This window comes from Chanodichthys erythropterus, chromosome 18 (genome assembly GCF_024489055.1).
Source record: "Chanodichthys erythropterus isolate Z2021 chromosome 18, ASM2448905v1, whole genome shotgun sequence".
NCBI lineage: Eukaryota > Metazoa > Chordata > Actinopteri > Cypriniformes > Xenocyprididae > Chanodichthys > Chanodichthys erythropterus.
The window spans coordinates 11,148,678-11,292,856 of NC_090238.1; the positions used below are offsets into that span (position 1 = coordinate 11,148,678).

At 37.2% G+C, this 144,179-nt stretch overlaps 4 protein-coding genes across 7 annotated transcripts; 2 read left to right on the forward strand and 2 right to left on the reverse strand.

Moving 5' to 3' along the window:
- Window positions 1-15,919: 15,919 nt before the first annotated feature.
- cyp26c1 (cytochrome P450, family 26, subfamily C, polypeptide 1) lies at window positions 15,920-24,201 on the forward strand. Its single transcript, XM_067367490.1, has 7 exons — window positions 15,920-15,982; window positions 16,641-16,995; window positions 18,506-18,730; window positions 19,440-19,715; window positions 19,865-20,020; window positions 21,568-21,993; window positions 22,902-24,201. Exons 2-7 carry the CDS (start codon window positions 16,792-16,794, stop codon window positions 23,277-23,279), a joined length of 1,665 nt encoding a protein of 554 aa, XP_067223591.1. The 5' UTR covers window positions 15,920-15,982; window positions 16,641-16,791; the 3' UTR covers window positions 23,280-24,201.
- Window positions 24,202-41,177: 16,976 nt separating this feature from the next.
- slc22a15 (solute carrier family 22 member 15) lies at window positions 41,178-52,506 on the reverse strand. Of its 2 annotated transcripts, none has more exons than XM_067367616.1 (12): window positions 52,321-52,506; window positions 49,210-49,353; window positions 48,872-49,004; window positions 48,053-48,217; window positions 47,842-47,971; window positions 46,852-47,073; window positions 46,603-46,743; window positions 45,751-45,833; window positions 44,538-44,646; window positions 43,810-43,882; window positions 43,449-43,607; window positions 41,178-41,651 (listed from the first exon to the last, which is right to left on the reverse strand). In XM_067367616.1, the coding sequence occupies exons 1-12, from the start codon at window positions 52,402-52,404 to the stop codon at window positions 41,649-41,651; spliced, it is 1,446 nt and encodes a 481-aa protein (XP_067223717.1). In that variant the 5' UTR covers window positions 52,405-52,506; the 3' UTR covers window positions 41,178-41,648. The 2 variants fall into 2 exon arrangements, with proteins under 2 accessions (XP_067223717.1, XP_067223716.1); XM_067367615.1 differs by lacking the exon at window positions 41,178-41,651 and adding an exon at window positions 41,687-42,606.
- Window positions 52,507-53,520: 1,014 nt separating this feature from the next.
- On the reverse strand, window positions 53,521-63,221 carry kif11 (kinesin family member 11). 2 transcript variants are annotated; one of them, XM_067366740.1, is made up of 23 exons: window positions 63,092-63,221; window positions 62,737-62,863; window positions 62,015-62,147; window positions 61,822-61,919; window positions 61,539-61,617; window positions 61,021-61,206; window positions 60,797-60,921; window positions 60,601-60,691; window positions 60,244-60,486; window positions 60,066-60,161; window positions 59,865-59,953; window positions 59,142-59,229; window positions 58,816-59,004; window positions 58,504-58,711; window positions 58,220-58,392; window positions 57,786-57,911; window positions 57,537-57,695; window positions 57,180-57,319; window positions 56,827-57,106; window positions 54,862-55,084; window positions 54,586-54,752; window positions 54,379-54,489; window positions 53,521-54,060 (listed from the first exon to the last, which is right to left on the reverse strand). In XM_067366740.1, the coding sequence occupies exons 2-23, from the start codon at window positions 62,808-62,810 to the stop codon at window positions 53,950-53,952; spliced, it is 3,189 nt and encodes a 1,062-aa protein (XP_067222841.1). In that variant the 5' UTR covers window positions 62,811-62,863; window positions 63,092-63,221; the 3' UTR covers window positions 53,521-53,949. The 2 variants fall into 2 exon arrangements, 1 of the variants encoding a protein (XP_067222841.1); XR_010892494.1 differs by lacking the exon at window positions 53,521-54,060 and having other exon boundaries at window positions 54,848-55,084.
- A 1,471-nt stretch (window positions 63,222-64,692) lies between these two features.
- On the forward strand, window positions 64,693-102,419 carry dicer1 (dicer 1, ribonuclease type III). 2 transcript variants are annotated; one of them, XM_067366739.1, is made up of 29 exons: window positions 64,693-64,812; window positions 71,450-71,500; window positions 73,512-73,618; window positions 73,821-74,009; window positions 75,098-75,251; window positions 75,367-75,494; window positions 75,638-75,772; window positions 76,586-76,746; window positions 78,068-78,236; window positions 78,336-78,808; window positions 80,726-80,858; window positions 80,961-81,203; window positions 81,288-81,442; window positions 81,531-81,663; window positions 82,817-82,892; window positions 82,972-83,111; window positions 84,151-84,330; window positions 84,540-84,753; window positions 85,493-85,646; window positions 85,775-85,957; window positions 86,047-86,152; window positions 86,328-86,503; window positions 88,221-89,046; window positions 89,666-89,818; window positions 91,894-92,662; window positions 95,748-96,016; window positions 96,664-96,826; window positions 97,006-97,081; window positions 98,286-102,419. In XM_067366739.1, exons 4-29 carry the CDS (start codon window positions 73,896-73,898, stop codon window positions 98,449-98,451), a joined length of 5,649 nt encoding a protein of 1,882 aa, XP_067222840.1. In that variant the 5' UTR covers window positions 64,693-64,812; window positions 71,450-71,500; window positions 73,512-73,618; window positions 73,821-73,895; the 3' UTR covers window positions 98,452-102,419. The 2 variants fall into 2 exon arrangements, with proteins under 2 accessions (XP_067222840.1, XP_067222839.1); XM_067366738.1 differs by having other exon boundaries at window positions 73,515-73,618.
- The last annotated feature ends 41,760 nt before the right edge of the window (window positions 102,420-144,179 follow it).

The window sequence follows — 144,179 nt, forward strand, 5'->3', positions numbered from 1 at the left end:
CCTAGCAAACATAGTCGGTTATGTCTTAAGTGAACGTATATTAGTCGAGAAAGACAGCGCATGTGGAACAGTATATGTACTGGATCGTACATGTCTTAAAGGGAAAACAACTATTCCTGCTGCCTGTATTTAATGTTAAATCAAACAACAAACAACAAAGAAATCACTCCCTGCTCTTGACTGAATAGTTTTTGTAACTTCAATAATGATTAATCTTTATTTATTTTATACAGTAAAGATAATATGCAGTGATATTTTATATTTGATTACTATTTGAAAACCGAATACCTGAAAAACCTGAAAAGCATCCTGGATCTGTTTTTTCGCTCTTCTTTATTCTTTTTTATGTAGGCTATTAAGTATCGGATCGGGACTCGGTATCGGCAGATACTCAAAATCAAATGACTCGGACTCGGACTCGAGGGCAAAAAAACGTGATCGGGACATCCCTAACAATTTACAAATATCACTAAAAATATCATGTTATCATGAATCATGTCAGATATTATTGCTCCATCTGCCATTTTTCGCTGTTGTTCTTGCTTGCTTATCTAGTCTGATGATTCAGCTGTGCACAGATCCAGACGTTAATACTGCCTGCCTTTGTGTAATGCCTTGAACATGGGCTGGCATATGCAAATATTGTGGGCATACATATTAATGATCCTGACTGTTACGTAACAGTCGGTGTTATGTTGAGATTCGCCTGTTTTTCGGAGGTCTTTTAAACAAATGAGATTTACACAAGAAGGAGGAAGCAATGGAGTTTGAGATTCACTGTATGTCATTTCCATGTACTGAACACTTGTTATACAACTATGCCAAGGTAAATTCAATTTTTGATTCTAGGGCACCTTTAATTTAGTTAATTTATCTATACAGCAGCTCTGGAGAAAACAGCGATGTCATCGTCCAGTTCTCATTCAGTGGTGTCAATGCAGTCAGATCAGTAATATTGTTCAATATTAAGTGTCCCTGACTAAGCAAGCTAGAGGTGACAATGGTAATGAACCCAAACTCCATCAGGTGAAAGAATGGAGAAAAAAAAAACCTTGGGAGTCACTGTATGATTATGATTCAGGTGGCATCACAGGTCAGAAGTCAGATTGGAATCAGAACATTCAAAATATTTAATCCAGTTCCATCTGGTTGAAGATTGGATTCACCACACCGGTATGAAGATGGGTTTTGTTGAGGATCTGTGCCACTTGCTGTTGTATCGATGAGACCTTCACAGGGGATTGTCTAGTTGACAGAATTGCTGCTGACAATTCAAGGCTGCGATGTGGTCGTGTCTAGGCACAGGTCCTCCATCTGATCTGGTTATGGCCCAGATATGGCTAACTACGGTAACCTCGGGATAAACAGAGAAACTAATATTAGAGTAGATGCAATTCTTCTTATGATATAACAAGTATATCAGGTGTTATGGGAAGTGTTCCCGATTCCAGCTGACCTAGTTTATGACGTGTAACAATCATTTAACTGATATGAAATATAGAAGATTAGAATATGTTATGTGTATGCCAGGTTAAAGAGATGTGTTATTAGATTTAAACTGACAGTGTGTATATGCTTCCAGAACAATGCTAGGAAGACTGTTCCAGATTTTAGGGGTCAAACAGACAAATCTACTTCCTGCGGTTGATTTTTTTAGATATGTTTTTAAGATGGAAGAATGCAGTTTTACGGAGGCAAGAAATGTGGCTTTCAAATTAATTAAGTAGTAGGAAATTACTAGTCATCCCATTTTTTTTACATCAGCTATGCATCCCAATAATTTTGTGAATTGGTAAGTTTGGGGCACAAAGAAATATAGAGCTGAGTATCATTGTAACAGGAAAAACTAACTGCATGCTTCCTAATGATGTCTCCCAAAGGTTACCGTGTACAGGGTGAAAAGCAACAGTCCTAGTACTGAGCCTTGCGGTACTCCATATTGAACTTGTGATCGGTATGATATCTCTTCATTTACTGCTACAAACTGATAACGGTCAAATAAGTATGATTTGAACCATGCCAATGCAAAACCACTCTGAATGATTAGTTCATGAATTGAACTGATCTGGTTCTGGAGTTCTGATTCAATGAAACACTTCATATGGCTTTAGAAGACTGTTGTTTTTATTGTGCTTTTGAACCTTTTTGAAGTTTGAATGGTTTCATTTTAATTGGAAGGAAAAGATTGGAGAGACCAGTATATTATTCAAATTATATTATTAAAATGTTCCTCTTGTGTTCCACAAAGTAAATAAAGTCATACCGGTTTGGAACATCATGAAATAATAATAATAATAATAATCAGTAAATGATGACAGAATTTTAATTTTGGGGTGAACTAATCCTTTAAGCGAAAAGGTTGAAGAGAAGTGTAAGAGTGAGAGGAATGTGTTGAATAGATGCATGTGACCCCCTGCTGGGCATTTCTCTTTTAAATGTATTTCTTATAGTAATTGTTTTGTAGGTTTTTAAATAGCTTTTGAGCTTCTTTCTGAATAGAGTGACAAAGTCAGCAGGGTTTTTTGGGAGCCTGACCTGTCTGCAGCACTAAGGGTTTGGTAGCTAAGGAGAGAACCGGGAATCTCATGCATTGACAGACAGGGAGTGGAGTCTTCCTTTCAGAATAGCATTCACTCAGCACAGAGAAACTTAAGTCAGCCATTAGAATAGCTATGGCAGCTTTAGTCTAAACCAAAGCTGGCAGTTTACTTACATACATTCATGTTTGTAATATTATATTATATACACTTACATTCAAAAGTTTAGGGTCAGAAAGAGAACTATGTATATATATATATATATATATATATTAAAGAAACTAATACTTTTATTTTACATTACATTACATTGTTACAAAAATATATATCATTTAAATACATGCTGTTCTTTTGAATTTATCGAAGAAAATAAAAATATATCAGTTTCCACAAATGTGGAAACTTGTTTCTTGAGTATCAAATCAGCATATTAGAATGATTTCTGAAGGATCATGTGACTTCTGTGACATCAGAATGTAAAACATTGTTTGGTTCTAATTGGAATCAAAGTTGATCAGTCCATGAATCAGTGAAACTAAGTGACTCTCTTCCCTGTGTTCATTCTCTATCCCACAAATGTGAATATAATGGATCGGTCAAAGGATTTTATAGGGCATCCGAATGTGGCTGATGGATTAGCTCCATGTGGAATGGCCCTTCATCCTCAGAAACGGGATGCTGATCTACCTTCGATTGACTCTAATTCCATAGAAGCACATTCATTCAGTCTCTGTCTCTGTAACAGGGGGCCACATGTGTGTAATGTGAGTTTGAATGTGAAAGGACAGCAGATAAATCCAGTTAGCTGTGATTAGATTACACTAGGCTTGAATGAATGGGATCAGTTGGAGAGGTGACAGAGAAAAGGGGGGGGGGGGGGGGGGGGTAAAACCACACAGAACCCCTTTAACTCAATCCATTAGAGTACAACGACATATTCATTAAGTCAGGCCAGCCCAGGACTGTGGTTTAAAATGAGCTGCGGTCCTCCCTCCCACTGCTTTTCCCTTAAAAACTTCCTTCCTTTTCTCTTTCATATTGATGGTCATGGAGAGGGCTTAAAGGTGACTGAGGTGGGGGTTTCATGTGTTTGTACCTAGTTTCTTCCTGACTTTCACAAACTACTGAGTTTTCTCTCTCTTTAAAACAGCTTGAGTTTTTCCCATGAGTTAAAAAAACATACAATGATGAAACAAATGTTTGTGCACAGCCAATCTATAAACATCTCGACTAAACTTGTCTGTTGGTGATTCACAAGGGTAAATCTGTTGTATAGTCTGATGTCATGTTAAAAAGAACATCTCAGGTGTGTTCAATTCAGTAGAGACTTAAGATTTTCTATCAAAATACTAAAATAAATCCTGTATAATTGCTTCTGTTAAAGCTCAAAAGATCTTCAGGTATTTCCACACATGCAATTAATACAATTATCAGGTTGTAAGAGGCATTTATACTTCTTAACTTATTCTACAATTTTACTTAAGCTATGTCTTTCAAATAGGGTTAGACTGAATTGAGTTCTTTATTGCAGTCCAGCCCTGTCATTCACCACAGGAAACTCCTGTCAGTAGGGAGGCGGGATGTTGAGTGATTGGCGCTTTGGCCATCCAGACAACATCCTCTGGTCGGAGGAAGAACATTAAAATGTCTGGGTCAAAATAACCTGCCTCTCTACTGTCCTCTTTAACCTTTACCCACTTAATTTGAGGGAAAAACATAACTTTTTATGATTTTCTCTTGAAAAATTATCTCCAGACATACATAGTCAAGCCTTTTCTTTCTCTCAAATTGGGGGCTATATTAAAATGTTTTAGAAAAGTCAATATATATATATATATATATATATATATATACATTTGCAAGAAAAAGTATGTGAACACTTGCAGAATCTTTGAAAATGTGAAAAATCTTTAACAAAATAAGAGAGATCATACAAAATGCATGTTATTTTTTTATTTAATACTCCCCTGAGTAAGATATTTTACATTAAAGATGTTTACATATAATGCATAAGACAAAAAAATGGCTGAATTTATTAAAATGACCAAGTTCAAAAGTCTGTGAACCATTGGTTCTTAATACTGTGTGTGGTTACCTAACATGCATTTTGTATGATCTCTCTTATTTTGTTAAAATTTTTCACATTTTCAAAGATTCTGCAAGTGGTTCACATACTGTTTCTTGCAACTGTATATATATATATACATAGTCAAGAACTCATTTGACATTTCTGTGCTGTAAAGTTTATATGATTTCAGCTTTGTGCCAACATGTGCTGCATGTTTGGATTTAACCTTCAATAAATCTATCTGTACAAAGACAGACAGAAACAGAGAGAGAGCGAGAGAGAGAGAGAGAGGTGCATAGGTAAAGTAGGCTGGCGTGAAGGGGGGTTGGACAGACATCAAATTCACACCCGTCAGAAGCACATTCCAGACAGTGTGTGTCTGTGCAGAGGCTTGTGTGATATATTCTTGGGTACCTCCTACTGTAGCTAAGGTTGAACGTTCAGACAGCTGGAACATTAGACATTCCGACAATGTATTTCCTCTTATATATGATAAATGTATGTGTATGTGTGTTTCCCATTTTCAAGTCAAGCTATGATATGTGATCTGCTTAGCAGTATAAATCAAATCCTTTCTTTCTGACAGATACACGCATGCTAAAATAGTGGTGCTCAACTGGAGGGTCACAGGTCTGTTTTATATGCAGATAATAAAGTGCAACTAATTATATAATTGTGCATAATTATGCATAATTAAAGAAATTGCCGTATCTTTTGTTGCTGACATAAAAGTCTGTCCATCCAATTAAACTCTAACATATGTTATTCCTGCTAACATGGACAGGTTGTATCACATGCCTTCATCCTCAAAAACCACAAACGGAACACTGAATACAACCCTGCAAAACCAGGTGACATCCTCTTATCTAACACACACATGCACAACCTGAAACTGTTGTTGTTTATTCCGATTGCCTTTTTAACCCCTTAGGCCTGAAGACACAGTCAGAGCAGGTGAGTTGAGGGAGAGCAGATAGCTTTAATGGATTCAGGCTTTTTGACTGAAACACCTTTTGAAAGCATCCTTTAAAAAAAACATTTGAGATCCTTTTAAAGTCTTTGTCCTCTTCTTTCCTCTCCTCTATCCCTCTGTCTGTCTTTCCTTTTTGTACTGAGGTGCATTTGACCTCTTAATCACTGCCTGAGGTGAGCTCCACATGGCTAATGGATCTTTCCCTCTCGCTTACACACACACATATAGATGGTGGTGTCTAAGAGTGTAAACAGGGTGCCTCTTCAAATCGCCATTGTAGAGTGTGAGAAGAGAGGGAGATCCTATCCTGAATCACAGAGCCCATGTCATTATGACCTCGGCAAAAGAGACGTGTCTTCCTGATTTTAAAACCTCTATGAACTCCTTTAAAATGGATGCAGATATATTAAATATAGTGCTGTCAAGTCGATTAATCACGATTAATCGCATCCAAAGTTTTTTTTTAAATTTGTATACACACACACACTTTTATGTTAGATGTAATTAATCTTGATTAATCAATCTGACAGCACTATTATCAACCCTCTACAATGCGAGTAAATCAGATGCATATGCGACCAAATTTCACTAGAGGCGACTAATGTCTTTGTCTTTTAATGTCTAATGTCTTTCAATTACTAGTAAATTGTACAATTGCAGTCACCTATAATTACGTTAGAGGTAAAAAATAAGTTTAGCACAAATATAATTTCATTGCCTGCTTTACATACCGTCCACTTGGCTGAGAGCGCCCTCTGTCACATTCTTTCACACATGCACACTCAACGTGACAGAAAGAGAGCTCACATGTAGGGCTTGTTGACAGAACTGTCACTGTCCCGATCGAACCAGTCCTGCGTCGTCGTGAAAGTTTATCATTTGCACGTGTTTTAAGCCTTGCCAATTTAAACATTCAAGCGCAAGAAGACGCAAAAGGTAACTTGCTTGCACTGTGTGAGAAGTTTTGTAAAAGCCTAATTTAATTTAGCGAACATAAACAGAAGCTTAACCGAACGTGAATGACGCACGAGAACAAACCTCTTCTGGAATCTCAAATGTGTTTTTATATATAACACATTCTCGTGTGTTACGCAGCACATTTGAGCTTCCAGAAGAGGTTTGTTTTCGTGCGTCATTCACGTTCAGTTGAGCTTCTCTTTATGTTCACTGATCGAGGTTTATATGTGAGTAAAAGCCTAAAATAAATCTGTTACTCATAAAAATGGATCGAGTCTCTTCAGAAAATTTAGACTGAACCGCTCGGTTCCTACACTGTAAACTCAAATAAGTTGGCAAAACTCAAAAAAAATTAAGGCAATCAGTTGCCTCAAAATTTTAAGTAAGCAGAACTGGCAGATTTTTATTTTGTACCCATACATTTTAATTGCTCTTAACTTGAAATGTTTGAGTACACTAATTCAAACATTTAACTTAAAATTATCATGTAACCTCAATGTGAACATTAGTGTAAACATAGCTAGCTATAACAAGTTAATTCGGAAAAGGCTAACTTGCTAATTTGCTAACATGTTAACAATAGCACGGTATAGCACTTGCATTTAACTACTTGCTCTCGAACCAAGCTGCATGCACTGTAAAACCCAATAAGTTCAGAATACTCAAAACATTTGAGGAAACTTATTACTTCAAAACATTTAAGTAAACTAACTCATTTTTTTAAAGTTGGTAGAACTTAAAGGGTTAGTTCACCCACAAATGAAAATTCTGTCATTCATTACTTACCCTCATGTTGTTTCACCCCGTAAGACCTTCATTCATCTTCAGAACACAAATTAAGATATTTTAGTTGAAATCCGATGGCTCCGTGAGGCCTCCATAGGGAGCAATGTCACTTCCTCTGTCAAGATCCATAAAGGTACTAAAAACATATTTAAATCGGTTCATGAGTACAGTGGTTCAATATTAATATTATAAAGCGACGAGAATACTTTTGATGCGGCAAAAACACAAAATAACGACTTATTTAGTGATGGCCGATTTTAAAACAATGCTTCAGAAAGCATCGGAGCATTGTGAATCTGTGTGTCGAATCTGCAGTTCGGAGCGCCAAAGTCACGCATGACCCGCGATCCGATTCATGATTCGATACACTGATTCATTTATGCTCCGAATCTTCCTGAAGCAGTGTTTTGAAATTGGTCATCACTAAATAAGTCGTTATTTTGTTTTTTTGCCGCACCAAAAGTATTCTCATTGCTTTATAATATTAATATTGAGCCACTGTACTCACATGAACTGGTTTAAATATGTTTTTAGTACCTTTATGGATCTTGACAGAGGAAGTGACATTGCTCCCTATGGAGGCCTCACAGAGCCAATGGATTTCAACTAAAATATCTTAATTTGTGTTCTGAAGATGAATGAAGGTCTTACGGGTGTGAAACGACATGAGGGTAAGTAATGAATGACAGATTTTTCTTTTTTGGGTGAACTAACCCTTTAAAATTTTTGTGACAAGTGGGGCGGGGTTGAGAGCCATGGAAGCGGATCAAGGCCAGTGTGTTGCACAGGTGTCTCTCACTAACAATCCCGTCACCAGCATCCCTTGCCCAACTCATCATAATGTTAATTACATAAAGTTAATTTACATAAACATCACATTCAGATCTTGGTTAAATGTTACATAGCAAATAACACATGCTATTATAACTATCAGAGAGACTGTCATTACATACTTGCATATATGTAATCAAACAACATATGTGGTCTTAAATGTTTTGCAGCTCATCCTCAACCTAACCACAGGCTCTACTCTTCACCACAGTGGTAACCCTACAAAACTAACATCCCCTGAATCCCAACATAACACAACATTAAACATTAACTTATATCTCCATATGTTAATCTTGTGCAAAAACACACAAAATAACACTTAATTTCAACAGTTATTTATATGGTCTGACGCAAAGCATGCTGGGAATTAGAAATCTGCTGCAGCTCAACTCAATCATATTAAGTTCAGCTTACTAGAATGAAATTTTGAGTTCATGCAACTTTTTTCTATTAAGTACAATGAACTTTCATTATTATTTGAGTGAAACAAACTCATTTAATTTAATTAATTTCACTGTTCGGTTTTAAAAAACATTATATAATACTTAATTTTAGCATTTACTCTCCCTTTCGAGTGCCATGGGCAAAGCATTCTGGAAAATTTTGTCCTACCCAAAGCAATTAATTATTTTGAGTGTTAGGGTTTACAGTGTTTGGATTATAGTTTTCCGATCTCTATATGAACTTTTTGAAGCGTCAAAGATCATGTTGCAAAGGCAGTCTATGGAGGGACAGACATCTCTCAGAACTTCATTTGTGTTCCGCAGATGTACGAAGGTCTTACAGCTTTGGAATGACATGAGAGTGAGTAATTGATGACAGAATTTCATTTTTGGGTGAACTAACCCTTTTAAGTGATCCATAGCAGCATTCAAATATTTTTGGCCTGTAAAATTGACCTATATCCCAAGCAACCAATGTCCTACATAACTGAGCTAGTTATACTCTGGAACTTTGCTTTCTCTTGTTTACATAATAAATTAATGTACTCAAATCCATATTTCATCTTCATTTATTTGATTCATTTGGTAACGAGCCTAATAAGCAGAATTATGTACACTCAGCTGGTCATTATCATAAAAGGAACAATTTCAGAGTATACAAGACATGATCACCAAGTCTAGGTTTATTTTACTATTTTGAACTTTCAACTATTCAATATTCTAGAAAACAAGATGAATCGCGGTATTGTGTTTTTGCCATGTCACTATAGCGGTGAGAGGAAGTGTAGGCCTCAGGGGTCATCTTGTGAGGTCACGGGACAACACCCAGAACAGAACCTGATACCCGCTCAGCGTCACACCCCCTGACAGATAAGGAAGTCAGTCGGGTGGTCAGAAGTTGTTACACATCTAAAAACCTCCATTGTGGCCTCAGGGGCTCCGTGCATTTCCCTCATTTCACACTCGCACATGTACACATAAAGTGTGATATATAAAATCTGGGATTCAAAATCTAATTTAAACTAGAAAAATATAAAAGTTTTAGAATTAAGAAACATTTAAAACATGATAACATTAAATAAATATATTTCAGATTCTGCACGGTTTCTTTCAGATGAAAATGATCATCAAGTTTTACACAAACTTATGAGTTAAAGGGATAGTTCAACCAAAAATTAAAATTCTGTCATCATTTACTCACCCTCAAGTTGTTCCGAACCTGTATGAATTTCTTTATTCTGCTGAACACAAAAGAAGACACTTTGAAGAATATAGGTTACCAAACATTAGATGGACCACATTGACTTCCATAGTATGGGGGAAAAAATACTTTGGAAGTCAATGGGGCCCGACAACTGTTTGGTTACTGACATTCTTCAAAATATCTTCAGCAAAAGAAAGAAATTGATACAGTTTTGGAACAACTTAATTTTTGCGTGAACTTTCCCTTTAATGTAGCTTGAGTGCTGCTGTCATTAAAGCAAAAGAGAGACGAACCAAATACTAAAAACTAACCTAATAATAATAATACAAAGACATTTGGAAATTCATGCTAATTTCTCAGTTCAGCTTTCACTTAAATTATGATGATTATTGATGTTGAATTACTGCTATTAAATTGATTATATAATTTATAATTAAAAAAAAACAGAAAATAAAATTATAGCAATACACTTTTTTTAGACCTTTGAACCCCACAATATATCTAACCAAGTCCTCTTGTTATACCTCCTCTCTCTCTCACACACACACACACAGTGATGACAGACAGTGTCTGAGAGGAGGGAAAACCCCTTAAGAATCAAAGCAGGACATTCAGGAGACGAGTATGCATCTGTGTGTGTGAGAGACACAAGGGTGGTTAGGGAATACCTTGATGAAATAGGTCTTTTCCACCTCTCTTTATTTTTTTTTTCAGTTCTCTTTATCTTTCATTATTAGTCCTTTTTATAGTCCTTATAATTATCTCACTGCATTTCTCTTCAGTTATCATACTCCTTTATTAGTGTCTGATGGATCCTGTGTGCACTGAGGGGTGTCTTTGTGTCCAACAGGAAGGGTTTTTTGTACCGTTGACAGATGAGGCTGTACCTCTGATCATCGGCCGAGACACTTTCTCTCCCCCTGACCCTTCCACTGAGTCCAGAAGCTGCGGCCTGGAGCTGATGATTGAGGAGCATTAGAGAGCGAGGGATAAGGTGACCACTTAAAACGCAGTTTTGTGTCTCTGTGTTGGTGAGAATTTGTGTGTGCGCTTCTAGATTCCACAGAAACACTATATGGTTTTCCCCTAAGATTCCACATCAATGGAGTAGTACGTTTGAACAGTTTAGCTTGAACTCTATATGTGCTTTGTGTGTGTGTTTCTGACCTCGCTTTACTTTTGGGATCTGAAAAATATCCCAAGAAACTAGCAAAACTGAGGGATGTCCTCCAAAGAGAAAATGGTAGGCATTAATTAAGTCTGTATTCAAAAAGGATTTAAAGATTTAAAATGGTAATGAGATGGATGTAGTGAAAGATCTTTTCTTAAAGTAAAGCAGATTACTGAAAATGAAAAAAAAAGGTAACACTACTTTAGTGTCATTGTTACATGTAGTTACTGTAGTAATAACTATAAATTATGCATAATTACATGCAATTAACCCTAAACCAAACCCTCATCCTTACCCTAACCCTACATGTAGTTAATAACTATTACTCAGTTCTTAAATGTATAATTACATTTAAAACGAATACCTTAAAATAAATTCTAACCAAAAAAATATATGGCAGGGACTTGGTTGTCATTGGTTGTTGTTTGGACGGAGGCAGATCTGAATGTGTGCTTGCTGTCAATGGTAAAAAAGAATGGGTTTTTATCGTACTAAGTGATTGAAGAAGTCCGTCGGTTCACTAGAAGATCGAGATGACGTTTAGATTAAGAATTACAAGGTCATATGCATGGATGAATCATTCACAATAAGATCTACATTGCATTTAAATGGTTAGTTCACCCTAAGATAAAAATCATCCTCATGTTGCTCTCTAAACACATAAGAATTTCATTCATCTGCGGAACACAAATAAAGGTCTTTTTGAATAAATCTGAGAGTTTTTTTGTCCCTTAATAGACAGCTACATAACTACGACTCATAAATAGATTGTAAAATGAATCCATATGAATTTAGTGGTTTAGTCCAAATTTTCTAAAGAGACTCGATCTCTTTATATGATGAACAGATTGAATTTAGGCTTTTATTCACATATAAACATTCATCAACTCATACATCAGTTGTGGTGAACAGAAGTTCAGGAAAGTTTGCCTGATGTGCGAGAACCAATGGTTTATTCTCATGTGTTACGCAGCACGTTTGAGCTTCCGCTGGAGGTTTGTTCTCATGTGTCAAGCAGTTTCAGTTGAGCATGTTTATGTTTGCTGATCAATGTTTATATGTGAATAAAAGTCTAAATTAAATCTGTTCAACATATAAAGTGATCATTTGGAATAAACTGCTTAATTCATATGGATTAGTTTTACGATCTCTTTATGAACTTTTTGAAGCATCAAAGTGGTAGTTATGTAGCTGTCAATGGAGAGTACAGAAAGCTCTCTGATTTAATCAAAAAGATCTTCATTTGTGTTCTGAAGATGAGCGAAAGTCTTACTTGTGAAGGTGAGTAAATTACAGAATTTTCATTTTTGGGTGAACTAACCCTATAAATACATGGGGTGAATTTTCATTCATGCCAACTTTAAGATGTATGTTCTAAATGTTCCTGGAAAAACTTTCCATCATGAACATGGGGGTTGTGAGATGTTGCCAGGATGCCAGCCTTGTTACACTGTTGCTATAGGTGAGTGGTTGCTACTGGTAAAAGAGCCTCTGAATCTGAAAAATATTTTGAGGTCTTTTCTTTAATGTAAACCTATGGGATTTTTTGTTGTTGTTGTTGTTTTTAGTTTTACCATCTGTCAGGTGAAAATGTTCCTTAGAATCTATAGAAATTGTCACTATTACACAAAAGTAACAGTCACATAATTTGACATTTTATCTATGCATGATAGAAGTCAATGGGATGACTCAATATAAGATTTTAGCAAGGTAATGGGGGTGTAAACGTCTGGAAAGCAGATGAAGAGCATGTCTGAACAGAAAAAAGGGACATTTTCAGCACATCATCTAAACAGCACCAGTAAAATGATCCTCTAAATGTGTGTCATTACACAGAGTTGATCAAAGATCAGCATTCTTATTAAAGGCATCGAAACACGTGTCTGTAGCTAGGGGGGGAAATCAACAAAATGATATTATTGCCTGAGTCAACATCAACAGTTTCATGTTTCACATTAATTATGCATGGTAAAATTCCATTCTGTTTTATCTGGTGTTGTGATGTGGTTTTAATTACATGTTTGATGATGTCATCCTTTGGGTTCTGACAGGTGATGGGGAAGAAACATTATGGAAATATTTACATATACTGTAGCAATTTAGTAAGGTTGATATGTATGAAAAATATATCAAATTATTAAACTGAACATAAAAACAAGATAAAAGTATGTATTATAACTGAGTATAAGTATTGTGTTAAAAAATTCTGTAAAATTAATATAAAAATGCAAAGCGTTCTTTTAGCCTCATGTTGTCTTTGACACATCTAGAGTGACAATGTTGTATTTTCACAACTTAACATGCACAGAATATATGTGTAATTTAAACAGTAAATAGTAGTGATGCTTGCATCTTGACTGAACATTTAAATCTATGCATTTAGGGAAACCTTACTGACATTTTATAATATAATGCCTCCAAAGTTGACATTTGTTTGTGTGTATGGCAGATATATGTGAGAGAAGACCTGGCCATGAGTGTGTGACTATGTGGCAAGCCTCTGCATGTCTTTAACTTGACTTTGAGCTTTAGTTGGTATTCTGAGTCTCTGTTGTTAAAATTAATAACGGGATTTGTTCAACCACCCGAGACAGGGAATGTCTTCTCCTTCTCCTGCCCTTTTTCACTCTGACCTTTAGTTTTACATAGTTTAATTATCAGAAATTATTCAAGAAAGACATATGAAAACTAGCCATCTTCAGCATTGTGTGACCTGTTTTAAACATGGAGCATTTTGAAAACAACAAAAGCAGCTCTGAGAGGGTATGTGAAATCACTGTGACCAGAGGGAAATAAATCTTTTTTACTCAGAATTACTAAACTTTATGCACCGATATATCGGCCAATAATCTGTATCAGCCGATAAAAAAATTTTTTTCACAGTGTCGGCTATCGGCTGATAGTTTAAAAACAGCCAATAGTCAGGGTAGACATATCCTGTCAATCAAAAGAGTGTAGGAAAATGCTCTAAATTTGTGCTTTGTGTAAAGAAAATGCTAAAAAAAAACAGTTTGATGTTCCATATTAATAGTAATTATATGAAAGTTAAGAAAGTTAAGAAATATTAATTTAATCTTCAGAATTTAGTTAATGTGTGTTAATATTAATTTAAGTAATGTGTTTGTTTATAACTGATACCGGTCTCTCTGAAACAAGTTGATGAAATGGAGAGAATAATTTTTCAAAATCTAATTAAAATTATAATGATTAATTATTATTTATAATGAAATTATGAATTTAAAAGAAGGTATAAAAGGCAGAACCCCCAAACTATTGGTATCTACATTGGCAGATAATCGGCTATCGGTATCTGTGGAGAAATTTAAGATCGGTGCATCTCTACTAAAGTTTTATTTTTTTATTATTATTATTATTACTACTCTAAATTAGTTATAGCCTATATAATTAGGCTACATAAAAATGCATTTTTTTAAAATGTAGGCTAATAATAATGGTAGCTTAAATGTTGAATGTAAGACTTTTGCATTCTTCATTTATTGTTTTTGTCTGTGTTGTTGACAGTTAATCTTTTTTTTTTTTTTTTTTTTTTTTTTTTTTTCGCAATTTATTAAAATGCAAACAATTATTATTTTCGACCAGTATACTAACTGGTTGTATTGTATTAATGGGACTTAAACAATAACATAGTAGCTTTGCTTTTAGCTAAGCGATGTCTTCCCCTGCCGTTGATACCAAAGCATGAGCGAATGAATATAGGCCTAATAGCATAATTTTAAAACTCCAATAGCCTAATAGAAATTATTTGTAAGAATTATTGTACACCGGCCGGAAAAATAAACCGCATCTTGATAATTATCTTGAAAGGTTTAGATCACATTGCGATAAATGCTATTCGCTCTCGAACAGAATTCGCCTTTGCGTGAACAGGTGACTAGATCGCTGACGTCTACATCAACAAATAACACTTTACAAATAAGGTTCATTAGTTAAACATTAGTTAATGTAGGCTATTAACTAACATGAGCAATAAGCTACATTTGTTACTGTATTTACTATCTTCGTTAACGTTAGTTAATGAAAATGCAGTTGTTCATTGTTCATGTTAGTTCACAGTGTTTTAAATAATGTTAACAAGATTTTAATAATGTATTAGTAAATGTTGAAATTAACATGAACAAAGATAAATAAATGCTGTTCATAATGCAGTTAACTAATTAATCTTTTTGTAAAGTGTTACCCATTTATTTTGTAAATATGGCTAGATTTAGACATCACAAATATGTTACAAAAACATAAGTTTTTGTTTCAAATGTTGTTAAGATAGTTAACTGCTCTCGGGGCGCCAAAATACAATCAAAAAAGTTGCGCTGTAAACGATGCGTTCAGAAAATAGTGATATACTGATGTTCTTTCGGCGCTCTGTAAGTAGCCTAACTGCATAATTCACAAACGGGTTAAATTCTCTAATTTGTTAGCCTACTCTTAATGGACTAGGACTATTTTTTTTTTTTTTTTTTTTTTTTTTTTTTTTTGCATTTCTTAATCATGTCTTTATCCGTTTTACGTTATAATCAATTTTTGATCATTTTTTCCAATATAAAATAATTCGAAATAGGCCTACATTTTTTTTTACACAAAATTTTATTTAAAAAAAAAAATATTTTTAATATAAACAATATAAACTACAATGCTTGCCTAAAATGCCATGCCTTGAATTTGCATATTGACAAGTGGATCGAATGGAATCTCAATGAGGAAATAGGTAACCAGTAAAACCTCTACAATCTCTCTCTCTCTCTCTCTCTCTTTCTTTCTTTCTACGATCGCAAACGTTTCCCATGCTTTCCCTGTGATCTATCCACGACCTCTTCAACTATCAAAAAAAAAAAAAAACTGCTCACACGTCACTGGTGAAGGTGGATCATAACATGTGCCAATACCTATAAAGCTTGAGCGCGCGAGATGCACTGAAGACACATAGCTCACCCAAGAGAGACAGATTCTGGAAGTTTCACTCGATATCTTCGGTATGATTTTACACTAGTGCTGAGGTGAGTCTGTTTCATCTGTAAGCTCACCCTTATAGCTTTATGATTAATATGATGTTTTAAATTACTGATTGCATGTTTTAGCCACTGATCTGAAAGAGGTTTTTTTTGTGTTACACCCTTAAAAATGAGGGTTCTTCAGTGGTTAGTTATAACCATCTTCTTGTTAAGAGCCATTTCACTGATTCTTCGGAGATTAAAAAACTCTATGTTCTTCACATAAGAATAAATGTTGAATAAAAGTGGTTTATGAATTTATGTAGAAAGTAGATTGAATTTATGTACACTAGGACTGCATACTATTATATTATGCTATTTAGAGTGCATGAGTTTTACTTACTCGAAAGTGTTTTTAAGCAGAGGTTTTCTTCATTAGGCACAAATTAGTGCTCGTTTTCGAACTTCCCACAACCTCAAGTTCAGATTTGCAGTCAGAGTGGGTGAGAACAGGGCTGTCCCAGGGGTTGCACCCCAAGAAAAGGTGGATAAACTCGGATGAAAGACATGCCAGCGCATGCAACTTGTAAAACTGTTTGGAATAGTTGTCAGTTTCTTGTCCTCCTCTGGGAAGCTGGAGCGACTGAAAGCAGTGTAGATCTCCTCTCTACATGAAGCCCATGTTAAATGTAGCCTAATGTAATCTCCGATTCTTATTCCATAGATATCCGAAGAGCGCGTAAAGGGACCTTCTTGCGTGTTTCACAACTTTTGGAGGCGCTCCATCACGGAGAACTCATCAACAGCACGCACAGGCGCACGTGCATTCTTTTCTTTTTTTTTTTTTTTCTTTTTGGCTTTGATCATCGTTGGAGATGTTCGGGCACGATATCTGCCTCGTGTCCGCGTTGCTGGCTGCTGCCGGCGCCGTCTTACCGGTGCTGCTGTTGCTTGTGGTCTCGCGGCTGCTGTGGGAGTTCAGGTGGAGCATCACCCGGGATCGGACGTGTAAACTCCCACTTCCGCAGGGCTCCATGGGCTGGCCGCTGGTCGGAGAAACTTTCCACTGGCTTTTCCAGGTAAGTCTTGAATATCAGGGCTAAATACAAATTTACTCTGTTACTTTCGATTCTGTTCGCTGTGTTTTGTGTTAGCGAATACGATTATGTATTACTCTGTTCTCTAACTTCTCTTAATTAGAAAGTCACACGTACTTATGGGCTATTATATTGTAATTTTATATTATTTAGTAATATTTACATTTTAAATGTGTTTTGAAGTAAAAAAAAAATATATATATAGGCCTATAACTTATATGCATTAGCCTACATAATTAACAAGCAATAGGTCTATGTATTTAAAGGTAGAATGCTGTGCGAATTACCTCCTTTCAACAGGGTCGTCATTGTAAAAATTTCTGTCAGTAATTTTCTTTTGAGGCTTTTTGAAAACCGACAACAATGCGTAGGCTATTACTTAAGCGTTACGTTTTATTGATGTACTGACTGTACACACTGCGACCGAGCACTTGTTGCTATGGTTACCTCCTCAAGCAAAGCCGATTTCTTAAACATTTAGCGCACTCTGACTCAGTAAACATTTGTGGTTACTGAAATGATCTTTAAAGATGCTTTTGAAACTTAAAAAAACAACAACACATTGATTATGTTGGTAGCCTATGTAAAAGTTATTAAACAGCAAAAATGTCTAATTTGTGGGGAAAGGGTCGACTTCCACGGCAAACCACCTCATTGGTTTAGGTTTTGTTTAAAAAGTTAGTTCCATTAATTTCATTATACATGTAGCTGTTTTATGTTGCATTTCATGTTATTTCTCTAATATATTTGCATTACATTTGTCAAGCAAAGTTTAATGCTTTCTAGGAGGCATAGCCTATATGAGCTCCTCTGCTGGTTTAATGTAGGGCCTAATACATTTTGGGAATTATTCCCTGGCATGTGTGAACTTGATGAGGGTGTAATTCAGTGTTGCCAAGTTCGCGGTTTTCCCGCGGAATCAGGCTACTCTTAAGTTGTTGCCTGGGGTTAATTTGTTCGTGGTTTGATTTATATTCCCATACGTACGATTTTGGCGCTACAACATCCCCAGAACACCCCCATAAGCACAAATTCGGTGGAAAATTTGGCCGCCCGACGGAGAAAATCGCATTGGGCTATTTTGGGGCTTTTAAATTGAAAATCGCATTGGGCTATTTTGGGGCTTTTAAATTGGTAGCCTATACTTAGGCCTGGAATAGTCATGAAAATTCGTAAAATAGGCCTAGTAGCTTATGGAAATTTCTATATCAGTATACATTTGAATATAAATGTTTGTAATTACACTCAAAATCCTTGAAATATCAGGAATTTTAAAAATTGGAATACGTAGGCCTGGAATTGTCAACAATTTGTAAAATAGTATGGTAATTACTGTATCAGTATAAATTTGAATATAAATGTTTGTAGTTAAACTCAACTCTATAGAACCCTTATAGTCACAAACAACTGGAAAAGAAATGAATTGGTCAGAAGTATAGTGGGTACCCGGGGTGTTGCAACCCTCTAAAAGATTTTCATTATGTTTTAACAGGGATCCAGCTTTCACATCTCTAGACGAGAGAAACATGGAAATGTTTTTAAAACTCACCTTTTGGGCAAACCCCTCGTCCGAGTGACCGGTGCAGAAAACATCCGTAAGATTCTGCTGGGTGAACACACGCTGGTGTGCACACAGTGGCCCCAGAGCACACGCATCATCCTGGGGCCCAACACTCTAGTAAACTCAGTGGGTGACCTGCACAAGAGGAAAAGAAAAGTAAGTTGAATGTCAGAAATACATGCACCTTCTCAAGCCTCAATGAAAGGGCATCTAATCGAAAAGTATTATGTGCTTAAGTGTAACCCATTAGTTGCTTTATTTCTTATATAAATATCCCAGTAAAGATGAATTTAGTCTTTACTTCTTTAATCTATGTTCTTGAGCTCACAAAAAAATAAAATTTAATTTCTAGCCATTACTTTTGCAATGAATGGAATTTGATCAATAAGCGTTTTTATGGAGTCCTGTGGGCCAAAACCTGGAAACAAGTTAGCATTTTAGCTCTTCTGGTTCCATTGTCCCTAAGTCAATCGTTTTTTTTTTTTTAAATTGAATTTTGATTTAAAACCTGAAATAAGGTCTGTGGTGAACACAAGCTCAAGATATTTTCATGTTTTATTCTAAGACACAAAACACACCAGTTATAATACCCCACTCTTGATTTTTTCTTGAAAAAGGCGGTTGCTAACAAGTTTCTAAATAGGACTGTCAAGGACATTAAACATCATCATCTACACACTAGTCCGCTTTCACAGCCTCATTGTGTTTCTAATCACGCTCTTGCAATCTCTCACTAGGCTTTAAAATTGATCAAATTTGTGTTCATTTGTGAAATTATCTTGATGGACAAAACATGTAAGTATCAAAACTAAATGCTAATTGGCCTTCAAAAATACATCACTGCAGCACTCTATTTGCTTCCTAGATCCTTGCAAAAGTGTTCAGCCGTGGGGCGCTGGAGGCCTATCTGACACGCCTTCAAGACGTCGTCAAGTCTGAAATTGCCAAGTGGTGCACCGAGACCGGGTCTGTGGATGTTTACGTCGCAGCCAAGTCACTCACCTTCCGCATCGCGGTGCAAGTTCTGCTCGGTCTGCACCTGGATGAGCAGCAAATCGCTTATCTCTCTAAAACCTTTGAACAGCTCATGAACAACCTCTTTTCACTTCCTATTGACAACCCCATAAGCGGCCTGCGCAAGGTGAGAATGAGCTTTCTTCCTCAGGCCAAAACTCACATTGTCTCACAGCTTGATTAAGCAAAACCTGAAATATGCAGGACACTAAATGAATGTCTTGGCTACTTTCATAATCTTTTATGAATGACCATGGTCTGCTTATTTTGTTGTAGGGAATCAGGGCCCGTGAGATTCTGCACTCTGCCATGGAGAAGATCATAGAGGAGAAACTGAAAAAGCAGCAAGCCAGTGACTACTGCGACGCTTTTGACTATATGCTGAGTAGTGCAAAGGAAAATGACTATGAACTTACAATGCAAGAACTCAAGGTAAAACCTAGAAGGCCAAATCCAAAAATATTGTGTGCTATCTTTAAAAAATGCTGGGTTGTTTCAACCCAAGTTTGGATCAAATATGGACAAACCCAACCGTTGGTTTAATTTTTTTTATAATTACATTTTTAAACCCAAACAGTTGAGTTTGTTCATATTTGACCCAAACATGGGTTGGAACAACCCAGCATTTTTTAAAGTGTACCTACCCTTGTGAAAAAGAAGTGCAATTAACTGTATTGAATGTGCACCTGTAGTGTAATTCAAATATTAAAAGTATATTTTTATAAAAAATTGTATGTGTAGTAATATATAATATTAATGAAATAAAAGGCCACTTAAGTGTACTTAGACTAAACATTTATTTCATTCATTTTTTTTAATACACTTAAAGGGTTAGTTCACCCAAAAATTATCCCATGATTTAGTCACCCTCAAGCCATCCTATAGGTGTATATGACTGTATTCTTTCAGTCTAAACACAATCGAAGTTATATTAAAAACTCTCCTGGCTCTTCCAAGCTTTATAATGGGAGTGAATGGTACCCAAGGTTTTGAAGCCCAAAAAGGCGCATCCATCCATCATAAAAGTTATCCATACAGCTCCAGGGGGTTAATAAAGGCCTTCTGAAGCGAAGCGATGGGTTTTTGTAAGAATAATATTCATATTTAAACTTTATAAACTATAATAACTGGCTGCTGGTAATGGCTATACGCTAGTCGAGTTCCAGTTTCCAGAGTTCCAGAGTTTTCAAAAACCCATCGCTTCGCTCCAGAAGGCCTTTATTAACCCCCTGGAGCCTTATGGATTATGTTTATGATGGATGGATGCTCTTTTTAGAACTTCAAAAACTCGCCATTCAATCCCATTACAAAGACTGTTCGGCTGAAAGAAGAAAGTCATATAGACCTCAGATGGCTTGAGGGTGAATAAATTATGGGATAATTTTCATTTTTGGGTGAACTATCCCTTTAAGCACACTTTTAAAAAGTGCACTTTGTTTTAATGTCAAATTAAAAGTTTTACTTTATAGTACATATTTAGTCATTATGTTTTTATTAATCTTTTGATTTGCTTATTTTATTGTCTTGATTAAAATACTAAAGCACACATAAAGTACTTGATTAATAATTTTAACTTTAGTGTGTTATTTCATATTATATTTAACCTTTCAAATGTTTCTAACATTTCAAAATGTACTAAATGCATCATTACAAATGTGTAATTACAAATATATTTAAAAACACACATGTTTCAATAGAAATGACATAAGGGTATATTTTATTTACTAGTACATTTGGCAGTACACTTTAATCATATTTCAAAGACATATTTAATTAAGAAATTACATATAAAGTTATACTTAAGTCCTATTTAAGTGGGTCAAAAAAGCACTTTTGAGTTCAGCTAATTCAGCTAAAGTTCTATTTTTAAAAGTATACTTCTTTTTTACAAGAGGGAATTTTAATAATTACATTTTTATATATTTACACAATTTACTCACGGCTTATTTGCAAAATGACTAAATTAAAATGCATTTCAGGAAACAGCGGTAGAGTTAATATTTGCTGCCCACTCCACTACCGCCAGCGCATCAACATCCCTCATCCTGCAGCTTCTGCGTCATCCAGACGTGAGCGGGAGTGCCAGAGCAGAGTTAGAGAGCGAGGGCTTGATCAGCGACGCACACGGATGCTGCCGCTCTCGTTGCCATGGGAACACCATCAGTGAGGAAATCGATGCTGCTGAGAAGAGTACCAGCGAGTGGAGATCGACGACGAATAAAAGTATGTGTTTTGAAGCAGGGGACAAGGAAGAGGCTTGTCGCTCTCGGACCCATGTCCCTTACCTAAGCTTGGAGAAACTGAGCCAACTTTCTTACCTGGATTGTGTGGTCAAAGAGGTGCTTCGGTTTCTTCCACCAGTGTCTGGAGGATACAGGACAGTTCTGCAAACATTTGAACTGAACGTGAGTGTTTTTTGTGCGTGTGTGTGTGTTTTATATATCTTACCAAAATAAGTACTGCTAATACTACTTTTATCAGTAACATTTTAAATTAGAAACATCATTTAAAGTTACTGCATTTATAAAATTAAACATTTTAAACATCATGGCCCTGTTTACACCTGGTTTTAAGAAGTGTTTTGGTCAATCATATCAGAAATGATGCTAAGTACAGGTGTAAACGGGGTCTAAAACATTTCTTTCGCCCACTTCCAGAGGTAGTTGAAAACACATTCAACCGAAATGCTTTCATAGTGTAAATGCTCATGTAGTCGAATGTGTTCGAACAGCCACAAAATACAGCTTACTCTCCACCTACTGACCTAACGCGTAAACATTATGGGAAGCCGCTAGCCAGATGGGATTTAAACTCGGCTGAAGACCCAAGTTCAGTTTGAACACAAAAAACTTACCAAGCACAATGTTCTCTCACCATTCCTGATTTCGAACACTCACTCACAGCATTCGGTGTGGTCTTGCTGCTCTCAGAGCAAAAATGAAAGCTGATGCTTTTTCCACTGTCTACGGGCGCGTTCATATGTAAATTGCGTGAGCTTATTTCATGCATTAAAACAAAAGATCTGAAAAAGCCCATACATTTACCCACCCATAGACCTTTCCCTCGAAGAAATCAGGATAGAATTGGTTGAAAGTGGAGAAAAGAGACGGGTGTAAACAGGAATGTCTTCCTCGTCTACTTGTGATCCAATCAACTAAAATCTTAATACCAGGTGTAAACAGGGCCTATGATATACTGTGAATAACAACAACAATCAGATGTTGCTGATGAAAAAACACGTGTTCTTTTTTTACTTATTTAGAAGGCAATGTTCTCTGTCTAACGTAATCATTTCTATATTGTGCATCTGCAGGGTTATCAGATCCCGAAGGGCTGGAGCGTCATGTACAGCATTCGTGACACGCACGAGACAGCAGAAGCGTATCAGAACCCGGAGCTCTTTGACCCAGAACGATTCTGTGCAGACAGAGACAATAGCAAAACCGAACGCTTCAGTTATGTGCCTTTCGGAGGCGGTGTGAGGAGGTGCATCGGGCGGGAGCTTGCTTTGATTGTGCTGAAAACTCTTGCGGTGGAGTTGCTCGCCACAGCAGATTGCACTCTGGCGACGGAAACGTATCCAAGGATGCAGACGGTGCCAATCGTGCATCCGGTCAATGGATTGCATGTGTTTTTTAACTACAGAACCCACGGGATTGAGAGAAACCGGAGGGAGTCCACGCATATATAAGCAGAAAACATCAATTAGAGACTGTATCACAAATGCACAAACGTCAAACTGTCTTTGGGAATCATTTGCAGCCATATGCAATTTCCTTCCTGATGTTTATGTAAAGCAAAACATCTGGACATCTGAGTGGGGTGAAAAGATGGACCTGACACAGTCATTAGATAATGCAAAGTCTTGAACTCTTGTTTGTTAGTGAACTTTCAGAAAGGGTAAATATCCACTAGAATGCATTAAAAAGTTACTTAAGCCTGTGTAAAATACTTACAAAACTGTTAGGTTTGAATAACCAAGCCATTTTGATGTGCATGAGGGCATCAAGTACTACAGATCTTTTTAGGAGGAAAAAAAGAATAGAAATGCATTTTTATTCATTCATTCTTTCATCTCAGCATTGTATGTGATATATAAACAAAACCTGTTTTTTATAAGAAATGAAGTAGGAACACAAATAAGCTCTAATTATATTTGTATTTGAATAGGGATAGCTCATTAAATAAGAAATAATATTATGCCACTTTCTAATTTCTAGGCCACTGTACTATTAAAATGACTAGTTATCTATATAGTACATGTTGTCGCTGCTGCGACTCTGTATTCTAGTACTTACAGAAGTTACATATTGCTTTAAACTACTTAAATAGGCAAGTAATGCATAGTTATTTGTGTTTATCATGAATGTAAGCTGTGAAAAATGATCTTTGCGCTGTGAACTGGGGGATCAGTTTAAATACAGGGAAGGAGAAAACAAGCAGCACTTTTTCTCCAATTTAGGAGTATATGTGTATTGTTGTTGTGTCAATACTTGTGTGTAATTTGTAGTTCCTGTGCTAATGTTTGTGTTGTTCAGTAGTGCTCATTAATTTTATATCTTTTATGATATCTATTTTGAAATGTGCATTTGGAGCTCTGCTATATTGTTTAAGATGTGTCTCTTCAATAAAGAGATTTGATGTGTTTATTTGGTCTTTGTTTAGTGTGAGTATTGTGTTTGGGGTCAGTATGATGTTTTTAAATACACAAATTAATAAACATTTAAAATAAGATAATTTACATTCAAAAAGCTTGGAGTTTGTGAGATTTTCTTTTCTTTTTTCTTTTTGAAAGAAATAAATATATTCAGAAAGGATGAACAAAACTGTAAAGACATTTAAAATGTTACCAAATGTTTCTATTTCAAAAAAATGTTGTTATTTTGAACTTTATATTCATAAAAGAATGCTGAAAAAATGGTGTCCACAAAAATAATAAGCAGCACAACTGTTATTAACATTGACAATAATAAGAAATGTTTATTGAGTGGCAAATCAACATATTAGAATGATTTTTGAAGGATCATATGACACTAAAGACTGTAAATAATGATGCTGAAAATTCAGCTTTGCTATCACAGGAATAAATAACTTTTTAAAATATATAAAAATAGCAAACATGCAGCCTTTCTTATCAATACAAAGCACACACGTGTATGGACATAAAACTAACAAAAGAATTTGTCATGGACTGACACACGCCCCTAAGGCTAGCAGCCGAAGGGAACACAGGCATACCAGATGGAGAATATACAGTGTGCCTCAGAGAGTGTCAGGGGTGGGAAAGTTATTAGAGAGTATGGGACATAAGGTGGAGAAATGGGGAGTGGTGAGAGAGGGACAGGTAGAATGTAGAATTCACTCTAAAAAAAAATGGTGCTATATACACTCTAAAAAATGCTGGGTTAAAAACAACCCAAGTTGGGTTGAAAATGGACAAACCCAGCGATTGGGTTGTTTTAACCCAGCAGTTGGGTTAAATGTTTGCCCAACCTGCTGGGTAGTTTTACTTAACTCAACTATTGTTTAAAAATTACAGTATTGCTTACTTAAAATGAACCCAAAATATCTTGAAAATTAACTTTTATTAATATGTTTAATAAATGAACATTTTAATTTAATTTTAGATTCATTTTAAGTCAGCCATATTGTCATTTTCAAACAATAGTTGGGTTAAATAAAACTACCCAGCAGGTTGGGCAAACATTTAACCCAACAGTTAGGTTAAAACAACCCAATCGCTGGGTTTGTCCATTTTCAACCCAACTTGGGTTGTTTTTAACCCAGCATTTTTTAGAGTGTAGTACTAAAATTGATTCTTTGGCTCATAATCATAGGGGAACCACTTTAAGTGCTGTATAGCACCAAATCTTGGTGCTTCAGTGGTTCTTCAGCGGTTCTTCGCCAGTTCTTTGGGATGACTGAGGTGCTATATAGCACCGCTACCATATACAGAATCTGTTAAGCCCCTGTATGGCACCTCTTATGGGTTCTACATAGCACCATTTCACAAAGGTGCTGTAGAGCACCTTTAAAGATATGGTGCTACATAAAAGTGCATGCAAAAGTGGTTCCCCTATAATTACAAACCAAGAACCACTTTTAGTGCTATATTTGTGTGTAGGAAGAAACAAAGAGGAAAAATATACAAGATATATGTGTATATATAAGTGACTGTCATGGGATCCTAAAGGAATCCTAATGGAATTTCTTTCATCATTCCCAATGGAATCAGTCTCAATGGAATCAAAAAAGAATCCTCTAAGAATCCAAACAGCATCTAATGAGACATTACTGGATATTTCAATTTATTTTTCAGAATTTCAGTTAATCTCCGATCGTGGATTTTATTCTTAGAGTCCTTTAGAGCTGGTTCCAATTTATTATAAAAATGGCAAGATTTTTAACATTCATTCTATATAGAATATACTTTTTTAGTGGCCGTGAAGTAATTACTTATTCAAGATAAGTACCTATTCAAGAGAATATGCAAATTTAGATGCAGCCATAGTCCAAACAGAGCTGGTGGTAAAGGCTGTAACTATTCTGTCAGCAGATTTTTTTTAGACATTTTTAGACATTTTACCATCTTCTATGGAAGTAAAATTTCACTTGTGCTAACCCAAATATTAAAAACATTTTCTTAATAGCATTTTATATTAGGAAAAGTAATTACAATTACTACATTATAAAATTTATGAAGTTATACATTATACAATTAAAAAAATGTGATATAGTGTGAATAATAATAATAATAATATTATCTTGTGGTCCAATTCTCGCTATTAACTAGTTGCTTATTAGTATGCATATTACTGGGAAATTGGCTATTTATTAGTACTTATAAAGCACATATCAATGCCTTATACATATTCTTAATCCTACCCAATACCTAAACTTAAAGGGTTAGTTCAGCCAAAAATGAAAATTCTGTCATGAATTACTCACCTTCATGTCGGCCAATAATGAGCCGGCGATCTGACGTAGAACCCGGAAGTGCTGCACTGTGTTTACAATGTGAACAGCATTGAAGACTGAGAAGAAATTGTTAAATAAAGTTTTTTTAAGCGTTTTAAAGTATTCTCGTCGCTTCATAAAATTAAGGTTGAACCACTGTAGACACATGGACTATTTTAACGATGTCTTTACTACCTTTCTGGGCCTTGAAAGTGATAATTGTGTTGCTGGGGGATCAGAAAGCTCTTGCTTCATCAAAAATATCTGGAACGACATGAAGGTAAGTAATTAATCACAGAATTTTCATTTTTTGGGTGAACTAACCCTTTAACATCTACCTTACTAACCAGTTTATTGAGGCAAAAGTCATGGTTAATAGTTTATACTTAGAATTGGCCTCTAAAGTGTTTTTCTACTCTTCTGAAGAAGTCAGTGTTAACAGACATCTTACTTTCTTTTTTATTTGCTCTAACAATCAAATTCCTATTGAAATCCATGTGATATCCTATTTCTCTTTTTATTGTTCCATCGTGCCCTTGAGGCAGGATCATGGTTCAGCTGAACTTCTGAACCGGATTACTTCTTGAGTATGTGTGTATACATAATGTCACACCTTCAATCATCAGACTGCCAGCGGGATAAACAACATGATTTGTAAGTGCCAAAATGACTTAAACAGTGAGATAGACTGATAAGGTTACAATCAGCCATCCTAACTAACCGACTCAGAGTATGGACTGGTGAAGGGTTTAGATATCAAAATCCATATTTCTAAGTATCTTTAAGCTACATAAATCCATTCAGGCAAAAACATCAGCAGCTACAAGGTAACGTCTGGAGTGTTTGTAAGGGAATCTGTCATGGTGGAAGCTATGCATGTGATGTGTCATGACCTCTTTTGGCAGCATCAGAATGTGTTGGAATGTAAAAACAGCAGCTGGTGTCTACACTGTAATTACCCTACAGAAAATGCTTCCTGACCCAAGCATACACCTCACCTACATGTACTCACACCACCCCTCTGTAGTCAGAGTTCACAAAACAAGGGCAAATGTCAGTGCACACACATTTTGTGTTTGTTTCTTGGATTGATCATGTAATATTATGTTTAATAAACTGCACTGCAACTCACCTGAGACATCTTAAGAATGAGGATATCATGTAAATATGACTTCTACAACTTACTGCAACTTCAAATTTGGCAGGGTACAGACCACGTTATTTCCCTTGTTCTTTGTAACATAATCCTCTTCACCTTAGGTGCACATATTATCGCCTACTGTACTTCCTTAAGGGGAATATTCATTCATGAGGAAAATATGAGGGGAAATATCCAGCTGACTATGATGGGACTTGCTGTTGACCTAAGTTGACTGAATTTGAGTTATACAGAAATTCTCCTCAAAGCCTTGGGTGAATCATAGCAAACAGCAGTGCTGCATATTTTAAAGTCATTCATCAGAAACAGATACAGAAGTTGGGTGGGGTTACAGTGTTCAATAACAGGATGACTGACATTCGTTAATAAAGAAGAATCAGCTCAATGATAATACTGCACCAACTGTCAGCACGTGCATAAGCTTTTGATGCTGCTGAAAAAATGCTTGTGAATGAATGAGTTCAGCTCGACTTGGTGTCTACAGCTCTTTGAGGAGGACTTGGAGGAGTTTCATGGTTAAATGCACTTTTTAGTGCTTAAATCGAATGGGATTACAGTACAGTGAAATCTCAATTCACAAATCTGTCATCGGACATGTTGGTCATCAGTGACACTGTCACAACGGATTAGTAATAAAGAAACTTTTCAAATATCATTCAGTTGTTCAGACTACCTTGGCCGACTGCAGACATTTAGGGTGAATTCAGGGTGATTGGGACACTTTTTGCCAGTAAGATGACTTGGAAAAAGTGTCCCAATCAACCTGAATTCACCCCTACTTCAATTCCTTCATTTCCATTCAAAGCAAGTTGTTTTAATAGGCAATTAAAACATGAAAGTTCATGCACGAAACAGCATTAGCAACACATTTTACTACCATAATGTGATGCATTTCTGAGTAAAATGGGATATTCAGAGGGAACTCGTTTTGGGAGGTAATTCAAATAAAGAGGGCTTTTATTAAATTTAGCTGTCTAGATTTTCTTTCCATCTCTGAAAAGACATGTCACATGAAAGCAGTGTTGCCAAGTCTGCGGTTTTCCCATAGAATTGGGCTACCTTTACACTGTTGCAGCGGATTGTTTTTCATGTCCGCAGGTTGAATTGACCCCAAAATAAAGTGATATTTAGCCCCTGGAATGCGAATTTTACCAGGGGAGCCCTGCCAAAAACACAGATTTTACCCCCCGGAACACGATTTTCACCGTGGGACCCCCCCGAAATGCGATTTGGCTAGTTTTGGGCTAGTTTTGAGGAGCATTTGGGCAGGTTTTTTCACTGGACATTTACAATGATACTGACTGAAGCGAAGCTAACATTGGATTCAGATGTAGCTTTTTGCCTTCCTGCCTTGGAATGCCTCATCCGAAGGCAGCATTAAGTTTTTGGACGCAGCCTTAATTTACCCACAAGTGATCAGGGGCTTAGGGCGTTCCATTTAAACCTTTTGAAAGGGTTCCGCCAGTAGTGGGCACTCATGCAACCTAAGCAATGACATATATCCGAGTGAACAAGACAGTTAAGTTAGTGAGGGAATTGCAGCTGTAACAAAGTTTTGTAGATAAGGGAAGAAGGAGGTGGGAACCGTTGTAGAAGATTTCGTTATGGTAAAATTGAGTATATTATAGTAAATATGATGTGCTTTATTTTACATTAAAATCATATGTGTGTTAGGCCTGTACATGTGTGTGCAGAAAGCATGACAGCATGTACATGTGCTGAACACAAGAAATTTGAATCTTAAAGCATGTGTGGAAAATTCTATTCCAAGCTGAAGACTGTAAAAGGACCTTTCCAAGAATATCTATAGAATGTATGGCAAAAGAGCGTTTGCTTGAATATATAAGGAGACCCGAGCAGAAATTCAGCAGCTGTCACCTGAAGAGGCTGTCTCCTTTATTGTACAATAAAGTAATAAATCTTCTGGAATCAAAGATCTTTAAGAAGTAATTTTTTTCACATAAAGTAGAAACCACAACACCGGCGAACGTTAAACATAACTATTTCCGGATTTCCCACCTGGGATGCCACCAAGGTGAAAAAATACTATAGTAATGTATAGTAAATACTATAGTGTTTTTGAACCATACTATAGTGAAGCACTTGAATTAATTTGTTGTGGTAATTCTATAGTTGCTGTGGTAACATATCAACTATAGTTATATAAACAAATTACTTCACCCAATACTGTACTAAGTTTTCTACAACTATAGGGTATATTATACTACAATATACACTACAGTTTACTGTAGTAAAAGCTAAAGTATACTACAGTATTTATTACAGATTATCAGTTAGTTAATACTACAGAATGCTGTAGCATTCATTAAGCGAATAATATATACTATAATATATACTACATAGTATGGTTCAAAAACACTATAGTATTTACTATAAATTACTATAGTATTTTTTCACCTGTGTAACAAAAGTAGCCCAATAGCCAGGTCAAAAGTATCCCAAAAATAGCCCAATGCGATTTTCCACTGAATTTGTACTTCTGGGGGTGTTGTAGCAATCGTACATACAGGGATAGAAATTAACACGCAGCAATAACTTAAAAGTAGCCCAGTTCTGCGGGAAAACAGCGGACTTGGCAATATTGATCACAAGTGATGCTCATTCAGGTAAATCGCTCTGTTCCCATGGCTCTCGGCCCCACCCTTGTTGCCACATCAGCCTAAATTGTTTAGATTATTTACTTGAAGTACAGAGTTTTCTAATAGTGTTGTAACTTTATATTAACGTAACTTTATACATAGTCCTATGTTGGTTTGCCATGAAATACATAGCCTATTAACAATGACCTTTTAGCTAATTGTACAATAGCATAGTAAAAGGCAATGCTTGATTACTTCTATTATATATATATATATATATATATATATATATATATATATATATATATATATATATATATATACACAAATTTTTTTTTCTGAAGGCATTATTTCCAGGTTCATTTGCTTCTTTATACAGAACCAGTACTGTATGGCCTGCAGCAATGATCTTGCGAGTTCAGTCTCAGGTCATATTTTATGATTTTCCAGAAATCAGGCTTCCTCCTAAGGCTTCATACCTGTGTTGATGACTCACCTTTTGAACGCTGTCTTCCCACACCCAAATACAAACAGTCAATGATACTGACCTGATATTGAACCTAAGGTACTTTTCTGTAGCAGGTGTGTGACAGTTGTTGTGCTTTCTGAATGTGATTATGTGCTGAAAGAAAGAAAGTGACATAACTCCAGGCATAATAGCTTCCATTACATAAAAAGTACCATAGATGTTTATACTGTCCATGATGATTTGTGGGAACTGTCTTTCTGGAAACAATATTCTGGTTGCTCATAGGAATTCTTATACATCAATCTCATCCAATTACATGTAAAATAAATCAGTTATTCTGTGTCCATTGACTGAATAAAAAAAAAATCAGTCATGTTGCTTTTATAGGAAATTGAAGTCAGCATGAAACAGCATTTGCAACACATTTTACTACCATAAAGTGATGTATTTCTGAGTAAAATGGCATACTCAAAGGGAGCTGATTTGGGAAGTGATTAAAATAAAGGCCTTTTATTAAAATTAGTTATTACTGAATTTGGGGTCATTATTACTGATTAAACATGCAGTAGCAATAATATATATATATATATATATATTGTCACGGGGTGAAGAATCACTCGACAAGAGGTACGTGAAATCAAAACCCCCGGAGGGTGGATTTATTGAGAACTGTGGGGTGCCTGGTGAAATGTGTGGCTTCGCTCTCTGGTGGCCTGGTGCTTCCCGTGTGCTCTTCGTGCTCTTCCAAGCCAGTTGAGGTGAAAGTGGGTGTCCAAACGTGCTCCAAAGTGGCTGGGCTGTCGATCATTCGCTGCTTTCTGCAAAGAGATGAGACAGGGGTTAGACCAGCCTTGCATTCGGTTTGCGAACCCCGTTTGAGCGCAGCGTGTGCTCCTTAAGAGTGTGCTGGCTGATGGGGAGCAGCTGTGACCGATCAGCCGGTGACGAGGAAGTGCAGGTGTTTTCCGTTGGTTGCCAGGGCGACGCTGATTCCTCTGGGAGTGCTCGTCACATTCCCCCCCCCTAAGCGTCGTTCTGGTCCTGTGAAGACATTTAGAGAGTAGGGGTGAAATTAGGGGAGGGTGGGGAATGACCCCTGACAGACCTGCATAAGCTGTCCAGATCCGGGAGAGCCCATCGGCGTTCGCGTTGGCGGACCCAGCCCGATGGCGAACTTCAAAGTGGAAGTCCTGGAGCGCTAGGAACCAGCGAGTCACCCTGGCATTGGTGTCCTTGGCGCGGGCCATCCACTGTAGGGGCGCGTGGTCGGTTACCAGGGTGAACTTGCGGCCCAGGAGGTAGTACCGGAGCTCCAGGACTACCCATCTGATGGCCAGGGCTTCCTTCTCCACGGCGGCGTACTTCCTTTCGGCAGGGGACTCACCTTCTTGAATTTGGGAGAGGACTGCTCCCAGTCCTGTGTCGGAGGCATCCGTCTGCAGCAGGAAGGGGCAGCTAAAGTCCGGGGCGCGGAGTACCGGCGAGGACGTAAGTGCTGCTTTAACCTGGGAGAAGGCCTCTTCCGCCGACGGGGTCCAGCATACTTTCTCCGGCTGCCCCTTCCTGGTCAGGTCTGTCAGGGGGGCGGCTAAAGAAGAGAAGTTGGGGATAAAACATCGGTAATAACCCGCCAACCCCAAGAAGGCTCGTACCTGGGTCTTTGTCTGGGGTCTTGGGGCAGCGTGGATGGCCTCGACTTTCTTGTCCTGCGGCCGAATGAGACCTCGGCCGACTTGGAAGCCCAGGTACTTGGCCTCAGAGAGAGCTAGGTGGCATTTTCGAGGGTTGGCGGTAAGTCCAGCCCGCCGGAGCTCCGAGAGCACCCTCCGCAGACGATTCAGATGTTCGTCCCATGCCTCGGAGTGTACCACGACGTCATCCAGGTAAGCGGCCGCGTAGGCCTGGTGGGGCCGCAGGAGGATGTCCATCATCCGCTGGAATGTCGCGGGAGCCCCGTGTAGGCCGAAAGGAAGGGTCCGGTACTGCCAATGGCCACTGGGGGTGGAGAAGGCGGTCTTCGGCTTGGCAGCGTCGGAGAGCGGTACCTGCCAATAGCCTTTGGTGAGGTCCAGGGTACTGATGTACCGGGCCCTTCCTAGGCGGTCCAGCAATTCGTCCACTCGAGGCATGGGGTACCGGTCGAATTCGGAGACTTCGTTCAGGCGACGGAAGTCGTTGCAAAAGCGGAGGGTGCCATCCGGCTTTGGGACCATCACAATGGGGCTGGACCATGGACTCCGGGACGGTTCTATTACCCCCAACTTTAGCATTTGTTGGACCTCTTCCTCAATAGCCTGCCGACGAGCCTCCGGGACTCGGTAGGGCCGTTGCCTAACGACGACTCCTGGGGCCGTCCGGATTCGGTGTTGAAGCACGTTGGTCTGCCCGGGCTGAGAGGAGAACACATCCTGGAACTGACTGACCAGGTGCTGCAGCTCCGTCTTCTGGGCAGCCGAAAGGTGGGGGTTGACATCCACAACCACGGGCTCGGTGAGACTTAGGGCAGCTACCTGGTCCTGGGTCCCCACCCATTTCTTCAGGAGGTTGATGTGGTAGAGTCGCTCCGCCTGCCGGCGTCCCGGCTGTCTCAGGCGGTAGGTGACTGGCCCAATCCTCTCCACCACCGAGTAGGGTCCTTTCCAGGAGGCCAGAAATTTGCATGCGGAGCTGGGGACCAGGACCATGACGCGGTCTCCCGGTTGGAACTCCCGTGGTTGGGCTGCCCGGTCGTAATGACGTTGCTGCGCCTGTTGGGCCCTGGTGAGGTGTTCCCGGACTAACGGCATCACTCGGTCGATCCGTTCCCTCATTTGCCGGACGTGTTCAATGATGGTACGATGGGGGGCCGGCTGCTGCTCCCACGCTTCCCGGGCCACGTCCAGGAGGCCTCGAGGTTGACGGCCAAACAGGAGCTCGAAGGGGGTGAAGCCAGTTGAGGCCTGGGGAACTTCGCGGATCCCAAAGAGCACGTAGGGGATCATGAGGTCCCAATCCCGCTTGTCCTCCGCCGCCACGCGTCTGAGCATTTGCTTGAGGGTCTGGTTAAACCTCTCCACGAGCCCATCGGTTTCGGGGTGGTAGACGGTGGTCATCAACTGCTTCACTCGCAGCAGCCGGCAAAGGTCTGCCATTAGCCGGGACATGAAAGGGGTTCCCTGGTCAGTCAGGATCTCCGAGGGGAAGCCGACTCGACTGGCCAGCAGAAACAGCTCCTGGGCGATGGCCTTCGCGGTGGCCTTCCGCAGGGGGACTGCTTCTGGGTACCGGGTGGCATAGTCGACGATGACCAGGATGTGCTCATGCCCCCGGGCAGACTTCGGCAACGGCCCCACTATGTCCATTCCAATCCGCTCGAAGGGCACCTCGATGATAGGCAGCGGGATGAGCGGGCTGGGGGGAGGAGTCCTGGGTGACGTGGCTTGACAGGTCGGGCAGGCTTGGCAGAACCGCTTCACTTCGGCGTCCAGGCCCGGCCAGTGGAAGCGGTCGCGGATGCGTTGAGCGGTATTGGCTGCAGCGAGGTTTCCTGCCATGGGGTGGGAATGAGCCAGTTCTAGAATGGTCTCGGTCTTGGCTCGAGGCACGACTAGTAACCTTTTCTCCTCCCCCCTACGCTGGGCGACACAATACAGCAGGCCATTCTCTACAACAAAATGTGGGAGAGGGTAGGGCCGGGGGAGGACGTCCTTTCCATCTACGACTCGCACCTGGCTCCAACAGTGCTTGAGTCGGTCGTCCTCCCGCTGTTCCTTGGCGAAAGAGCCCCCTCCAGCGGCCTGTTGGTACACATCATAGAACAGATTAGTAGATTGGGAGGGGGTCTCACCTTCTCTCCCACTGTCGGAGACGAGCAGGGCCGGTCGGCGGCGGGGTCCAGGCGGCCGCCTCGGTCTTCGACGGTTCCCCTTGGGGCTGGCAGGCTGAGTAGAGGCGGACAGCAGCTTCTCGAAGCCGGGCCAATCCCTTCCAAGTAGTACGGCCACCGGCAGGTCTTTCACCAGGCCTACTTGCACCGGCCAGGTGCCCTGGGGGGACGAAATGACCATCTCACGGGCCGGTACTTGGCGAGTGTCCCCGTGCACACAGGTAAGGGGTAGGAAGTTTTTCCGGCCGCTTCGAGGGGTGCACAGCCGCGACTGGATGAGGGTGACCGCACTGCCTGAGTCCAACAGGGCCCGGAACCGTCTTCCATCGACCTTCACCTCTGCTTCGGGGGCTCCCGCCGGTACTCGCTGGTGAAGGATGCAGCCTGCCAGCCAGGCTCGCGGAGGCGATGGTGGATCTGCACTTGCCATGGGCTCATCTCGCGGTGGGGAAACCGTCAGCCTGCTGACTGGTCGCGCGGTGCCTTCGAGCGGGCGTTGCTCCTGGACCATCCTCCGGGGAAATGGCGGCAGCCGGTCCCCTGCTCCGCTGTGATGGACAGTATCCGCCAGCTCGATCGCCTCCACTAGTTCCCGGACGTCACGTGGGTTCCTCATGCCGACGGCCTGTCGGTAGGCGCGAGGTAGTGCGCGCAGGAGGCGATCGACCACCACTCGTTCCGCTACCTCGGTTGCGGTGGGGTCCCCTTCCAACAGCCAGTGCTTGGCGATGCGGCTGAGTTCAGCTGCTTGGGCACGGGCTGGCACCCGGGGCTTGTATTCCCACTCGTGGAACTGTTGGGCGGCGCACACAGGGGAGAGGCCCAGCCTCGCCAGGATCTCTCGCTTAACTTCGGTATAACTGTTGGCACTTGCCAAGGGGAGCGAGAAGTAAGCCCTCTGTGCTTCACCGGTGAGGAGGGGTGCCAGCGCACGTGCCCACTCGTCTTCAGGCCATCTTTCTCGGTGGGCGGTGTTTTCAAAGACCTGAAGGAAGGCTTCCACATCGTCATCAGCTGTCATCTTGGGTAACAGGCGGGTAGCTTGTGCCCGAGGCTCAGGTAGCGGAACGCGCTGGGCTGCGGCCGCCCGGATGGCGGCGAGTTCATCCTCCGTCCTGCCCAGGCGAGTGACGAGGTGTTCCGCTATTTGCTGCTGGCGGATGCTTACTTCAGCGAGGCGTTGTAAGACGTCCTCCATCGCGGGGACGCGCACGCCGCCTTCCGTGGTGCTGGTGACACAAACAGAGGAAGAGGGAAAAAAATTAGGGGTTGGAGCAGTGACCTTGTCGGTGATTCCTCACCGTTATGCCCGCATTCTCCACCACTGTCATGGGGTGAAGAATCACTCGACAAGAGGTACGTGAAATCAAAACCCCCGGAGGGTGGATTTATTGAGAACTGTGGGGTGCCTGGTGAAATGTGTGGCTTCGCTCTCTGGTGGCCTGGTGCTTCCCGTGTGCTCTTCGTGCTCTTCCAAGCCAGTTGAGGTGAAAGTGGGTGTCCAAACGTGCTCCAAAGTGGCTGGGCTGTCGATCATTCGCTGCTTTCTGCAAAGAGATGAGACAGGGGTTAGACCAGCCTTGCATTCGGTTCGCGAACCCCGTTTGAGAGCAGCGTGTGCTCCTTAAGAGTGTGCTGGCTGATGGGGAGCAGCTGTGACCGATCAGCCGGTGACGAGGAAGTGCAGGTGTTTTCCGTTGGTTGCCAGGGCTACACTGATTCCTCTGGGAGTGCTCGTCACAATATATATATATATATATATATATATATATATATATATATATATATATATATATATATATATATATATATATATATAATATACATATATATATATATATATATATATATATATATAATATACCCTTTTTATATATAAGAGAAATGTCACAAGAACTGAGAAAGAAAATAATTTCTTTACACCAGAAAGATGAAGGTTTCAAGAAGATCAGCAAAGCTTTACTTATCAGTCAGAATACTGTAGCAAAAGTGGTACAAAAATTGAAAAAAGATGGAAGTGCAACCATCTCACAGAGACATCCAGGTCGTCCACGGAAGTTAACACCTCGACAGGAGCGTCTTCTGATGAGAAAGGTTGATGAAAATCAGCATGCAAGTTCACTGCAGTCATCTAAAGAAGTAGAAAGCCAAACTAGGGTGACTATTTCCCGTGACAGAATACAGCGTACGCTGCAGAGGAATGGCATGCATGGGTGCCGTCCACGAAAGAAGCCCAGGCACAAAAAAGCCCACCTAGAGTTTGCCAGGGCCCATGCTGACAAAGTTGAAGGCGACTGGGACTCTATACTCTGGAGTGATGAGACCAAGATAAATGTTTTTGGAACTGATGGCTTCAACACTGTATGGCATCGCAAAGGTGAGGAGTACAAAGAAAAATGCATGGTGCCTACAGTGAAACATGGTGGTGGCAGTGTCTTTATGTGGGGCTGCATGAGTGTTGCTGGTGTCGGGGAACTGCACTTCATTGATGGCATCATGAATTCACAGATGTACTGCTCTACACTGAAAGAGAAGATGCTACCATCACTCTGTGCCCTTGGGCGTCGTGCACTTTTCTAACATGACAATGATCCTTAACACATCTAAGGCCACTGTTGGATTTCTGAATAAGAACAGGGTGAAAGTGATTAATTGGCTCCTGATCTGAACCCAATCGAACACCTATGGGGAATTCTGAAGAGACAAGTTGAGCATCACTCTCCATCCAGCATCCAGTCTCTAAAAGAGGTCATTCTTGAAGAATGGAAAAAGATAGATGTTGCAAAATGTCGCCAACTTGTTCATTCCATGCCTAGAAGACTTAATGCTGTCATTAAAAATCATGGAGGCAATACAAACTACTAGATGCAGTACTTTTTGTTGTGGGGTGTACTCATTTTTGCATCACGCTAATTTGAGTAAAACTGAAAAATGTGTAATCTAAGTTTTATTATTAACCTTACTTTCATGTTATAAGTTAAACAGATGTTATATTAAACTTAGTCAACATTTTGGAAATTGCTTTTGTATTCATTGAGATATTGTTTAAAAAGTTACTCTTCAAAGGGGGTGTATTCATTTATGTTGAGCACTGTGTATATATATATAGGGGAGAGTGGGGTAAGTTGTCACACTTTTCACGCTGTCTAACATTTACTGAGCACCATACATCACAATGGTATAAATGTCATACCAAATGAAAGAAGGAAGTCTTGGGCACATATGTTGTATTCATTACATTTTCATATCTTATCTCATTGCAGAGTTGTAGATTGTTGAATAGAGAATGTGCACTTGTGACAATTTGCCCCATCGGCAGGTATGTTGTCACACTAGATTATCTAAAAATAAAAACACAACTACTTAATGTCAGGGTTCCTACACATTTTCCATTTCAAAATTCCATACTTTTCCATACTCAAATTTCCAGACCTCCTTCCAAACGATTTCTGCCATTGGTGAGCCTCGGTCTCCTTTTCTATGTTTTTTGGTGCACCAAAAATATTCTCGCCGCTTTATAATATTAATATTGAACAACTGTACTCACATGAACTGATTAATGGATCTTGAGAGAGGAAATGTCACTGCTTCATGTTTGTAGTCCGGGTCCTACAGTCTTTTAGTGATTTTTAAATTAGTGTTTGATTGTTGAAATAAAGTTTTGTATTTAGTATTCATGTCCTAGGCCCTTCCCTTCTTAAAAACCACGTACCTGTGTAACTTTTGTTGGGGATAAAATCTACAAGTACTAATATATTCCGTTTAACAAGTTGGCATGACTTATTTTTTTTCCCTTTCCTGCCATACCACTCACTACATAGGCGTGAATATTTAATTTGTCTATTAATTCGATACATTTCCTTTATAGAGATCCTTCTGTGATTTATACATCTGCTCTGTTCTCGACATTATATGTATCATATATTATCATATATCATATATACATATAATATATGAAACATTATATGTTTCATATATTATATGTATCAAAGTATTTTTATAGAGTAGCCTACGAGTATGAGTAGCACAAGCAGTTTCCGTAATATTTTAGAAATTCGTAACTCTATAAACATATTTGCAAAGTGAAGAGAGGTGAAAAAGGTGACATGTAGAAAGTAGATAGTTGTAGGGGGTCTGGGGGCATCCTCCCCCAGGAGAAGATTTTTGTGATTTTAACATGTAAAGGAAGCATTCTGGTGCACTCTGAAAAGAAAATAAATGGAAAAAACAACATTTGCTTCAAGTAAAAAATAAAAAATAAAACATTTTGGCACCAGGGCTGAGCATTGACAAATTTCATAATTGAATGCGATTTTGATTCAGAAGCTTGCGATTTGATTTTGATTTGATTACCTTTGATTCAGTATTGATTAATTTGGGCCTATCAGGTACAGTACATGGCAAATTTCCTCAAAGAAAAAAATCTCTCAACTAATGCTGTAAACAATACAGGGAACCACAGCTGGTACGTCATTATAATATTAGGTTAAATTGATCGTAAGTTACTTACATATAGGCTAACTTACACATAAGGAAGTTTTTATAATAACGTTATAATAAAAGTGACAATTATTTTTCTACTCTTTATGTAGGCCTAAACATTTAAATGGTGACTGTCATAAAACAGATTTATGTATTCAATATAGAAGCACATGTTAAGTACAAATACAATGAATATGTAATAGCCTATAGAGCATATATTTAGCAAAATGCTCCTCTCAAAGTTCATTTTTGTACCTAAATGATGAGTTATTGGACATTGTAAGGCTTTTCTGAGGTAGGCTAAATGTGACATTTTTACAAGCTGTTTTATTGACACCTTTCTGCGGTTGAAACGCTGATTAATCGATTGCATGTGACATGATAGATTTTGGTAAGTTGTACTGTATCTTTCAACATACCTTCAGATTCTCAATCATTTTGTTTTGTAACTAGTAAAGCCAAAGAGATGGCTGGTTCACGAGCGCTACAGCAATCTGTCACGCCACAGAGCACCAAGAAAGATCGTGACTAACTCCAGTCTATGGGAAAGTAGTAGCCCATTTGCAATTCTTATGAGAATCTTGTGTCACACAGTCACTCACCCCCAAAAAATAACTCTTCGGATGTAAACGATTCACATAAATGATGTATTTTGATTCAAAACTGCTAATTTCGCCACAAAGTGACTAGTTTGCAGGTATAATAAATTAGAAAACTGAATAGAGGCAACAGTCTGGAAACACAAATATTTTTCCAAACTCTGATTTCTTTTTTCCATACTTTTCCAGACCTGGAAAAAACTCAAATCAAATTCCATACTTTTCCATACTTTTCCAAACCACGTAGGAACCCTGTAATGTTATTATTGATTTTAATTTTTAAATTCAAACCAGAACTGGAAATATAAACAGTCATGCCTAAAAAATTTGGAAAAACAATTATTTCAATCCAAGCAATACACTTTTCAATCAAAACACATTAAGTGGCAAGACCACTTTACTTTGAACTTTAAACTCAAACGTTCTCTGGCTTGCACGTAGATCCATGATAACTGAATGGAATATGGAGATAACTTAACATGTTTAATCTCTGAACATAACTGACATAACATGCTGAACCTCTTTTTTGAGCATGTTCTATGTGTTTATTTGTATTGGGGCAAGTTGTCACATGTGACGACTTGCCCCAAAGTCACTGAGACAACTTACCCCAAACTGACATGTGTGCTAATGTTGGCTAAATCTCAAGGTTCACTCAACCTAGCACGTCAGCTAAAGTATCAAAAGACACGTTATTGTCTCCTCTATGTTTTGCAAAATAATAATGTTTAACATTCATATCTAACAAAGTTGTATTGCATAAAAATTAAAGTGCAAATTTTTTACTTTTTTAGCCAAATAATAAGAATATTGTGCTAACCTCAGATTAGACCGATCTTGACCACATGTGAACAGGAAGTTGACTATAGAAGAAGAAGTCACACAAAGTGGCTATTTGATTTTTAATATACAGCCTCTAGTTTTGGAGTTATGAAGAGTGTGACAACCTACCCCGCTCTCCCCTACACACACACATATTATTTATTTATATATATATATATATATATATATATATATATATATATATATATATATATATATATATATATATATATATATATATATATAAAACAGTCAAACCAAAAATTATTCAGTAGCAGGTGCAGGACACTATAGTTCATTTATAGCAAGCGAGGATAGCAAAATAAAGTAAACTGACATATTATACCCAAAAATTCTTCATACAGTGGACTACCAGTAAAACTGATAAAAATTTGAAACCAAAAATTATTCAGACACTTTGACCTGACCATGTTTTCTTAAGTGTTATCTGACATAATTAGGATTATTTATTTTTTTTCTGACAGTTTAACTCAGAGATCTTGTCATATTTTATTACCATTTTTTAAACTATAAGTGAATAAACTGTATTAATGATTGAAATGTTCAAGGTGTCTGAATACATTTTGGTTTGACTGTGTGTATATATATATATAAATAATCTAAATAGTAAATGTATATCAGCAATTTGTAATTATGTTTATGCCTAAAAGAGACATAATAATAACAAATTATTATTATTTATTATACAGTAAGTTAAACACATGGTATAATGCACTCACAAGGCCACACCTTTGTACCTGCTGTTTATCTCCCTGTGCAGGGTGATATAATGCACATCAGGCCTTGGAGGAAGAATTAAAGATGAAAACAGTTATTATAGTTAATGCCTGCTCTCTCTCAACCTGTTCCGTCAGCAACATGCAGTGCCACAGGCTGCGATTACAGCAAGGAAAGAGAGACGGAAACAAAAAAACAGGTTTGCGGTTGAAAGTTGTGTGCCGGCTTCTTTGAAATTCCCAGCTCCTGAATCCTGTGGTTTCCCTAAGCACCGTTCACCTGCGTCAACACTGACATCATCACCATGAGGACTGGAACAGGTCAAAGGTGACCTCAGTTCAAGGGAGGTGGCCTTCAACACAGTGCCATCTACTGGTGACAAACAGACATGTACGCTCATGCTCATTATACTCGAGGCATTTATTTAAAAGCTTTTTCCTTAAATCCAGAGATTAAAACAGATGCATTTTCAGCAATTTACAGAAATATACACAAATATACATGTGTAAGACTTTTTTCTCCCTTTGGAGAAGATAATTGGTCTCTTAAAAGTATAGTTGACCCAAAAATTAAAATCCTATGATTATTAACCCTAAACAAACATGCAATTTTTTCAGTGTAAAACCAAAGGTCATATTCACTGATTATACCTACTGAATTTCAAATCTTGTGGTCCAGATTTAAAAATGACCTCACCTGACAACACTTAAATTCCTTAAATTGTGTTCCAAAGATTAAAAAAACAACATACAAGTTTGGAACAAAAACAATTGCAGTAAATAATTAAAATATCATTACTTTTAATTTTTGCTTGAAATATTTCTTTACAACAGCCTAAACTGATCTTTACCTCGGACAAAGATCTAGTATCATGATTTTGTAGTGTTTGCAACCATTACTGATTATATTTTGAATGCTAACATATACTCACTGTTGACTGTAATGTCACATCTCACATTAAAAAAAAAAAAAAAAAAAAAACAGATCCCAAAAAAATAGAGCAAGATATTTGTTTTACAAATGGCAGTAAACACATGAAATTAGCAGAACTGTCAGACATTATGATAAACGAGTTTACGAATGAATATCTGGTCCTTTTTACATTATTTTAAAATAGTCCTGATAGTTACAGTACATCAGCTGAATTGATCCTTTGAACAGATTTCTTCTAGAAGGCACCTTTAGTCTTTCGGTGAGTCTGTGTATGGCACAACATTTTGACAAGTCAATTGTGCTTAGGAATTGATCAAATGTTTCTATGGTCCTGGTCTCAGTCACTATCAGCTCCGTTGTGGTCAATTAAATGCTTTTCTTCCAAAGGATGTACCTATAAAAAATAAAATATATAAAAAAATTAAAAAAAAAAAAAAAAAAAAAAAAACACACGACGACAATCCATTATGAATAAAAGGTCTAATTGGGATTCTTATACAGTAATAATAATAATAATAATAATAATAATAAAAAAAAAAAGATTTTTACTTTTAAGACATCTGCGGTCTGGCGGATGCTAGTTTTTTTTACTTTATAACTTCTTAAATATGGATATTTCTCTCACACAAATGCATTGCTTTGCTTCAGAAGGCCTTTGTTAACCCCCCGGAGCTGTGTGGAATATGTTTATGATGGATGGATGTGAATGGAAGCCCTTTTAGAGCTTCATACTTGTTCGTACTGTTCACTGCCATTATAAAGCTTGGATGCATCAGGATATTTATTAATATAACTCAGATCGTGTTCATCAGAAAGAAGAAAGTCATATACACCTATGACTTGAGGATGAGTAAAGCTTGTGTAATTTTCATCTTAAAGTGAACTAATCCTTTAAGCCTTTTCTCTATTCCTTAGTAAAAGTTTGTCTCAGCAGCTTTGTGAATGGGTTTCAAGAGAAAACTCTTATCTAAGAGCTTTTACTGCTATTTAGGAGAACTCTTAGTGGTTAGATAAAAATGTTTTGTGAATACGCGGCCCCCGGTCTTTTCACAATCAGATAGCTAACAGATCAGAGAAAACGCATGAAGTGACCAGGTGTAAACAGGCCCTACGAGGCACGAAACTACACAAAAATATTTGGCCGCAGAATGCGATCAGCCAACCAGAAATAAGTTTAAAATTATGTCATTAAACACTTTATGAGTTCTATGAAATTACAGTTCTGAGCATGTTTACCTGCGGCTCTAAGATTCGCTGGTAGGTGGGGCTAGACAGTTCATCAAGAGTTTCAGCAGCAGGTTTATTGAGCGTCTCCGGTAGGAGGAGCCCCAGGCAGCCCGCGGAAATCCCACTCAAACAGAACACCATAAAAGGCATGGAGGCGTGCAATGATTTCTAAGCAAAAAAAAATAATTCAGTACATAACCAATTAATAATAATATAATAATAATAATAATAATCATTTCAAATCAAAGCTGACTAAAAAAATATGTGAACATCACAAATTCATTATATATAATTTTTGTTTTATGTATAATATTAACAAAATATGTTATTGCAATAAATTTCTCAAGTCAGACAGCTTATAACTACTTACCATACTCGGCACAAACGGTGCCAGAATTCCCCCAACTCTACAGGACATGGAACACACACCCAACCCGGCATTCCTAACACACACAAACACACATTAGAATTAAACCAGCACATACAGTGGGGTACTTGTGAATTGTACTGACTAGAGGTCACGTTAACGGAATATTTTTTTTTGTGGCCAAAAAAATCTGAAAGCCGTCGGTCATTTTGACAGATTACACTGAGGGTGAATCTATTGTAACTTGTAACTGTAATTCCCACCCCTGTCCAGTTTGTGGCGAGTGTGTTCCAGTGTGGCAGCAGAGTGTGGGTTCAGCCTCCAGAACAAAATTAAAACTCCCCTGCATCGGTCTCGCTTGATTTGATTGATTGCGCACAGACGAGCACACAGTTCCATGCAGACCAGGGGGAAGGTTTGAGTTCAGGCAGATGCAGAGCGTCGATTAAGTTTAGTTCAGTTCTTATGTTTTGTTTATATTATAAATCGCAACTGAATTTTGTAATGGGCTGTATCGGACAATGAGAAAATTCTAACGTGAACTCTGGTACTGACAATAATTACATAATAGTCACACTAGAGGGCACCGTTTGCTCAAGCATAGATTCCTATTCTGTTAGGAGGACATACAATTTAATAAATCTTTTAATACACATTTCTACTTAAAAAGGCAAATGTGGAAAAACAAAATACGCTTTACATTAGACATGCAGCAAATGAGTTGGTTGTACCTGATGACGGTTGGGTAGAGCTCTGATGTATAAACATACACAATATTAAATGCAGCACTGACCATCAGTTTTCCCACTAGAGCCAGTGATGTGGCACTTAATAATGACCCTAAAAAAAGCAAATAACAGGCTTGACATGGTGTATATTAAGGAAGAATAAACTATGCCATAAGAAACATCCCTTTTTCAGGATACTGTAACTTAAAGATGCATCTGTGTGTGTGTGTGTGATATATATATATATATACACACACACACATATACTTATATTATTATGAATATTAATATTATGACACTATTATTACAATTTAAAATAACTGTTTTCAATTTGAAAATATTTTAACATGTAATTTATTCTTGTGTTGGCAAAGCTGAAGCTGAAAGCTGAAGTTTCAGCATCATTACTCCAGTCTTCAGTGTCACATGATCCTTCAGAAATCATTCTAACATGCTGATTTGCTGCTCAAGAAACATTTATTATGTACACTTGTACAAAATATTTGTGTACAATATTTTTTTTCAGGATTCTTTGATGAATAGAAAGTTCAAAAGAACAGCGTTTATTTGAAATATAATATTTTGTAACATTATAAATGTCTTTACTGTCACTTTTGATCGATTTAATGCATCCTTGCTGAATAAAAGTATTAATTTCTTTAATTTCTATTCAAAAAAAAAAAAAAAAAAAATTCTTACTGAACCCAAACTTTTGAACGGTAGTGTATAATGCTACAAAACCTTTGTATTTCAGATAAATGCTGTTCTTTTGAACTTTCTATTCATCAAATAATCCTGAAAAAAAAAGCACACAAATGTTTTCAACATTGATTATAATCATAAATGTTTCTTGAGCAGCAAATCAGCATCTTAGAATGATTTCTGAAGGATCATGTGACACTGAAGACTGGAGTAATGATACACACACACACACATATATACACACACACATTATATATATATACATATGTACACATACATACATACACATATAGCCCTAAAAAGTATTTTAAAACATACTAAAAAAACAATAAATACAATGGCACCTGCAAACTAAGAATTCTGATATTTTTCTTACTGTTACTGTTATTTTTCTTATAATCTTATCTATAATCTTGAAAAATACCTATTGTGTGATGACAAATATACCATGGCTGGTGGCAAAACGGGAATTTTGATTCTGGTGAAAACCTAATTTATTTGGAAAGATGATCACCTGATGCAGGTACAACCATTGTGAGCAGACAGGATACGCCTGCAAAAATGAGAAAATTGGCCAATGACTTCCTCCTGCCTGCCCTGAAAAAAAACAAACAAATATGCTCAGATAAAAATCTGAGGCCCTGATTACATCTGGCATAAAGATGCGCTTTGGTTGATCGGATCACAAGTAGACAAGGGAGACACATTCCTGTTTACACCTGGTGTTTTAATCCATCTCTTTTGTCCACTTTCAACTATTTCTGTCCTGATTTCTTCGAGAGTAGGGGCTATAGGTGGGTAAATGTATGGGCTTTTTTCCACATCTTTCTATCTATTGGATGAAATACGTTTGTGCAATGTACTTATGAATGTGCCCGGAGATGATTGAAAATGTTACAGAGTGCAAGCAGCTTTCTTTTCTGCTCTAATAGCCGCAAGAACACATTGAATGCTGTGAGTGTGTGTTAGAAAATCAGGAATGGTGAGAGAACATTGTGCTTGGCATGTATTTTCATCTTCAAACCAAACTTGGGTTTTCACCCAACAGTTTACACCCCGTCTGGCTAGTGCGCTTCCTATAATGTTTAAGCATTAAGACAGTAGGCGGTCTTTTGTGGCTGTTCAAACGCATTTGACCACATGAACATCTACACTACGAAAGTAATCCGGTCGAATGCGTTTTTGACTACCTCTGGAAGTGGTCGAAAGTGGACAAGCTCAAAACATTTTAGACCCCAATTACACCTGTATTTAGCGTCCACCTGTGATCCGATTGACCAAATTGCATCTTGATACCAGGTGTAAACAGAGCCTTAAAGAGTGTGATAATGCAGCATTCTGGATATGATTGTGCGAGTGTATTTACCACTGTTTGTTAATGAAGTACATGCAGAGAGGGTAAGCAGGGAGTTCCACCAGGCCATACATGGCAACACTAAGGTAACGATTACCTTTATCTTCACTGGCATTGAGGGTCAACCCATAATACACAAGGCTACAGGCATACCTGCAATACATGCATACATACAGACTGAGTACATAAAAATGCACACATTTTTGCCAATATGCTGCAAGAGAGAAATTAAGATATATATATCAGCTCTCAAATACTCACCACACATACATTAGCACCACAGTCCTCCAGCGCAGTATGGGATGTGTGACCAGCTGGAAAACCCCAGGGCTGGCTGCATCCGGAGCGCTGGTGCTGACGGCCCGGCGGAGCTTCACTATAATTCTGCCTTTCCCGTTTCTAAGAGCGAAATCCTGCAGGATGTTCTCAGCCTGCTCTTTGTGACCCCGAGAATAAAGCCAGCGTGGAGATTCTGGCAAATTCCTGGCATTGTCAGGGAAAAACAATCACAGAAATGAGGTAAATGCCTGCATTTTACTTTTAAGAAAACATGTTTAAGAGATGTTATGAGATTTTAGATTAGATTCCCATATGATTTGAACCTTTTCAGGGGTTTTCCAAGTGTTTTAATTATAATACAGGATTAATACTTTTTCTTGCGGTTGAGCTAGTTTTTTTACTCTTTTGCCACACTGATTGACATGCAATACGAGTGAAAGAACAGGAAATGACACATACAAATTTGACATTTAAAATTAAAATTGAAATGTTTTTATTAGGTTGTTAATTTAGGCAAATTTCATGGAAAGAGTAGAACGAATCAGTAAAAAAAATAAATAAAATAAAATAAAAACATATTTAAAAGAAGATAATTTACATTACCATTCAAACGTTTGGGGTTAGTAAGATTTTATTTTTTATTTTTTTTTATTTTTGAGAGAAATAAATACATTAATTCAGTAATGATGCATTAAATTTATCAAAAGTGACAAGAAAGACATGCAAAGTAACGAAAAAATTATATTTCAAATAAATGCTTACAGAAAAAAAATCTTACAGACAAACTTTTGAATGGTAGTGTGTATATATATATATATATATATATCTAGGGTTGATACCAAGAGCAGCTTTACACAGCACCTTTTCACTGTAAACAAATCACTTGTGGCAGTATCATCCTGGTGGCTTTTAATGAAGTCAAAGTGCTGTTGTTTAACAGGAAGTAATGATCCGACTACTCCGCTCACTTACACACAGAGCAGGAAGAGCAAAAGTCCAGGGCAGTTGGCCACAGTTGCTAGGTTCCGCCACGGCCGAACATAATATCCCAAGGCGCCAAACAGAGCGATGCCCACTGCAAAGGTCATATTAGTCAAGGTCCCTGGAACACAATCAAATTAGCTTTATAAGGCTAATGTGAAAGTAAACAACAAAAGTGATTAAATCATTCATTAATGTGCACCTGTCATGGCCCAGTAGGACTTTCCCACATATTCCTGAGTAAGAACAAAGCAGACCAACGCCATTCCTCCGTTCATCAGCCCCACCAGCAGCCGAGACACAGCAAACAACTCATAAGTGGGCGCTAATGCTGTGCCGTACCCAAACAAGACCTCAAAAAACAGACCTGAAAGAGAGAGCAGTTTTAAAAGAGGTCCCCATAATAACAACACATTAAATTGTTGTTTTAGAAAATATTAGGTTTTGTGTTTGCTTTTGGCTTTCAGTCGGTTGTGTATCAGAATCAACACATAACTTCTTTGCAATGTAAAACAGCTATATACATTATTCTTAATGTAAGAGCGGGCACGGCCATTGTGACTTGATTGTGTCGAGGCTTCCAATCTCATCCGCTTCCATTTATTTAAGCTGTACAAAAACTATCCACGATGCTGCTTGATATTGTTACTTGTTATCATATTATTTTAATTTACAGAATTATAATAATCATAAACACACTGGTTTGTAGCACAAATTATTTGACCATTTACAGCATCTTGTTATTCTTCCCGTTATTGACCTATAGAGGCATTAGAATCGGAAGTGCCCACACAATCACAGAAAATAGCTTTCCATTAATTAAAAACATTTCAGATTCCTAGAATGAACACTTAAGGCTGACATTATCTTCAAGAAGAAGTTTAAACAGATTGAGTACTTAAGGTTAAAGGTTAGAAAACCCATAACCGGATTGTTTGAGGCCTTGAAAGCACTGTAATAATGTGAAACTGTAAATTATAGTTTAGTAAAGAAAAGTTAAACCAGTTAATCTCCATCCTACCAGTTAGAAAAACCGGCTTCCTTCCGATTTTATCAGAGAGTGGTCCAAACAGGACATTTCCGATCAGCACACCCGCAAAGAACAGGGACCCAGCTAAGTTTACCTTGTAGGCTTGATGTTTAATTAGGTTCCACTGCAAGAGAAGACCAAAAGGAATATCAAACAACTTGAACATGCATGCATCCATCTGCTGTCTTGTCCAAACACAAAGATTATAATATCTTTAATATTTGAAATTCTTCCAAATTTGATATAAAGTGTACATCTGTATTCGAAAGAATGATGAGCAAGCTTAAGGCGAGTTTGTTTGATGCACAACATTGATGACAGTCTCTTACCTCAGTCACGATTGAGCTGACATCCTCTGTGAATTTCACACTTTGAGTTATATCACCATCCACACCATCAGTAACAAGTTCTAAATGATATTCTGGCACAGCACCCACTAAAATTATGAGCATGGACTGACATGCCATGTAAATCTGAAAAAAAAAAAAAAAGAAAAGAAAAAAAATATTTCAGGTTACTCACCTTTCATTGTCATTGTCAACTTTCACAATCTGATCTCAAAAAAATGAAAATATAAAATTAAGGCAATAACTAATTTAGGTTACTTGATATATTATATACACACACATAAATATTATTTATTTATTTATTTATTTATTATGTGATTACCAAAATAATTTTTGTGTTTCTGTATTGGTTAATCCACACCAGTAGGCTATGTGTAAGCTCTTTAGTCCCAGGTGTGTTTCAAATGCTAAAATATTATTATTGTTGTGATTCAATGGATTAAAAGATCTAGAAACAACTAGAAACTATTTTCTATAACTATTTTCCACAGAGACTGTGGAAAAGTATACATAGTATACTGTAAATATATCTGGGGAAAAAAATTAAGGGACCACTGCAAAATTAGTAGTTTCTCTGGATTTACCAATCATATGTACGTGTTTGGGTAAAATAAACATTTTAGTTTAATTCTATACACTACTGACAACATTTCTTCCAAATGTTAAAGGTGCCCTAGATTCAAAAATTGAATTTACCTTGGCATAGTCAAATAACAAGAGTTCAGTACATGGAAATGACATACAGTGAGTCTCAAACACCATTGTTTCCTCCTTCTTATATAAATCTCATTTGTTTAAAAGACCTCAGAAGAACAGGCGAATCTCAACATAACACCGACTACGTAACAGTTACGTTACTTAACAGTCGGGGTGTATACCCCCAATATTTGCATATGCCAGCTCATGTTCCCAGCATTATGAAAGGCATTAGACAAGGGCAGAACATCTGGATCTGTGCACAGCTGAATCAACAGACTAGGTAAGCAAGCAAGAACAATAGCAAAAAATGGCAGATGGAGCGATAATAACTGACATGATTCATGATAACATGATATTTTTAGTGATATTTGTAAATTGTCTTTCTAAATGTTTCGTTAGCATGTTGCTAATGTAATGTTAAATGTGTTTAAAGTTACCATCATTTATTACTGTATTCACGGAGACAAAAGCCGTCTCTATCTTCATTTTTAAACACTTGCAGTCTGTATAATTCATAAACAACTTCATTCTTTATAAATCTCTCCAACAGTGTAGCATTAGCCGTTAGCCACAGAGCACCATCAAACTCATTCAGAATCAATGTAAACATCAAAATAAACACTGTACTTACGCGATTAGACATGCTGCATGACGAACACTTTGTAAAGATCCATTTTGAGGGTTATATTAGCTGTTTGAACTTTTTTTTATGTTGTTTAAGGCAAGCGCGAGCTCTTGGGGCGTGGAGCATCAGATTTAAAGGGCCACACACCCTGAATCGGCTTATTTCTAATTATGCCCCAAAATAGGCAGCTAAGAAAAAAAATCTATGGGGTATTTTGAGCTGAAACTTCATAGACATTGTAATTTAGAGCATGTATTTGCAGAAAATGACAACTTTTCAACATTTAAAAACACGTCATGCTTTTAGATCTCAAATAATGCAAAGAAAACAAGTTTATATTAATTTTTGTGTGTACACAGATGGATCTGCCTGATTCCAGCCTTACTGAAGAACTAGTTCATCACCACTTATCCACCAAATTTCACAGTGGGTGCGAGATACTGTGGGTTGAAGACCTCTCCATGTCTCTGTCTAAACATTAGAGGACCAGGTGTTGGGCAAAGCTAAAATCTGGACTCATCAGAAAAGATCAGAATCAGGCAGATCTGTCTTTGTGAAGGACATGTGACTCAAGGTTATCCTGAAAGAAAACTTGTTTCCTTCTGCTCTGACAATGTGTGTTTTTTTCTATAGGACAATGATCCATGCCACCCAGCCAGGCCAAGCAAAGTGTGGATGGAGGACCATCAGATCAAGACCCTGTCATGGCCATCACAATTTCCAGACCTGAACCCCACTGAAAACCTCTGGAATATGATTAAGAGGAAGATGGAAGGTCCCAAGCCATCAAACAAAGCCCAGCTTCTTGAATTGTTGCACAAACAACAATGTGAAAGACTGTTAGAGAGCATGCCAAGATTCATGAAAGCTGTAACTGGAAATCAGGGTTATTCCACCAAATATTGATTTCTGATCTCTTCCTAATTTAAAGCATTAGTATCATGTTGTTTAATATAAACTTGATTTCTTCACATTATTCCAAGTCTGAAAACATGGCATCTTCATTGTTATTTCGACCAGTTGTCATTTTTTTTTTTTTTTTTTTGCAATTACACCTCTAAATGACAATAGTTGTATTTGGAATTTTTTTTTTTTTTTTATTTATTTTTTTTTTTAACAAAATTGTAAACTGTAATTTATAATCTTTAAATACTTTAAATAATTGTGCTTATATGTACTATGTCCCAAACATGACATAGTTTCATCACACAATTTGTTTGGGAGGGATTTTTTAATATATTTTCCCAAATATTAAATATGTTCTGTTAAAAAAAACTTCCTGTCGTCTTCATTATAATGAATGCTAAATTTGTGAATGCCTATTTGAACTTTTTTTTTATTTGACAGAGCTGACTCATATTGAGTATATAGGGAAGACATTTTGTAAGAAAATGAAAGAAGCAGAAGAGATATCTCTGAACATTAATCCAAAGTTTGTCCTAATACTCAAGAATTAGCGAAAGGCAGCAAAGTAATGGCTTTCCTGGATTAGAAACTCTTCATCAGATTCCAGGGTCTTAAAATGAAAACCCAAAACTAAATTACATAATAAGCAAACATATCAATGACTGACTGAATCTAGGTCAGATTAAAGCAAATACATCCCAGTGGCTGAAGATAAGATAATGAAAATATAAGGCTTTAAATGTATGATCCCTCATATAAAAGTTTTGCATAATTACTGGCTTGTGTGACCCGAAATATAACATTTACCTACACAAACACATGTCAGTCCAGTGTTTACGAATTTGCATGTATCATTAGTTTACCTGTAGGAAAACCAGGATGGTGATCATCCGTTTCTGGTGTCTACCGAATTCTCCAACCACCTGGAAAGCCTCCTCTAAATCCATTCCAGGGTCAAATCAAACGACCGCATGCCATCTAGTGTATATTTACATTTTCAATTATGGGTTTGATAGCAACTAAGGTTGCAGATGCTCCGCTGTAATCTGACTTCCCTTGGCAGACGTGGAATGAAATCACGTGGTACACAGTGTGGTTCTGATTGCACGAGACTGTGGCAAGCAAACACGTGGTACAAACAGCGGTTCTGATTGGACTAACGTTAGTGAAAGCTGAAGTTGAAACGGGCGCTTTCGTTGCCATTGCAACTTATTAAACATTTTTATTTTCTATTCAATATAGTGCTGCAGCCGTGACGTGAAAAGCCAGAAGACTAATTCGTGGCTCCCTTCGAGATGGTTCTGTTTTTATTTTTTAGTTTATGAGTAAAATAAGGACTGTGGTAAACATAAGTTGACGATGCTTGGACGTTTTGTTTAAATTAATCCATAACACCTTCTATATTCGGGTTTTCGATATGGGTGTGTGTAATTTAACGTACGTTCACGAAGTTTTCCACAGACCTTCTTTTTACTAAAATTAAATAGAAAAATCCGATTATAAAAACCCATAGGAAAATCTCGAGGGAACCATTAGCGAATTAGTCTTCTGGGTTTTGGCATCACGGTTGCAGCACTCCATTATTAAAGGGATAGTACACCCCAAAATAAAAATTCTGTCATCATTTACTCACCCTCAAGTTGTTCAAAATCTGTATAATTTTCTTTGTTCTGTTGAACACAAAGGAAGATAGTCTTGAAGGCTTCCTCCAAACGCCTCCTGTAAACCTTTGCTTCCTTTAAATTCAATTTTAACTGTTTAAGTACCCTAACATCCTTATTTTTAAATGCTGCTTTCCTCATATGTATAACCTGTTTGATACCTTTAGTCACAAATGGTTTATTTGGATAAACTTTAATCTCTTTAGAATGTATGACCAACTCCACACAAAAATTAAGTCATTTAACTAGTTATTTTTGCCAAGTGAACATCCTCAAACACCTGATTTTTAAATCTCTAAACTATGCATACATATTATTCGATATGGAAAGTTTCATTAAATAAGGTTAAAGCAATTTGTACATTTTAATTTCTTTATTAATCGTATTAATCCAAAACTCCTCCAGCAAACAATGTCTTCTTGTAATAAGAACCTTAAGTCCCTTAAATTGAGTAAAACATCTACAGTGTTACAGTCAAACAATGCAATAGAAAAAATAAACTTTATACAAACATTTCAAAACAGAACCATACTTTAAAAATACTTTTTATTGGTTCATACATGGAGTGGATCATTTTCTTTTAGCTTTTAATTAAACATACAAATGTTTAACAAATAAACCACAAACAACAAAACTAGTGAAACTAACAAGTAAAAAGAAAATCACCCTGAAGTAATAACTTTTAATATTTAACTGTGACTGTGAGGAAACAGAATATGAAAGGTAAGTACATACATAGACAAATCATGTTTAAAAAGACATACACAGAAGTTTAAAACGATGCGCTTTAAGACATCCAAGGAGAGAGTAAAAACTGGAGCATAATTTAGTTTAATTCTGACACCTGAGTGGTAGTTTAGAACGTGGTGGCGTACACAGACTCTCGTTCTCCACCTTTGAACGGTTCAGTGATTTGTTGCTGTTTTCCTTCTTGTTTTTCTTCTAGTTAGACAAAAAGAACAAAAAGAGTCAAAATCTGCATCCACAACCAATAAGTTTATTAATCATTTGTCAACACTAAAGGTGCATTCACATTTACCATAGCAAATATTCATGGCAAAATACAGTCATATCAATAGAAATACACACGATTCCATGAGGGTGAAACACACAAGTTTCTCATGAATTTGCTTCTGTGTGAACAGTACTTCATACAATGGCAACACTACTGACAATGTACCTTTTTTTGCACATGAAATTTTGCTGATGTGACCGCACCTTAAGCCCATGTATAACATTAAATAGGTCAAAATGTCTCACCCTGAAGAAGGGAACCCTTCCGTTCTCATAACACATTAGGTTCTCATCAGAGCACGACTGTTCAGTGATGTTTCCATCACTAGAAACACTGACTTCATCCTCCAGAGAGTCCTAAAAACAGAATTGCGGTTACGCCAGTCCAAACATTAGTATCATCTATAGCAATATAGAAAGAATATGGATGGACTAAACTTGCGATTGTGATACCTGGTCGAGAGGTTTCTCCTCTTCTGCCTCAATGACGGTCTCACACTGGCTAAGTGCACACTGAAGCTCTTCCTGTTGAGCCCTGAACTCCTCTTCCAGCTCCTCTCGACTCCTCGGCTTGTTCAGCACACGTGGGTACATGTACTCCCTACGCTGAGGGGTCGTTCCTGGAAAGACACAAATCACATTACTGCCCTGTACACATGGACAGATTATTTGCATTTGAGCAGTGACTTTACTCAAAAAGCAATATTTCCCTCACAGCTTTTCTCATACCGGTTGGTAAATCTTGCCGTAGCTCTGAGCTGATGAAGTTGTGTACAGTGTCCAGTGTCTGAGTGTTGATGGAGGAGAGGGTCTCTGTGTGCTCCTGCAAGGTAGCATCATCTTTGCCGGTCTGCAATTCCACACGACCCAGGATTCCTTCCACTTCCTGCTGCATGTGACTCAAATGGGCTTCACAGTCCTGAATGGCTTTCTTCCCCTTTTCATCTACAGACTGCATGCACACATAAAATAAGGGCAAAATAAAGCTTTAGCATGGGCAAATAGTCAGGTGTTTAATTTTCTCCATTCAACAGATTCAGGCCATAGACTGTAAAACAAGATGGACAACGTTGCAGATTAGTCTGTGCAGTAGTGATCCTGAGGTTGAGCCGCAGTATCAAGAATCCCGCCCAATCAAATTGCAAGCAAAGCTGTCAATCATGATGCTACACCCCATTTTTATAGCATCAAATTACTAGGGGTATTCCGATTTATCGGCTGATAATCGCTTCTAATAATTTGATTAGTGATCTCTCAATTTGCCATCTCGTTAGTTAGTTCAGCAAAAAATTAAAATAAAGTCATTTATTACTCAGTCACCCTCATGTCGTTCTACACCCCTAAGACCTTCATTCATCTTCGAAACACAAATTAAGATATTTGAAATACAATGGCACAGGGTGGCCTCTATTGAGAGAGAAGCTACCAAACCTCTCAAGATCCATAAAAGTGCTAAAAACATACTTAAAAGTTCATGTGAGTTCTTCAGTGGTTCTACCATAATATTATAAATAGACGAATACTTTGTGCGCCAAAAAACAAAAAAAACAACAACGTGATGGCCAATTTCAAAACACTACTTCTGAGCTTTATTAAATCTCATTTCGAATTAGTGATTCGGATATCCTATCAAAAGGCTAAACTGCTGAAATCGTGACTTGACTCTCCCACTGATTTTATTCGTAAAACTCTGAAGCAGTGTTTTGCCTGCCGTGAGAAGTATGGCATGATATGCATCAGATCTCAATCTCTGTCCGGCACAGGTAAAATAATTATAATGCTGAAAGTGAGGTACAATTCATGTTTCTTTATTAAATAACTTTAAGTTGAAAACGTTCTGGGAGACAATTTCACAAACAGCATGAGTGAATCACAGCGCACGCTCCCTTTCCCTCTCAAAATGCGCAAATGGCTTCACATCACCACATCTGCACTATAACTATAAGCAAGCTGCACACTGAACAGTTGACAGAATTGTCACATGATCAAGGCAGTGCTGCATCACCACTAAAGTTTATAATTTGCATTTCTTTTTGAATTTTGCATTTTAAATTTTCAGCTCCAAAAAACCTGATCAGCGCACCCTTACAAATAAACCGAAACCAAACTTATCGGAAAAACCCAACACATGAACATACGTCACCGTGATAAAAAGTACCCAAAAAAACTGACAAACCATCTTCGGAAAAAATTATTTGAAGAGTAATGGGATTTTGCCTTGCATCCAATTTGATTAGATGGAGGGGACAGGGTTTGAGCTATACTGCAGCCAGCCACCAGGAGCCAATCAATGTTTTGGCTTCATTTGTGTGGCACACTTGGTTCACAAAGTCACTCATGTGAGATCACAGCAATAGCAAACCACAGCAATCCAATGATTAAGGATAAAAATCAAGTCCTACTTTTTTCCCTGGTTTGAGAAGTTGTTCCACCCAGATATACATCACAGCAGGGAAGAAAAGACTATCACAACTGCTGTTACGTGCTGACCTTACACTTCAAGAGCGATATTTGAGGCTTAGAAAGAACCGAATCAAAATGTGTAAATACAACTCTGTAAAAAGTTCAACACTACAAGTGTGCCCCATTAGGTACCAAAAATGGACATGACAAAATGGACTAACACTTTAAACAGAAATACATCATGCAAGTAAACAAGCCTGCAAATTGGCAATGGGACAGGACCAAACTAACCTTTAGCAAGTCTTGCACAGCTGTGTCGGTCTCCCTGATGAGTTGGAGCTGTTCCTGGGCTTTAATCTCAGTTGAGTTTCTGGCTTCGTTACACCACCTGAGTCCTGACTCAGCCAGCGAGTCAAGCGACGTCTGTAGGAGTCCACAGTATCCGGCACACTCCTCCAATGCCCTCTCTCCCTCTTCTGTAACCCCATTCATCTCTGTTATCACTCCGTCCACAGAAGAACCCAGTCGAGCACGAACAGACACAGTGTGCTCCTCGGCCACAGTGCATTTACTACAATAAAAGATGATTTATTAGGGTTTTGTTACAGGAAACATGAAGGTATATGTTGTGAATGTTCTCTCACCTCTGTATGGAGCTCTCTAGTGTTTCAAGTGGAACAATCTGGGCAGATGCTGCTTGTGAAAGACCCTCAAAATCAGTCTGAGTGTCCACTGCCAAGAGATTCAATTGGTTCTGCAAACAATGAACCAGCTCCGCCACACGCTGTACAAAAAGAAACAATTTAAGAACAATTTTAGAACCCTCTAGTGTTCAAAAGAGAATAGACAAAAGTTAGGTCACAGAACTTTAAATGTTTAATTGGTTACATTCATACCCATAAAGCTTGTGAACATCTGAGCCAATCAATTTAACAAATGTGATTGCTTGGTTTAAAGACAATCCTCCTCTTCAAGGAACTGTCCAGGGGTTATAGACCTACCGCCTGATGGCTGTTTCCAGCTTGACTAATCTGTTGCTTGAGCTTGTCGTGTTCAGCATGCAGACTGCTGAAGCCCTGCACAGCGCACTCTCGCATACTGGCCAATGATTCCATGTAAGAGTCAAAAAATGACATCATCTCTGCTTTCAGACCCTGCATCTGTAAAACACATTTTAACATCACTTATTAAAAATCTCAAATAAGCAGTAAACAGGCATAACAGCAGGTCAATCCATTCTTCACACATACCTGCTCAGCCAGAGTGTGGTATCTGTGAAGAGTTTGCTTCAGACTGTCATTCATCACCATGACAGACCTGATTCCTGGCACCGCCTGGGCAACCAGAACCTCCTCTAGATACTGCTTGTGTTCATCCTGGACACAAAAAGATATTGCCAATGAATGGGCAATATTAAAAATATAATGCCTAAAAAACAATGTGAATTTAAGCATCACAACATCAAAGTACACAATACGAGAAGGATACTCATAAAGAATACAATTAATAGAGAACAGAATAGTGGTTTTAAAAATGATGGCAAAAGCTAAAGATCTAACATTACTGAAAATGCTATTTGTGGTTTCAAGACTACACAGAAATCAAGAATTCAGCCTTAATATCATTAAAAAAAATATATATAAAAAAAGTGTTTGTAATTCAAAACATTTGGACTGATTCTTACCAGTATTTCCAGCATGCTGTTCTGAGCCTCCTGAGAGAGTTTCTCCTGATGCAACACCCGTTCCTTGCACCGCTCTACACCCTCTCCAACAGCTCCTTTAATACTGCTGTAAGACTCACAGACAGCACCTAACGTCTCCTTAAACACTGTGCTGTTTGTATTCAGCAGCTCACCTACATTTAACATTTAAACAGACATTAATTTGATCAGTTTCCTGGAAGTGATTTTAAACACCCCAAAACAGGGATATTACACTGAGTGCGCATCCGTGTGACATATCTTACCCACAGAAGAGCGGTAATAGTCAATCATAGCAGCATGTTTGTGGCTCTGCTCCTGCAGCGAGGTCTGCATACTGTTGTAGCAGTTCTCCATGCGTTGGGCGAAGCTCTGCTGGACCTCCCCATTATGAAGCTCCACCTCCTTCTTCCTCTGCAGCTTAGCGTGGAGACCGCTAACATCTTGCGTGCTGGCGTCAGCAGTGTTCAACAGCTGGATGAGAAAGGCTGAGTTAGTATAGTGTTCATGTATGCATATTTTATCAACGCATCACCAAATGACACACACACTATCTGATTCCTTCAACCATCACAGACCTGGTCAGCAGTGCTGTAGAGTTGAACCTCATTACTCTGGAGCTGTGAAGCGATAAACTCCTCCTGAGTGAGGCGGTGCCTGGTCTCCGTTAGGTCCTTGTGAGCCTCCTCCAGTCTCTGGTTCTTGTCCTGCAGGTCCTCAGTGCACTGGTCCAATTTTTGCTTACTGTCTGTGAACAAGTCCACAATCTGCCAACACAAGCACAAAATTCATCAGATACACCACTTACAGTGTCGTGACATCACTTTAACAGTCAAAAGTGGAAGTTGGGCAGGGCTTGTATACATAGGAAAGCAGAAGTAGAATGGATTTGAAAGATGCTCACCTTCTTGAGCTCCTCCTCCATAGCAGCGATCCGCTCGTTGTACTCAGTGATCTGCTCTTCCTGAGACATCAGTTTACTGTTCATATTCCTGCAAAAGAGCAAATAAACAGTGAAATATGGTCTGCTTCTTAATTACCCGATTCAACCAATAATATAAACAGTCTTAAATTAAAAGGAACAAACATTTTTAGATTTTCTGAAGAAAATAGTGTACTGCATCATTCATTATTCACAGTTCAGGGTGAGTTATGTGCTAAAAAGTGTAGCACTTTTAAAACGCCTTATCCAAGGACTAATGATCATACACCACCATTCAAAAGTTTGTGGTTTGTATAATATTTCTGAAAGAAGTCTTACATTCACCAAGGCTGCATTTCTTTGAAAAAAAAAAAAAAAAATTGTAATATTGTGAGATTTTATTACAATTTAAAATAACATTACTGTTTATAATGTATAAAAATAGTAATTTATTCCTGTGTTGGCAAAGCTGATTTTTTTTAGCAGCCATCACTCAAGTCTTCAGTGTCATATGATATATATATATATAGATTTATGATAGTCATATGATATATATATATATAGATTTATGATAGTCATATGATATATATATATATAGATTTATGATAGTCATATGATATATATATATAGATTTATGATAGTCATATGATTATATATATATATATATATATTAAAAATAAAACCAAAAAAACCCACAAAACTCACTCATAGTTATCAACGGAGAGGTACACTCCATGTTTGTCACGAGTGGCAGCCAGATCTCTTTTCAATCGCTCAATCTCTTCTGTGTATTCCTGCAACATTCATTTTAGAAAGATGAATTTGTCAATGTTGATGCTGTGTGAACATGGAGAAATTGTGAATATAGTACAACTTGTGAAAATGAACATCAGTAAAGAATCTTGCCTTTATCAGTGTTCTCTTGGTGAGTTTTTGGTTGACCTCTGGCTTATTCATGATACTCTTGGCCCTGTTAGCATAGTCCAGAGTGCTCAGAGTTTCCTACAATCACATTATAAATCAATATTCCTAATAATAAAGAAAACAACAAAAGAACAGTACAAAGCCAAACAGCACGTCATACCTCCAGATTGATGGAGGCAGGAGACACAGTGGCGATAATTGAGGTTTTGGTGCGTCCTCCCAGCGAGTCCTGCAGTATGCGGGTAAGTTTGGACTCCCTGTAAGGCACATGAGGCCCTCTCTCCACCAGAGCCTTGATTACACGACCCAGAGTCAGCAGAGACTGGTTTATGTTGCCGGCTTCACGTGCACGCTTATCCACAGCACCAGACCGCCCGATGTTCTCACTACCCGCTAGATCCACCTGAACAGTGTGAAAGATGAGTTGTCAGTTTAAAAATACTTTAACACTGGTGAATCCCACTACTGAGCCAGAGCTGTAGATTAAAATCACATGGAGTGAAGAAAGTAGACTCACCAAGTTCAGTTTCCCAATCTTAACCAGTTCCTCTCCGTCCAATGTGATCTCTTTCATGTGAATAGTCACGGAGAACACAGAGTGGGATCGACTGGTGGAATAAGTCAAAAGGAGAACATTTTAAACAATGAACAACTTAGCACTGTCATACATTTTGTTAGCCTCTTAAATTAGGATGCAAGGATCCAGTTATTACCTGGAGTAAGCGTTCATGAGGGTAGAGGCTGTCTTCCTCTTGGCTGCTCCTCTCTCCAGGATCTGATACACCTCGTTCTTATTGTGCACAGTGATCTCCTCCAGACCTTTAATGGTCACACCCCTCTGACAGAAACACAATGTCAGATTTTAGTGAACATTTTCAAAGGATATGCAGATATATAGTGTATTACTTCTTTTTGAGGAAACCAATTAGAAGCATACTTTATTTCTGGGATCATCAAAAAGTTGTAATCTCTCAGTCACATCAGGAGCAGGGCTGAGCAGGTCAAACAGTTCCTCATTATAGATTTCCAGCAGAGATACCTTCACTGAGAATTCTGTGCCGTTATTGGACAGTTTCTCAAAGATCTGATGAAGAGTTCTGGGAATAATTCCAGCTAGAGGGTCCTGTAAGAGAAAGGGTGAAAGTAGTATAAGGAAGAAAAAAAAAAAAAAGACCTGATCAATCCCTGAATAGATCAGATCTTGGAAATATGGGTACTGATATCGTGGCCCAACATCAAAACCTCAATAAGAAAGCATTATTATTCATTTCATATGCAAAGAGATATCATCTACATTTGAGTCTTAAAGGTACAGTAGCAAAAAACAAGCAGTTTATTCAGAGGGAGTCAGAATAAGGCTAGAAACTAGAAAGTTACATGAAACTAAAATAGTTGCTGGTGCAAGAAACCTTTATTAACTGCTGCAGAACTGCCAAAATGTAACTCAGATGTTACCTCTTCCCAAGTAAACTCCTCATTGGGCGATCTGTCACCCTCCATTGTGAAGGTTTTCCCTGTTCCAGTTTGTCCATATCTTTTAGCAAACAGAAATAAAACAATATAAATACATAAGATTTTGTGTTTGTTTTTAATGCCATGCTTTGGCTTTTTTTTTTAAATGGCAAAATTCATAATTGAGTAATTAATTTAAAAACAGTTGATGAAACCAAATTTATAAAAGGTAACAGGTAAAACCATCAGTAAAGTTGAATGAAATGATATTTAAAGAGATACTCACGCAAATATAGTACAGTTATAGCCCATAATAACTTCATCTAATATGGGGCAAACCACACTTCTATAAACATCAATTTGTTTGGCAGAAGGACCAAAAACCTAAACCAATTGAAATGAGACATTTAATGAGCATTACTGCACAAGAAAAGATTTAAATATCAGTAATGTGGGTGGAAAACAAGCCAAAAACTCACCATGTCAAAGGTGTACGTTTTTCTTGCGGCTTTGTCCGTGGCACCTCCAGTACGAACAGTCACCTCTTTTCGGTTCTGGTCACATTCAACAACAGTATGAGAGGCAGATTTACGCTCCACTGTGTTGAAGGGCCTGTGAATCGCACATCAGACATGAGAATGGTGTTGTTCATGAGACCGAGTTGTTCATTTTGATCTCAAACACACACACATATATAATTTTATTTAGATATTAAAATTCTAAAACATTAAAAAACAGGAAACCAAATGAAGAAAAGCCAGTTAAAATCATGGAACTAAATAAATATCCTATATTAGATTTTTCAGCAAAAATTTCAGCAATTATGAAACAAGTAAAACATAACACAAATGATCAAACCATTCTTTTGGCCAACATTGTAATTAGTAAATTGTATGAAATGATCATTTAAAACGTGACAGCTGTAACAGTTACATTTGTAGAGAATACTGTTGGTATCAGAGAGGAGCAACGTTACGTTACAAATCAACATCACTGTTCACCCAATAGTTAGGCTAGGCTCAAATAGCGCATATTAATTTTATATATATATATATATATATATATATATATATTTTGTATTAGGAGTGTAAAAACAATACAACATACAAACCACTGCCAGAGGAAAACACATGAGTGTGGCATGCTTACAATAACATATATTAAACACATACAAATACACATAGAAAACATGTACATTCACCTGCATCGTACAACCACTTGTATATTTCTGCCTTTCTCATCTTTTTTGGCTGCTGGTATCTGTGATGAAGCCATGGTAAAGGAGCGTCTTCTGGGCTCCAAGTCTGAAAATGCCCTTTAAATGTAACCTTTAAACAAAAGCAGAATTCAACTAGCAAAAATAAGTCACACTGAAAGGTCGCTTATATACATATATGGTATATATGCGCCATTTAAAAATATAAATACACATAAATATATATATATAAGTTACATCAGATCCATTATTTTGACATTACCTAACCTAAATGGCGCCTAAACAAATTAAATTACACACACAACAAGCTAATGAAAACAAAATTAGAAAATGAACGTACCGTTTAAATGTATATACTTTAAAAGGAGATAAAATAAGATAGTAAAGCCGTTTAAAATCCCTCCAGTGAAGCAAGTTGCTTGAATACACTTTATTTGCTGTACGCTCTAACTCCGCGTCTCAAGCTCTGCAGTTAGCTGACTTTGAAAATTGCGCATCTGCAGCATTAAGCCAATCAGAGGAGAGGGTTTTCTCGCCATCCTTCTGATTGGTCTAAAGGAAGCGAGCAGGAGCAGATGCATCACGGGAAAGTGCAGCGTTTTCGAATAGTACTGGATGATGAGCATATATATATATGATGTAATTAGGTGTAATTAAGCGTAAATACGACTAAGACAAAGACGTAAATAAGACTAATCAGATAAAGAATAAACATTAAATTAATACTAATTTTTACTGATACAGTTTATTATGATTGCTTATTCATTTTGTGTTATATGACAGTACAGAAGACAGGAACTATGGTGTCTTTCCTCTTACGTCAATTTTTATATGATCTAAAATATTTCAGTGCAGCTCTTATAATAAACATTACAACAAAACAGGAACTGTGATCCTCATTCAAATATACGCCTCAAACGTTTCTCTTTCTGAAATGACTGTAGTTCCTCATATAACCAGTAGATGGTAGTAAGATACCATTATGACTGTGCTCTCAGATGAAGCATAGGCATGATAGGCCTACCACATTTGGACTACAGAGAAAACACATTTAGTTGTTGTCTTACATGGTTGATCGTCGTTCTGTCATTTATATCTATTTATCAATTGCATGAGCATTTTATTATTCAAAACATATTTTTAGTCACATAATTCACAATTGATTCTTTTATGTCGTTAATGTTTACACCGCACTTTTTTTTTACACAATATAATTTTATTTGTTAATACTACTTGTTTATTACATTTATACTTTGATTTTACTTTATTTTATACATTTTACACAATACAAATACAAATGTAAGTCTAATATGACCCCGTTTTTTTCTTCTTTTTGACATAAAAACTGTCTGTGAAACTTTTTATCATGTTGTCATTTTATTTATTTATTTATTTATTTATTTGTTTATTTATTCAATTTTTACGACTTTTTGAATGCCTTTTGTGTATGGGTTTTAATGTTATCACAAACTTTAATGAAATAAATATTCATAAATAATATTATGTAATATATATTACATAAACGTTTTAAAAAACATTTCTCACAGTTGTGACGTCATTCTCACGTAAAATTTTAGACACAAACAAATAATTTGTGGACCGAATGCGAAAGTCTAAAAATTAAAATATTATTTAATTCGTTTACTAATTAATGTTAGCATAACAAAAAAAAAAATTATTCAAACACAACACACATTTTTGAGCTGCGCAACACGTGACGCTGGAATTATTTATGACTTTAACAGACTAGTGTGAGGTTGAGATGTGTGCTTCTTTTTCTCAAAAGGTTTTACAGTCTATGGTCCACAGCCCTTACCCTTTTATTTTCTGTCAGAAAAGGCGGAGACTTTTATTTTAAAGAACTATCTTTGCTGTGTGATTGTTGTGTTTTCATAGTAGCTGTGCTCACATTTCCCGCTTTCCTCGCAGTCGCAGGCTTCACACGCGTGCAGAAGCCTGACAACAGCAGCAGCAGCAGGAGGGAATGGGGAGAGAGGGGCGCCGCACCGTTTAACAAGACATTCTTCAACACAACACGACCAATAAAACAATTCACCATCGGTGAGCACGCGCCTCAATCTACAAACACATCGCGGGCTGATAGCTTCTGTTTTTCCTCTCGTGATCCTGAAATAATAAATAAAAACAACCGAAGCTAACACGAGCTCGCGTGCTAACCACTATCACCATTAAAAACAGAACTGTCCGGCTTACATTTGTTGAAAACTGTTCGTGCATTCAATCCCTGGCAGTGTAAGTGCAATACGGGGTTTATTATAAGACGTTTTAGGTGAGGTAAATCAATGCATGGTGTTTTTTTTTTTTCTTGCATGACGGTGCCTTTTTAGCCACACGCGTCTTTTAGCCCCCGAAAGACTGATTCACATGGCAGACGTATTTATTAATAGGACAGTTTCATATTCGGTGACGTTCTTAACATGTAATCAAATATGAGCATAGTGCAAGAATCACGTTTGTGATTGGCAAACTGACAGATTCACGATTTTGGGGGGGGGGGGGGCCTTGGGTGTGTTGCTGGCTTAAAGGCCAAGGTCGCAATGAGGCCTAACTAATATGTATGAATAATGATTTTTAGGATATAACAAATAGTGTTTAGATGCATCTGTGATTGTTATGATGTGTATAGTGTTGCTGGAGGGCGTTGGTTGTCATCTGCTTGTTTAAGAAATGTGTGCAACAATGCTTGTGTGGCATCAAGGATGATTAAAAGCGTTTTGTTTTTCATTTTAGTTTTAGAATAAAGTAAATGTGATGTTCAATTTAGATTATTTATTAAAAATAATGTGCCATGTTTTGTTACCATGGTAATACCATGCTATTTGGACATGAACTTTAGTAATACCACAAGAAATGGTATTTTTTTATAAATACCATGATAAATGAATATGTTTATGATGCCTCTTACAAAAAAGTGCTGTGGTGGAACTATTACCAAGATGCTTTAAAATATATCATAGAACTAAAAGTCATTTACCATGGTGCTCCAGAGTACTTCCATTACTTCGTTACAGTTGTGGTATGTCCAAAGAAATTATGGTAGAAGCATGTTTTTTTTCCCCCATGGCATTGTATTTTGATATAAACCATGCTACTGAAATGGAACATGAATATAATCTGCAGGATGAAGCTTCATAATTGGGATTATTTTAACATGCTTTACTTTTAAACTACTTAGTATTTGCTGTGAAGTTGTGTTGATTTGGCGACAGACTCTATTCTGACATTGTTTTTACATTAAAGGGATTGTTTGCCCTAAAATTAAAATTCTGTCATTTATTCACCCTCCGGTTGTTCCAAACCTGTATCAATTTCTTTGTACTGCTCTACACAAAGGAAGATATTTTGAAGAAAGTTTGTAACCAGGCCACTTTGGGGCACCATTGACCTCCATAGTAGGAAAAAAAAGTACTATGGAAGTCAATGGTGGCCCAGAGCGGCTGGGTTACAAACTTTCTTCAAAATATCTTCCTTTGTTTTCAACGGAACAAAGAAATGTATATATCCTAATGGTGAGTAAATGATGAAACAATTTTCATTTTAGGGTGAACTATCCCTTTAAAGGATTAGTTCACTTTCAAATGAAAATTAGCCCAAGCTTTACTCGCCCTCAAGCCGTCCTAGGTGTATGTGACTTTCTTCTTTCTGATGAATACAATCGGAAAGGTTTAATAAAGGCCTTCTGAAGCGAAACAATGCGTTTGTGTAAAAAATAAATAAAAAAAATATGTATTTAACAAGTTAGGAAGTAAAATAGCTTCTGCCAGACCGCCTTTCGTTTTCAACGTCTGGAGAACATGGAACTGGCGTCGCGTCAGTTAAGCATTTTCTCTAAGTTGAATAAGGAAGGCGTAGGACGTATCGTAAGCACCTTGAACTGTGAGTTTTACACTTTCTTCGTAAGATAAATACGGAAAGTGTCATATTTATTAATATTTCTCAGATTGTGTTCATCAGAAAGAAGAAAGTCATATACAAATGGGATGGCTTGAGGGTGAGTAAATCATGAGGTAATTTTCATTTGAAAGTGAACTAATCCTTTATTGTTTTGAAAGTAAAATAATAATTTATTATTTTGATTGATTGATTGCATTAGAAGCCAGTTATAAATATTGCTTTAAAAATTCCATGGTATATACAAAAGCTTGAAATACAAGTAATTTGCTATAAATTTAGCATCTTATTAATAAAGTAATCATCTTACTAATCTGGATAGAACCATCAATTGCCTCTTATCAAAGGCTTCAAACACTGATGACATTTATTATATTTATTATATGTGCTTATTTCATGAATGTTTTTTTTTTTTTAATCTGGAAACTGGTTTTAATAACTGATTTTAGTCTGAAGTGCAGAGTTACTATGAGCTCTAGATATGCAGTCATCGCAGAAGAATAACACATTGTAAAGTTGTGTACCGCTTGACTTAGTTTATAAATTGCTTACTGCTGCATCTCTTTAGAATATTTCACACTTGTAAACACATGCACTGCAAATGCTATATCCCAGTGAATCAACTAGTTGCATTCTTCAAAATAAAAGTGACAGTAATGTAAGCAGAATGAATTATTGATGAGAGTTTATGAGTGCATGAGACGGGGTTATGGAAACTTGGCCTTTATTTTCAGGGTCAAATCAGGTGACCCGCTGGATAGGTTGGCCTGAGGCGCCCTTTCATGTGACAAGTGTGAGTTTGGAGGCCTGAAATCAGGTGTTGGGCATGTTTATGTTGGTACTGCTGCATGTGGAATTACTTTGAAGCCATTTTTTTTCTTGTTTGTATATGAATATCTTCTTATTGACTATGTAAATGATTGAAGTTGTAATGGAACTCATAATTCTCCTAAATACATTATTCAATTTATAGATTTTTTTTTCTTTCTGCAGTCTCTGAATGAACCAATTTAAGGACAGCTGGTTTCACTACTGTTTTTGCTCCACAGTGCATGTTCTCCTTTCTTGGCCGTGTGTTTCTGCTGTTGTAAGCACTTTCTTTAGAGATTTTAGCTGTTTAATCTTGGATTGAATCTTACTAGTAGTAAACAGTCAGTCGTCACAGAATCATAGCTGCTGCTATATTCAGAGTCATTCACATGGTAATGTAGGTCAGGCTCAGCGCTTTGTTCTGAAACTCGACTGGGTCTGCAGTATGCAGCCAGTCTGGCCTGCCGTTTTGCCTACAGTGTGTCTAGAGGTTAGCAGGAAGTCTAGACGTCCTTGCTTGTTTGTTTCAAGTGGATGTAGTTCTGCTCAGTGGAAAAAAGCACTTCATTATGATTTGCAGTAAATCAATCTTGAAATTCATCAATGATCCTAACTTCAATCATAGATAGAATTAAGAATACTGGCTTTACAAAAGTTAATAATTGTAATTAGGGTTGGGAATCGAAAATTGATTCCAATTCTGGAATCGGATACTTATTTTTGTTTACTCAAAAATGAAAATTTTGTTATTAATTACTCACCCTCATGTCGTCCCAAACCCGCAAGACCTTCGTTCATCTTCGGAACACAAATTAAGATATTTTTGATGAAATCCATGAGCTTTCTGGCCTCTGATAGACTGCAATGTTATTACCATTTTCAAGGCCCAGAAAGGTATTAGACATCGTTAAAATAGTCCACGTGAATACAGCGGTTCAACCTTAATGTTATGAAATGGTGAGAATATTTTTGTGCGCAAAAAAACAAAAACAACAACTTTAGTCAACATTTTCTGGATGCTGGATATTATTTGGCGCCGTGATGAACATCGCAATGCCGGGTTTGCCTGCACTTCCGTCACGTTTTTCATGCCGTCTGAATGAAGATATGGAGCAGACACTGATGTGTTGACACCAATTTGTTGAAGACAAAACTTCTGGATAATGTCACATAGTTCATTCATGAATCTGTGTGAACGACACACGTTTACGTGTGCATCCGTGTACGTCCAAGCACATGCGCACTTTGGTCAGAGCGGGAATAATAAGATTAAGGTGTTTAAATGCCTGTATATTGTGATTAAAATCAGCGTACACCACCTAGTTTAATGTGATTATGCTTACTACGATTATGAGCTTAATCGCATGACTTCAGTCGAAGTATTGCTTTACAAGTTTAATTGCAATATTGCCAAAATTCCATTATAATTGAATTATGACTGAGTGCATGTAAACACACATTTAATGCAATTAATTAAGCATTGCATTAAACAACATAAGTAAGGTAATAGAACTAAGAATGTTTTAGAAGGCTCATTTAATTGTAAGTTTAAAATATTTTTGCAGATTCACTTGGCATTTAAACGAGGTTGGCTCTACTGAAACTCAGCAGTGTTTACCTGGTCCTCTTTGTAGCAGCATGAAAAACAGGCTAAAACATTTATTCAAATTGTGAATATATTAAATAGCCTACATAAAGCGAGCTTCCTTTAATATAATCACTATAGCTTTCAATCAGATGTAGCGCAACTGGTTCAATGCTCAGCACTGCAGATCGTGCTGTAGTTAACTGTCTTCAGACAAAGTTCTATTACCTTACTTATGTTGTTTAATGCAATGTTTAATTAATTGCATTGAGTGAGTTTACGATTATAATGGAATTTTGGCAATATTGCGATTAAACTTTACCTCATGTAAACGCAGGTATTTAAACACTTTAATCTTATGATTCCCGCTCTAACCAAAGTGCGCATGTGCTTGGACGTGCACAGATTCACATGTAAATGTGTGTTGTTCACACAGATTCATGAATGAACTACGTGACATTATTCTGAAGTTTTGCCTTCAACAAATTGCTAAACTCTGTCAACACATCAGTCTCTGCCCCATATCTTCATTCAGACGGCATGAAAAACGCGACAGATGTGCAGGCAAACCCCGCATTGCGATGTTCATCACGGCGCCAAATAATATCCAGCATCCAGAAATTGTTGACTAAAGTTGTTTTTTTTGTTCATAACATTAAGGCTGAACCACTGTAGTCACATGGACTATTTTAATGATGTCTTTACTACCTTTCTGGGCCTTGCAGTCTATTAGAGGTCAGAAAGCTCACAGATTTCATCAAACATATCTTAATTTGTGTTCTGAAGATGAATGAAGGTCTTATGGGGTTGGAACGACAAAAGGGTGAGTAATTAATGACAGAATTTTCATTTTTGGGTGAACTAACCGTTTAAGGTCAGGATCGGATACTTGTTATGAAATTAAAATTTTGATTCCTCTTATTGGTTCCTTTTTGTGCATTTTAATGTAGTTTTAAACTATTCAAGCGCAAGAAGACTCGCACACTGTTTTCAGTGATGCTCGCATCAGAAGCGTGTGCACAGAAATCCACCTCTCATATGTTACAAAAATACTAAATTGAGTTTTGTTTCATGGCATCTTGCACTTGAATGGACAAGTACACAAAATTATATCAAAATATCCTCGTAAACGCAGTCGGATTTGTTGAGAAAGAAAAAGGGTCTGTTACAGTAAATTTAATATGCGCTTTTGGCTTTAAAGTAATAGCAGCCTAATAATCCTGCTGGTGTCTGTGTAATTAACGTTAACCAAACAACAAAAGACTGAATAACTTTTGTAACTATAATTGTAATGTACTGTATTTATATTTTATTTATAAAGGTTCTTTATTTTATATTTGATTACAGTTTCTATACCTGAAAATCTTAAACTGTATATTTCATTTGTATCTTTGTTCAGTTGTGATTATTTGTGCTAACGCTAATTTTTTTACTTGTTACTTTTTAATTACTGAGTGTTTATTTGTCTCCAATATTGCTTGAAATTTGTATTAGTTAGGCTAGTTGTTTTTGCTAATTTGGTATTATTATTAAAACCATAGGCAAAAGTTCCTTGTGTAAGTGTTCTTTACGCTGTTGATTTTTGTTGATTGAATTAAGGTGCAACAAAATGTTTTGCAAAAAGACTTAGAATAAATGTAAATGATCGTATAATTTAACTTTGCATGTTCATGCATCCTGTTGCCTATTCATGCACAATAATAAAATCTAACAAGCGATAATGGCATTTTTGTTGACTATTTTATATATTTTCATATATTTTTTTCTAATTTTTTAGTTGTTCAAAACGACAGAGATTCTGGAATCTCTTACACTGTTTTAAATAAATAGCATTTTTTTAATTTTTTTTATGGTTTTACTGTAATTACTGTAGTGACTATTTTTGTGAAGATCTTGATCTAAGTATTTAAGATAAAGTACCAGTAACAAGTTGTCCTGAGCCTTTGTTTTTCAACACTAGAAATCTGCTTGTGCGTAGTCGAATCGGGCAGCCGCGACCTGGCCAGCTGTTTTGCAGTCAAGCATTTAACATCGAATGTATCGTTCACTGAAACAGATGTGTGTCAGCGTTTTCAAAATCTGAAAGTAAATAACCTATGTGGTTGCATTAGAGATTCATGAACCCGAACATGAAGTCTGAAAGCAGATTTTTAACCAAGAGCAAATGTGTTCGCTCACTGAAAATGAAGCCTTGTGTTACTTGAGCTGAAATGACTTGTGGTGATTTGTTGCAGCTGTGTCGAACAGCGGTTGTCAGGAGGAAAGTGTGTGCTCGATCCTGAGTGGCAAAAATGTGTTGACAAGCCAGTTGTCATCCAAATTCAACTGTCCTCTCCTTGCCAGAGATATGTCCATTATCACAAGCTATATTTTCTCTCTCTTCTTTTTCAGAGTATTGAAAGAATATTATCTCAGGCCCCCTCCCCCATCTGCAGCATTAAGGTACTGTGATTTGTTTGCTGAAAAAAAACTGTATTTGTGTATTAAAATGTCCAATGTTAATGGGTCAAAGCAGTGGATAATATATGTATGATTAAGTCAACTATTTAGTGCAAATAAGAAACATTTTCATTATTGAGGTGTTTCATATATCATTTAGTAACATTGTCTATTAGAAGATAGACTCCATTCAAATGTTTGATGTCAGTAAGATTTCTTTTTTCTTTTTTTTGAAAAAAAGTAATACTTTTTATTCAGCAAGGAGGCATTAAATTCATCAGAAGTAAAAGTAAAGCCATTTATAATGTTATAAAGGTTTTTAGTTAAATATATACTGCTTTTTTAACTTTGTTCTTTAAAGAATTCTGAAAAAAAATCACGGTTTCCACAAAAATTTTAATCAGCACAACTGTTTTCAACATTGATAATAAGAATAAATGTTTCTTTAGCACCAAATCAACATAAGATTGGAGCAATGATGGCTGAAAATTCAGCTTTACCGTCACAGGAGCAAGTTACATTTTAAAGGTGCCCTAGATTCAAAAATTTAATTTACCTTGGCATAGTTAAATAACAAGAGTTCAGTACATGGAAAAGACATACAGTGAGTCTCAAACTCCATTGTTTCCTGCTTATGTAAATCTCATTTGTTTAAACGACCTCCGAAGAACAGGCGAATCTCAACATAACACCGACTGTTACGTAACAGTCGGGGTGTACGCCGCCAATATTTGCATAATGCCAGCTCATGTTCAAGGGATTACACAAGCCAGTATTAACGTCTGGATCTGTGCACAGATGAAGCATCAGACTAGGTAAGCAAGAACAACAGCGAAAAATGGCAGATGGAGCAATAATAACTGACATAATCCATGATAGCATGATATTTTTAGTGATATTTGTAAATTGTCTTTCTAAATGTTTCGTTAGCATGCTGCTAATGTACTGTTAAATGTGGTTAAAGTTACCATCGTTTCTTACTGTATTCACGGAGACAAGAGCCGTCGCTATTTTCATTTTTAAACACTTGCAGTCTGTATAATTCATAAACACAACTTCATTCTTTATAAATCTCTCCAACAGTGTAGCATTAGCCGTTAGCCACGGAGGACAGCCTCAAATTCACTCAGAATAAAACGTTAACATCCAAATAAATACTTACATAATAATACTCACATAATTCGAAGCATGCATACAGCATGCATGACGAACATCTTGTAAAGATCCATTTGAGGGTTATATTAGCTGTGTGAACTTTGTAAATGCGCAGTAATCAGGCTGTAATATAGTCGACAGCTCGTGTGGCAGGGAGCACGCGATTTAAGGGGGCGGCGCGCTGCTAAATCAGTGCATTGTTAATGATGCCCCAAAATAGGCAGTTAAAAAAATTAATTTAAAAAAAAATCTATGGGGTATTTTGAGCTGAAACTTCACAGACACATTCAGGAAACACCTTAGACTTATAATACATCTTGTGAAAAAGCATTCTTGGGCACCTTTAAAATAACAATAATTACTGTATTTTTGATCAAATAAATGCAGCTTTGGTGAGCCTAAGATACTTCTTTCCAAACATTCATTGAATAATTGTTCAATTACATTATGTAAGGATTATTCAATTAAATTTGATGGAACTTTAATATCAATTAAATTGTGTAAATCTTAAAAAAAAAATATATATATATATATATATATTTTACTCTGGCCAAAACATTCACTTGTTTTATATGTATATATATATATATATATAATACACATAAAACAAGTGAATGTTTTGGCCAGAGTAAAATACAAAGTGAACCCAAATTATGCCTATGACCAAAAGATAATTTTACCAACAGCTTTGTCAATAAATAAGGCACTTGTCCTGCTTTTACATATTTTTGATTGAATTTTGAGTTAATATTTTGTGTAAATGGGCGGTTTTTTTTTCTTTCTAATAATTTGTCAAATTTCAGAACATTTGTTTTTGCTTTAGAGTTGTGCAGGTTCTAAGCGTGTCTGTTTTTCTTAGCAGAGTAACTCGAGGGAAACAAGAATGAGCTGATTTTAAAAGCTCTGATAATGACGCCCAGAATAAGTGCGGCATGGTCACACAGCAAAGTGAGGAACGTACACGCTGTGAGTAAAAACACTCGTCTATAATCAGTAACCCACCTGATCCAGATAACCCCTAACCAGCACTGAATGACACGTTTCTCAAACCAGACATTGGACAAACTCAAACCATACCACCGGACATAACAGCGACGTGACAGTTGAATTCAGTGCTATTGTTTGTGACCTCTCAGTGATCTGATGTTACGTGGTCTGTCTCTTGCAGTGAGCATTAGAAGGCCATGATGCAATGAGATAAACACTGGATGACTGGAGGTCCCCTGCTTAACTGTCTATAAGCATGGCTGGCCTACAGCTGGTGACCCCTGCCTCCTCACCCATGGGGCCCTTCTTCGGTCTCCCGTGGCAACAGGAAGCTATCCATGACAACATATACACACCAAGAAAATATCAGGCAAGTCTTTTTAAATGGTTCTTAGGTTGGGAGATTACTGTGTTGTCCTTTAAAGGGATAATTCACCCAAAAATGAAAATTCTGTCATTATTTACTCACCCTCAAGTTGTTCCAAAACTGTGTTCATTTCTTTCTTCTGTTGAAGAAATTATATATTATTATATTATTATATAAATATTCATCGATATTTTGAAGAATGTTGGGAAACAAAACAGTTGCTGGTCCCCATTGACTGCCATAGTAAAAAAATACTATGGAAGTCAATGGGGACCAAAAACAGTTTGGTTACTGACATTCTTCAAAATATCATCTTTTGTGTTCAGCACAAGAAAGAAATTAATACAGGTTTGGAACAACTTGAGTCTGAGTAAATGATGACAGAATTTTCATTTTTAGGTGAACTTTCCCTTTGAGTTTTTGTTGATTGTTCATAGCTTTTATTAGGGGTGTAATGATACACAGAAGTCATGGTTCGCTACATACCTTGGTTTTGGGGTCACGGTTCGATACGAGTTTGGTACAACAGGAAAAAGCATCAAATCCCCAGTGCTAGCTTTCTTTCTTTTTATTTATTTTGAACAGCCAGTAGTGCAAACAGTTTGTTCCACCTAGTGGCATGTAGTCCACCTGAGGTAATCGGTACATTACAGCCTCCTTTAGTGTATTAAAGGGATAGTTCACCCAAAAATTGAAATAATTAACTCACCCTCAAGCCATCCTAAGTGTATATGACTGTCTTTCAGATGAACACAATCTGAGATATTTTAAAATATCCTGGCTCTTCCAAGCATTGTAATGGTAGTGAACAGGGGCGTGTTTTAAAGGCAAAAATAAATTCATCCATCCATCATAAATATAATACATATGGCTCCAGGGGGTTAATAAAGGCCTTCTGAAGTGAAGCGATGGGGTTTTTGTAAGAAAAATATCTATATTTTAAACTTTATAAAGTAAAACAATTAGCTTCCGCTAGACTACCTTAACTTATCTTTTCAAAAAAAAAAAAAAAAAAAAAACTGTTAAATTGTAGTGTACGTGGTATGGTACATTTTGCTGAATAATTTCACCTAATTGCTTTTTCCCACTAGGTTGAACTTCTTGAAGCAGCTCTTGAACACAATACTATAGTCTGCTTAAATACTGGCTCAGGGAAGACCTTTATCGCAGTACTCCTAATCAAAGAACTCTCCCACCAAATCCGTGGAGAGGATAGAAAGAGAACAGTTTTCCTGGTGAATGCAGGTGAGTAATTGTCTAGTCTGCCATGTCACAAATGCGTTTCCATGTACTCCATTAAAAACATGATTCTCTGTTGATTAATCTTAATTCTGCTTTGTTAATTTTTCCCAAATTAAAGCATCATCTGTGGTTCAGCAAGCATCTACTGTAAGAACCCACTCTGATCTCCAGGTAGGCGACTACATGTCAGAGGAAATGACAACATGGCCTGAGGAGATATGGAACAGAGAGATGATGGGAAATCAGGTGTGATTTATACATGTTCGTTTTAACGTGCCCATGAATTCATTCATATAATTGTTAAACATCTTAATGAGGTGTCATCATTCAATCTATGATATTTTCCATCCTCCTCATCCCTCTTTTTTCCATAATGTCTTGTCTCTCAGGTGCTGGTGATGACGTGCCACATCTTCCTGCATGTGTTAAAGAATGGAGTCTTGCCACTATCAAAAATCAACCTGCTGGTTTTTGACGAATGCCACCTTGCAATCACGGACCATCCTTATCAGGAAATAATGAAGGTGAAATTGCAGTCTTTTACAGCATTGAATGGACCCTATGAAATCACATCTGTCAGTGTAAAGAGAGGGATGATGGAGGTCTCATCTAACCGTCACTCCATAAAATGCTAAAATGATGCCGATCCATTGGTATAATATTGGTATAATTTAATGGGCACGTATTTAGTCCTGAACATAGGCACTCTGAGAAGATATTGTTACTCATTTGAAACACATTCTTAACTGAATGTGTTTATTTTGAAGGCTAACACTGTGCCATTTGGCACATATGCCAAAACATCTTAAATTCAGAGTTAAAGTCGACATGAAATGGAAGTTGTGATCATCTTTCAGAATCGAGCTCTTTCACACCACCTTGCACTCAAATAGTTTAAAATCAAAAGGACCTAAAATACGTGCAAATGACACGTAACTTTCTTTTTATGATGGTCAACTTTGCTATTAATCTGAGAATCCGTGCATTTTGAACCGTAATGTCTGGTCCGTACGGATTAACAGTCCCTATACTAGACATTGCACATCCTGCAGTGTGACTATTGTGGATGTGCACATCGCAATATCGATGCTAAAATGCTATATCGTGCAGCCCTAATTGAGAATAAAGTTTCTCCCCCCCCAACAATGATAAAACATATATATCAGTAAATTGGATATAAATCTGTTTATGCAATTGTGTTTTCATGATTAATCACTGCTGTCACTTGAGTAATCTTGCCTAACTGCAATCCAAGATAAACGGATATTATATTGTAAGTTGGTGATATCCATTCCTCATTATAATGCTTTATTAAATTGTGTAAATATTCTTTGCAGATTTGTGAGGGTTGCCCGGGCTGTCCTCGCATTTTGGGTCTGACTGCTTCCATTTTAAATGGCAAATGTGATCCTTGTGATCTGGAGGAGAAGATTCAGAACCTGGAGAAGATTTTGCAGAGCAATGCAGAAACTGCCACCGATCTTGTGGTGCTGGATAGGTAGTGTTTCCTTGTAAAAAATTGTCTAATATATACAACAGAATTGTAAAAATTACTTTTAAATTGGTAATATGATGCAATTTTAAAAGTTCATTATTCGAAAAGCTTAGAGTGCTTTGATTGGCCACCTGTCCTAGTGCGTTGTGATTGGCCAAACACCTCAACCGTGTGTTGGAAATGTAACTCCTCTAACATAACCATGTGTTTCAGCTTCCAAGGCTTTAAAGGGTTAGTTCACCCAAAAATGAAAATTCTGTAATTTATTACTCACCCTCATACCGTTCCACACCCGTGAGACCTTCGTTAATCTTCGGAACACAAATTAAGATATTTTAGTTGAAATCCGATGACTCCGTGAGGCCTCCATAGCCAGCAATGACACTTCCTCTCTCAGTATTCATTAATGTACTAAAAACATATTTAAATCAGTTCATGTGAGTACAGTGGTTCAATATTAATATTATAAAGCGACGAGAATATTTTTGGTGCGCCAAAAAAAAAAAAAAAAAAGACTTATTTAGTGATGGCCGATTTCAAAACATTGCTTCAGGAAGCATCGGAGCATAAATGAAATTGTGTATCGAATCAGCTGTTCGGAGCGCCAAAGTCACGTGATTTCAGCCGTTGGCAGTTTGACGCGATACACTGATTCATGTATGCTCCGATGCTTCATGAAGCAGTGTTTTGAAATCGGCCATCACTAAATAAGTCGTTATTTAGATTTTTTTTTTTTTGCCGCACTAAAAATATTCTCGTCACTTTATAATATTAATATTGAACCACTGTACTCACATGAAATGATTTAATTATGTTTTTAGTACATTAATGGATCTTGAGAGAGGAAATGTCATTGCTGGCTATGGAGGCCTCACGGAGCCATCGGATTTCAACAAAAATAACTTTTTTTCCAAAGATGAATGAAGGTCTTACAGGTGTAGAACGGCATGAGGGTAAGTAATAAATTACAGAATTTTCATTTTTGGGTGAACTAACCCTTTAAGCAATTGTAAACATAATAATGTTGTCCATTTTCCTGTATCAGGAAATATATCATGGTACTGCTCAGGAACAGCTTCATAAATAAATCTTAACCTCTGATTCCTAGTTTGATCTGTTTTTGGAAGGCCAAACAAAGCATCAAAACATACAGCATGTCCACGACATGATGACAACACTACAATTCATTGAAGCCTCGTCTTCATTCTTTGCTTATGCCTTTGGGTGGACATTATGCTAATATTTTGCTTTGGTGATGTAGATGTTTGTGAAAGTAGTATAGGTCTTTCTTGAAGTATATTCTTACCTGTGAATTTACATCCAGGTATGCGTCCCAGCCTCGTGAGGTGGTGCTGGACTGTGGGTTGTATCACGATCAGAGTGGGCTCTCTGATAGGCTTTTGAGCGAGTTGGACGAAGCCCTTCATTTTCTTAATGACTGCAACTTATCTACTCATCGAGAAGATAGAGACCCCACGTTCATCTCCAAACAGGTTCTCACCTTAGGGTCTTATTTTAAAGCAACAAGACTCTTGACAGAAACGTCCTGTAATTGTATGATTTGTTTTGATTGTGTGATCGTTTATCCCAAGGTGCTGAATGACTGTCGTGCCGTGTTGACTGTGCTGGGCCCTTGGTGCGCAGATAAAGCTGCGGGAATCATGGTCCGGGAGCTGCAGAAATATATCAAACATGAACAGGAAGAGCTGAACCGCAAGTTCCTGTTGTTCACGGACACCATTCTGAGAAAAATCCATGCATTATGTGAGGAGCATTTCTCTCCAGCTTCCCTAGACCTGAAGTTTGTCACTCCCAAGGTCATCAGACTTCTGGATATTCTCCACGAGTACAAACCTTTTGAACGGCAGCAGTTTGAGAGTGTGGAGTGGTACAACAATCGCAATCAGGACAATTACGTTTCTTGGAGCGATTCTGAGGACGATGACGAGGATGAAGAGGCGGAGGCAAAGGAGAAGCCTGAAGCAAATTTTCCCTCGCCTTTCACCAACATCCTCTGTGGAATCATCTTTGTGGAAAGGCGATATACAGCGGTGGTTTTAAACAGGTTTGTTTGCAGTGCTCCACTGCCTTTCTCTGAAAATACTATGCAAATAATAAATGCACTAAAACTAAAATCAGTCATTTTAAATGCTACAAGTGAATTTAGGCATCACAACATAATAATGTTCAGTATGAAACTGGTATATTACTATTTTAGTAATATATAATAACTGAGCTGTAAATGATTGCAAAGGTAATCTAGAAATATAAAACGCATACAATAGATATATTTTTTTTAATTTACAGATTAAATGTGTAATATTTACCAATAACCATTATGATATATCATGAATCTCAATATATCATAAATCCCTATTTAGGGATGTGGGGTGTGCAGTGTGTATTTTAGACTTTGATATTATTGATTTCACAAATATACAATTTCACATGTGTTGATCGCTTTTTACCTTTATGGGTTAGATCTTCAGTCTAATATTTTTCTTTTTTCTTGTTATTTGGGCACTTATGAAATCACTAAATATTTTTTAGTGATATACTAAATTATTTCTTCAGTAAAGCCGGTTCCCTGATTACCGCTAAATCGGCATCACCTGCTTTCAAATGAAGCGGCATTTAATAGACAGAGCCGTAGTTCACTGTTAAGACACGCAATATCGCGTTCAATATCGATATGTATCGCCGTCGATATTGAACGCGATATTGCGTGTCTTATCAGTGAACTACGGCTCTGTCTATTAAATGCCGCTTCATTTGAAAGCAGGTGATGGCGATTTAGCGGCAATCAGGGAACCGGCTTTACTGAAGAAATGCGCGTGACAAAAGCATTCGATACATCGCCCAGCCCTAATTACAATTTAAATTAGCTGCTTTCTATTTTAATATATTTTAAAATGTAATTTATTTCAGTTGCAAAGCTGAAGTATCAGCAGCCTTTACTCTAGTCTTCAGTATACTGTTTATTGCTTAATATTTTTGTGCAAACCATGATACATTTTTTTAGGATTGTATGATGAATAGAAAGTTCAAAAGAACAGCATTTATTTGAAATAGAAATCTTTTGTAACATTATAAATGGGGTTTTGAAAATCGGTTCCAATTCTGGAATTGGGAACTTAAAGGGTTAGTTCACTAAAAAATGAAAATTGTCATTAATCACTCACCCTCATGCCGTTCCAAACCCATAAGACTTCCGTTCATCTTCGGAACACAAAAATTAAGATCTTTTTGATGAAATGTGAGAGCTTTATGTCCCTCCATAAACAGATATGTAACTAATCAAGAGATCGTACAATTACATGAATTGAATGGTTTAGTCCAAATTTTCTGAACAGACATGATCGCTTTATATGATGAACATATTTAATTTAGGTTTTTATTCAAATATAAACATTGATTAGCAAACATAAACAGAATCTCAACCGAACCTGTGTGACGTGCTTGAATAGACCTCATTGGTTCTTACGGACGCTCAAAGCGATTGTGGCCCCTCATATAGTGCGCGAATACTGAATTAAGTTCTCTTTCGCATATTCTTGCATTTGAACGGATAAATACAATTTGATCCGTGAATTAGGTCTTAAAGTGACAGTAGCCTAGTAAACCTACTGCCAGCTGTGTCATTACTGTTGATCAAACAACAAAAGGAAAAGAAAATCACTTACTGATCTTGACTGAACAATCTAAATGTTTGACTTTGTAAGAATCGGAATCGATAAGCAGAATCGAAACCACCAAAATTCAAATGATACCCAACCCTAATTGTAAATGACTTTACTGTTACTTTTGATCAATTTACTGTGTCCTTGCTGAATAACAGTATTAATTTCTTGAAAAAAATAAAAAATCTTGCTAACTCAACTTTAGAATGATAGTGGATATATATTTAGTTAGCATTTAGCAAATGCTTATTTAAATAATCCAAAGCAACTTTAATGCAATTTGTATTATTTGTGTGTATCAGACTTATTAAGGAGGCGGGGAAGCAGGACCCAGAGCTGGCTTACATTAGTAGCAACTTCATCACAGGTCACAGCATTGGCAAGAACCAGCCTCGCAACAAACAAATGGAGGTGGAGTTCAGAAAACAAGAGGAGGTGAGTGAATTCGGCAGTCCTAAAAAGCCTTCTGTGCCCCTTCCTTAGCTTACGCTGAGTTTATGCTCATAATTGTTATTGCTGATTCACATTACTGTCTAGGTCCTGAGGAAGTTCAGAGCTCATGAAACCAACTTGCTCATTGCAACCAGCATTGTGGAAGAAGGTGTTGATATTCCAAAGTGCAATTTGGTTGTTCGGTTTGACCTGCCGACAGAGTACCGGTCCTACGTGCAATCTAAAGGTCGTGCCCGTGCTCCAGTCTCCAATTACATCATGCTCGCTGACAGCGAACGGACAAAAACATTTGAAGAAGACCTCAAGACCTACAAGGCCATAGAAAAGGTCAGCAGGTTGAATGAGAACTATTTCTAATTTCTGAACTGTGCGCATAAAAATATGTAATTTTAAGAGTTGTACGTCTTTCAGATCCTCCGAAATAAGTGCTCGAAGTCAGCAGAATGCAATGAATTTGAATTGGAGCCAGTGACCGATGATGACAACGTTCTCCCACCTTACGTCCTGCGCTCAGAGGACGGAGGCCCTCGCGTCACGATTAACACAGCCATTGGGCACATCAACAGGTCAGTATCCTTTCCTAAATTTAAGATATCTGTATTTTGTTGCATGTAATGCCATTCTTAAATGTATTTGTTGTGTTGTCTTGTGCAGATATTGTGCGCGTTTGCCCAGTGATCCGTTCACTCATCTTGCTCCGAAGTGTAAAACTGTGGAGCTGAAGACTGGAGGTTATCGATCCACACTCTTCCTACCCATCAACTCACCACTCAGAGTTCCTGTCACTGTGAGTTCAGATTTTTCTAAATATTCTGACATTTAGGCAGCTTTGTAGGAGTTAAAAATAGGGCTGTGTGATTTAATCGATTTCAAAACCGCAGAAAGCATGATTTTTCTGCCAGCCCCCTCAGTGTGCAATCTGAATGCAGCATGCCTAAATCTGGCGTGAGAATAGAACAGAGTGGGTTTACCATTGCGACATTGAAGAAAGAACAGAATAAGGGAAGATAAATTCAGGGCAGGATAAGGACTTGGCCAAAAAATAAATAAATAAATAAATAAATATCTGTGGTTTGAATATTTTGGATATAGGAGATATGATGTTTCATATATGTATCATGTAGGGGCCATTCACACAAAATATGTTTTTGCAGTTAAAAACACAAGATGCAGGTCTAGAGATGGGTTTTTAAAAAGTTAAACAGCTTTTACCTTGAGCGCTGTGTATAATGGCGTGTCCTGCGCGAGATGCTGCAAGAGATGTGAAACGCGAGTTCAACTTCTAGCGCATGTTTACATAAAAATAAAATGGCGATAATAAAGGCATTTGTGAACTGCACAACATACGAAAAGAGTGAAAAAAGACATAACCATACAGTCATGGGTAAAAAAAAAACAAAAAAAAAATTCTAAATAAAATTGTAATCACAATATTGATCAAAGAATTGATAGTTGTTGTTTTTTGTTTTTTCTCCATATCACACAGACCTAGTTAAAAGGATAGTTTACTGAAAGTGTCATCATTTCCTCACCCTTGTATTATTCCAAACCTGTTAGACTGACTTTCTTCCATGGAACACAAAATGAGATGTTTTGAAGAATGTTCACACTGCTCTTTTCCATACAATAAAAGTGGAAGCAAAAAAGAAAAAAAGCACCATAAATTGGTGTCCATATGTCTTTAGAGCTTTATTACACATCTTCTATACATTTAAGAAAATCCATGACACCTATGGTCACCATTCAATTTCACTGTATGAAACAAAATAGCTTGGGCATTCTGCTATAAATCTTTTGTGTTTCATGGAAGGAAGTCATACAGGTTTTGAAGAGGGTGAGTGCATTTAAATCTTTGGGTGAACTATCCCATTTAAATACAAGAAAATTAGTAGAAATGTGTTTGTGATTTTTCTATAAATTCTGTTTCTTCTTTCCCTTAGGGGCCAACAATGAATTGTGCAAGACTTGCAGAGAAAGCTGTCGCTCTTCTCTGTTGTGAAAAACTGCACAAAATTGGTGAGAATGAAAAGTCTTAAATATACAAAATTTGATGAATTCTGAGAATTGCTGACTGATACGCAATGTTTGTGTCTAGGTGAACTGGATGATCATTTGATGCCAGTGGGAAAGGAAACTGTAAAGTATGAGGAGGAGCTGGACCTGCATGATGAGGAAGAGACGAACGTGCCAGGAAGACCAGGCTCCACCAAACGGAGACAGTGTTACCCAAAAGCCGTGAGTGTTGTGAACCCGAAACGCCTTTTTTCATGTAGGGCAGTAGCGAGGCTACATAAGGGCCAGTGTGGCACAGTGATTGACAGCTGGTCCACCCAATCAAATAAGACAAAAAATATATATAATAATAATAATAATTTTGTGGTAAAGGAGAAGATCATGCATACATGGCAGTAATAATCGCTCAAATACATGAATTTAGTGGATGCCAATCCCCAACCGTTGCAGCATGTGTACATGGCTGCTGGTCAAGCAAAACAAAATATTTATTTAAATTCTGAACTGAGAATGCTCCCTTTATCACAGCTGTCAGTCATCTTAGTTCACTGAGAACTAGTTCAATGTTAAACAGTTCTGCTGCTTAATATTTTTGTGGAAACAGTGATACATTTTTTTTTTTTTTTTTAGGTGTCTTTGATTAATGATTCAAAAGATATTTATTATATTGTTAATATTATTTATTAACATTATTTTCCTGTCTTTACAGTCATCTTTTTTTTTTTTTTAATTTAAAGGTGCCATAGAATTGAAAATTGAATTTACCTTACCTTTAGCCCGTTAGCCACCGAGCACTATCAAACTCGTTCAGAATCAAATGTAAGCATCCGAATAAATACTATACTTACATGATCTGATAGGCTGCATGACGAACACTTTGTAAAGATCCATTTTGAGGGTTATATTGGCTGTGTGAACTTTGTTTATGCAGTGTAATATAGAGTCGCGAGCTCGTGGGCGGGGAGTGCGAGCATTTAAAGGGGACATGCACTGAATCAGCGCATTTATAATGATGCCCCAAAATAGGCAGTTAAAAAAAATGAATAAAAAAAAAATCTATGGGGTATTTTGAGCTTAAACTTCACAGACACATTCAGGGGACACCTTAGACTTATATTACATCTTGTGAAAAAGCATTCTATGGTACCTTTTAATACATCCCTGCTTAATAAATTGATCAATTTCTTTGGGGAAAAAAAACTAAATAAAAACATACAATGTGTAGACTGTATAGAGTCATGTTGGGTATGATGTCTTGTAGATACCAGAGTGTCTGCGGGGGTGTTACCCTGTGCCAGAGCAGCCTTGTTACCTTTACGTCATAGGGATGGTCCTCACCACCCCTCTTCCTGATGAGCTTAACTTCCGGCGGAGGAAGCTGTATCCGCCAGAGGACACTACCCGATGTTTTGGCATTCTAACAGCTAAACCAATACCTCGGGTAAACACATTTAATTAATTGTATCTTTCTGAATCTGGAGGTCCTTAGAGAAAAAAATGTATTCAGTGTAAATTGCTTTGATAATTTAGAAAACAGTCAGATGTGTTATTCATTTGATATTTGATTATATCTGAAATGAACTTGCCTTGAACTTTGATTTTGAAGATGTCAAGTGAACAAGCTCTTTTTTTCTGGTTCTTTGTCATCAGATCCCTCACTTCCCTGTGTATACACGTTCTGGTGAGGTGACCATCTCGATTGAGCTTCAGAAGTCGGGCTTCACTCTGAGCGCAGAGCAGCTGGAGCTGATCACACGTCTGCACCAGTACATCTTCTCCCACATCCTCCGTCTGGAAAAGCCAGCACTAGAGTTTAAGCCTGTAGAGGCAGATTCTGCCTACTGCGTTCTACCTCTCAACATTGGTGAGTGGTGCTCCAGATGTTGTCTTGTTTGACTTTGAGATTACAGTTAGTCCTTCCTCTAATTGTCAATTTATAATGTCTTATCTAGATCTGGAAAGAATTTGATTATTTGAACAAAAGGAAAATTTCATGTCCTGTATTTTATTGAAAAGACAGGGTAATTCTATATTGTATCCGTTTAAAAAAAATAAATAAAAAAATCATCCAACATTCTTCATTCCAATGGGCACAGACCCAGTTAATAATGAAATCTATTTGTTGCAGCAAGTGGTTGACCGATATATTGTCAAAGCTGATTTTTGAACGAATGAACATCAGAAGGAATGTTAAAAGATACAGTAGGCTACAACTTACCAAAAAACGTATCATGTCTCTTGTAATCACTCAATGTGTTTCAACCCAAGAATGACAACAATAACACAGCTTGAGAACAATTTGTCACGTAATGTTACATTTACCTCAGAAACGCCACTTAATGACCATAAACTCAAATATATGCAGCATATTATATATTCATTTTATATATATATATATATATATATGAGAAAATTATATATCCATTATATATCGGTATTGAATCAGAGAATCAAGAAGTTCCTATCTAAAGTATAAATCTGTTTACAGATGCTTGTATTATTTAATATTCTACATAAACTTTAAATAGTGTGATATCATATATATCGTCTTTATATCAGCCATCAGCCACCTCCTGCTCTCTAAGATATTGTGCTCTGTTCAGTTGAGGATTCCAATACCTTGGACCTGGATTTCAAGTTCATGGAGGATATTGAAAAGTCTGAAGCACGCATTGGCATTCCAAATACTCAGTACACCAAGCAAAACCCATTCATTTTCAAATTAGAGGACTACCAGGATGCTGTCATCATTCCGAGGTACAAAAGTTACTTGTGATCTTTGAGTCTTATTTCCTTTGTAATTAAGCTCTCATTGATGACTTATACTGTGTTTTTGTTTTCACTGTAGTTGAACTCTGCTCTTCTGTCTCATTCCTCCCTCTCAGGTATCGTAATTTTGACCAGCCACATCGGTTCTATGTGGCTGACGTTTACACAGACCTCACCCCGCTCAGTAAATTCCCCTCTCCAGAGTATGAGACTTTTGCTGAGTACTACAAAACCAAGTACAACCTGGACCTGTCTAATGTTAACCAGCCTCTACTGGATGTGGACCACACATCTTCAAGGTAGGAAGACAAAAAAATAAAGACATTCTGTTATGTGCTTTTTTTCTCCTCAAGTAATTCATTGTATGTGTGGTGGTCTTTTCCTGTAGATTGAATCTTTTAACTCCCCGGCACCTTAATCAAAAGGGGAAAGCCCTTCCTCTCAGCAGTGCGGAGAAGAGAAAGGCCAAGTGGGAAAGCCTACAAAACAAACAGGTATTTACTGACGGAAAGAATTTGCGGTGAGAATTATAAGCCATCATACCTGAATTAAGTCTAATCATACTGTGTGTACGAGTATTTCCTCCCACTGAGAGCGGTAACGGTCGTACAGAGGTTTGACTCACATCAGATAACAGTCTTTGGTTGTGTTTCTGTTCCATCTGCTTAGATTTTAGTTCCGGAGCTTTGTGCCATTCACCCCATCCCAGCCTCTTTGTGGAGGAAAGCTGTCTGCCTTCCCAGCATTCTCTACAGACTTCACTGCCTTCTGACGGCCGAAGAGCTGCGGTCTCAGACAGCCATTGATGCTGGTGTTGGGGCTCAGACCCTGCCTCCTGATTTCAGGTCATTTGACGCAATACATTCATTTGCACTTTTCCAAAAACTAGTGAGCCCCCTTCATAGGTGGCATTCTAAGGCATTGTAGGTGCACTCATGACAGAATGGCTGTTCTAAAATGTAGGCAACATTATGCTGCCTCTTCTACTTTGATTTGACAAAAGTCGTCAGCATCAAATATGCTTTGGTTAAAGCAATCTTATAAGTATTGTAAAATGATTTTAGTTATTAGTTTTTCTGTTTGACTTTTAAAGGCACAATATGTAATTTTTCACCTCTTATAAGTTGCTTATTCAAAACAAAGGGTAGCTTGATGACTCATTTATTTCGCGGAATCATGGGAGGTGTTGTCTTCATGTCTACAGCCAGTGGAAAAGAATCAGATGAATGAAATCATATGAATGGATGAGCTAATGTATTAAAGATTTCTTAACATTACTGTAGTATGAAGCAGGGTTTGGCTGAAAGCCATTGGTGCGGAACAAGTTCGCTGAAGCGATTGCTAATGAGAGACAAGCACTACACATGGCTCGAGAGCAGTGGAATGTTTATTATGCCGCAGATGAGCGCTTCCGCTTCTTCCGGTCATGTGTATGTAAGGTAATACAGCGCTGTTTTATCACATGAGACACATTTGTGTGTTGAAAGTTGTTATAATGCTACTCTGTGCGTTCGCTCGGCAGCTACTATGAGACACTTGTTTCACATTGCAGTAAGCTAGATTGATATTAGGCATGGCAAAACATGGTACTCGTGGTAAATCAAGAAAACGAGATTTAAACAATAAGACTGTCGATGAATGTATACAAACAGTTGCTCACCTGTCTAATAAAATGCATAATATATTGTTTCCATGGTTTCTACAAAATAAATCTGGAAATCGAGGGTAACGTGGGTATGATGTCATTGATAGGCGACGCACGGATATGGTCCGTGTCCTGGTTAAAATTGCTTATTTCTTTGGATTTAAACATTATTGGAAACATTTGGGAAAATGTAAGTACACAAGTCAACTAAATTTATAACATTTGTTCTAGTGGTTTTTGGATATTTTAATCCAAAATCTTACATATTGTGCCTTTAAGTGTTGGAATTGGGCTTTTATTTTGACAGTGCTAAGAATGCGGGACCTCTATTTTGACAGCGCTGACAATAAGCGCAGATGCACAGAAGATCCGGTTCTCCAACTTCTTTGTTTAACGTTTGTCTAATAAATTAGTTGACAGAAATGTTATACACCGAAAATAAATTGTATATGATAAAGTATTATAGCATATTAGTTAGTAATAGACTAAATAAGGCAACCGCTGTAACACGTTCTCATATAGCCTAGCTACCACTGACATTCAGTAAATATGCATTTAAACAAATATTTGATGATGGAATCAAGACGTTGCTCTGATATTGCCATCGGACATCAGAAAAATAAACTAAAAAAACTGGGCAACCATTCCAATTTCTAAATGGTTGTTTAACTTAATATTGTCATGTGCAATGTTCTTTTATTCTCATTAGTGTTGAATATTTATCTTAGCAGCAACATGCTAACCTCAGATTATTGGATTTAGTTGAGACATTTGGCACAGAGAGTTACTGTCTTTATTGGTTGTTCCAATTCAGTAATTTCGGTTAGGATGCTACCCTAGAAAGCAGCTGGCTTCAGCAATGTTATTTTAGGAAGTGCAACTATTTGAGGCCTAATCTCACTGAATATTGACTCTAGGTATCCTAATTTGGATTTCGGATGGAAGAAATCCATCGACAGCAAATCTTTCATTTCCTGCCCCAGTGCATGTATGGAAGACGACGATCACTGTAAACACGGCTCAAGCTCAGATTCAGACCACACTGCCGAGGAGAGCTGCAGTACGGAGGCCTCCCAGCCTCCAGAGGGCGCTCTCCCTTGTGAGAACTGCAACACACCAGATGAAAAGCTAGAAACCCAGGTGCTCCCTGTGACTGATGTCCAGATGCTGAACAAAGACAAGAGCAACTGCGTCTGTTTCCGAAACCTCCCTAACAGCACTTGGGGCGACAGTGACGACCTCCCACACAGACATGACATTTGCCAATGCTCTCAGCTGGGCCCTCTGGAGAGTGACCTATCAACGCAAACCACTACCTCAGTTCCTGTGCGGCCCTCTCCAGTCGGCGAGCCACAGCCCCAGCCCCAGCCCAGCGATGAATGTACCCCAGGCAGGAACTCAGATCTCTGCGACAGACATGTGAAAAAACCTACCTCAAACCGTTGCCCCAAACCAGAGACGGCAACCAGCACCACAGCACCTTTAGAAGTGTCATCAGAGGTATCTGACATGACATCTACAACAACCTGCACAGGTCCAGCCTGGGATTCTCCGAAAACCTTGGGCCCCAACCCCGGCCTCATCTTGCAGGCCCTGACCCTCTCCAATGCCAGTGACGGCTTCAATCTGGAGAGGTTGGAGATGTTGGGCGACTCTTTCCTGAAACACGCCATCACCACCTACCTGTTCTGCACTTATCCTGACGCCCATGAGGGCAGGCTGTCATACATGAGAAGCAAGAAGGTAAGATTTTGCAAAAGATTATTAGAGCAACTGCAAAACAAAAAAACACTAACAAATAAATAAAATTTACTTTTCTTTTTTACTAATATATTTACAAATCTAGTTATTCTTTTGTACATTTTTTTAAATAATTGTAATTTGACTTTTTAAACACATTTATTTTAATTTACTTATATTTTACTTAGTATTATGAACTATTCTTAAATATGTATTAATATTATTAAACATTTTATGTACTACATTTTAAATATAATTTTTTTTTTAATTTTCATTTATTTTAAATATATTTACAGTTATGTATTACTACATTGTAGATAAATTGTATTAATATGTTTTGATTAAATAATATATTTAATAATAGTTGTTATTATTATATATTTATTATATTAATAATTTCCCTTTGCACTCATTGTTACTAATTACTTGCACTAATAGAATATTTGCCTTTTAAAGTCCATGTGATTTAATTTATAATATTTGCTACTATATTTGCTACTTTCTAATTAACTACTACCATTTATAATGTTTTTGACATCCGCTACGATTATATCTAAATACTGATTATTTTTTACTTCATGTGTTATATGGAAAACAAACGTTTTGCCTTTGGTTTCTCCAGGTCAGCAACTGTAACCTTTATCGCCTGGGGAAGAAAAAGGGCCTTCCTAGTAGAATGGTGGTATCTATCTTTGATCCCCCAGTAAACTGGCTTCCTCCGGGCTACGTGGTGAATCAGGACAAAAGCACCACGGACAAGTGGGACTCAGATGAGGTATGAGTCAGAGAGCATCTCCAGTTGTTTACCCAATAGCTCAAGTCAAGCGTAACCCAATATCAACATGCATCTTTATGCACAATTACAAGTCTGTTTACATGGCTCTGTGCCTTGAGCTGAGGAACATCTTGGCAGCATTGAGCTGCAGCTGTTTCCTGTATCTGCCACCAGGGGGCAGGTTCATCCTTTCTGCATGAAGCTGAGTTTCAGAAAAGAGGGCAGAAATTATTTATTTATTTTACATGAAAACCTTTAGCCATAGTTCAGCGTGACACACCTTTGGTGTGATTTTAAGCTCATGCCTGCAAATCTTTCACAGTTCACTTGTCTAGGATAATTATTTACAAACCTCTAAATACAAGAAAAGTAAAATGTAGCAGCATAACTAATTATAGATTAAATATAGTAACGCCAAGCTACTGGAATGAATTAGGAAATTACCCTTAAACAGAATGGAAATGTTTGTAAGCTTAAAAGCATAATATATAGGGAAAATCCGATATGCGATTTTAAATTATTAATAATAATGCAAAGACAATATATATATACAATATTGTGTCAGGTTAAGTTGATTTAATCAATTTAATTAGATAAAGGTTCAATTCTATTTTTTTTTTATTTTAATTACACAATCTGTCAATTTTAGTGCTCTCATTCAAACAGTGTGTAAATGTGAAGACCATAAAAAACAAAAATAAATGTATGAATGTGTGAAATAGGCTATATTTTGTGCAGAACTTTTTAAAATTTTAGTAACATTTGTGTTTTTACATTATATAAACTGCCATTCAAAAGTTTGGGGCAGTAAGATTTTTTTAGAAATGAAAATTTTTATTTAGCAAATATGCATTAAATTGATCAAAAGTTATAGTAAAGACATTAATAATGTTACTTATATATATGTATAATATGTATATGTAAAAGAATCCTAAAAAAAGTATCATGATTTACACAGAAATATTAAGCAGCACAACAGTTTTTAACATTGATAATACTAAGAAATGTTTTTTTAAGCAGCAAATCAGCATAGGAAGATTTGTGAAGGATCATGTGACACTGAAGACTGGAGTAATAATGCTGAAAATTCAGCTTTGCCATCACAGGAAAAAAGTACATATACATACATTGTAATAATGTTTCATAATATTGCTGTTTTAATGTATTTTTAATCAAATAAATGCAGCCTTGGTGAGAATAAGAGACTTGTGACATTTCAAAAACATTACAAAATCTTACAGACTCCCTGATGCTTTTCACATTATTAAAACAAAAACAACTCTTAGTCTGTAATTTGGAAATGCAACCTTACCATATCGCATCCCTCATGATAAGCTTACTTGGATATATCATGAAATTCAAGAAATCTGCAGCTCTTAAGCCAAGACACGATTCTGAGAAACACGTCAGGTCAGGAAGGGGTGCTACAATTACTTAAAATATGTAATATATTTCATTAAATATAAGCCACGGCTTTCCATCTGTGTTTAAGCATATGTGATGTATTAGGACATGTGCAGAGACCCAAGTAAGAAAAATGGAAAGAACTCTGCTTCTGGTTTCTACCAGCCCTCGCCATGGTTTCGTCGGAGACTGGCTGTATGTTTTGGGTCTCTCTGTGTGGTTCGAGGTGTATGTATATATGGTACGAGTGCACTAAATTTGCCTCGGGTGCTGTAATTTTAAGTGTCATTTCCATGTATTATTACAGTATTAGGTGTCATGGGTATTAACATTTTAATGAATATGCAATAGATGTTTTCTCATATGGTCAAAGTTATGGCATATTAACGATAAAAAAAATTCTGAGTATGTTTTAGCTTTTGAATCACATTAGATTGGATGAGTCATTGAATTGGACTGTGAGCCTCGGCTCTGTTAGAGCTCTCCTGAGCAAACATAATACTGTGGTTGAACTAAAACACTTTTAAATTGTAATCTTTGCAAATCTGTTGTAGATACTGAGCCTTGGCTTCACGGGGCTCTTGGACTCAACGTTCCTTTCGTGATGTTGTTTGGTTTGGTTTGGTCTTTTGAGCTGTATGACATTGGGAAATCTGTTTTTTGTTTCTCAGAATAAAGATTTGGCCAACGGAAAAGCCAGTGATGAGGAGGATGACGACGATGAAGCAGAGGATGTGGAGGTCGAGCCTTCTAAAGAAGAGGTCAATGTGGAAGATGATCTGGAGTACTACTATGAGCACATCAGATTCATCGATAACATGCTGATTGGCTCCGGCGCCTTCGGGAAGAAGATCTCCCTACAGCCGGCCGAGCCTGGCTGTGAATGGAAAGCACCCAAAAAAGCTCACAACTCCCACTTTTCCCCAGACGGTGGCGCTGACGAGTTCGACTACAGTTCCTGGGATGCCATGTGCTACCTGGACCCCAGCAAAGCTGGCGAGGAGGATGACTTTGTGGTGGGCTTCTGGAACCCTTCTGAAGAAAACTGTGGCACGGATATTGGGAAACAGTCCATCTCCTACGACCTCCACACCGAGCAGTGCATCGCTGATAAGAGCATAGCCGACTGTGTGGAGGCCCTGCTGGGGTGCTACCTCACCAGCTGTGGGGAGAGGGCAGCGCAGCTGTTCCTGTGCTCCCTTGGCCTGAAGGTGCTCCCGGCGGAGAAGCAGAGTTCAGGGGGGTCGGCCGAGCTGCAGTACGGCTGGCTGAAGATCCCTCCACGGTGTATGTTCGACCACCCGGATGCCGAGCGGACCCTCAACCACCTCATTTCAGGCTTCGAGAACTTTGAGAAGAAGATAAACTACATGTTTAAAAACAAGGCATATCTTCTGCAGGCCTTCACCCACGCCTCGTATCATTACAACACCATAACAGGTTCGTGGATGGTATTTACACGGTTGCTTTTAAAGGGATAGTTCACCCAAAAATGAAAATTTTATGTTTATCTGCTTACCCCCAGGGCATCCAAGATGTAGGTGACTTTGTTTCTTCAGTAGAACACAAATTATGATTTTTAATTCCGTTGCCGTCTGTCGTATAATTCATGGGAATGGGAATTCCATCTATAAGAGTCAAAAAAACACGCACAGACAAATCCAAATTATACCCTGTGGCTCGTGACGACACATTGATGTCCTAAGACACGAAACGATTGGTTTGTGTGAGAAACCGAACAGTATTTATATCATTTTTTACCTCTAAAACACCACTATGTCCAACTGCCCTGTGCATCCAGTTAGTGAGGACTGAACGCGCTCTGACAACGGAAGTGATCTCTCGCACTCATTGAAGCAAAGCGCGAGACATCACTTCCGTCATCAGAATGTGTTTTCTGATCTCACCAACTGGATGCGCAGGGCAATTGGACATGGTGTTTTAGAGGTAAAAAAATGATATAAATACTGTTCGGTTTCTCACACAAACCAATCGTTTTGTGTCTTAGGACATCAATGTGTCGTCACGAGCCGCAGGGTTTGATTTGGATTTGTCTGTGCATGTTTTTTTGTTTTTTTTACTCTTATAGACGATGTTCCCATTGACTTGCATTATACGACTGACAGACCGCAACGGTTGGAGTTAAAAATCATCATTTGTGTTCTACTGAATAAACAAAGTCACCTACATCTTGGATGCCCTGGGGGTAAGCAGATAAACATCAAATTTATATTTTTGGGTGAACTAACCCTTTAAGAATCATAAGGAGTTTGATTGTTGTCTGATTCCACTTAACAGTTATGATTTCATCAATGTTTCTTTTAGCCCCCACCCCCGTTACTAATCTAAAACAATATTAAACAATTGGGTATTTTTTTTCATAGTACATTTTTATTTATATTACCACTAATTACAACAAAAATAAGTTATAATAATAATAATATTAATAATAATATTTTTATAATTATTTATATAAATAAATGTATTGTATAAATTAATGTTGTAATATTACAAATATATTACATTTTACATATAATCAATATATATAATAAATTATATAATTATATAAATAAATATAAACATTTGTTTAAATGAATTGATAATGAATAATTAATTAATTAATTAATTAATTATTGTTTTTATGTTATTGTTTTATTATTGCTACCCATTTTTGTAATCTGTGGTACTTTAAACAGTTTTTTTTATAATGTAATTTATTATATAATTGAATATAATGATGATAATTATTTTTATTATATTCAATTGTATAATAATAAAATATAATTGTATATCATTCATACATTTTTGCAATTACCTATTAATTTAGTGTAGCTGTTTGGTTCCTTGGTTGATTTTGGTGACTTGCAGGAAATATATTGTCATGTATACTAGTGATCGACCGATATTGATTTTTTTATAACCGATACCGATTATTTGCATGTTTATGTGCCCGATAACCGATATGCAGAACCGATATTTATTTACTGTTATACTTCTGTTTTTGACAATTATTACAACACAAATGAGCTGAACAAACCATTTTATTTATAACAATCACTCCCTCCTTGCATACAAAAAAAAAAACTTTATATTTATACACAAATAAATACAGGGGTCTGAGTCCAAAAAATTAAAGTGCAATTAACTAAATAATGGTTATGTAGTAAATCAAATGATTATATAATCTAGGGTGTTTAAACGAGATAATCTTGTCAAAAATTCCATGCAGTGGCCGTGCTTGAGGCTTCCTGATCATCAACCCATTCAGGTGCTGAGCAATATGAACAAACTTTTTTTTCTGAGACTATATAAAGTTAAACAGCACTTGTCAGTTGGCATTTTATGATCTAAATTTAATCTAACGTTAAATCATGAAATGCCAACTGACAAAGTGCTGTTTGACTATAACTTAATCAACCGCGATCGCACATGTAGATAATAAATAATTAATTTCCACAAAGCGGTAGGCTATATTTATATGTGTATTAGCGAAAAAATTGTTATGTAGTAAATGATAATATAATCTAGGGTGTTTAAACAAGATAATCTTGTCAAAAGTTTCATTCAGTGGCCGTGCTTAAGCCTCCTGATCATCCGTCAGTTGCTATGCAATATGAACGAACTTTTTCTTCTAGACTAATGGTGAGCAAATACAACAGATAGAGAATTATATTCAGCGCTTTTATTTTCAACATGCACTCATTCACGTCTGTTTTATTTAATTCATGTAAAGTTACGTCTTTATTGGGGCAGGACATGACGAATTACACTACGTGACTCAATGAGTTCGTCTCAATTGTTTAGAAACATGCTGCATAAATTAACTATATCAGGAATTTATGTCTCTGATCTCATTTGTGCATATCTGTTATGTTAAATAAAGTTGATTAATTAAAGCAAATCAAGTAGAACATATACTTTACCTGTGCACTGAGTTGTTGACTGATCTCCTCAGACGCCCGGGCTCCAATGGCGGAAATCTCAAAACGGCCACAAGATGGCGCCGTAAAATCGGCGAATCCCATATTACAAAACCGATACCCGATTATGGAAAAATGCTTAAATATCGGTAAACAGATATATCGGTCGATCACTAATGTATACCTAATCATTTATGTCAGGTACTGAGGGAAAAAAAAAAAAAAAAAAAGTACTGATGTCACGCAACCCAAGTCTGAGATTAAGTATTCTCATTTGTATAGCATTAGTTAAAAAGTGACAATCTTTATGCCAAAACTACCAACTGATGCGGTAAGACCGTTTCGATTTAATTTAAACCAATAACTCTTGAACTTTTTCCTGATTTATTATTAAGAATCATTGTATTATAAAATAATCTTTTTTTTTTTTCCCCCCCGAATCAGCATAGGCTCATTGCACCATTTACTGTTTGCGCCAGGCGAGAACAATTGTACTGTTTTTTTGTTTGTTTTTTTAACAATTACTTCATATTTCCTGTGGTGTGATGCTGTTATATTTATGGTCTCATTTTAACCTTTTTTGTACCACTCTGAACTTCGGACAGATTGTTATCAGCGGTTGGAGTTCCTTGGTGATGCAATTTTAGACTACCTCATAACAAAGCACCTTTATGAAGATCCCCGGCAGCACTCTCCAGGCGTGCTGACCGACCTGCGCTCTGCACTTGTCAACAACACCATATTTGCTTCCCTGGCTGTCAAGTACGATTACCACAAGTACTTCAAAGCTGTCTCGCCCGAACTGTTCCACGTGATCGATGATTTTGTGCAATTTCAACTGGAGAAGAATGAAATGCAAGGAATGGATTCGGAGGTGAGCTATCATCCCACTGTTATCTGTTAAAGTTATTAGGCCTTGGAAATGGTCATTTCATTTATATGCCATTGTCAGCAGTGTAGATGTATAATATTTCATAAAGATTTAGTACCGTGACATCCTATCACTGGCAGTCATCGGGAATCTGGTCTGTGTTTGTATTTGTTTTCGTTTTTTGGATTGTAAAAATGCAGTTGGATTTAATTTATTTTGAAATGGTTATCTTGGCACTGAATCTGGTCTTGTTTGACTGGAAAGCATTTTATGCCTAAGGGACAACACTGGATACTGAAAGAGGAAAGACAAATTGAATAAAATAAGTAATGTTCCCCTTAATTACATCGCTGGGTAATGTTGTCCCCAATATTGGACATTTAGGTCTTATAAGTGTTATACTAAAAGTAATTGATCGCAGTTCATTTTGAGAGGAAATACCATTACAGTACAGCATAGCTGTCAGTTCACATTATGACCACAGTTATTTTTTTTTTCTGCAAATCATTTTCTGATGTTTGTTGTGTGTTATTAGTTTGGGGATGTGAATTTGACATGGATAAGCACAGTTTTCTGTCCTTAGAGCAAACACTTATTTTCTGTGTATGGGGGAAAAAAAAGAAACCGGAATTGTTTTTACTCTCTCATAGCTTCGCCGATCGGAAGAAGATGAGGAGAAGGAAGAAGACATTGAGGTCCCCAAAGCAATGGGAGACATCTTTGAATCGCTAGCTGGTGCAATTTACATGGATAGCGGGATGTCACTTGAGACAGTTTGGCAAGTGTATTATCCAATGATGAGGCCGCTCATAGGTAAGGGCCAAAGACATACCGACGAGTAAATCAGTTCTGCATTTCTGTTCCGTCTGATTGTCTGCCGGCTCATGTGGCGAAGACCATAAGTTCAGTCATTTTCAAACATTGTGCCATTTTTATGCATGATGAAATGTCAGATTGAAATGCTCTGCTTTTGTTTTTGCCTCGTTTTCTAGAAAAATTCTCCGCTAATGTCCCTCGATCCCCAGTGCGTGAACTCCTGGAGATGGAACCAGAGACTGCGAAGTTCAGGTGGGAATGTCTTTCCCTTATATGCAAGCAACCTCTTAACATAATCTTCTGCAAAATACACACATAGAGCGATAATTTGAATGTGCAAAACTGTAAAACTTATTGTATCAGTGTGTGGTTCAGAGCAAATATCAGCCATTTTAAAAATTCTGAATCCTGGCAATTTCGATTTGATGTATGCATAGATTTGATTCTAGTTTACTGTTTTGTGTTACTTTTCCTATTTGACTCTGGTAGACAGTTTAATAGGTCTTGAAGAAATAAATCCCACTGAATTAAATGTGAACACATTTTAGTCAGCCCAGTATTATTAAAAAAAAATGCCACAATCATTACACACATGAGTGACAGTCTTCTGTTATAAAGCAAGGCAGGCAATTTTATTTTGTTTTTTGATATTAAAAATAGGAACAAATAAGCAAATTACAAACAATTGGACAAATACAATAGAAAACGTTTTTCAGGTACAGTAGTCTAGGTTTATTTAACATAGTAAGAAATACTACAGAAATTGAATAATCAAATGTAAAATAAAACACTGTATAGTCTTCTTCACTATGTAAAATAAATATAAATCAAGAATCGAGTCCTTTTTCGTGGCTTATTGTGATTAATAACACTAATGTGTCAATAACTTTAAGCGTTGCAATGTTAAGGAAGCATAAAACTTTAGAAAATCGATTTTTGATATTTGTGAATCAATGCAAATTGGTAGAAGATAGAATCCTGATTCATATGAATCAATTTTTTCCCCCACCCCCTAGTTGATATAGCTTAAAAAAATTATTTTATAATTTAAATCAATTATTTTCAACAAGTTATTTGTTTGTTTGTTTTTTTAAATCACAAAGTCCACACTTGCTTGCATCTTCTTAATAATGTATTAGTTTTTTATTATGCAACAAAGCACATATAGATCAAGATCAATGATTGCCAAAACTTTGATTGATCTTGATCTGTATGTGCTTTGTTGCATAATAAAAAACTAATAATTAATAAAAAAAAACACAAGAGTGCAGATCTTTCGTTCTTCGTTTGAAAGCATTGCAATTTCCACTGATCTACGCACCCAAAAAAAAAAAAAAAAAATGGTTGAGCGCAACGATTTTCTCTTTTTTTGATTCATCAAAAAGTCATTGCTTTTCTGTCATTGTCACATTTTTAAATAGCCATATCATTGTTTTTCTTTTTCTGCCTCTGACAGCCCTGCGGAGAGAACCTATGATGGAAAAGTACGGGTGACCGTGGAAGTGGTGGGCAAAGGCAAGTTCAAAGGCGTGGGACGCAGCTACCGGATAGCCAAGTCAGCAGCTGCCCGCCGAGCCCTGCGCAGTCTCAAAGCCAATCAACCTCAGGTCCAAAACAACTGAGCTTCAGACAGCAGACACCCCAACACACCAGTCAAAAACACAGCAGAGAACTCCTCTCGGCACCAGTTTACGACCGAGTGAAGAACTGTCGCTGACTGCGTCAGACTCAAATGAATCGAGTCAAAAGATTTCAGAGTAATTCACATAGGGTTCATGTTTCATTTTATTCTTTACGTGCGCAAACACAATCTTTTTTTCTCCCCAGCTTTGTTTGATCACGAGTGCTTTTTTTATGTATCGCAAGTGTTAAGAAAAAGGTCAGGTCTTCTTTCCCCCCTTCCTTCCCCTTTTTTTATTAACATTAAAAAAGATATATGCTCTGCTTTGTGGTAGTGGTTAAAAAAAAAAAAAAAGCTAAAGCTTATAGGTAGTATTACAGTGTACATAGTTCAACTCCAAGGTATCAACTAAATAAGAGAAACAACATCGACATAAAAACACAAAATTCCTCAATCTGTGCACTAGTGCCAGTTTTGCTGCCATTTGGCAGGAAAGGCACGTGGAAAGAAAGATAGTGTTGCTGTTGTTGGATATGTTTTTCCTCTATCTTGAGATGATATATTCTCAAACAAAATTGCACTTCTAGTGTCCGCTTTTTTTTTTTTTTTGTCAGATCACAGCAAAATTCTTGAGATCTCTATTGTATCAAGTGAGAAAGGCCATCGCATCCTTAAGACTGATAGGAATTTGACATTCCCGATTACTGTAATCAACAGTTGTAAACGGCACTTGAGGATGCATGTTCGTGTAGCCAACCGGATGGGTTGTATAGACGTCATAACTACGTTATATAAAATATATGATATTAAATGTTTATTACGAAATATATGTTGATACTTGGGGTTTCAGTAATGTCTTTTGATACTGATATTGGTGATATTTAGTTTATGAACATTAGATGTATCCATAGACTGACTTGACTGACTTAGTTTTGATATAACGACACGAACGATAAACAGGAGGACATATCACCTGGGAAAATATGCTGCAGATTTTATATTAAAAAGCGGAAAGAGGAAAATAGGATCTGATAATTCTGTAAGACACAAAGCACCTTTACGTACCGTCTTTAGGACAAACCGATATTCCGCTAGACTTCACGTGCATCGCTTACCAAAGTCGATACTGATGCAGCGTTGTGAGGTTGCACCTGTTAAATCAATCCCTCAACATTCACACGTTTGGAGATGTGGTAACCAGCCTTTTTTTTTTTTTAAGCGTTAATGTGTTGTAGCCTCTTGTCTAGCCTAAATGTTTTCATATTAATAGGCATTCTTCACTTGAATACCTCAGTTAATTGCATGCATTTTTTTTTTTTTTTTTTTTTTGGTGCTATGTTTAAGCTTGAATTTCTCATCTTTTTGCACTGTAACTGTATTACCTCTTAATTTTACCTTTTTGAAATCTGTTGGGTTGGTTTTTCTGTTCTGTCAGCTCGTCAGGCTGTAGAAATTGTTTCCCCGTTTGTTTTTTTCCTTTGGTTTTTATGCTTGAAGGGGAAATGCTGAGGAAAAAAAAAAAGTTCTCCGCACATAAGCTTGATGCTTCTCTGAGTTTGGATTTTCCTTCACATGAAAACAATTTTTCATCCGATCAGAAGGGTTACTTAACGCTTGAGAAAATCGATAGATTGCACTCTGATATGATCTTATAAGCCATGCGTCTCGCCCTCGTCTCTTGCAGTCTTACCAACTATAATTGTCGTTTTTTTCCCCCCGATGTATTAATAGTAAGAAAACAGGACACCCGTATCATTGTTACCCCGAGAAAAAGGGGTGCAAATTTGAACATCTTAAAGGCTACCTAACTTTTCCCTTCCTCATTCTGTCTGTTCTTCAGTTATGTTATGGACAAACTATTCCTGAAGTTACATAATCCCTGGCATTGCTACCTCAGAAGACCCTTGTGAATAGTTTGGCCTTATCATAAAACGTTGATTAATATATTTGTGGATATGCCTTTTTACAAATCTGAATGGCATTGAGGCACAGTATTGTATACGCTCATCAGCACCTTACAGGGGGATAAATATATATACTCACGACTATTTGCACTAGAATACATTCCCACTGACATTGAATTTGCATCTTTTAATGGAGTATGCTCTAAAGTGGTGCCTTTCAACCCTGTAACACTCTCATCCTTTCTACTGTAGCATTATGGTTTCTGTTTGGTGAAGGACTTTTGGTGCCATGCTTCATACTGGATATTGCCTTCCAGTTTTTGTTTTCCAGCTTTTATAGCTCGATTAAAGACAAGATTTCAAGAGGCTCCAACCGAAGTACTCCCCATCTTGAAAAGTGAGTGCAATCTGATTCCGTTTTAGCAAGAGTTGAGTGACCCTCTTTACGTGATCTCAGTCGCAACCCCAGAGTCGAGTATTGGAAGTCATTGGACGTGAATGGGTTTCCATATTCCCTCAACCAATGGCGTGAGTTTGCATTAGGGTCAGTGCGCGCCGGCCCTGCGATATGACACTGATTCTGTAACCCTTAACCCTCAGACTATTGCAACTTTTTTTCTTTTTTTTGTGTGTGTGTGTGTGTGTGTGTGTGCATTTTTATTTTTTCCAGCTTCTTACGTTTTTTTTTTCCGAGCCTCTGAAAGGCGCACACTTTTTTCCTTCACTTTTTTTGTTTAAGCTTTCTTCTCACTATTGGTTTTTTAACTTTCAGAGAATGTGAAATCACACATGGTGCCACCGCATGGATATGGAGATTTTTTTTTTTCTTTTTTTTCCTGAGAAGCAAAACAGACTTTTATTTTCACAACCAATAATCGATCATCATGCCAGAGCTAGTCCCACAGAACAGATATCACAGTAAAAAAAACAAAAAACAAAAAAAAAGTATCATCTGTGGGAGTGTTTTCTTAAACTGCTCCTCCATTGTATCATATGCTGCAGATTGTATTTTCCTTCATGGTGGAGAATAATTTTTTTTTTTTTTTTTTTTTCCTTTCTTTCTTTCTTTTTTTTTTCTTTTTCAACATGTAGCACAAATAAGCATTGCACTCGGGCGCCATACTTTACCTCATGTCAGAACGATAAAAAAATACAAAACATGTATATATGATGCCGTAACGTTTAAAGGAATAACTTGTGGTTTTGGCCTTGCTGCTGTTTGCATCGCTGGTATTTTACCAATGTATTTAAAAGTGATCAGAAAGATAACAATGTGCCTGCAGGATATCATCAGAGAAAATACACTGTAGAAAAGTAGTTTTGAATCTCTACAATCTGGGGCTAAATATGTGTCCTATGTGTACATTCATGTCCTGCCTTAATGTAATACTTTGAATATGGAATTGTAATGTAACCCGTCAAGTCGTTCGACTGGCATGATTTTAATATGTTGGGACCGCATTGTCCCTCACCCATCACATCCCCTCCTGCCCATTTTAGATTATATAAATCCAGATGTATTAGTGCATGTCAGTGAAGACTCTCCTTTCTCACCTACCTGTATTTCCTTTTTAGACTAAATTCATTGTATAGATCTGATTAAATCAGCCCTAAAATTTATTTAAATGGGCTTTATTTCATAGCAAGTGTCATTTTTTTTTTTTTTTAATAAATAAAAAACTATATAATTACCTGATTTAAAAGTCAAATGCACTCTTAGCAGCAGCAAGGTGTTCAAAGACAACATAGCAGGACTGGAATGTGTGGCGAGCGCCTCTTGAAGGGGTTTATGAGAATGTTGAGCACCGTAGAGCACTAACAGTACGGGGATTTTAAACAGGGAATTATGGGTCACAAACTGCAGCGCAATTTCTGTATTTTTAAGGGACGTGTATTTAAATGACTATTTCTCATTCATACTGTATCAGTGCTGCAGTGGTTTGCATTCTGCACCTTATGGATCACAAAAACCTTTAAAAATTCTGCCCCCCCCCCACACACACACACTTTTTTTTTTTTTTTTTTAGTAATTGTAGCTGAGTATATCTACAATAAAGTTATGGTATGGTCGTTCATTTGTGGTGTTATGTGTGTTCTTTTAGTTGCTTTCGCTGTAATCTATATGCATTTCCAGATCCTGAAAGGAGAAATGATGTATTAGATTGTTTTATGAGCTGCACGGCTGTGGCTACTAATACTGTGTGAAAAGTCGGTCGTAGGCCACAGTGTAAGTGTGGGCTTCGCCGTGCAAGCATATGCTGATGACCTCAGTATTTTTCTAACCCAAGGAGTGCTCTTGCCTCCCGTTTACGAGTGCTAGGAGGCCGTTCGCGTTTAGATGGACTCAGCAACCATGACCGATGTTTTAATCACATTTGCACAGAGCCTTATGTAATAGATGAAGTAGGTATGAACTATGTTTGCAAGTATACTTTTTCACTCTCGACGGGCCTTTTTATGGTCTTGTGTATTCATTTCGCCACTTGCACATTTTGTATGGCTGCATCGATGTTTGCCAAGAAGTAAAAAATAGAGTTGGAGCGCTCACTCTTGGTAGGTGAGAAATGACCTCACATCAGCTGTGCAAGCATTGGCGCATATATTCTGATAGGAGAGTTTTGCCACACTGTTACAAATTCTAATTAAATTTTGGATTCAAAAAGACACCCGTTCAGCAGTATACCATAAATTATTATTCTTAGTGTGATGTTTGCTGATTTGGGACCATTTGAGACCAATAATTCCAGCATGATGGTCTGAGTGTGCCTACAGTGGGGTCCAGACGTTTGAGATCACATTGAAAATATGAAATATTTTAGGGTTTTGAAAACTGAAACAAAGACACTTTATAAATTTAAATAGGAAATATTAGGTCACACTTTATATTAGGTGTCTTTAACTTCTATGTACTAAAACTTTATACACTGAACAAAGTTATAAACACAACACTTGTTTTTGCCCCCATTTTTCATGAGCTGAACTCTAAGATCTAAGACTTTCTATGTACATAAAAAGGCCTATTTCTCTCAAATATTGTTCACAAATCTGTCTAAATATGTGTAAGTGAGCACTTCTCCCTTTCCGAGATAATCCATCCACCTCACAGTTGTGGCTGATCAGACAGCATGATTAATACACAGGTGTGCCTTAGGCTGGCCACAATAAAAGGCCACTCTAAAATGTGCAGTTTTATCACACAGAACAATGCCACAGATGTCGCAAGTTTTGAGGAAGCGTGCAATTGGCGCGCTGACTGCAGGAATGTCCACCAGAGCTGTTGCCCGTGAATCGAATGTTCATTTCTCTACCATAAGCCGTCTCCCCAAAGGCGTTTCAGAGAATTTGGCAGTACATCCAACCGGCCTCACAACCGCAGACCACGTGTAACCACACCAGCCCAGGACCTCCACATCCAGCATCTTCACCTCCACGATCGTCTGAGACCAGTCTGCTGCAACAATCATTTGCATAACCAAAGAATTTCTGCACAAACTGTCAGAAACCATCTCAGGGAAGCTCATCTGCATGCTCGTCACCCTCATCGGGTCTCGACCTGACTGCAGTTCGTCGCCGAGTGGGCAAATGCTCACATTCGATGGGATCTGGCACTTTGGAGAGGTGTTCTCTTCAAGGATGAATCCCGGTTTTCACTGTACAGGGTAGATGGCAGACAGCATGTATGACGTCGTGTGGGCGAGCGGTTTGCTGATGTCAACGTTTTGGATCGAGTGGCCCATGGTGGCGATGGGGTTATGGTATGGGCAGGCGTATGTTATGCACAACGAACAAAAGTGCATTTTGAATATACAGAGATACTGTGACGAGATCTTGAGGCCCATTGTTGTGCCATTCATCCACGACCATCACCTCGTGTTGCAGCATGATAATCTCAAATATTGTTCACTGTCTAAATCTGTGTTAGTGAGCACTTCTCCTTTGCCGAGATAATTCATCCACCTCACAGGTATGGCATATCAAGATGCTGATTAGACAGCATGATTATTACACAGGTGTGCCTTAGGCTGGCCACAATAAAAGGCCACTCTAAAATGTGCAGTTTTGCTGTATTGGGGTATCTAGTGTGACCACCATTTGCCTCACGCAGTGCAACACATCTCCTTCGCATAGAGTTGATCAGGTTGTTGATTGTGGCCTGTGGAATGTTGGTCCACTCCTCTTCAATGGCTGTGCGAAGTTGCTGGATATTGGCAGGAACTGGAACACGCTGTCGTATATGCCGATCCAGAGCGTCCCAAACATGCTCAATGGGTGACATGTTCGGCGAGTATGCTGGCCATGCAAGAACTGGGATGTTTTCAGCATCCAGGAATTGTGTACAGATCCTTGCAAAATGGGGCCGGGCATTATCATGCTGAAACATGAGGTGATGGTCATGGATGATAGGCACAACAATGGGCCTCAGGATCTCGTCACGTTGTCTCTGTGCATTCAAAATGTCATCAATAAAATGCACCTGTGTTTGTTGTCCATAACATACGCCTGCCCGTACCATTACCCCACCGCCAACATGGGCCACACGATCCACAACGTTGACATCTGCAAACCACTCACCCACACAACACCATACACGCTGTCTGCCATCTCCCCTGTACAGTGAAGAGAACACCTCTCCAAAGTGTCAGACACCATCGAAAGTGAGCATTTGCCCACTCAAGTCGGTTACGATGACAAACTGCTGTCAGGTCGAGACCCTGATGAGGACGACGAGCATGGAGATGAGCTTCCCTGAGACAGTTTCTGACAGTTTGTGCAGAAATTCTTTGGTTATGCAAACCAATTGTTGCAGCAGCTGTCTGGGTGGCTGGTCTCAGATGGTCTTGGAGGTGAAGATGCTGGATGTGTAGGTCCTGGGCTGGTTACACGTGGTCTGCGGTTGTGAGGCCGGTTAGATGTACTGCCAAATTCTCTGAAACGCCTTTAGGGAGACGGCTTATGGTAGAGAAATGAACATTCAATTCACAGGCAACAGCTCTGATGGACATTCCTGCAGTCAGCGTGCCAATCAGGGCTTGACATTAACACCCGCCAACCAAATGCGGGTAGATTGCAGCTGTGGTGGGTAAGACAGCCACTCTTACTAGCCACTTTGGCGGGTTGATTATAATTTCAGCCTACAGTCAAATTTAAGGTAGCTAAACTCTTCGTAGCACAAAATTACAATCCGATCATAATACGTTATCAATTAACTTGCAGTTAGTGAAGGCTGGGATCAGCGGAATCGCACTGAATGAGACCCAAGACTGTAAAAGGACACAACAAAAGTGCTCTCTCGCGCGGTCAGTTCTCCTTGCGCCGGAACAGTCAAATACACGCACACACAGATATCAAAATGTCCATGTGTGACGTGTGGAGTATCTCGCATGGATACAGTTGGTTATGGCTTAAGTGGACGTAAACAGGTGGGTAATAATTAACCCACTGTATCTGAAAAGTTTAGGCTATTTAATTTACTATTGTATTTTTAATTTGCTAATTTGCTTCTTTGTTCTTTTTTATATAGCCCAAATATAAAACAATATAGCAAACATAACTTATACAATTATAAAATTTATCATATTATGTTCATATTACCCACCTGTACATACCGGCTGATATACCATGTAGGCCTAGTCTTGATTTAGGTGGTCAATCTGAAAGTTTGAAAGGGTCAATCAAGTAAAATGACTCAAAATCAAGTAATTTTAGCATGCCAAAGTCAACTTTAATCATATAAAATGTAATTTCCCAACAGCAAAATTGTGGCCAGTGAAAATGCTGAGTGGCTAGTAACTTTGGAAAGCCACTAGCCACAGTGGCTGATGAGCAAAAAAGTTAATGTCAAGCCCTGGTGCCAATTGCACGCTCCCTCAAAACTTGCGACATCTGTGGCATTGTTCTGTGTGATAAAACTGCACATTTTAGAGTGGCCTTTTATTGTGGCCAGCCTAAGGAACACCTGTGTAATAATCATGCTGTCTAATCAGCATCTTGATATGCCACACCTGTGAGGTGGATGGATTATCTCGGCAAAGGAGAAGTGCTCACTAACACGGATTTAGACAGATTTGTGAACAATATTTGAGAGAAATAGGCCTTTTGTGTACATATAAAAAGTTTTAGATCTTCGAGTTCAGCTCATGAAAAATGGGGGCAAAAACAAAAGTGTTGCATTTATAATTTTGTTCAGTGTAAATGTTTGCAAGTATACAAATATAGATATATACATATTTTTAATATTACTATCTCATAATTTGGCAGCAGGTATAATAGGCTGCTGTCACTTTAAGACCTGACACATGGATCCATTATAGGCTACTGTTACACATGTGTTTTCTTTCTCAACTGTTACGTTAGTTTAAAACATAACTATGTTTTACATGAATACTCACCATGACAAGCATTTTGACATTTTGTGTATTTTCAATTTAGTACTGAGAGGCGGCTTTATGTGTACGCACAAAATCTGAGGGAATGAGTAAAATTATGTGCAATACACGCTATCCTATGCCGAAATTCAAGCCCTGTAACACCAACAATATTCATCTGGAGCAAATGGAACAAGTGAAATTGGTATTGTGTACCTATTCTGTGGAAAATGAGTACCGGAAGCATTTCAGATATTTCTGTATTGATATGCATCAAAAAAAATCTATATTTTTGACAACACTTCATTATTTCAGATGCCTTTTTAAAAGACTACAATTGAAAAATGTATATATTATATATAAATCCCAAACCACCAAAGTGGCTAGAAGGAGTGACTGCGTTACATGCCACTGCTGAAATCCACCCCTACGCACACACACACACACACTTATTAGTATGGGTAGTGGTAAGGGAAGAGTCAACAATGTAATTATAAATGTATTAAATGAATTAATTACAGTTATAATTTCAGATATATATATTTTTTTAATTCCAGTACAATGTAAAAACGTACAATAAGTGCTTAGTATCACATAGAATAAATTAATTAATTTAAATGTTAGTACATAGTATTTAAAGACGCAATATATAGTGGCACCCAATCCCAATCCACATGTTGAGATGTGAAAGAGAAAATGTCCATTTCTGTTTTAGATAAATCAGGTATTGGCTATACTTTACAATAAGGTTTCATTGGTTAACTACATTAGTTATAAACTAAGAATGAACAATACTTCTACAGCATTTATTAATGTTAATGTTCATTTCAACATATATATATATATATATATATATATATACACACACACACACAAAGAAATTGTCAGTCAGAATAGGATTCATGTTCAGAAATGGTTTAATTTAAAACGGGTTTTCAAACTGGGTCCAGGACCCCCAGGGGGCCGAAATGAAAATAATGTAATTTATTACTCACCCTCATGCTGTTCCACACCCGTAAGACCTTCGTTCATCTTCAGAACACAAATTAAGATATTTTTGTTGAAATCCAATGGCTCAGTGTGGCCTGCTTAGCCAGCAATGACATTTCCTCTCTCAACATCCATTAATGTACTAAAACATTTAAATCAGTTCATGTGAGTACAGTGGTTCAATATTAATATTATAAAGCGACAAGAATATTTTTTTGTGCACAAAAAAAAAAAAAAAAAAAAAATATATAATATATATATATATATATATATATATATATATATATAGTGATGGCCGAAACACTTCAGGAAGCGTTATGAAGCGGTTCGGAGCGCCAAAGTCATGTTATTTCAGCGGTTTGACACGCAATCCGAATCATGATTCGACACAAAAGATTCATAACGTTCCGAAACTTAACAAAGCAGTGTTTTGAAAGCGGCCATCACTATATAAATCGTTATTTTGTTTTTTGGAGCACCAAAAATATTCTCATCACTTTATAATATTAATATTGAACCACTGTACTCACATGAACTGATTTAAATGTTTTAGTACATTAATGGATCTAGAGAGAGGAAATGTCATTGCTGGCTTTGCAGGCCTCACTGAACCATCGGATTTCAACAAAAAATATCTTAATTTGTGTTCTGAAGATGAACGAAGGTCTTACGGGTGTGCATGAGGGTGAGTAATAAATGACATTATTTTCATTTTTGGGTGAACTAACCCTTTAATGGTTTTCGCTCATGCATTTCTTTCACTGATGCAGAAACTAAATACTAAATTATAGTGTTCCCTGCATTGCTATTGAGTGCGACCAGCTAAGGCTAGTGAAACTTAAATAAGTGTAGTTAATGACTCGTTTATCATATGACAGTGTGTTATAACTTCTAAGTCAAAGTCATTTAATATCATGTGTACAGGTACCAAGTACAATGAAAAATGCTTCTCCACTGACTATAGGCAAGACAGAATACAATAGACCTCACTGCTATGTACACACACACACTCCCAAAATAGATATATACAGAAATTACAAAATAATCGCTAGACAATAAAACAAAGTGACATTATGAAGTATCCAATATTCTTATTGAACTGGATCTTGTAGTGCGTGTTCGAATTGTCCTAAAATATCTAAAATGTGAATTATATTTTTTGTTCTTTGTTGTTTTACATTTGTTATTGAAACGAGCCCAGCTGGCAATGAAATGACTGAAATAATCAAATTCCTTACAATTTTCATCTCTAATAATGAAGAAATATGTTTATTGCAGCCCAGTGGTGTAGTTACAACATCTACCAGCAGAGGCTAACAGGGTCACGCTAACCAGCCTAAACCTTGACCCCTTGATCCAAAACAATGGTAGATGGCATTATTACTTCATTAATAATTTTTTCCAGTTTTGGTTTGGTGGCACCGATTACTTCACTTTTAAAATGTACATCCTGGTTCTTGGTTTAATGCTTTGTTCTTGATTCAAACTCTGACAAGAATAGTTGATTAAACTGCTTTGCGTCATTTTAAAGTACCAAAAAAAAAAGGTCTACAACAGATTTGACCAAAATACAGCACTCTTGATGAAGTACTCATAGCAGATCACCTGGAGCATGTCCGCTGAGATGATCTAGGAGGGAAAAGTTGAACAAGGCTTTGTTCATCAAAATGTAGATAAAGGAAGGAAAGAAATATCTATAGCTGTTGAAAAGACATACATATGCTTCTATGGGTAATATATGTAGGTGGAATGCAAATGACGGCCAGTGTTCTGGGCTGGGATCAGGCGGGGCTGATATGCTGAGTGTGGGAATGAGAGGCTAATGGTGACTTATTACCTGTGTTGACAATGTGCAGGCTTGTGCCGTGTCATTTGAGCCATTTATTCTCCGCGCTATAAAAACAAAGAGATGACGAATAAATATGCAGAGGGGGCTCATTGTTTTCCGCTTGCTCGGTTGCCAAAACTTTTTACTGACCTTTCGAGCACAGGTCCCAAACCAGCGCTAAACCGTCTGTCACTCAGCGCACACACTCTTACACAAGTCGCCCTTTCGACCTCAGCATCTTGTTTTTCTCTCTTTCAAGCTCCAGGAGCAGGCGACAATCGTAATCGAGCATAGCAGGCATTCCGTGCAGTGCGCCTCTTCATCCTCATACGGTCATTTGTTTTCCTCTTTTGTACAGTCTCTCTCGATTCCCCTTCACATGAGGATTACAGTGCGTTGCAGTCAGGCCCTTACAATGCGCAGAACTCCAATGCGTTATTAATGCGGCGGTTTACTGATGGCCCTTCAGCTTCAGGAACGGGCCTGTGCTTCCTCACGTGTAATTAGATCCAGCTCCGCGCACCCTGTCTTAGGGGCAGGCCGAGGAATAACCCCGGCATCAGGAGAGATAAGGATCGCACGCGCTTCCACATATACGGCCCCAAATCAGCAATCACATTTAGCATCACTCTATCAGTCAAATCTCTTTCTCTCCATCGGTTTGTGGTTCTTTCTGTCTCCTTTGGTGACAGAGTACTCTTTCTAAGAATTGCTAGGTGGGCGCTGTGGTCGATTGGTTTGCATCGTCAGTTTGAGAGTCTACATTTATTCATTTAGCAGATGCTTTTATCCGAAGGGACTTGTAAATGAGGACTACTACAACAAAAGTCATTTATCATAAGGAGACTAATGTTAGAAGTGAGAAAATTATAAAGAATGAGCTTGTACAGAAATGAAACTGAACTCTGGGTCAGTAAGTTTTTTGTTTTTTTTAATAAGAAAGTAATACTTTTATTCTGCAAGGATGCATTAAGTTGATTAAAAGTGACAGTGAAGATGTTTAAAATAAATGCTGTTCTTTTAAACAGACTATTCATCAAAGATGATGTATAATGGTTTTCGGAATGTTTTTAACATTGATAAAAATAATACTAATAATAAATGTTTTTTGAGCACCAAATCAGCATATTAGAATGATTTCTGAAGGATCAGTTTAACCATCACAGGAATAAATGACATTTTAATGCATATTAAATAGAAAACAGATGTTTGTTTAGTTGCCATAGATACTGATTGTTAATTGATTAGTCCCACCTGTTCCTTGTTTTCTCCCACATTTGGCCTGTGTATTTATACCCCAAGTTTGGTTCAGTTCTTTGTGTGTTCTCATCATGTATAGTTTGGTTTTGTTGTTCTCCAGTGGTTCCAGAGTGTGTTTTGTCTTAAATTAGGGTACATTTACATGACAATGTACTAAACACGGAAAACTTTTTTTTTTTTCGCGTTTTTCGTGTACAAGCGACAATGTTGTCAAAACGATCTGCGTGGTCACACGGATCTGCGAAAATGACAAAAAATTCTGTATTATACATGCAAGGCCAGTAGTTGGCGATGTCACTTAGTAAAGACAAACTACGTGCCTATCCGCTTGTTAAGTCGTGACGTAAGGAACGCCATTTCTATGTCCAAGCCTCGACTCATTTAACTTGAGAATGCCATCGCGACCGCCGTTTATGGGCGCTATTTATTCATATTAAACGTTTAACATTTTAAAAAGTTAAACATTTAAAGTACTTAGTCTATACAACCGTCTCCGTGCTCACAGCGTCACAGACATAATTTTTTTTATTTTATTTTAATTTTTTTAAGATTTATTTTTGGCGTTTTTGCCTTTTATTATGGATAGGACAGTGATTAGACAGGAAGCGAAGTGGGAGAGAGAGGGGGACAGGATCAGGAAAGGACCACGAGCTGGGACTCGAACTTGGGTCGTCCGAAGCGCATTGGTGCTACATATCGGCGTGCTGCCCATGAGGCCATCGGCTCCGACAGACATTGATATTTTAACGATTTATAAAAGGTGAATCACTGTCTGGCCATCTGGGATTTTGGTTTGGAGATAAAGGTTATGATTATTATTTTTTGTATAGTATTACACCTCATCGTGTGTGTATATTAGCACAGTTTGTTGTTTTCTTGTGGTACGAGATAGAGCGTTGCCACGTGACGTCAGACTTAACAACCGAATAGACTGAACACATAATACACATGCACAAATTAATTTTTTTGTTGTTGTTGTTTACAGAGACAATAATGGTAACATATTCAAAAACTTGCACTTAGAATTTTTTTTTTCAAAAGTTTGCGTTTTCAGGACCCTAAAATGCCGCTGTCGTTTAAATGAACAGCCAAAACGCTTAAAAAGTTTTAGTTTTTTAGTTCAAAACAGTGTTTATATATACAACCTGCAAAACTCTTCTTGCACTCGAAAAAGTAGACATGATTCAGTCATGGACAGTGGTACCACGTGATTGAAACAAGTAAAACCATGACAACTAACTAGAATCAATGGTATTTGTTTAACCTGAAATAATGGTTTTAGTTTAACTTAAACAAATGGTTTACATTTAAATTGACTTATTCAAATAATCCTACAATTAATGCATCTTATGCATATCATATAAACAAACTAAATATATTTTTTTACACATTATGTTGGCAGTCCAGAACTGATACTGGTTTCATCCAGAGCACTACCATAGTGGTATTGCTTTATTATGTATACCATTGCTTTATTATCAAAGCATTTTGAATTCTTGTTAGCAGGTCCTCAACCCAAGCACAAGCTCCACACTTCACCTCAACGGTAACCCCCCAAAACCACTAACATAACAGAAACTTTTAAATACCAACATAAAACAACATTAAACATTATCAAGTCTCTCCATTTTGTCATCTTGCTAAAAAAATGCATAAAAATAACACTTTATTTCAAAATTTACTCTCCTGATTCAGCCCCTTTGCAAAGCATGATGAGAAATGAAAGTCCTGTTTGATTGGGTTACTTGATTAAAACGTTATCTAAAAACGGACACATCAAGTTAATTTTCAAGTCAATTTAACACGAAGCAATCACATTTGAACCAGAAACCTGATACAATGGTGTTAAATCAAAACAAATTGTTTAAATAAAGTGAACAGCGTTAAAAAAGAAAAAAAAATAATTTTTGAGCGAAACTCTGAAAATATCAAATAATTTAATACAAAATTTGTGAAAAATTGATAAAGACATAAATATGCACCGTATATTTCCAACAATACTAATATGAAGTATTAAGGCACAATATTATTATTATTTTTATTTTATTTTTTGAGATCATAAGAAACAAATTTAGTGTACAATATTTTGACTGGTAATGCAAATTGTTTTGAGGCATACAAAATCATTGCTCTAATGCAGTCTCCTCCCTCTTAATGTAGTTCATTAGCGGAGTAAACAGTGAGGCTCCTGGGCTCCTTTACCAGCATATGTATGTCTGCGTGGTGCATCTGAAAGGTCTGTCTCATGGGGGGATTAACTCTCTGGGGCTCAGGTGTTAATGGAGTGTCAGAATAAACACACTCTTAATCCCCACTATCTTTTCACTTAGGAACAATTACAATTAGGAAGTCAGTTGTTAGCTGGCTAATATGCCACTAGAACCATTGTCTCCCTATTTAGGATGAATTGGCTCATGCTAATTGCTTCATCTCATTATGCATGGAGAGCTTTGTAAGCGGTTTAGAATGGGAGCATCCCCAGCACTCTGTTAACACTGTGTATTTTGTTTGGGAACATCATGGATGTGTAACAAGTGGAAATGCATTTACACAGCTATTGATTGCTTGTATGTTTAGTTTGTCCCTCTTATGCTTTATTAACAGCTGAATTCAAGCTGCATGAACTCCATAAGATTACGTAAAACCCAATTGATGATGATCTCCAGCATGATTTGAGATGGAATCAAAACATTGACTGTGTATCCACCTTATTTTGCGACACAGAATTCAGTTATTTTCTGTAAATGTGTGAGGCTTTCGATTCATTAGCTGCTATACTAGTAGAATAACAAAGTGCAGTAAACTGTAAAACTAAACCAGTGTTTGTATGTTTACAATAATTAAAATATGGGTAACACTTTATTTTATTTTATTTTTTATTTACTCCAGTAATAACAGTAAATTATGAATAGTTACAAGTAACTAACCCTAACTCTATAGTAATTATATGTAGTTGATTAATATTACTCAGTAGTACTTATTTTAAGTAAGTACAACGTAACTACGTCAACTTAAAATAAAGGGTTACACTTTATTTCAAGGTTACAAGTTACTACATGTACTTACTCCAGTAATAACAGTAAATTATGAATAATTACAAGTAACTAACCCTTAACCTAACCCTAACTCTATAGTAATTATATGTAGTTGATTAATATTACTCAGTAGTACTTATTTGAGTAAGTGCATGTAGTAACGTGTAACCTTGAAATAAAGGTTACACGTTACTACATGTACTTACTCCAGTAATAACAGTAAATTATGAATAGTTACAAGTAACTAACCCTTAACCTAACCCTAACTCTATAGTAATTATATGTAGTTGATTAATATTACTCATAATTTACTGTTATTACTGGAGTAAGTACATGTAGTAATGTGTAACCTTGAAATAAAGTGTAACCCTTTATTTTAAGTTGACATAGTTACATTGTACTTACTCTAGTAATTACAGTAAATTATGAACAATTACAAGTAACTAACCCTAACTCTATAGTAATTATATGTAGTTGATTAATATTACTCAGTAGTACTTAACTAGGGTTACACTTTATTTCAAGGTTACACGTTACTACATGTACTTGCTCCAATTATATGTATAATGTATAATTGTATAATTACAAGTTACTAACCCTAAACCTAACTCCATAGTAAGTATATGTAGTTAATTAATATTACTCAGTACTTATTTGAGTAAGTAAAATGTAACTACGTCAACTTAAAATAAAAGGTTACATTTATTTTAAGGTGTCTTTGTTACACTTTAATAATATATCTAAGAACTGTAATATTAAGTAACTGTATGTAACTTACTATAGGGTTAGGATTAGGGTTAGTTGCATGTAATTATGCATAATTTATAGTTATTACTATAACTGCATGTAACATATGTAACAATGACACTGTAAAATAAAGTGTGTTAGCAAAATAAAGTTTAACCAAATAATATGTTAACAAATACCAGTTTCCAGCTAAAAGTTTCCAGCTACCAGCTGAAATAACTGGGAGTGAATGACACAAGAAGCCAGCAACATTCAAATTACAAATGATTGTGATAACGCTTTTACATTACAAATAAGGTGGATGCTACACGATCAGTTTGCTTATTTAATTAGAAATGTTGCAAAATGTTCAATAATCTTCTATATATATTTTTTATTTCCAGGTGAAAATTCCATTTTAAATTCCAGATTTTCAATATGTCTCAGACCAAAGTATAAGTAAAATCCACAAGAGGGGAAATGCTTTGATACAGCTGATGATTTCTTCATCAGCTTGAACATAATTTAACCATCATAGAATTCCCCATTAATCTGCACCAAGGACGTATTTTGCAAACACATTAGGACAACAATGCAGGTGGGCATATATGTAATTTCTCATTTTACAATTCTTAAATGCTGAACAGAAATGGAATATGAATATTTCTGAAAGCAAATCCCTAAAGAGCCCAGGTTATAATGTCCACAGTTAGCAGTAATGAGAGCAGGATGAAAGCCATGATCAGATGGTAATTACTTTACACAGCTCCTCTGATGAGCCACTGGGTATGTTTGATTTGTCATCATCACCTGTCGTCAGCTCAGACAAGCCTGCCTCCCTTCTCCTCTCACTCCTGGCCACGCACCCATTTTCTCCTCTCATGAACCACAAAAGCAATCTGGGGAATATTGAAATGAAGTCTGAGCAGGGGGCTTTCGAACAGCATGACATCTCGGGCTGGCGAGATGCAGAAATAATTAACAGAATCATTTGGGTCCCAGGGCCTATTTCCATTTGCAATAACAGTGTTTTAGTCTTGAGTGGTGTCTGTAAATTGCCCCCACTGTTTGCAGAGGAGAGTAATGAGAGTTTAGTCTAACGGTCATGTTCCCCTCGTTTAGCTCGAATGAGAAATGTCATCCGTCTGAAAAGCAATCAGGGGTCCGTCAGAATGGCATGTGCCAGTCCAAAAAGCAATGATTGAAGGAATACAGGAAAGTGTGAAATGGACTTTCCTGACACATTTTAGCCTGGCTAAATTTTAAATTACGGTTCAAAAAAAATTATTATTAGCTATTTACTTGTGTGACAATAAACATCAACGTTTTATCCTTCTGGTGTCACTTCGGTCATAATTTTACATTTAGATTTTTACTTCATCAGAATCATATGACACTTTTGTGGTACTTATATGGGAACTCAGAAAATCGTGGGCATGATGTGACGATTCGAAAAGTTTAAAAATAGTCACAATTGTACTTTTGACCAGCATAAAAAAAATGAATGAACATACAAATATATATAGTCTTTATATATAAACATCCAATCTACAAATCAGCCACAATGCAGAGAAAAAGCACATGAAAAAAAAAAAAAATTAGAAAAAGAAATCGTATGGATTAATTGAATTGTAAATACTGTGGAAACAAATGGATTAAAAGGTTAAAATACATTAAATAATAAATACAAAAAAATCTTGGCCTGGTGTCTGTGATGCATTTTTACTCGCTTCATATCCATTCCGTTGTTATGGACACAGATTATAGTATTTTATTTTCACGGCATGGTTGTGTTGAGTGAAGTGGTTCAGCCTCTAATGCCTAACTTTTCCGCAGGTTTGTGGTCAGTCATGTTCCCTTTAATCTGAATGTAATTACCCTTGTATGCTGAACCTCCAGAAATGCAGTGTTTGTTGAGATGTGATACTAAGCAGTTGTGTGTCCCAGCCTTGTCTTGACAAGAGGGCCTGAATAGATGGACGAGTCCACCCAGTCGAACGACACCTTTCGTTTTTCTCCCAGGAGTGCTTTGGACTCGCCCTTTTCGGAGTTTCTCCCACCCACATCATTGCTGGATAAATGCTTGCAGATTGTTTCACTACAAAGTGGAGGTTTCTAATTATGTTTCTAATTAAATAATATAGCCCTTTCTAATATTTGTGGATAAGATAACAGAGAGTAGTGGCCCTGACACATTTTAGATTGCTGTAAAAATCAGCAATAACAAGGAACAATCAAGCTCAGTGTAGTTATTGTTCTAGTCAGAGCTGGATATTTATTCCAGATGGTGAGAGGTGAGAAGACAAGAGTGGAAGATTTGTTTTCGCTGAACATAAGACTGTTTGATCCTTCCTGTCCGAGAGAGCAACCGATGTCACGGATAGACTGGGTCTTAAAAATTAGGTTTTGCTACAGAAATGTACATATTCCTTTTTTTGACACTCTTGATATTTTACCATATGATATTATAAGAACAGTTCACCCCAAAAAATAAAATCCTGCCATTATTTATTAACCATCATGTCATTCAAGCTTACCTTTTATAAATATAAAAGAATCTTCAGGTAATAGATCTTTTTTTTATCTCAGGCTGTCAAGCTCTACGAATACAAAATATTTAGAGTTTGACAATTTATTCGAGAGCTGCATTAAAAGTGAAAACTAGTGATTTTGAATGATTTAAAGGCCCACTGAAGTGCCTTGGAAGGCGCAGCTTTATTCACCGCGTTGATGTAATTTCCAACGAAACAGGAAGACAGGGCGGGATATATGTAGATGCTCCTCCCATTTTTAAAAAAAAATAGCCAATAGTGTTTCAGCTAGATCACAGCTTGGCCAGAGCTGTTGATCTCGTAGAACTCTACTTTCCTCATAATCTCTTACCGTTTCTTCTTAAAATAAAGCATTGTTTGTAGAATTCAAATGTGTTTGAACTAGGGCTGTCAACGTTAACGCGGTAACGCATTTGATTAATTCAAAATCCTTAATGCGTATAACACATATTTAATGCAAAAAATTACTGAAGCATGTGAAATTGCATCCTAACGTAACTTACGTCACGCAGTTAGATAATCTTAAAGGTCCCGTTTTTCGTGTTTTTTTTTGAAGCTTTGATTGTGTTTATAGTGTGCAATATAACATGTGTTCATGTTTCGCGTGTAAAAAAACACAGTATTTTTCACATAATTTACTTATCTGTATACCGCTGTTTCCACTGTCATAAAAACGGGCTGATGACTTCCTTGTTCTATGAAGTCCCTCCTTCAGAAATACGTAACGAGTTCTGATTGTGCCAGCGGTTCCTGTGTTGTGATTTGACAGCAGCTTAGCGCGACCAGAGCCATAGAGAGCGCACCTTGCCCGGAAAGATCACGCCTCTTACCATAACGTGTGCTGTACATAGTTTTACACGTGGATTATTGTGGTGTTGTGCCGAATGAACACAAAAGACAATAATTCCCGAGAGACTGAACTCTTTAATCTCCACGAGCAGTGGAGAAATTGTACAACGTTAGCACTCACTCAGAAGAGTACTTCATACGGAAAACAGCCACATACATAAACATAGTCCCCTCTTGTGGCCATTATGTGCACTGCAGTCCAACATTAACTATTGCAGTAAGGATACCACAATTATAATTTTCGGGAACGAGTTAAACATAAATTGTAACCATTGATCTCTAAGTACAGCGTCCCTGGGAAGGCCAAACAAAGGTGATTGGACTGCGGGATGAAAATAACACCGTTTCGACGACATGAAGACAAACACACTCTACAAACGCAACTCTTGTGTATTCCTGTGGGTGGAGGTTAGTCAAAAAACTGTTTTAGTGACGTCATTAAAGAAGGAAGTAGAGGGATGTAGTCCAAACTGGCCGTTCGATGTAGGCGACTTCTGTTAAATAAAATATCTCGCTTGGCATTGAACTTTGAGCTTTAAAATTTTACAGATTTTATTTATACTCTAACAACAACATTACACACTAACTAAAGTTTGAAACATGGGATCACGAAGAACGGGACCTTTAAAGTCCATGCTGATTATATCAGAGATGGCAAAGAGCATTATTCATTCTAGTGTCTAAAATACGAACTCTTTGTCACATTGTGTCATTGTATTTGAAGAGCGCAAGCCCTCTCGCATCGTGCTGTTCCTGACTGAACGGAACATCCAAAAATGGCCACTGTATGGCCATATGATATGAGAACTTTCTCGGCTGGATAAAGCAAATCAGCTTATTGCTTTGAAAGTTTTGATGGATGAGGATTGCAATCAAAGTAAAGACGATTGCAGTGACGTACAGAAGCACGCTTGAGTCTGTTATATTGATGTGCAAACAAATCACGTAAGAGCGCTCTCGACACACTGATCGCACATTGTCTTTATGCACAGATACATTTCATTGCATTACATTCATGTTGTTTTCAGACACATTCAGGATAATGTTTGGATTTTTCCTGTGTACGTTGCTGTGTACTTCGTATATATGCAGGTCAAGGCGGTTGGTTTAGGGTTTTTTTTAGTTAGGGCATCTCCATGTGGTCCTGTTCAGTATCGCAACTTGACTTGTCTAAAATGTTTTTTTTTTTTTTTTTATGGGTGCTTTGGTGCACATACATATATGAATTATATAAAAAAATATTTAATGTCCTATTTTGGAAAGACATTTTTACAAATTTACCTTGAAAAAATCTGAAAAAAACATGTTTTGTGAAAATCACACTTCAATCTGATGTTTTACTTCGTTGGATATAAGCAATGATGGCAAAATGGACGTGTTAAACAAGATAAATGGTGTATGCTTAATTTCTTGATAAACGTGTGATTAATCGTGATTAATCAATTGACAATTAACAGCCCTAGTTTGAATGTTTGTGGTCGGTGCCGACTGGCATCTATGAACCGCTCTGTGCTCTCTGGACCTGAGCAGACTGTGCTCGCGTAGCAGCATGATTTGTTTGCACATCAATATAACAGACTCAAGCGTGCTTCTGTACGTCACCGCAATCGTCTTTACTTTGATTGCAATCCTCATTTATCAAAACTTTCAAAGCAAGAAGCTGATTTGCATTATCCAGCTGAGAAACAGTTTTCATATGATCTGGCCATACAGCTAGATTAATCGCGATTAATCGATTAATCGTGATTAAAGGTGTGCAATTAATCGCGATTAAAAAAAATAATAATCTATTGACAGCCCTAGTTTGAACGTTTGTGGTCTGTGCCGACTGGCATCTATGAACCGCTCTGTGCTCTCTGGACCTGAGCAGACTGTGCTCGCGTAGCAGCATGATTTGTTTGCACATCAATATAACAGACTCAAGCGTGCTTCTGTACGTCACTGCAATCATCTTTACTTTGATTGCAATCCTCATCCATCAAAATTTTCAAAACAAGAAGCTGATTTGCTTTATCCAGCTGAGAAACAGTTTTCATATCATCTGGCCATACAGCTAATACAGCTAGATTAATCGCAATTAATCGATTAATCGCGATTAAGGGTGTGCAAATCTATTTACAGCCCTAGTTTGAAAATTTGTGGTCTGTGCCGACTGGCATGTATGATCCGCTCTGTGCTCTCTGGAGCAGACTGTGCTCGCGTGGCAGCAGTTCATTCGCATCAATGGAAAGAATATTTACACTTCTGAATCGTTCCCTATCCTCTATATAGTGCACTATGCACCATTCACCATATAGAAACAGGTAAATGTGTGAACAAATGACTGATTTCAGCCGCAGCTTCAGCATCTGTTTATAGTGTAGGAGGGGCGGGACTTCAGATTCTAGAGAGCATTTGATTGGACAGAATATTTGATGAGAAGCTGAAGTCCGCGGTGATGTCATGAAAACCTGTGATCCATTTTAGCGGAAGTGAAAGACTGTAAGTTTTGAATGCTAAATGCGAATTTTGTCATTGTTTTGGAACACACCAGCTTATTCTTAACCTTAGGCTTACATATTCATACTAAAAGCTAAAAAACTGAAATTTTGATTTCAGGGAGACTTTAAATTTTGGTTTCTCACACAAAGCTAATCATAATCATAGACTGATTATGATTAAAAAATAATAATAAAGCTTCTGAAGACAAGATATAATATAGGGCACACACTGTAAAGTTTAAGGAGTGACAGCTGCATTTAAATATGGGAGTGAATCAATGACTATAAATATATAATGACGGTGCACTCCTATACTTATGAATGGGAGAAACTGCAGTCTCTATATACAGATCAGTTGTCCCGCCTTCTAAATAAAATGCAGAAAACGCAGAAACGGGTTAACATTTAACATTTTAAATGTTAAATGTTAAGGGTTAACATTTTAGTACTCCTGGTTCCATCGTCCTGGAGTCTTTTTTGAATGGGATTTTGGTTAAATGGCGGAAATAAGGTCTGTGGTTAACACAAGCTCAAGACACTTTACATGTTATTCTATGACATAAAATACATCAGTATTACCCAACTCGTGATTTTTTTTAAGCTGTTATGTGTCTTGAAAAAGGCGGTTGCTAACAGGTAGCTAAATGGAACTGAGACTGTTGCGGACATTAAACTGAACAGGTAAGCTCAGTCCACCTTTACAGCCTTGGTATGCTTATAATTGCACTCTTACAAACCATTCTAACTCAAAATTTCTGGTAAAATGTTTTTTAGATAACTGAAAGAGTTGTGGGAAGCTTAGTGGTGGTGATTTTGAAGTCTTGGGACTGTGGCGTAGTTTGTTTATAGCCTACCTTTAGCTTTTTACTTCTGGTGACTGCATTTAGGCTTCACAATTCTTTGAAAACCTCTGTGAAAATTATCTTGATCGACAAAGCGTTTAAGTATCATAAACTGTTGTTGTTCACAGAGCTTGTTTATTGCAGTAATCCAAAAGCCAATGGAAAAATCCGGTCCCACTTTATATTAATTGGCCTTAACTATTATATACTTACATCAAAAAATAAGTACAATGTACTTATTGGGTTCATATTGAATTGCAAAACACTTTTTCTGCTATTGAATTGGGATACAGGTAAGGTTGGGGAAAGCTTTGGTGTTATGGGTAGGTTTAAGGGTAGGGGTTAGTTGTAAGGGATGGGTCAACAGTGTAATTATAAATGTAAATGTAATTGTAATTGAGACGCTTTGTTGCTATGATACGGAATATCCGCGTCACTGTTACTCATAACTGATTTTGCAGGTAATTTGTTTCAGGCTAAAAATGTTCACACAATGTGTAATATTAATTTCTCATCCATTTTGTTTCTGTTTGTTGATGTCGCTGTACAGCAAGAATGTGACAGTTGGTCGGAGTTGTATTTGTCCCGCCCCTCCTTCACTCTGATTGGACGGCTGGCTAAAAAGTGACAGTGATGAGCGCAGCGTTTTACTCAAAGTTGAACATTCTTCAACTCGAGGCGACCTGTAAAAAACGCCCAGCTCTCAGCGCTTGAGCGTGAAAAAGACGCTCATCGCCTCGTTACGCTCTCGGCGTTTTAAAAACGTGGCGTTCCGATTGAAAACAGTTGAAAAAGTACGCTAGCAGCTGGAAAAAACGCTCTGGTGGACACACGGCCTAACTGCTGATTGGCCTACAAAGTGACGTCATACCTGCACCATTATGACGTCATTTACATCCGTCCAAAATGTGGCCCAAAAAGGCACAGGATAAGCTCTGTCTGAAAGCTGAAAAAGTGTATAAAATAAATGTGTTTGAACAACTTTTTGAATTTTTGATTACATTTCTAGTGAGAAATGTAGTAAAGTGAGGCAACACAGTTGCCGTATTAAACTTTGGTCAAGAAATGTTCCACCTTCTACATAGAAATCATTGCCAGTGTTGATCATTCAAGATTTCAGTTTCTGAAATCTGATTCCAATCAGATTTCAGTTTCAATGTGCGTCATCAAACCGTGAAGTTCATCTATGCATAGGTGAATAAATGTTATGTTTTAATACATATATATATATAGATTATAGCTTTTTTGGAGCTTGACAGCCTTTACTATTATAGGTCAATATGATCTGTGTGAAAAAGATAAATATGATTCTTTAAAGGCACACTATGTAGTTTTTGCATCTAGAGGACGCTTATTCAAAACAAAGGCGTAGCTTGTTGATGCCGTGATTTCGCTGTCAGGACTTCGTCATTCAGGAATGTATCCAAACAGTTGCTCACCTGACTAAAAAACATAATATATTAAAGCGTCTTAATTTCTTAATTTGTGTTCAGAAGATGAACAAAGGTTTTACGGGTTTGGAACGACATGAGGGTTATTAATGACAGAAATTTAATCTTTGGGAGAACTTACCCTTTAAAGTTGGTAATACCATGGTGTTTTAAACATATATTATGGCAATACCATACTTTTAGGAATACATACCATGGGTGTACCATAGTAGGCCTGTTTATTGAAGTATCTTGGTGAAAATACCACTGTACAAGAATGTGGTCAATATTCTGTCATACATATATATTTATAAACATGACATCACTATCTGATTGTCACTATACTATGGTTCGTTTTGTAAGTGTATCACCAGATTCTTCAAAGATATTGTGAAATTGTTTCTGATGTACAGTGTATAAAAACAAGAAATATGTTAGAAATATATTACGAACTGATATACGAATCTCAATCCGTCCCAGGCTTTCATGTGAGGCCATATAGTGTGATTAGTCAGTCTAGTCTTCAAACACTGGTTATTTAGTCCTCTTTTTTTCTCTTAGCCATGAGTAACTCGATACAAATCCATGAGCTTGATTGTGCCGAGAGCCCTGTGAACACAGAGCCATCAGGCATGTATTATTAAATGAGATGAATTCAAATAATTGTTCTATGCTTCAAGAATTAAACCACTGCAATTTATGTGTCCATTCGAATTAGGAACTGATAACGTCACATATTTTGTTTGGCGTATCATGTTTACGCCACAAATTGTGACTCACCGCAAGACTGACAAGAGCGTGAGGAGGCCGATGACTGGCGTGCCAGGCGGGAAATGCTGGGAAAATTACTTCCATTGGAAACTCATGAGTGGCCATAATATCTGCACTCCAATAGAGAAGGTAAAAACGCCTCTATTTTTTTAGTACCATCAGTCTGGTGAGGTACATTTTTTTTTTGTGGTAATCAAAATGGACACAAACCCATTTAGGCTTGTTTTCATTGCCGAACTTGATTTTGCACATGCCAATTCATCATTGATGGAGCCTCAAAAAGGGTGTCTCAATCATGCACGCCTGAAGTGACATTGATATCTGTAAGATAAGCCACAATATTCCGCCCATTCCCTAAAAAGAAACCACAGCTCAGAATGTATAGATGCTGTGATTGCTAATACAATGCAGCTGTGACCATGAAATCAGGACTTAGTGTAATGAGCTACTTTGAAGTAGAGACTTGATACTAAAATCTGCTACAAAATAAGAGGGAACTTGTGCTACTTGATGATAATCTGATATCCAAGCCCTTCATCTATATATTTTTCCTTTTAAGAAGGCCAGATTTTCACCAAGAGGCAACCTGGGATAGATTTGGACTGTCTATTTTCTGTCTAGGCACACATACGCAGTGAAATTCCTGCCGGGTGAACTTAACACAACACACATATTATTTAGGAAAAGAAAAATAAGCCAATATATAAAATTACAGTATTATTAGAGCACATATTCTCTTACTGTACGTAAAGTGCTCCACGCAGGCATGTCTGAGGACAGGGCTTGAATTGATTTTGTACGCTCGCAACGGATAAGAATGTTAGGCTGGTATGTAGCTTAAATAAACCAACAGGCCGACAATTAGCCAGATCTGTCATGGGGCGAATATAATCGATGTTTTTTGCGGATGATGGAATCAGAAGAACTGTGACATGTATGTTAGAAATATGGAAAAAAAACATTTTGGCATACCCATGCTGCAGTTAAAACCGATTTTTATGCTTAAATGTGTTTTGCTAAATGTAACGTCTGTCACTGTGCATAAATGTCATAATTAAGCAATATTCTGGGTTCAGTACAAGTTAAGCTCAGTCTACAGGACTTATGGCATAATGTTGATTACAGCAAAATTAATTACCACTTGTCCCTCATTTTCTTTAAAAAAAAAAAAAAAAAAAGAGAGAGAGAAGCAAAAATCTGGGTTACAGTGAGGCACTTATAATTGAAAGAAATTGGGCCAACCAATTAATGTTAAAATACTCAATGTTTCAATAATTAGCCACAAGATGTAAACAGTAAAATGACCAGACTTAGCCACACTTTACAGCACAAATAATATACATATAAATGTCCCCATTCACTTTTCATTGTAAGTCCCTCACTGTAACCTCCCTTTTTCTCCCTTAAGTCAAAATTATTTTTTGTTAATCATCATAATACCATAAATGCTGTAATTGAACTTAACTTGTATTGAACCTTTTCCTTTAAGACATACTTGGCCATCAGGAGTATTTTACTAACTGGTGCTTTTCAGAATCAACCGGAGGGCTGATTCAGACAAAGTAATCCCTCTAAACTAGCAATTGGTTGTTTATACAATTATCCTAAAAGCCATCAAAGCTGATTTAAACGGCTCTTGCCTCTCAGATAACATTTGAGTTAAGGCCGCAACAGCTGATGATGATACACAAACACAGCCCTGTTAGGCCCCACCACAACAAACTCACCATGTCAACTGCTTAATGCCTGCTTGGAACAGCGGGGCATAGTTTTGGGAGCCCTAATTAAGTGGTTTCATATGTAAGGCCCTTTCAGACCAGGCCTCTTTTTCCCATAGCACCGCACAAGAGCATTTAAGGTTTGCTGAGTGTTGTGAGGTTGAATCATCTATTTTCTGGTGTACGTTACCGCAGTGTCTAGATTTAATGAAGCTATGATATATTTATGGCTTGCCAAATCCTACCCTAATCCTACCCTTGATAATAAGCGGAGTATATTAAGCTCAGTGACTGTTTTGTTAAACATGCTTCATAGGGTCGGCTAGGACCTGTGGGCCGCTGCTCTGTGTACACTACTGGGTAACCTAATTTTCACTTGGAGTGTAATGTATACCTATAAATAGCAGGGGAGCTGATTCTCTGGGTCAACTCTGAGGTTCCCCAGTGATGTGTATAGCTCGGTGAGTAACGTTTTTTTGAGCGTCATGAAGTGGGCATCCATTTAGGCACACCTGAGAGGGTACTTGAGTTTTTAATGAGGTGTTTCTGGACCAGGCTCTCAGTTTAAATTACACAGCTAAGATGTGAGGTATGCCAACCCAAAAGTGCATTATTAGTATGAAAACTGAATAAAGGTGATTGTCTTAAAGGCATAATATGTAAGATTTTTAGATTAAAATATCCAAAAACCACTAGAACAATGTTATGTATTTTGTTGATGTGTGTAATTGCATTATCCTAAACGTTTCCAACAATGTTTAAATCCAGAGAAATTAGCAATTTTAACCAGGTCACGGACCGTGTCTTTGTGTCGCCTGTCAATGACGTCATATCCACGCTACCTTCGATTTCCAGTTTTACTAATATCAATCTAGATTACTGCAAAGTGCAACAAGTCTCTCATAGTAGCCAGCGAGCCAACGCACAGATTAACTTTATAACTTTCAACACATTTAAATGTATTTAGTATGATTGTTTTAACCATGTAAAACAGTGCTGTGTTCCCCCACATACGCAACGAAAAGAGCGGAAGCGACAGACTGCAGCATAAGCATAATAAAAGCTCCGCTGAACTCAAGATTGATGTGAATCGCAGGTATCTATCATTAGCATTTGCTCCAGCGGCCTCGTCCTGCTGTCATGGCTCTCGAACCATCCTGCTTCATACCACTGTTACTTTAGTAATACATTAGCTGATCCATGAACATGATTTCGGGCCGAGTCCGTCGGATTCCACGCCCATGATTCCACGCTCATTCACGGCATCATCAAGCAATGCCTCTGTTTTGAAGAAGCGACCTCTAGCATCGAAAATTACATATTGTGCCTTTAAAGGGGTGGTTCATTGCGATTTCACTTTTTTAATGTTGCTGCTTCAGCATAAACAGTATCTGCAAAGTTACAGCGCTGAAAGTTCAATGCAAATGGAGATATTGTCTTTTAAAGTTATGGCAGTTTAATGCCTACAATTACGACGGGTTTGGACTACAACAAGCTTCTTCCTGGGTTGGTGACATCATAAACCCTGCAATTAACATAAACCCTGCCCACAGGAACACGCAACAAAGTGGACGAGGTCATGTCACGTGGCATTATGGAAGCGGAAGAGTTGTCTACATCGGATGCACGCAGCGAGATACGACGCGTCAAAAGATAATAGAACCCATTATAATCAGTGATATTTTCTACACTGAATGCGGCACAGCTTCCAGAATCTACATGATGGATTCAATGCTGGATTTGCACAAAGGCTATTACTGAAAGATGGAGCAGTTCGCACTTTAAAAGCAGAAGCTGCTGTTTATTGGCCCCAAACTGTAAGTATGTTTTATTGTTTGTACGTCTTTTATATGTATAGTTCTGTTGCTATTTTTTGGTTGCATCAAGGACGTAAACAAAGACTAACACGGTTTTGCTTCGCTAGCCAGTTAGCTAAATTCTATTGCATACTTCTCCAACACACGCCAACAAACTTCTATGACAGACAGTTGTTCATGCAATAAATTAAACAATACCTTTACAAAAATGCTAGCCTACTACTCAGTCTTGTATTTAGCTACAGTAAAGCTTTAATCAGGATAAAATCGTATATTGAAAGCTAGCAAACAGCAGTAACATTTACAAGTGACAGCATATCTAAACACTTTGACACAAATACAAACGGAAATACTTACCATTCAGAAGCATCCTTTAAGGGTGCGCTAGAATTAAAAATTGAATTTACCTTGGCATAGTTAAATAACAAGTGAGTTCAGTAAATGACATAGAGTGAGTCTCAAACACTGTTGTGTCGTCCTTCTTATATAAATCTCATTTGTTTAAAAGACCTACGAAGAACCGACTGTTACATAACACCGACTGTTACGTAACAGTCGGGATCATTAATATGTACGCCCCCAATATTTGCATATGCCAGCCCATGTTCAAGGCATTACACAAGGGCAGGACGTCTGGATCTGTGCACAGCTGAATCATCAGATTAGGTAAGCAAGCAAGAACAATAGCGAAAACTGGCAGATGGAGCAATAATAACTGACATGATATCATGATATTTTTAGTGATATTTGTAAATTGCCTTTCTAAATGTTTCGTTAGCATGTTGCTAATGTACTGTTAAATGTGGTTAAAGTTACCATTGTTTATTACTATATTCACGGAGACAAGACTGTCATTATTTTCATTTTTTAAACACTTGCAGTCTGTATAATTCATAAACACATCTTCATTCTTTATAAATCTCTCCAACAGTGTGTATTGTTAGCTTTAGCCAGGGAGCACTATCAGACTCATTCAGAATCAAATGTAAACATCCAAATAAATACTATACTTACACTATTAGACATGCTGCATGAGTCATGACAAACACTTTGCATTTCTGGACACTTCAGCGAATCACAATACACTGGGCCAGCTAACCAATATGAGCACATTGCGTATTTCAGAGGGAGTGGTATCATAGAATCAGGAAGTCAAACCGGCCGTTCAAATGACAATGGAAACAGCGGTGTAGAAAAAAGGTAAAATATGAAAAATACTGCATTTTTTTAAAACGAACTGCGTCCCATAAACACAATCAAGCCTAGGAAAAAAAAAAAAAAAAGATTTAACCTCCCCTTTAAATATAAATGTAAGCTGACTTTATTACTTTTAATTGAAATAGTTTTTCAAAATTGAGACAATAAAATTACATAATAAAAAATGATTTAATGTAATTGCGACTATATCTCAACTAGACTTTGTCTTATGATAGTGACTTAATATCTCAAAATTGCAATTATTTCTTAAATTTGTGACTATTTTGCATAATTGCAACTTTTTATCTCAAAGTTCTGACTTTATTAAATTGCATCTGTCTCAGAATTGTGATTTTATATTTCGTAATGTATCTTTTTATCTCAATGTCAGTTCATTTCTTATTTTAAAATGTATCTCACAATTACCTTATTTTTTAGTCAGGGGTGTCACAGGCTACATATTGTACAAATGAAAAGCTGTTTTTGAATGAGTATGCACAAATCTTGAGGGATTTCTAAAATTAAGGATGGTAGACAAATTAACCCTGGTTTAAATTCCTTCTTATTTTGTGTGCCCAGGTCACTGCCTATAAATTTGTATCTTTAGACTTTTAGATTACTTTTAGATTAAAAATCACTTACGATTACAAGTTTTTACACGAGGTGAGCCTTTCACACCTGGCCGGGCGGGAAGTGCGATCCGAGCTGCAGTCATGTTGGGAGGCTTCTGGCCTGAGAAAGAACAGAGGCCGTCCTGCAAACTGTTGATGCCAGCCCCAGCACACTGTTTATTTTCAGCATCTCAAACAGGAATTTTAATTTATTTCTTTTTTCTTTCATTTTTTTTTTTTTTTTTTTTTTTTTTTCTTCAAAGACTTTGACCGTTGTTTAAGGATACCTCGTTCCCCTGTGCACACCCCTGAGCAATTACTGTGTCAAAAGACTTAAACAACTGTAGCGGGGTAAAAACCGAGCCTTACATTTGGATTTTATGTGTCGCTTCTCACTGCAGCTTGTGTGAATCCACCTCCCCGATTCCCTTAAAATTGTTATAATCCCTGAAATAAAATCTTGATGTATTTCCATCACTGCTAGACGTTATGATAATATCAAACAAGACAGTTTTGAATCCCAATCCCTCAAACGTGCAAGAGAGTCAAATGCAAATATTAGCAAACTCAAAACAGGCTGCTTAAGGGTACGCTTGGATGTGAAATGCATTAGAAAATTGCTATGTGTTTATGCGTTTTGTGTGATCCTTATAATCAAAACCTTGAAGCCAGCCCTTGGCTCATGATTCGTCCATTTCTTCCCTTTCACAGCTGTGCGAGAATATCTTGCTGGCATTTTTGTGGAACTATAGTCCTGGCTAAAAGATGGATTAGCATTCTTTTACCAGAAATGTGCCTCTGTTAGCTCATTATCTTTTGACAATTTTAGGAGATATGCCTTTAGAGTCTGTCTTTGTTTAAGCAATGAGCCTTCCTATAAGAGCCAGTCAGCTGGATGTATATGGCCAGTGTCAGGCATAATTAACTCTGACAGGGGCATTTAGTGGTTGTAATTCAAATCTAATTCAGAACATCTTAACCTTCAGTCTGTCAGAAGTTGAAATGTGCTGGAAAACCCACGGCCCCAATCATGGCCTTGTGTAGCGGTACAATGATGTGTCAACATGCTTGCTTAGAAAAACAGCTTCCCTTGAGCACAGAAAACTCCCTTACAGTACACATGAAGGAAAACAAAGGCCTCAGATAGTCATGGCCGGGTTTGTGCGAATTGAGCTCGTAATTGGCTGACGCTGTTTAAAGTCACAAAAACTGAATAATGTAAATACAAGAAATCTGCTTCAGATTTTCCCATTCCCAGTGTGATTGGCTTCAACGTCTCATCGCCACATGCCGTACGTTCTGTACTTGCTGCCGCACTCTTTTGAAGTAAACTCATAAGAGTATCAGTGGGAATGAGCTTAGCTTTGCCAAAAGGACATCTATTGCATTGAAATGACAAACACGTAGAAGAGCATATTACTCATAATATTGTAATATATTAAATATTAACATGGCATTTGGTATAAAGCACCAATTATCTAAGTGAAAAAATAGGAATACTAAAGTATATATACTAAGGTGATGCAAAAATAACTACTGTTTTCAAACAGGTTTCCCAAACTCTTATCTTCCATTGGGCGTTGCATGGCCCCGCCAAGGGTTAGTTGTGTCATTAATTACTCACCCTCTTGTTGTTCCAAACCCATAAGACTTTTGTTCATCTTTGGAACACAAATTGTCCGACAATCCATGGCGCTGTCACGCCACACAGAGTTAAAAATACATCATGGAGCAAAGAGGACACTGACAACACGTTGACAGACAAGACAGAGCAGGTTACTTATGATATTAAACAAAGTCCCAGCTTTCAAATTGTGTAATATAAGAAATTCGAACAATAAAAAACATTTTATGGATCTTTAATGTGTCGTCACAGGCCACTTGAGCTGAGGCGCTGCAGCGGTCTGTGATGACACATTAAAGATCCATAAAATGTTTTTTATTGTGAACCAATCATCTCTTCCTACTAGTTAATTTATAGCATAAAATAAACATGAATGAACATGAGAAGGAATGTTGTTTCAAATGTGGAAAGACGTCTGTACACACCATTTTTCAGGTTTAAGTCCACCAAGGTTAATCTTCTAACTCCTAACTGCTTTGTCGGACAAAATGGCGGATTCGGCGTTATGATTGGTTAGATCGCTTGTCAATCAAACTCCAGGCAAAGGATCAATTCATATGGATTAGTTTTACAGTCTCTAGCTGTGTCCGAAACCACTCACTCGTTCACTCATTCACTAATCCCTATATAGTGTATGGCATTTGAGTGCACTATATCTGTATGGAGTGAACGAAATGAAGTGAGTGAATTCGGACGCTGACGTATACACTGTGTGTCGGAGATATCTGTCTCAGAAACGGCTCGACACACGATAAAACTATTTTATCCTACATGTTATTTACATTATAAAACAATGTTAATAACAATAACAATCATAATGACTTTATTTTGTAATCATACATGCCTCTGTGCCAGCTTTGTAGTTTAATCGATGTATATTTTTTGTCATGCTTAATGTGTTCATAATCATTTAATACTATAAAATACTGCAAACAAAAATAAACACATTAACAAGTGTATATAATTTCATGTATTTATCCTTTTTAATAAAGTTGTTAGAAACGCTCACGCTCACAGATGACGTGGTCTTTGAGCGCCCTCAGGCGACCGTTATGATTTGAATACACTACCTATGATTAACAAATTTTTTTAAATCATCCACTAAATTATCATCTTTTATAGTGTAATGAGTTAACAGTGCCACAAATTATTAAAACACATTGCTGTTAGTAAAAACACATTAAATTGATTTAATGCCTACATAATATTTTAATAATAAAAATAATATTCTTATTAATATAATTTCATTTTTTTTTAATTCATCTATATAATAATGTCCCCCTACATTTTAGTAGGTTTTATTCAAGTAGTGATTAATAAAAAATAAAAAATAAAAGGTTAAAAAAAATTGGATTTTGGGAAATAGTGCTTCAGCAAGTGTACATTGAATGTACACTCAAAATCAGAGAGAATTGTGGGTATAAAGTAGTGAACGAATGTAGGGAATGAAGTCGTTCACTCAGAATTCGGACACCACTACAAAATGGCCGACACCCGATATAGTGGACTATATAGTGGATAGGGAGCGGTTTCAGACACAGCTTCTTTATGAACTTTTTGAATCATCAAAGTGGTAGTTATGTAGCTGTCTATGGAGGGACAGAAAGCTGTCAGATTTCGTCAAAAAGATGAAGTCTTACAGGTTTGGAACAACATGAGGACGAGTAATTAATGACATTTTTTTTAATGACCTTTAAATAAGAGTTATGTTTTAATAGATTAATACAATAAAATATTTGGTAACACTTTAGTATAGGGAACACATATTCACTATTAACTATGACTTTTGACCTAATTTACTGCTTATTAATAGTTAGTAAGGCAGTTGTTAAGTTTAGGTATTCGGTACGATTAAGAATGTAGAATAAGGTCATGCAAAATAAAGCATTCATACGTGCTTGATAAGTACTAATAAACAGCTAATATTCTAGTAATATGCATGCTAATAAGCAACTCGTTAAAAGACCCTAAAATAAAGTGTTACCAAATATTTAATTTAATTTTAAAATGCTAATAATAATAACAATGATAATTGTGATCACATTAAACATGATGAACCAAAATAACTCTGCCATTAATGATTTACACACAGGATAGCTCAATATCAAATTTTCTTTTGCAAAATGTTTGTGACTCAATTACCTCAAGAGAAGGAAAAAAACACCAACTCTGCCAGAGTGACCACTCATTTCAAAAGGACAAATAATGTACCAGAGGACTTCTTGTAATTATCTTTACAGTAAAAACAGTGTGTACACATTCAAAGAGAGGAAGTGAGCTGTCTGACAGTATTCATTCAGCTCAGCACATTTCACCCGCGTGCACGCTATTGCCCCGGCGCTCAATGACGGATGATTGATGATGCTAAGACCGGTGGCTTTTCTAACCCTGTTAAGTGCTCTGAAAACAAATTACACCTTTCATCCTGACAACATGTCAATTACTAGATTCGGTAATAGCTGTCGTTCTATCAAATATTTTGCGTGTCTGAATAATTCGTAGAAATTAAACTATTAATCATCCTGGAAAGACGTTGGTGAAAGATCACGCATTATGGCCATCTGAGCATGTGACCCCAGCTACAATACACTTAGAGGTGTTTATGGCTTATTCTGTGAAATAGTTTTAATTGCCTAATTGCCACGTTGCTGCTGGTTCCACCTTGGGTAGTGTGGCTTTGAATTATCAAAAGTAAAACCAAATGCTGTTTCTGGAGTTTGTTAGCAAAATCAATTACTGTTTTTATTGTTCCGCCCCACCCAACCCCTATTTTTGTAATAACAAAGCGAAGATATTTCAATTTCTTTCTTTCTATTTATGTGGGTATGTTTAGTCACAGAAGTAGGTGTAAAGTGGCAGCTTGTTTATGTCTGTAATGAACCCCCTCTGTGATCGGACTCGAAAGCAAAAAAGCCTTCGCAGATGGTGACATGCCGACGCGTCAAAGCCTGTGCCCTCGGCAAGCCATAGACATTCACGTAGACCACTCAGACTTCTCTTTGTTATAAAGCAGGTCCAATAAAAATACAAAGGGATACTGTTTTTTGTATGAGTAATGCATTAACCTGCTCGGGAAAAAGTTCACGTTGAAAGTATGGGCTCGGACAGCAGAAGATTTATGGCGATGGCTGCAGAAATTATGCTTTTTTCCCCCCATAGGCACTTTAATTATGTAATTATTAGCAGCTGGTTTTCATTTGTGGTGGGTTGTTAATTAGGGGTAGGGGTCTCCAGTTCAAGTGCTCCGACTCTTGCGATAAGTTGAGAATTGTCCGGGGGGCTTCGAGGCCTGGGATGATTAGCCAAATCCGCAGCAAACTCATTTGTTATTCAGGCTTTACCCAGGAGCCTCCTGCTGGGTCCACGGAAAAGACCTGGGTGTACCGTTTCCTCTGAGTGGTACCTTCCTTATCAATCGCTCTCATCAGCTACAATTGTCCGTAGATAAGATCCAGAGATATCACTGTTTGTTTTACCTATTAAGCCTAAAGGTGGAGTAATCAGATTGGGTTTGGCTCATGCCGCTGCTAATCTAAATTAATCTCTCAATCTTGGGTTATGGAATGTCTTCTAGCGGAACCGCAGGGGGGTGTGGGGCCCGGAGCCGTCCCTTTCAGTGAGCCCTCTGCCTAATTATTGGATTGGGAGTCAAGTCAAGGGCAGTGTATTTGAAGAGCTGCAGGTCTATTCAGTCGGCTGTCTTAAGGCGCAACATCGTTTGAGCAAATGCAGATATATGCTAGTAGAGTTGAAGTGTATGTGTGTGTGTGTGTGTGAGACCCTGGACCAGTCATATGGGTCCATTTTTTTAAATTGAGATTTATACTTCATATGAAAGCTGAATAAATAAGTTTTGTTTGTATGGTTTGTTAGGATAGAACAATAACTATTTGAAAATCTGGAATCTGAAGGTGCAAAAAAATCAAAATATTGAGAAAATTACCTTTAAAGTTGTCCAAATGAAGTCCTTAGCAATGCATATCCACTCACAAAATTATTTTATATATATATATATATATATATATATATATATATATATATATATATATATATATATATATATATATATATATATATTTATGGTAGGAAATTTACAAAATATCTTCATGGAACATGATTTTTACTTAATATACTAATGATTTTTGGCATTTAATAAAACTCATTAATTTTGACCCATTCTTTGTATTGTTGGCTATTGCTACTAATATTCCTATTCGATTTATGTCTGGTTTTGTGGTCCAGGGTCATATATATATATATATATATATATATATATATATATATATATATATATAATATAATATATATATATATATATATATATATATATATATATATATATATATATATATATATATATATATATATATATATATATATATATATATACGTATGAATATACGTATGTATATATTGGTGAAGTTATTCAGAACGTTACATTTTCAAAAAATATATACAAGAACCAAGAAAGCGCACTAAAATACTCTGACAGCCACCACTGTTGTCCATTTTCCAAAAAATTTACTTTAATGAGCTGGTTCTTTTTAGTCAATCAAAAACATACAACATGACTACTGTAGTACGGATTCTGAACGATAGACTCTTATCAGCCGTTTCTTTATAATGAATCAAAAACATACAGCACAGCCTGTGTAGTTGGATTCCCAAACAAATGACTCTGTTGAACCGGTTCTTTTTATTGAATCAAAAACATACAGTGTGACAAGTGAAGTTTGATTCATGAACAAATGACTCCTATGACCGAGACTTTGTTTGTATGACAATGTTTATTAAAAAAAAAAAAAATAAATAAAAACATGTAAAGACACTATGTACTTTGTCATTCATATTTTATAAACCTATGAATGAAATATGTTGTTTGTTTAGTACTCTTCTTTGAAGTATTGTTTTAATTTAAGCTTAAGTTGCAGTGCTTTCTGTGCTACTTCCAAAAAGACATTTTCTCTTTATTCTGAAACAGAATTGCATTTTTTTCTAAATTCCGTAAAAGTACTAACAAAAAATAAAAATAAAAAATTAATGGAGCTCTTGAGGAATTTGAATCATTATTAACTTATTTTTTTATGATGATTCCCATATATATAATCCCTTATATATTAAGCAAAGGAACAGTATTGTGAGAGAAGCCTAATAATACATCTGATACCCTCAAGGATGTGAGAACACACTTCTGTTGTCTGATAAATTGTCATTTTCATTCCCTCGCTGCACTTTTGCAGCACAAACGTGTTATGTCTGTCAGCAATGATTATGAATTTAGTGCACTTACGGTCTTGTAGGAACAGTCAAAACATTTTCTGTGTGTATAGCTAATTCAATGAAAAATGAACATGGCCAAAGTGCATTACTTTTCGGTAAACACTTCTTCGATTTGTTTTCAAAGATCTATTTTGAAGAAACATCACAAATTCACTCGAAAATTACCTCCAGGGAATTTGAGAGAAAACCGTAGTGCATCAAAGCGTAGCAGACAAATAGCCGTTTACGCAGAACAGTCGGTGTGTTCAGAGAGTATTCACGGACATCTGAATCACAGATGATGTAGTGCACTCCAAGGCCTGACAACGCGTGTTATCTGATATATAGAAACAGTGAAATTGCGCAAGACAACATGAGAAAGTTATTTCAAGATTAGCTATGTTGTCTCTTTGCTCTCTAATACATCATTTCAGCGTACTGGCAAGCACATTGAGAACATCTTGCTGCATATGTTTCTCTAAACCACAAGAAAAAGAGAGAGGGATATTTATTCACCCTGGGACTGATACCCATCTGCTATCAATGATTTTTAGAGGCGTCTTCATTATAGAACATGACATTTATAGTACATGCCATGACCTATGGATGTTAACATTCAATAGAATATTTTCTAAATCATGGTAGGATATGAAACATAGCTCTTTTTTGCTTTTACATGTAACTCATAAGCTTCAATATGGAAAACGTCAGATGAGAAAGAAAAATAGAAGAAAAAAAAAAACACAAAAAGATGGAGGTAAATTGGTTTTTCAGACCTCTCCAGCATCAGGCCATCAGATGTCAGTGTGTAGTGGAAAATGGAAGAGAAATGACTTGCAGTGGGCTGAGTGCAGGCGGTTTTTCTTAGCCAGCCGGGTCTGTAATAAAAGTGACACTTAGAAAGGACATGTCCACTGTGCATCCTGCGGCTCCTGCTGATGTTTGGCATATGTGAATGAAATACTTCCCCCATGTGCATTACTATTCATCTCAGCATGAGCGCTCACGATCAGAAAGAAGCGCTGCCTTGATGATTCTCTGCCAGTTCTAACTAGCACACATCAAACTTTTACTAGTTTGAATAGAAGGAACTACAGGAAATGTTGTCGCTGTCACTAAATCTATCATCACTATCTCCAACATTGCTAAATGATCACCAAATAACAGAGATATCTGCCTTAATACTGTCTGTGTCTGTGTGTGTGTGTGTGTGTGTGTGTGTGTGTGTGTGTGTGTGTGTGTGTGTGTGTGTGTGTGTGTGTGTTAATATGGCTGTGGTCAGAATGGAAGCTTGATGCTGTGCAGTAAATACTGTTCACTGCTCACAGTTGTGTAAATAATAGGAAGTGAAATGATATCCATTATTCCATGATAAACATGTAATTAGTATTAATTAGAATGCTAAATTATTGTTACAGGACCTCATTGTATTGTTTGTATGTTTAATTCAGTGAATGCCATCAGTGTATCTTGGAAATAATCATGGTTATTTTCCATTATTAATCCAATTTTGTTGATTAAAATGATGTAACTTTTGGCCATCAAATCATATGGAATATTTTTACTTTATTTCTAGAAATCATGACTTTATATATTATAATTGCAGCTTTATTTCTCATAATTGACTTTTTCTTCTTCATTGCAACTTTATGTCTCAGAACTGTTACTTTATATCTTACAGTGACTTTTGTATGAATAATATATATAATAAATTATATATAATATAATGGAATAATAAATTCCATCCATCACAATGGAAATGGAAGGGCAAGTACATTGCATTATGGGATACAGTATTCCATGTGCCTTTTGGAACATGCTTTTTCTGTAAAGCTGCTTTGAAACAATATGTATTGTAAAAAGCGCTATACAAATAAATGTAAATTGAACTGAATGTAGTAGATCAGCAAAAAGAAAATTTGTAATATTTGGCATATATAGTGTGCTGTTCTGAATATAGCCAATGTCATATATAAGCATTACTTACAGAAAATTGTAATTTCAGTGTGACATTGACAGTGTAAATGATCCAGTAGAGATATAATGTCTTACATCAGACTATCATTAGCATTTGAAGAGGAAATGCACTTTACTTTTAGATCAGACCTGGAGTTTTATTGTTTTCTGTGCCTGTTTTCTGTTTTATTATGTTTTCATTTAATTTAAAATAAGATTGTTGGAAACTAATCTGCCAAACAAAACACATATAACTGGAACCAGGGCCTGAATCTTACAAAATCCAGGCCCCAAAGCTAAAAGTAAAGGGAAATGCCCTTGATACTTTACTTTACGAGGGTCTGAAGTCCCTCATCATATAATAATATATAATGCCTGCTATAGTCTCCTGCGCCAAAGCTACGGCCTTGACCCCGGCAATTGCACATAGGCATCAGAAAGCCTCTCTCCAAGTCAGCTCTACCTCAAATCCTCTGACAATGCATATTAACGTTCTGCCAGGTCGACGCAACCAGAGGGTTTAACACAAAAGCCTATAACTAGCTAAGTCTTGACATTTGATCATATTTGGAGAAACACTGCGTTCTGTGATGTTGCGTACCTTGTCACATACAAAAACCCTGTGTATATTCCTCAGGCTTAAGCAAGAAAGGTGATGAATTTGGAACCCAAACCAGCTACGACTGCAAGTTTTTATTGGCTTGTCTATATGCAAAACAAATTAATTCAGCATGTTCGTGCACAGCAGATCTGCTGTGTGGCATATTGTACCCATTTTTTTCCTATAATCACTTATGATCATCACTCATCTTATTTTACTATTAAAATAAGAGACATCTGAATTTTGTTAATCCATACTTGCACGTGATAAGGAAGTCCGCAAGACTCTAAAATCAAGACATAAAAAATGCAACTCTACCGTTTGGTTTAAGATGCTAAATACTTCTGCACATCAGTTAAATCATAGTTGCTTTATCTATCCACTCGTTTTACACATTGATATGTCTGTTTCCTGCTGAACCCGAGCAGGACCTCATAATGGTTTTATAGGGTTCAGCAGCTGTTTATGGGCAGCAGCTGCCAGAACCCGTATACTTTTATGAGTTGTCAGAATCTTCCAATGCATAGCGGTCAGAGCAGAAGAGCAGTGAGTGTGGTGAAACACAGAGGGGGGCGGGGCTTACCTGTCAACACTCTGTCAATCATTACGGTTCAACGAGAACATATAGCGATTAGAAAGTATTTATTTATTGCTGCTATCTTGCATGACACACATCTCTCTCTTTTTTATGTCTGATCATTTACTTAATATTATGTATTTGAATTATCTTCATTTATATGCTCTGATATTATTGATACAATGTGAATAATTACAATTTATGTACATTTTTAGCTTATTATATAATTAATTCAACAACAAAAAAACTAACAGGCTTAATTAATATCTTACACTTCTGATTGGTTGGTTTGCAGAGTGATTGCCAGTGACTGGCTATTTATAATAATAATAATAATAATAATAATAATAATAATAATAATAATAATAATAATAATAATAATAATAATAATAATGGTAACACTTTACAATAAGGTCTCATTTATTAACATTATAGTTAATGTATTAATTAACATGAGCTAACAATAAGCAATACATATTTTACAGTATTTATTCATCTTTGATAACATTAGTTAATAAAAATACAGCTGTTCATGTTAGTTTACAGTGCATTAAATAATGTTAACAAATACAATTTTGTTTTTAAAAATGTACTATTAAATGTTGAAATTAACATTAACTGAGATTAATAAATGCTGTAGTAACGTAGTTCACTAATATTAACTAATGAAACCTTATTGAAAAGTGTTACTAATAATAACAATTTTAAATTATTTTAAATAACTTAACAAAATCTAAAACTAAAAAAAAAAAAAAGTTTAAAAAGTTTGTTTTGTGTTATTTTATTTTTTTTATAAAATGAATACAGATACACCAAAGGGCATAACAGGAATGCTAGACAAATTTATTTGTAAAGAGCGAGCTTAACGTTTTATTAATGTTTTCGAATGCACTTTTTGATAAGAGTTTTCATAAACATGAACAAACATGAACAAGGTTATGATGTCTGGAAGTTTAATTATAAATTTGATTTCTTTTTTTCTATTAGGATTTCAAAGGATTTCTTGAAAACGTGACAGTGTCGAATCACATGTTTGCTGACCTTGCGCTTAAACTGTTTTTGTTTTAGAACGAGACCCCTTGATCTTCAGATGTCACTCTTCGTGTCCTCTGCGACTTTTGCCCCGCGGCTGCGCCTCTCCCTCCGTTGCCGGCTCTGTGTTTACGCGACCGTTAACTTCTTCAACCCTCCGATGATGAGGGCTAATCACATTTGAAATGCAGGCTCTGCTCTGTGAGTTAGTGAGTCTGGGGTAAAACAGTTTGACTTTAGGTGTCTGTCAGAGCCCTGCTGTGTTTAGACAGAACTCAAACAAGTGTGTCTGCTCCTTGCGTGATCTCACCCCCTCCACCCCACCCCCGAGCGCAGCCCGCCGTTCCATCAGCTACTCGGATCTGTCTCCGCGATGCCTCCAAGGTGCTAATGAGTCAGCTCGCTCGGCCGGGAATAATTAGCGCGCCGGGACACCGCCTGATCGTCCGCCGAAAATCAAGTACGCAAATTCTGACCTTATCCATCCCCTCCCATCCCCATCATCTTGATTTGTAAGTAAATCATGCCTGTCAGTATAGTAGCAACCCTGATTAAAGTTCAGGGGTTTAATAGATCATTTTAAATAACCCCAAATTACTCCCCTCTCCCTTGCCGATCCACCTGGACCTCTGCCCTGGGTGCATGGCTGTTTTCAAGCAGCGCAGCTCAGGCCAAGTCCAAGCTCGTGGTTCCTGCCTATTCCCAGCGGGTCCCACGCTGCAGGCCTACACCAACATTCTCAGCTGCATTTAATCTGCCTTCAGACAAGCTGGCTATGAGAAAATGCAAAGGAAAAGGCGCACCAGTGGAGACATGGAAAATCCTGGACAGTTGGTGTGCTTTGTTCACTTGGTGAACTGGAGGCCGTCCAGGAACACCCCCCTCCGCCCGCCTCGCTCCCCTGGCGATACGAGTCCGTTCCAATTAATCGTGTTTAACCATTCTAATCACACTTTAGCACATTAATCCTATTTTCAATCCAAAACACATCTGAAACGGGCAGCATGTGGAGGGATTTTCTCCCCCCCCTGCACCTTTATTGCCACCGCAAATCAGATGAAACCCAGAGACTACGGGGCCCTGGTTCAGCCTGCACTCTGACTGAACTTGGACTTCATAAAACACATGCTCCACACTTTTTTAAAGGTGGAATTTATTGCGAGATGGTGATTCCACGGCTGAAAAAAAGGATTCCCTGAAGAGTTTTCGAAATTGCCTATGATAAAGAGGCAGTTAGGAAAATGCTATTATGAGAAGGGATCATGGGCTTTTCCGGCCCCTGCATTATTGCTGTGTATCCCATAAACGCTTACAGTCGCAAGGTCTTATCAGTTGCGCATCCAAAGTCGCAGAGAGAGTCATGGTCTTTAAACCCAATTCGTCTGTTAACGGACAGCTCCCCAGGCAGCCCGGAGTATCCAAATACTTGTGTTTACTTAAAAAAGTAGCAATAATTTAAAGCAAACGTCTATATTTCTGACATCGCAATGTATCTCTAGAGTCAATGAAATAAAAAAATGAAACAAAGAGTTTCTCAAGGAGCTTTGCGTTGGCTTCAGCAGAGTGTCAAATTCTCCCCCAGGCTCTTCTAGTGAAATCCTGCTTCCAGTATGGGGAGGTACTTAAATTTTACAAGCAGTAATGTAATAAATGGCTCTGCATTGTTAATTAAGGCCCGCAGAGCAAACAGAGAATAAAACCGTGCCCTAATTGCAGTGCTAAAAAGCACTCAACAAATAAAGTAGTGCATGTTAAGCTATGGCTGAGAGCACATTCGAGAGAGAGAGAGAGAGAGAGAGAGAGAGAGAGAGAGAGAGAAAGAAAGAGAAAGCTTGATTGAATTTCAGGGTCATGTAAAACAGCCGGTTAATGATATTAGGAATTAGTGAAACAAACAGTAGATTTACTCATACAATAAACCCATTGCAGAAATTTTGGAAGCTGCTCAGACTTAATGACATCATTGAGCTCAACCAGTAATGCAAAGCAATGATGTAATGACAGAGTGAAGCAGAGTCTCACTACAACATCAATGACCTGCTTTAGACTCTGAACTTTATGAAACATTTTTGTTAATAAAATAAAATAAAATCTGTTTATACATCATTTTTAATATAATTATTTTATTTTTTTGTGAAATGTTCATATAAAGTTATACTTTTATTCAGCAAGGAATGCATTAAATTGATCAAATTTCTTTTAATCAAAGAATCCTGGAAAAAAAATGTATCATGGTTTCCACAGAAGTATTAAGCAGCACAGCTGTTTTCAACATTAATACTAATAATAACTGTTTCTTCAGCACCAATCAGCATACACTGTAAACTCCAATAAGATGGCAAAATAAAAAATATTGAGGTAATCAATTACATTTATGTACTTAATTTGAAATATTTGAGTAAGCTAATCCATTAATTAAATAAAAATTATCATGTAATCTCAACAATCTCAATCAAAACTCAACAAATATTTTTAGTAGCACAAACTTAGCTAGTTTTAACTAGCTAATTCAGTAAATGTTAACTTGCTAATTGGTAGCACAATGCTTTGATAGCATTAGCATAGCATAGCAATTGCAGAATGAGTATGGCAATAAAGAACATTCAACGTATACCTGTTCTCAAACCGCACCCAAAAAGAAAACCCCACATAACAGACATTTTCTAAATCAGCATAGCAAAACTTTAAACGCTACTAAATCTCCCACTTAATATTAGTTTGCAAAAAGACTTAATTTTAGAGTTTACTCTGCTTTTCGAGTGTCATGGCAAAGCATGCTGAGGAATGGAAATGCCAGCCCAGTTTCAGTTCAATTTAAGTTTGTCTAAAAGAAACAAGTTCATAAAACAATGAAACAATTCAGATTACTTAAAATGTGTCTTAAAAGTTCATTTGATTGAACTAATTTGTTTGTTTACCCTACTCAAACCAATTCATTATTTTGAGCATTAGGATTTAGAATGATTTCTGAAGGATCATGTGACACTGAAGACTGACGTAATGATGCTGAAAATTCAGTTTTCCCATCACATGAATAAATTACATTCTATATTTAAAAAGACTCTGATTTAATACTGTGATAATATTACGGTTACTGATCAACCCCTTTTTTACATCAATTTTTGGATAAAAGCAGAGTTTTCTCAAAATATATCATTTATGTATCATTATTGCTATAAGAGCCAAAGCAGGAGTGACTCTCAGCAACGCTTTGCTTTCCACGGTGGCTCCCCTGAGAGGCGGGACTTGTGTGTGGTTATGGAATTCTGATGACCCGTTTTTCCTTGGGTTTTCACTTATTATGTGACATCCAAATGGAGAACTGCTTTGCTTGGTTTGACAAGGCATTTTCCAGTTGGTAAAAGCAGTAACTCACAGAAGGTCTTTTTGAAGCGCAGCTAGGCTTCGGGACGGGGATCATTTCTCTGATGTGTTTGAAAATATTCCACATGATATCTAAATATAAAGTCCTGAGGTGACCATGTGTTGGCCTTTTAGTGGTTCACTGGGGAGGAAAAATGAAGGGAAAAAAACACATTCCTTTTCTTTAGCAGTACTTGGGTAAACTATTAGACATCGTAGACAAACCAAAATGTGGGCTGTGAAATAACATTTAAAGCCATGATCTGTAATTATTTGCTCCTTTGGATGAACACAGTTAGTCCAATTTATTATGTAACAACAAAAGATGCAAAATAAAACAAGAATATTACTGCCGGTACCAACCGCACACTAACTGCAGCACTAACAATAATTTAATAATAGTGCAAACTGTATTAGGGTGACAGATTCATGGGCTGGATTGTGCTTGGTCATCACTCTCAGTTATGACATTCCTCTAAAGAGGGTCATTGGATATTGTCCTGGAAATTCAGACATGAAACAACTTTGGTTGACTATTTGGTTTCTTATGCCTGTAATACCTTGGTGAGAGCTATGGTTATGGTTTTAGCTCAGTCACAATTATCTATTTCCAGTGAATGATTTGGCCTGAGATGATTTTTTGCAACCGTTTTGGTTCTGTGCACTATACGCCACCATGTTGAAAATCCCACAATTATAAACATTATATTTAAGATATTACATGTTTCTTTGGATAAGAAAGGCCTGTTTTCTGTAATAGCTCTCTGTCCAGTGAAATTGTTGTCGGATGTACCACATAGCTATTATATTGGAGTGGAATACGAGCATGTTGAAAAGGAGAAAATGCAACTTTTCTCCACTCAACAGCAATGTGGAAAATGGAAGCACATTAACGTTGCACAAGCTTGCAGAGTAACTCTTTGTTCCTCGACTCTCTTCTCT

What these genes read in the sequence shown, in the direction of transcription:
- slc22a15 (XM_067367615.1), bottom strand. Translation starts at nt 52,404, where the DNA reads ATGGATTTAGAGGAGGCTTTCCAGGTGGTTGGAGAATTCGGTAGACAC. An exon ending in TACTTCATTAACAAACAGTG is followed by an intron (nt 45,834 to 46,602) that starts GTAAATACACTC and finishes GTTTTTTTTCAG; the next exon opens with GGCAGGCAGGAGGAAGTCAT. An exon ending in AATGGTTGTACCTGCATCAG is followed by an intron (nt 44,647 to 45,750) that starts GTGATCATCTTT and finishes TGCTTTTTTTAG; the next exon opens with GGTCATTATTAAGTGCCACA.
- dicer1 (XM_067366739.1), top strand. Translation starts at nt 73,896, where the DNA reads ATGGCTGGCCTACAGCTGGTGACCCCTGCCTCCTCACCCATGGGGCCC. An exon ending in TGCAAGGAATGGATTCGGAG is followed by an intron (nt 96,017 to 96,663) that starts GTGAGCTATCAT and finishes ACTCTCTCATAG; the next exon opens with CTTCGCCGATCGGAAGAAGA. An exon ending in CCAGAGACTGCGAAGTTCAG is followed by an intron (nt 97,082 to 98,285) that starts GTGGGAATGTCT and finishes TGCCTCTGACAG; the next exon opens with CCCTGCGGAGAGAACCTATG.
- cyp26c1 (XM_067367490.1), top strand. Translation starts at nt 16,792, where the DNA reads ATGTTCGGGCACGATATCTGCCTCGTGTCCGCGTTGCTGGCTGCTGCC. An exon ending in CTTTCCACTGGCTTTTCCAG is followed by an intron (nt 16,996 to 18,505) that starts GTAAGTCTTGAA and finishes ATGTTTTAACAG; the next exon opens with GGATCCAGCTTTCACATCTC. An exon ending in CCATAAGCGGCCTGCGCAAG is followed by an intron (nt 19,716 to 19,864) that starts GTGAGAATGAGC and finishes ATTTTGTTGTAG; the next exon opens with GGAATCAGGGCCCGTGAGAT.
- kif11 (XM_067366740.1), bottom strand. Translation starts at nt 62,810, where the DNA reads ATGGCTTCATCACAGATACCAGCAGCCAAAAAAGATGAGAAAGGCAGA. An exon ending in CTGCCTCCATCAATCTGGAG is followed by an intron (nt 60,162 to 60,243) that starts GTATGACGTGCT and finishes ATGTGATTGTAG; the next exon opens with GAAACTCTGAGCACTCTGGA. An exon ending in CTATTACCGCTCTTCTGTGG is followed by an intron (nt 58,393 to 58,503) that starts GTAAGATATGTC and finishes TGTTAAATGTAG; the next exon opens with GTGAGCTGCTGAATACAAAC.